This window comes from Dryobates pubescens, chromosome 34 (genome assembly GCF_014839835.1).
Source record: "Dryobates pubescens isolate bDryPub1 chromosome 34, bDryPub1.pri, whole genome shotgun sequence".
Classification (NCBI taxonomy): Eukaryota; Metazoa; Chordata; class Aves; order Piciformes; family Picidae; genus Dryobates; species Dryobates pubescens.
The window spans coordinates 3,953,259-4,076,278 of NC_071645.1; the positions used below are offsets into that span (position 1 = coordinate 3,953,259).

At 49.1% G+C, this 123,020-nt stretch overlaps 1 protein-coding gene across 3 annotated transcripts; it reads left to right on the plus strand.

Annotated features, from left to right (window-relative positions):
• Window positions 1–6,361: 6,361 nt before the first annotated feature.
• On the plus strand, window positions 6,362–113,166 carry FLI1 (Fli-1 proto-oncogene, ETS transcription factor). 3 transcript variants are annotated; one of them, XM_054176153.1, is made up of 9 exons: window positions 6,362–6,414; window positions 9,145–9,253; window positions 66,807–67,018; window positions 76,841–76,995; window positions 82,825–83,028; window positions 92,857–92,925; window positions 108,328–108,390; window positions 110,739–110,786; window positions 112,560–113,166. In XM_054176153.1, the coding sequence occupies exons 2-9, from the start codon at window positions 9,188–9,190 to the stop codon at window positions 113,087–113,089; spliced, it is 1,347 nt and encodes a 448-aa protein (XP_054032128.1). In that variant the 5' UTR covers window positions 6,362–6,414; window positions 9,145–9,187; the 3' UTR covers window positions 113,090–113,166. The 3 variants fall into 3 exon arrangements, with proteins under 3 accessions (XP_054032128.1, XP_054032129.1, XP_054032130.1); XM_054176154.1 differs by having other exon boundaries at window positions 9,145–9,226; XM_054176155.1 differs by lacking the exons at window positions 6,362–6,414; window positions 9,145–9,253 and adding an exon at window positions 21,623–21,837.
• The last annotated feature ends 9,854 nt before the right edge of the window (window positions 113,167–123,020 follow it).

Sequence of the window (123,020 nt, forward strand, 5' to 3'; positions counted from 1 at the left end):
GTATTTTATGGCTCATCTAATTCGAAGGGAAAAGCTTCTCGGCAGAGAAGCGGAATGGGAAACATGCTTCCATGTCCAAACACTTGGAAGTGCATCAAGCTCCTGGCTTAGCCATTTACTTGTCTTTAATTCACCTCCAGGGTTTTTCTGGGTTGGTGTTGGTTTGATTTCCTTTGGGTGCACTCAGCTGTTTATGTTGTCTTTTGGTGGAGCTGACTTCCTACTCACTCTCTTTCCTTCTGCTATCCTCCACCTCTTTCACCACAGAATCATAGCGTCAATAAGGTTGGAAAAGACCCCAGAGATCATCAAGTCCAACCTGTCACCCAACACCTCCTGACAACTAAACCATGGCTCCAAGTGCCACATCCAATCCCTTTTTGAACACCTCCAGGGATGGTGACTCCACCACCTCCCTGGGCAGCACATTCCAATGGCCAATCTCTCTTTCTGGGAAGAACTTTCTCCTCACCTCCAGCCTAAACTTCCCCTGGCACAGCTTGAGACTGTGTCCTCTTGTTCTGGTGCTGCTTGCCTGGGAGAAGAGACCAACCCCCTCCTGGCTACAACCTCCCTTCAGGTAATTGTAGATGGCAATAATGTCTCCCCTGAGCCTCCTCTTCTCCAGGCTAAACACCCCCAGCTCCCTCAGCCTCTCCTCACAGGGCTGTACTCCAAATCCTTCCCCAGCCTCATTGCCCTTCTCTGGACACCTTCAAGTGTCTCAGTATCCTTCTTAAATTGAGGAGCCCAGAACTGGTCACAGTACTCAAGGTGTGGTCTAACCAGTGCTGAGTACAGGGGCACAATGGCTTCCCTGTTCCTGCTGGCCACACTATTTCTGATGCCATCCTCCACCTCTTTCACCATCCTCCATCCCTCCCCATCCTCCATACTTCCCCTCCTTCACCATCCACGCTGCCTCAAATACAAGATGAGATTCTTTCAAGAAGTTAAGCTCTGGAAAGGAATGATTGATGTGTTTGCTCCTGTTTCTATCCTGCAAGAGCGGTCAGGCTTTGGAACAGGCTCCCCAGGGAGGAGGTGGCGTCACCACCCCTGGAGGTGTTCAAGAAATGTGTGGTCATGGCACTTTAGTGGCCATGGTGGTGTTGGGTTGAGGGTCAGACTCAATGATCTTAGGGATCTTTTTCAACCTTAATGATTCTCTGGTTCTATGATTCGTATTCTGCCTCACCTGGAGGAACCTATCTCTAAAGTCTGGTTAGAAAGCTAAAGAATCACAGAAACATAGAATCAATAAGGTTGGAAAAGACCTCAGAGATCATCAAGTCCAACCTGTCACCCAGCACCTCCTGACTAACTAAACCATGGCTCCAAGTGCCACATCCAATCCCTTTTTGAACACCTCCAGGGACGGTGACTCCACCACCTCCCTGGGCAGCCCAGAAAACCACAACACACAGACCGAAGATCCAACCAGCCCAGTCACAAACCACAACTGCTCTAACAGGAGAGTTAGTGACATCCCAGGGATAGCAAATAATCTCCTCAGATGTTTATAAACACCAGGGAGTGGAAACTCACAATGTTTGGTAGATTATCCTGCCTTTCAAAACAAAAACAACCCCCTACACTCCTCCTGACTTCACACTAGTCAAAATAAATAATCCAAAGGGTGAGGTGGCCTCAGATCAGGACAGAGCAGCAAAAAACTTGAAGATTCTTGTCCCCAGCCAGCAGAATTTGGAGCTCCTGAATTAGAATCATAGAATTGTTAGTAACCCCCCAGTCCTATCACTCCCTGACACCCTAAAAAGTCCCTCCCCAGCTTTCCTGTAGCCTCCCTTAAGATACTGGAAGGCCACAATAAGGTCTCTTCAGAGCCTTCTCTTCTCCAGACTGAACAACCCCAGTCTGTCCTCATAGCAGAGCAGCTTCAGCCCTCTGCTCATCCTTGTGGCCCTGAAGGACCTATTTCAGTGTAGCTTGGCTGTTTCAGTTCCACCAGGCAACGGGGTTAAAAGCACTTTGCTAAATTCCACTGGAAATCAGCAAAACCACCCAGAATTTTCTTTTTTGGGGAAAAAAAAAGCATTTTCAGCATGGCTAAATCCCTCTCTACCACAAAGCCCACCTTTGAAACAGGATATGTTTCACCCTGCTTCTATAGGAAGGATGAATGTGATCAGTAAATGAAAAGAAATAACCCTAAGGGATCGATAACATCATTCCCACCACAAAAGAAAACCTTTAGCTGGAGATAAGATTGAAGCGAGAGGAGCAAAAGGAACTGCCACAAGAGTTAGGTTTTGTCTTAGCCCTGCAAAATGGTTGTTAGGTGAAGGCTGACAAGATTATTAACTATGGTGAGGTCTTTTTGGGGTGTTAGGGTGTCAGGGAGTGAGAGGATGTGGGGGAATGGAACAAAACTAGAAATGGGTAGATTGAGATTGGATGTCAGGAAGAAGTTCTTCCCCATGAGGGTGGTGAGAGCCTGGCACAGGCTGCCCAGGAAGGTGGTGGAAGCCTCATCCCTGGAGGTTTTTGCAGCCAGGCTGGATGTGGCTGTGAGCAACCTGCTGTAGTGTGAGGAGTCCCTGCCCATGGCAGGGGGTTGGAACTGGCTGAGCCTTGAGGTCCCTTCCAACCCTGGCAATTCTATGATTCTGATTTCTCTGAATATTTTTGAGGTGACAATTTCAGTTTTTCTTGAAGTAAAGGTTAAAGAACTTACTTCTCATCTTCTCATGCTGAAATCCTCTGCTTGCCCTTTTCATCAACTCTGAAGGAAAATCACAGAGAATCACAGGATGCTAAGGGTGGGGACGGACCTCCAGAGATCATGAAGTCCCCAGGTAAGGATTTTCTCTTGAATCAATATTTCCATTTCAGTAAGAGGGTTCTACTATGATTAATGGTCATTAAATTCAACAGCTCTTCTTGAATTTTACCTATTATGTTTGATGTTGCTTAAAGATAGCACAGGGGGGAAAAAGAAACCAACATTTGCAGCCACACAGAGGTTCTTACCTCATCCAAGAAAACCTCCCCAGGAGTACACCAGGTGAAAACTCAGATGAACATTCCTCCATGGCAGCTCTCTGCTTCACCTTTTCACTCTTGAGGGGGAAATTCATGAGGCTATTTTTAGTCAAAGCTCTTGGACACATCCCTGAGAGAAATTTGGGCTGGCTAAAGCGAATTCAAAGGCACAGTCCCTGCACTGGGAACAGAAAAGTGGGAAGGAGTCTGGAAGTCCTTCCTGCCTGTGAGATTTTTACCCCTTGGTCACAGATGGGTCTTCAAGGCTTTTTTTTCCCCTCCCAAATAAACGTGGCTGATCTCACTGGGCTGCTCAGAGTCATCACTGCAGGCTTAGCTTAATCTTGGGCCACAAAGTGCCTCCAAATTTTGGACCAGGACCAAAAGAGGAGCGGGGAAGGAGGGGGAAGAGGTTGAGGTGGGGAAGGGGGTGGGGAAGTTGTAGTCATTATTTTCCCATAACATGTGGAAATGGAGATGGCCAGTTACAAATCACCACATTTCCCTCCTAGGAAGGAGAAACCGAAGCACAGGAGAGTGTGTGTGTGTGCGTGTGTGTGTGGCTACATGTCAAGCACTCCAGATACTTTCCCCTTTATTCCTAATTAACATCTTGAGGGACTTTAAAACGCAATAAACATTACTTCCAAACAAGCAGCGAGCAGAGCTGCCTTCTTTGGGGGTTTGATGTAAACATTTACAGCACAGCTCCATCCTTAAACAGTTAATCTTATAGTGACCTATTAAAATAAAATGAATTGTGTTCTAATTCATCCTAAAGCAACCTCGGGGTGAGTGTATCAGGTAACCCCTGCCTCTCTCGCAGCCCTCGGTGACGTCTTTAATCGAATTCAGCTGCAATTGCTGGAGCGTACCCATGCCTCCTTTAATACTCTGCCTGCATTTGGGACTCACCCCAATCTGTTTTCTCTTAGTGTATCTAATAAATAGCAAACATGAAAAGAGCACATTTCACAGGGCTCCCAGCTTTTCCACCCTTCCATTTGTTCGAGCGATTGTCCGACAGGGCTTACGAGCAAGGAGCACTTGTCAGCTTCTCCCCACCACCGAGCACCAGCACCACCACCTTGGATAACGTTCTTGGTGGGTGTTAAGCCCCTGTTTGTGTGGCTGGCACCCTGGTTAAGAATGGGGGGGGCGGTGTTTGTGTGGGGGTGGTGTGTGTGCAGCCAGGGGCAAGAGCAGCTGCTGTGTGTGCTAAGAGGAGCAGTTCCACCGGCAGCCTGAAAGGCTCCGGACCGGTGAGGGGTGTTGAAACGTTGCTTACACACAAGTCACCTAGGGTTTGCTGGTGACAACTTGAAATGCCCTGTCTGCATCGGGGCTGCTTGGCTGAACAACGTTGCTACAACTTTCCCTGCTCAGGAGTGTGCTGGTGGGGGGGGGGGGTGTTTGGGGGTGGTTTTCTTTATTGTTTGTTTGGGGTTTTTTTGTTTGGTTTTGGGTTCTATTTTTTTATGTCTCCAATGCTGCATCTGGTTCCAATTTGCCAGCAATTTTCTTTTGGGCTAGTAAAGCTCCCAAGATGACTGCAACTAGCCACATGGGTTTCTCCACTGGGCTTGGGGGGAGGGGGGGCTGTTTGGTTACAAGGGGTGACAAATCCAGCTCAGGATTCAAGGGAAGTGTTTCCCCCCATCCCCCAGCACTCCCCAGCCTCCTGAACTTGGAAGTGCTTTCACCTCTGAGTTTTTGTTGTTAGTACCAAGATTTAAAGGTTATTTCATGGCAGCTTCTTAGGTGCATATGCTCAGGGGTCAGGCTGAGATTTGGGGGTATATTGGCTAGAAAGACAGAGAGAAAGGGAGAGAGAGAAAGAGAGGGAGGAGAGAAAGAGAGGGAGAGGGAAGGGGAGAGGGAAGGGGAGAGGGAAGGGGAGAGGGAAGGGGAGAGGGAAGGGGAGAGGGAAGGGGAGAGGGAAGGGGAGAGGGAAGGGGAGAGGGAAGGGGAGAGGGAAGGGGAGAGGGAAGGGGAGAGGGAAGGGGAGAGGGAAGGGGAGAGGGAAGGGGAGAGGGAAGGGGAGAGGGGAAAGGGAGGAGAGAGGGAAGGGGAGAGGGAAGGGGAGAGGGAGGAAGGAGAGAGGAGGGAAGGGAGAGGGAGAGAGGGAGGGAAGGGGAGAGGGAGAGAGGAAGAAAGAAAGAGAGAAAGAAAGAGAGAAAGAAAGAGAGAAAGAGGGAAAGAAAAAGCGAGAGAGAGCTGACAAGAGGAAAAGATGCAAGCTGCAGTTAGCTGCCCCTCAGCGAAAATAAGAAGCCAAAGGGGCTGTAAACGCAACAACAACAAGAAGTAGCCCTCGGGGCTTCTCTTCAGCAATTTTTGTGCAATTCACACGTGGAAAGGTGAGAAACGAATGAAAGATGACTTTGAAATGCGACCTGCTTCGGTCACCGGCCGGCTCGCTGCTGAGCCGTAGAAAGTGTCGCTCCCATCCCCTCAGGTGAAGGAGATCAGGGAATTTGCAACCCCGATCCACGCGATTTTTTCTTGTCTTCTTTTTTTGGGGGGTGGGGAGGTTAAACCCACTTTAAAAATGGTTTTTCAAACGACAAAGCTGTTTTATTTCCCTAGCACCCTGCCAGTCGCTTAGGATTTTTTTCCTTCCCTCACAAGCCGCCTTCTCCCTAAAATCCCTTTACCTTGCCTAGGAAAATGTTTCTCTTCACGCAAACAACAACAATTATAATAATAAAGAAGAATCCGAAGAATTTCTCTATTAAAAAAAAAAAGAGAGAGAGAGAGAGAGAGAGAGAGGCTCTGGCGAGGTCCCTGCTCCCCGGCTCCAGGTCTGAGGCTGTTTTCCTTGGAAATTGGGAGGAATGCTAAACGCTTCGTCTACCAGAGAGTAAATTGTGCGCGGGGCTCTAGGCACGGCTCCCAAGTTGCCCTTTCACCCCTTCACTTTATATGTTCCTCTTATTAAGGAGAAAAATGGTTCAATATGTTGGAATTTTGGGGCAAAGCCGGGAAGGAGGGAAAGGGAATGGTGAATGGAAGGACATTTCCCGAGGAGTTTTAGCAGCCCTTGCGCTGAAAAGCGATGCGGTGGCTCAAACCCCTGGAAGTTTCTTTCCCCCCCCCCCCCCCCCCATCTTTGGCCAAAATGTTATCTGTAAACCAGTCGGAGGTGACAAAACGAGCCAGAAACTTGGGGGGGGGGGGGAATAATATCCCTGAGTTGAAGCTCTGTTTCCTTCCCCTCCTTAAGCGTGTTAGTAGTTGCTATTAAATAGCTAAAAGGGATTTTGGGGGGGGGGGGGGGGACTTGAAATACTAAATTCCCGATGAAAACAGAATTATTTGGGCATTTCGTCTCCCTTTCTCCAGCATCTGCAGCGTCTTGGGTCGTACTCTCAGTTCGGCTTCGTGTGGTAAATGGGTTAATTTAAGGTAAGAGTAGGGGCGGGGGGAGGGATGGAAGCTCAAAGCAAGAAACGGTGATTTAAAAACGGATATTTGAAACTTCCTTAGTTTAAATAATTTTTAAAAAATATATAAAAAGGAAAGAAAAGAAGAAGGAAAAAGGGGGTGGGGGCAGGTTAAAGCAGCGCTTGAGCTCCACTCAGCGTCTCTTTTCGGTTTGGCTCCTCAGGAATATTTCGTAAAGAAAGTGAAGAAAGTTGTGAATTGTTTTTCTTTCTTCCCCCCCCCCCCCCCCCCCGTTTCCCTCTCTCTTTCTCCTCCCCTCCTCTTTGTATTTTGCTGGCTCTTTAAAATCGTGAGCGGCTCCAGGTGAAGATGTCACCGAGCCACGATTAATCTGAGGGAGCAGCTGAAATATTGATAAGGAGGGGAGGTGGGGGGTGGGAAGAAAAGGGAAAGAAGAGAAAAAAAAAAAAAAAGAAAAGGCAAAAACGGAAATCAAATGAAAAGTAGAGGGCACAGAAGAGAGGGAAAGGAAAACACATCCTGGAGCTGCGAGCATTACAGAAGCCCCCTGAGGAAATGCCTGGTTGATGCAGCCTGTCTGGACGGGCTGGGAAATTTCACTTCAACGCTGCTCTGGAGCTCCCCAAATTTAATCTCTCCTCTTTGGCAAAGCTGCAGCGGCAGGGTAGTAACCCAGGACTGGTGGGGAGTTCTCTTTTTGGGTCTCAACCTGGATTTTTACAAGCGGGGCTGCCACTGGTTGAGGGGAAAGGGTATAAAAGGTGAGTCATTTAAATACTAGGGCTAAGAATAAGGGAAAAGCGAGGCTAAAAGTAGCTTCGAAAGGCCCTTTTACGGCGCGATTGATAAATAACCCACAGCTGACTTCTGAACGCTGCCTCCAAATATAATGTATTGATAATTACACGAGGGTGGTGATGGGGAGAGAGCTAAAGAGGGGGTAAAACCCCCTGATATGTGAATCCTCCAGCCCAGAAAATTCACTGGCTAAGCAAAATCACCTTCTCCCTCCACTCTGCCTCCCCACCACCACCCTTCAACCTCCCCCAGCCGCAAGCTCAGCAGCGAGAGAAACTGGAATGCGTTAAGAGGGGAGGAGGACAGAGAAAAAGGATTGTACTTATCAGAAACACATTGTCCCTTTTTGGAACCGGCTGCCCTTCTGTGCCAGCTGGCCGCCCAATAAATGCTCCGAAAATCAATAAAAATAAAAGAGGGGTGGGGGAGTGGGTTATGGGCAGAGAGAGATTTTTGCTTTTCCAGAGCTGGGTTGTAGGTTTGGGGTTGTTTTGTTGTTTTGGTGTGGTTTGTTTCTTTTTAAATTGGTTAGGGTTTGGGGGTTTGTTTTTGCTTAGCTTTCTTCTTCTTTTTTTTCCCTCCCCTCTCCGTATTTCTTTTCAGATGTTCCAAAGCTGGTTGGGGGGGAGGGATGGGAAGAGGGGGGGGGCGCGGAGTTATTTATCTGCTCTTTGGCATTGCTTGGGAGTGAGGAAGAGGTGTTCAAGGGGATTATCGCTCTGGATTGGGAAGCAGGCAGCGGTGCGGGCTCCTTCGTTAGCTAACGAAGAGCATTTCGTGATTAATTCATGTCCGGATTATTTAAAACCCGGACCAAGCTAGCTGGCTGCGAAATCGAGAGCTCGCAGGTCTTCCTGAAAAGCTTGAGGACAAAATAATCCCCAACCCAGGAGCGCTGACCGCTTGTGAGCAACTTTTCAGCGTATTTCTACCCCTGTGGGATGATTTTTCGGTGGCAAATTCCGAGTAAATGCCTAATTTTTCCCCTTCCCACCCCGGGACCGGCAAAAGAGCAGCACTGAGAAGTTGCTAAAGGCAGGGGAGGGGGACGGGAATCTTTCTTCTTAACGATGCACTAATTACAGCGAGCTAATTGCTTTCTGGCGCTTTCCAAAGGGAATAAAGACTTTAAAAAGTCCTAGCAGAAATCCTTGCCCGGCGTTTCAGCGAGCGCACGTTTCATTCCCTATTAGAGTTTTGACGGTCGTCGTTAATCTCTGAAACGATGATTTGGAGGGGGGAGAGGCAAAAATAAACCTCTGCTCGTCAGGAGACCCTCAAGTCTTAGAAGGGTAGAAGGAGATGTGCTTTACCCGAAATGAGTTGACAAGCCTGGGGGTGCTTATTGCTGTTTGGAAGGATATTTCCGCTCGCTAATTTTATTTTCTCTCTCTCTTTTTTTTTCCTAGGGGGAGGCGGGGGGGTGCTGCTTAATTTATTGTTTAATTATTAGCGGTGAGAAAGGTTCTTTAAATCAAGAAGAGGCCGGGTGGGTTAATGGCTCGGGATGGTTTCAATGAGTCGCGAAAGGCAACTGCTACAAGTCAATAGGGTTAACTGGTCTCGACATGAAAACACGAGTATTTCGGCCGGGTTTTAATTGTCGCAGCAGAAATTCCGTTAATCAAACGTCAAAACGTTTCCCTTTGCCTTCGGGTTCAAAGCGAATTAAGCCTCTTCCCCCACCCCGAGGAAGGGGAATCCGAAAAGCAAGCCCACAGTGTTGCGAGAGCAGAGAAAGCAAGCTCGGCTTTATCAAGTCCTGCCTATGAATTAACTTGTAGCTGCTGTGGGGGATGTTATTTCTGAGCCTTTTTAAAGGCACACGGAACGCTTCATCACTTCTCTTTAATTGCTAATCTTTGAGCACACCTTGGTTTCGTTGCTTTTCTCCATGCACAGCCCCAATTTGGTTTCTTTTCTTCCTTGCAGGTCGCATTTAGGACCTTTAAATCCACCAGTTAGACAAGTAAGGATGTTTCAGACTGTCCCAGACACTTCGTCTTACGTCAAGGTAAGACATGACAGCATCTTTAAACAGGTAATGTCCAAAAATTCCAATCCTCCAAAAGCTCACAATCCTTTCTATCAGTTGCAAACCTCCTTTCCTTTTCTCACTGAATTTAGCAGGGGGGAGGGTGGGGGGAAATATGAAGAATATGAAGAAAATCTCTTTATCTTCAGCAGGAACACAGCTGAAGTCTCAAGTATCACGGTTATCGTTGTGGCAATATGTGGGATTGAGTTAAGAGCTGTCTCATCAGGGATCAGCAAGATGTTGAAGTGGTTTTGGTGTTTATAACTGGTTGATGTTTGATGGTTTGTGTTATAACTGGTGTTATAGAGTGAGAGAGCGTCCTGAATCGCATTATAGCAGTGGGTTGCTGCTCTGAAAGCAATAAGGCAGCGGTGGTGAGCCACCAGTCTTATAGCATAGTGGTTTCTTAAATTGGCTTCCAATTTTCTGATTTCCTAGACACCATTTAGCCCCAAACCAGAGCTAAATGTCATTTAATATCCCCTCTCCTCTCTCCTGTACCAGCTCCTCAATTCAATGTGCGAGGTGGTACATGAAGTTATAGGGCTTTGAAAGGTGCATTTCAAAATGGATTTCGAGAGTAGGGGGGAAATACTGAATGAGTTAAACCAAAACATCTCTTTCAGCCACTGCAGAAGTGGGCTGTCACACCAGGCAAGGCAGTATAACACCAGGATTCCTTCCACAGTCTTATGGTTTTAGTTGTGTGTTGCTTCCATGTAATTTAGCAGGAAAGGGCTTCATTTGGCTTTATTGCTATTGGTTAGAGCCAGATACTACTGAATCTTGCCCTCTGAATAACTGAATAAATTTGATTTTAGAAAATATTTTGATGGGCCACTTCTGCCTGAAGATGAAAACAAATCCCAAAGTAGGACTGGCATAGACTTGTCCCTTTAACTTCATCAAGTACCTCAAAGAAGGGCTGGCACAACCTTGTCCCTTTGTGACTCTATTAGGTACCCCAAAGAAGGGCTGCCACAGCCTTGTCCCTTTATAACTCCATCAAGTACCCCAAAGAAGGGCTGGCGCAACCCTGTCCCTTTGTAACTCTCTTGGGTACCCCAAAGAAGGGCTGGCACAGCCTTGTCCCTTTGTAACTCTATTAGGTACCCCAAAGAAGGGCTGCCACAGCCTTGTCCCTTTATAACTCCATCAAGTACCCCAAAGAGGGCTGGCACAGCCTTGTCCCTTTGTAACTCTATTAGGTACCCCAAAGAAGGGCTGCCACAGCCTTGTCCCTTTCCACCTCCATCAAATCCTATATCATATTTGACATCATTTAAGTTCTTTTCCACAACAGCTCCCAAGAATGTAAATAAACCAAGCCTGGGACATCTGGGTTACACGTTTAAGGCCATGCAACATGCAGGGGAAATCTAAACCACAAGCCTCTGCTCCTCCATGAAGAAACACAGAAGGGTGTTAACTAGGGCTGGGTGGATAATTTGTAATGTAGAATTTATTACAGGAATTTAGTTTCTTCCCTCCCCCCCCCCCCCCAACTGTAATGAAAGGTCCATACACCAACAGTGATTTTTTTTCTACCAAATGAGTCACCACATGGGTTTTGTGCCTAACCCCTAGGCTATAGCTCAATTTTGGGGCACTTTGTGAGGACTTAGGAGCATTTGAAATGCAAGTTTGGTGGGATGACTCCTGGGTCGTTGTATTCCTTGACTGGGTGAACTTGTGCAGCACTCTAGACCAGGTTTCTGGACTAAATCCATCCAGGAATGGTCAGGATTGGACATTCAGTTGAGATTCCCCCCCCCCAATCACACTCCTGACTCAATGGTTTAGGGCCTGGTGGTGATTTAGTTTTGTTCATGAAACTTGCATAGCTTCAGAGCAGAATGTGGAGGACAGAGGCTAAGGGAAACAGAAATTCAAGCCTCAGGAAAGCAAATTCACTCCAAGGCCAAGTGAAGAAACACATTGCGTGGTCCATGTCTGGCTTTAACATGAATATCCCTGTGGGAAGTGATCTGAGATGTTTTCTGTTTACAATGAAGAGATGAAGGTCCTTTGACATCCTATCTCCTGGTGTTGTTGCCTTTGGTTGTGAGACTGCATCCAGCCCCTGCTCCAGTTAGCAGCAAAATTCCTTTTGAATTAAGTGGAACCAAGATCCAGGCCTAAATAATGTCACATTCCAGCTGGATTGAGTGAATCCTGTACTGGGTGGCTGTTCATTAACGTAGGAACATGGCTAAACTCAGAATTAGAGCTTTAAATGCAAGGCTTAGGACAATCTCTGTCCCCACAGAGTTTGGTGACAGCTTCCACCAATTCAAATGCACCCAGAGCCACCAGAGTTCATGACAGTGACCAACTGAGAGGTAGAAACGTGACTGACTGATGATCGAGGCAGAGAGTTAGGATATGTGGATATGGATCTAAGCCTTGCTTGGTGTTCCTGAACAGGACAATTCAGTTCCCTGGTCCTCCCTTTTTTCATCTTTCAAGGAGTAAGAGCAGGGCACTGCTCAGACTTGGCCAGCACCTGACCTTTGAGGACTTCCCAGGGTATGGGGGGTGAGAAATTTGGGAAGCAGGAGGCTGAGCTCCAACCCTTCTCTCTTCCCAGGTATTTGTAGTACTGTTATTTTCTTTCATGTCATTCCTTCTCCAGGAAAAACTGACTTGCTTGTCTAGTGGGAGAAAGAATGAGGTTATTTATGACCTTCCTGGGATCCCAGCTGGTGATGTGTGCACTACCCCTGTTACACAGCAGAAAAAAAGAAGGCAAGATTAGGGTCAACATCTTCTATAAATTCTCTTGAACAACTGCATGGTGTAGATAAACTTCTGTGCCTTGAACTGAAAAATGCCTCAGCTCTGGATGTCAGAACTGAGAGGGGGTTGCCAGCAGGGTGTTCCCCAGGCTGGCAACAAGTTCCCTGCCTTACCCCTGGGGTGCAAAATAACCTTCAGGCTGCTCTGGTTTTCTGGTCATGGCTTTCAAAACGCCAAAGGGAAGGATGAGGCTGAAGGAGGGGAAGGGGGATTTCAGGTTTCAAACTGTCTGTTTGAAGAAGGATGCTTTATGTCAAGTTCAGCTTCTCAAGTGGTGTAACCTTGATTTACATCACAGCCTCATAGGATGTATGGATCTATATCTAAGGTCCTATGCCAGGACTCATGCCAGGACTCCCCAGTCTTCTCCCTCACACAGACCTCTTACAAGGGCCTTACTGTGATCAAGGGGTAGGAAATCACAGCTATAAAAAGTCATGTTGATCCTTACTGGTTTGTTCTGGGTAACTGATAAAGCATTTCTGCTCCTCATGCCGTGATGGGACGTGCTGATCTGCAAGTACTCAATAGCTGACAGTATATCAGAGGGTGCTAATCTCATCTAAACACCAGCATTTGACTGTAGAGAATGAAACATGTCAGGTAATTGGGAAATTAGATCTTAAAAGACAGCCCTGGAATCCTGGCTGCGGGGATATGGAAGGAATTAGGGCTCTAAGCAAAGCAACATGACCTCTGAATACTGAATTTTTAATTACTACCATTGCTACAAGATACTCCAGGCCACAGCAGCCTCCACTCCCCTTCTGCACTGTCAGTTTGTGGTTTAATAAGAGTGCAGAGGCTGTAGAAGAATAATTTTGGGGGGAGCTGTGTTATTCACCCATGCTTTTCTTAGGCTTATGTCCTCTTCTACCCCTCCCCTCCTAGCACAAAGTCTTTGCTTCTGCTTTCAGTTCCCCAGTTTGTAAACCCTGCCCACCCCAAGCAGCTCCTGAAACCCTTAGAGCTCTGCAGAGCACCCTGAGATTTGGGCAAACCTTCTGAGGCTGGGGTGAGCTCCCCTTTTCCTCTTGGAGCACCTTTTCCAGGTACCAGCCCTGACAACTTGAGCATCCTGGGGCCAGACTGAACCCTCCTGCACCTCCTGGGACTTCTTCAACCAGCACCAGAACAAGAGGACACAATCTCAAGCTGTGCCAGGGGAAGTTTAGGCTGGAGGTGAGGAGAAAGTTCTTCACAGAGAGAGTTGTTGGCCATTAGAATGTGTTGCCCAGGGAGGCAGTGGAGTCACCATCCCTGGAGGTGTTCAAAAAGGGATTGGATGTGGCACTTGGAGCCATGGTTTAGTTAGTCATGAGGTGTTGGGTGACAGGTTGGACTTGATGATCTCTGAGGTCTTTTCCAACCTTGTTGATTTTATGATTCTCCAGGTACCACCCCTGCCAGATTAAGTGACTCAGGGCTGGGGTGAACCTTCTGGGTCCAGGATGAACCCTCTTGCTCCTGGAACTCCTTTTCCAGGTGCTAGTCCTGCCACTTTGAGCATCCTAGAGCAGGGGTGAAGCTCCCAAAATTGAGGTGACTCCCACTTCTTCTCCTGCACTCCCTTTTCTGGGCGCCAGCCATACCAATTTGAGGGGAAAGCTCCTTGATCTGTGGGGGAGAAGGTGAAGGAGAGGACAGCAGCACACTCCCCCTCCCACAGGAGCAGGTATCCTGGCATCATCCCTGCTTTCCCCTTCCTTTCCACCCTGCAAGCACAGGTCTCCTCGCTTTCCAAACAGATTTCACACAGCCACAACGTTTGTGGTAGAGCACAAAGGAGCATATTCATGGAGCCACAAGAGTCTGGGTGGCTGGAAACAATATTTGGGTTGTTCTTGCTTTCCCTCTGCTTGGAAAGTTGACAGAAGCCCTGAAGAGAGAAGGAATTTTGGTTTGGCTTTTTTGGGGAGGAGTTTGGGTTTGGTTGTGTTTGTTTTTTTTTAAGGACAAAACAGTGGAATTTTCTTTGGAGCAAGCAGCACTGACAGACTCTGACAGGGACACATTATCTTTCCCCCCTCCTCAACAGGTTGCAAGGGAAGACTATCCCGTTATTCCATGGTGGTGTTTTTGCAGCAGTGATGATGCCTGGTGAATAAGCCGGGGGGAAAGTGCAGCAGAGGGACCTGTGCCCATCCCACAGGTGCTCAGGGATGCTGGGAGGGTGTGGAAGAGACCCAAACCTGCTCTTGGGAACAGCTGGAGAGCCCTAGCTTGGTAGAGAAGGGAAAACAAAGCCTTCAGGGACTGGCTTTATCTCAGCTTAGCATTTCAGCTCCTCCCACCCTCATTTGGGAGACCTGGGACCCGGCACCTCCAGAGAAGGTGGAGTTTGCAGTAGCTCTGTGAGCTCTTAGGTCGTGATGATTAATCGACTCCTTTTCCTTTCCCTTTTTTTCCCCTTTGGCGCTCTTTCCTGGAGGCAGAAAGTTGTTAGACTTTAGCAGGTCGTTGATTAATGCTTTGTGACAACTCGGGGCTTGAAGACTTAGCTCTTGTTTGCACCTTCCTCTCCATTCCAAACAGAAAATAGTCCCTTTCCATTTCCCAGTGTCCAGCCAATCCTGCCTTCTCCACCCCCCTCCCATTCTCAGCGTGGGGAAGGGCTGGAATCCTTTTGTAGGGGAAGGGTTGCTACATCCTTCCATCCCCTCTTTACCTCCAAGACACTGCTTGGATTTGCCCTGTCCCCCTGCTCAAGGTGGGAAAGAGCTGGGATGGTTTCTTCCCTCTCTTACTTCCAGTTGGGATTTGTGTGGAGAAGGTGGGAAAAACGTCCTTTGTCTCCTGGCAATGCAGCATGTGGGAGCTCTCTAAAATAAACCAGGCTCTGGGGCACAAGGGGTGAGCTTTTGGAGTGACTCTGCCTTTAGACAGCAGCAACCAGCCCCCCTCCCCACCATCTGGATCTGTTTGTAGGAAAGCACCCCTGGATCCAGGGAATTTCATACACTCATGGAATCATTTTGTTGGAAAAGGTCTTTTAGAAACATAGAATCAATAAGGCTGGAAAATACCTCAGAGATCATCAAGTCCAACCTGTCACCCAACACCTCCTGACTGCTAAACTATGGCTCCAAGTGCCACATCCAATCCCCTCTTGAACACCTCCAGGGATGGGGACTCCACCACCTCCCTGGGCAGCACATTCCAATGGCTAACAACTCTCTTTGTGAAGAACTTTCTCCTCACCTCCAGCCTAAACTTCTCCTGGCACAGCTTGAGATTGTGTCCTCCTGTTCTGGTGCTGGTTGCTTGAGAGAAGAGACCAATCCCCACCTGGCTACCACTTCCTTCCAGGGAGTTGTAGAGAGCAATAAGGTCTCCCCTGAGCCTCCTCTTCTCCAGGCTAAGCAACCCCAGCTCCCTCAGCCTCTCCTCACAGGGCTGTGCTCCAGACCCCTCCCCAGCTTTGTTGCCCTTCTCTGGACACATTCAAGTGTCTCAATGTCCTTAAACTGAGGAGCCCAGAACTGGACACAAGATGTGGCCTAAGCAGTGCTGAGTACAGCTTACTGAGTCCAACCATTCTCTGACTCTACCAAGTCTGGTGTTAAACCATGTCCCTCAGCACCACATCTCTGCTGTGTATTCCAGCTCTGTGCCTAGAAAGTGCGGAGGGAAAGGGTAGTAAAAACAACAGCAAAAAACCCTAAGAAAAACAAATTCTTAGGTGGTGGGGGGGAATAATTAAAGAAAATCTTTCCTGCAAATCTCCAAATAGCTGAAGTCTGAGGGAAGAAATTCAAAGCAGGCTTTGGAGGCCTGAAGAAGAGAAGTTGGAGGGAACGATTGCGTTCCGTTCAAGCGCATCAAGGATCTCGCCAGAGCGGTGTTTGGCTAAGGTCAGCCGAGACTGGGCTCCTCCAATAAAAATCAATCTCCAATTAATTATGGCCTCAAGCGAGGGGCCAGACATTCAGAGTGAGTGTGCTGCAGCCTGGGGTTTTTTTTGGTGGGTTTTGGTGGTGTTTCTTCCCCCCCTCCCTCACCCCCCGCCTTGGCCTTCCAATATTTTTGTTTGCTCGATGATTGCAGGCTGGAGGAGGAAAGGAGGGCAAGGAGCTGCTTTGCTGGGATATGGAGCTCCAAGAAAACCAGCCAGGATGCTGCTTACCCTGCTCTTTTGAGAGGCAGCTTTGAAACTGCTTTTTTTTTTCCAGGCATTAATGTTTTGCTTAGTATCATAGTATCAGTCAGGGTTGGAAGGGACCACAAGGATCAGCTAGTTCCAAGCCCCCTGCCATGGGCAGCGACACCACACTAGATCAGGCTGGCCAGAGCCTCATCCAGCCTGGGCTTAAACACCTCCAGGGATGGCGCCCCAACCACCTCCCTGGACAACCCATTCCAGGGCTTCACCACTCTCATGGGGAAGAACTTCCTCCTCACCTCCAGCCTGAATTTCCCCACCTCCAGCTTCATTCCATTGCCCCTAGTCCTATCACTCCCTGATATCCTGAGCAGTCCCTCCCCAGCCTTCTTGTAGCCCCCTTCAGATACTGGAAGGCCACAATTAGGTCACCTAGGAGCATTTTCTTCTCCAGACTGAACAGCCCCAACTCTTTCAGTCTGTCCTCACAGGAGAGGTGCTCCAGCCCTCTGCTCATCCTCATGATTAGCGGGGAATATCTTTCCAGCTTGAAGCTCCCAAATCCCAGGGGTTGTTCCTCTAGGCCAAAAAGCTGGAGGGACCCAATCCTTCATTCACGGGGCTGGGAAACTCCAGTGCTTCATTGTAGTGCTCTAGCAGAGCAGAGGTTTGCCCAATCAGTTTTGTTTAGAATCAAGATTCATTTTTGTGGAGCAAATCCCAGAGCTGTGGGTTTGGGGCTGATTTTTTGTGTTGGGGTTTGGTTGCTTTTGCTTTCACTTGTGAGAAGGTGAGGTTTAGAAAATAAACAAAAGCCATCCAGGTCTACAACTGCTTGAAGGGAGGTTGTAGCCAGGAGGGGGTTGGTCTCTTCTCCCAGGTGACTAGCACCAGAACAAGAGGATGCAGTCTCAAGCTGTGCCAGGGGAAGTTTAGGCTGGAGGTGAGGAGAAAGTTCTTCACTGAGAGAGTTGTTAGCCATTGGAATGTGCTGCTCAGGGAGGTGGTGGAGTCCCCATCCCTGGAGGTGTTCAAGAGGGGATTGGATGTGGCACTTGGTTCCATGGTTTAGTAGTCATGAGGTGTTGGGTGACAGGTTGGACTTGATGATCTTTGAGGTCTCTTCCAATCTTGGTGATTCTGTGAGGTTTTTCATTCCACCACAGAGCTGGTGCTGGAGAAAACTCAGCTCTGAGTGTTGCAAATGTTTTCTGAAGCTGGTGAAGTGAAGACTGGATCAGAATAGACTTTCTGCAGAGAGAACTCTGTGTGTGTGTGTGAAGAATGGTAAATATTGCAAATACAATAGAGATGAGGCAATATATGTGGCATTTTCTATACAAGTGTAAAAGATACACACCAATATACCTAGCACAAGGTATGTAAGTGCCTGTATGGAGGAAACTACTTAAGGAAACCCCCATGTTTTGTCCCACTTAGTGGGTGATTAATGGGAAATGAGCCATTTTCTAGCCATATAATCAAGGTGTGGTTGGTTTCTGGGGCTCCCCCTCCCTTTGCTCAAACCACAGTCCCAGGCTGGAGGTTAATCAGAGCTCAGCTGGTGCTGTTTGGGTAAGAAATAAGCCCAGCTCTTTTCCCATCCTCCGAAATGGGATCTTTCTGAGCTGCAAGTGAAGCCCGGCAAGGTTTGCACTGATGTTTATTCCACCAGAATAAGTAGACGGCTTTGATTATGACGTGATGAGCGCTAACCCCGCCTGAATTGGTGAGGGAAAATCCACATCCCTGAGTTTAGGTAGTCTGAGGTTGAACTTCACCGAGAAATTAACTCCTTTGATACTGGATGTGAGTAGTCCTGGGCCAAATTCCCCTCTAAAATCCTTACTCATTTCAGTCTGATCGCACAGATCCAGCGGTTTCACCTCCTCTGTGTGAGGCTGCCCTCGGTGTAGCTGCAATGAAAAGGATAAAGGAAGGAGGTGGGGACGTGCCAGATCTCAGGCTAATTGAAAAGGTGGCTGGAGGATTTCGTTTCATTCATGAACGGAGTGAAAAAATAATAACAATAATTGAGGACCAACCGATTTCCACCAGCCTGTCCCAGTGGAAAGCGTCTGAAACCTTCCGTGGCTGCCAAGATCAAATGGTTTCCCAGATGTCTGGTGGTAACCACATGAAACAGATCTTGATTCCTTTACATATGCATCCCGAAGTCGGGCATGGCTCAGCATCCCGTGCCCAGCCACGGTTTTTACTCTCCCCTCCCTCTTTTTCCATCCCGCTCCAACAGTTAACTGCCCGAAATCACCCAGCAATCACCTTGCATGATTCAGAGCTTGGCACACGGAGGTTATGAATATTCCAGCCTTTCCCCAACAGTCTGAGATAAGGAATATTTTTTGGTGTGTTTTCAAGGCGAGGAAAAACCGAGATGATGAAGTAAAGCTTCTATTGTTCCGTTATTTGGGAGGACAAATAGATTGTCTGGTACAATGTTTGACGGCTCCTCACCTCTTGGACGTGTCGCAAACATTTTAGACTAAGCACAAGAGGTAAAGCCGGGATCAATCTCGGCGGACCCGATCTAACGAGCGACCCGAGGTCGCTTCATTTCGAGCCATCCTCAGACATGCAAAATACCCCCGGGGGGGTCACGGTGCCCGCCTGGCTATAAAATGCAGTGTTAGGCTCCTAAAATATCTCTAGGTGGGCTGGAGAAGGGGGTGGGGGGTGGGGGGGTGTCTGTTTGACATATTCCAGCCTGTGGGATCCACTGGAGATGCAGGGCTTGGGCTGGAGCTGGGAGAAGGGGGTTTGGGAAAGCTTGGGCACGTTTTCAGGTGGCTTCTCCCCCACCTCCATCCCACCCAAGACCTGTCAGTCACGCAGCCTAGCCCCAAAACCTTCTGTGAGGTCCAGAGGCTCCTTCCAGGGTGTATTTTCCTTTGGTGGTTAAAATTCTCAGCCTGTCCTCTCCTTCAACCCCCACCCCCGTTGTTTTTGGGGGTTGTCTAGAGAGGAAACTATTTGGGGTTTGAGAGGATGCGTTTCACTCTCTTCCCTTTAACCTTCTTGCTTTTCTGCTTGCTGCAGCAGCCTGCCATCTGGTAAGGGCGGAGGGGGAGTGGAGAGCAGACTATTTACGGGGCGGGAGGGGGACACGACACAGAGGGAAAGGGGAAGGGGGGAAAAGTAGTAATGAGGAAAGCAAAGGGTTAACCGTGATTTCTTTAATTGAACTCCAGTTCTTGTGGCCCTAGGCAAGGGGGGACCTGACCCCGCTAGCAGCATCCAGATGTGCTGCTCTCCGGGGACCCCAGCGCAGACCCCTGGATTGTAAAGCAGACAGGGGGGAGGATGAGGAGGGGACGCAGGGGGAGAGGGAAGGAGGGAGGTCGGGCTGTCCCCCCTGCTTCATCTCCCCCCCCTTTCCCCCCCCGCCCCCCTCATCTCCTTTTCACCTTCCTGGCTGCAGACGGCCTCAATCGCTGGCAAGCAGCAAAAACCCCAAACCTCCAGGTCTGGTCACGTTCAGTCCCCGTGTCTGCAGCTGAAGTTAAAAATTGTGGCTGAATTGATGAGGCTAATTTTGGAGAAAGGGGGGTGGGGGGTGGGAGAGGGAGGGAAAGGAGGGGAGGGGAAGGAGGGGCGAGGGGGGGGGGGATCTACAGCTCTCTCCTGCCAGCGTCGGGCTGGGAGAAATCAAGTTATTAATACAGCATTTCTGCCGCAGCCGTGTTAGAAACACTAGTGGCATTATTGCATTTCCCTTTTTGAAAGGGCGGGTGCAAGATAACTTTGGATATAATTTTTATTCCCCCCCCCCCGTTCCCTCCCCCACCCCCATTCCCCGCTTCCCCTTTTCCCCTCCCCGTTGTTGGACTAAAGACCGGGGGGGAAACAAAAAAAAAAAGCCTGGACACAACTGGCACAGGACAAGGTAATCCTCTCCCCCCACCCCCCCCGAGATATCTGCCGTGCAGGGGTGTCCTCCTCCTGCCTCGCCACTTTTCTTTTCCTTTCCCTTCACCCTGCTTTTTCATCCTCTGCTCCTCTCCTCGGGCTCTTTGCAGAAGTGAGGAATAAAGGACGCGCAGAGCGCTGCACGATGTGTTCCGCTGTTATTTTTGCGAGGGGGACGAAGGGGGCGAGCTGGACAGGCGGGTATTGTCTCCTTTCCTCACGTCCTTTGGAAGGTAGCAGCTCTTCCCGGGAAAGAAAAGAGGGAAGCGAGGGAAGCGAGGGGCTTTGCTGCCGGTCACTGCCGTTGGAACGGGGAGAGAAGCGCCCGGCAGGGGCTTCTCCAGGTCTAAAGTGAGATTTAGGAGCTGGTGATTGGGGTTTTGCTGTTCCCATTCTGAAGTTGCAGCCGCGAAATGCAGCTGATCGGACGTTTTCGGTCATATTTTTTAGGTTAGAAACTGGTTTCTTATATTATTTATTTATTTATTATTCTTATTATTTGTCTTACCTCAGTGGGGTTTTAACAGCTTAGCGAGAGCCCTGCGAGAGGAGGCTGGGGAGAAGCATTCCCAGCCCTGAAAGCGAGATGGATGGACTTCTAGGATTCCATCCATCCACCTACCTCAATATCCTTCAGAGCTCGAGATCCCAACTCGGGAGACGACTGGAAGTGCGGGGAACGGGGTGAGAGTGGAGGAGACCCTCCGCTAGCCCTCAGCCCCACTTCCAGCCTGGGTTCTGATTGCTGGGGCCGTCCGTCTGTCCCGCACCACTGCACTTACCGCTCCTTTCTGGCAAGGACTGGACGCTCCTTACTGGGATGCATGAAGGAGAGGGGGTTGAAATATGATTTAAATAAGGTTTTAAACCGCCAAACGTCTTAATTTTCTCTGCCTGCCGCTACCGAATTTGTATTTACGGGCTTGTGGTTTGTTTTGTTGGGGCTTTCCCCCCCCTCCTCTCTCCTTGAATACATATATATATAATTTTTTTTTTCTGCCTGCGACTGGAAAACGCATTAATAAAAAAATCTGTGGGAAGAGACGGAAATTCAGTGAGTCAGGCTGAAGCTGCTCCAGCCAAAAGAGAGAGGGGAGGGGGGGGGGGGGTGGACAAAAAAAAAAGCGCACAACCAAACCAACAACAACAACAACAGCAACAAAAATCCCCCAAGCCCCCACGTTAAAATAAGGGGTAGGACGACACTCGGCGCTCGCTAGTGCAGTTTTGGGGTGCAAAGCAAAAGGGTCTGCGCTGGGCTGGCTGCTCCGGCGACAAATAGAGGTAGTAGCTATTGTTCTGCCCTCTCCTTATCTAAACGCAGCAAATATCCTGTCTGTAAAATAGATAGATAGATATATTTATTTATTTTTTTTTTTTTCGCCCAGAAGGCAGGACCAGCGGAGGGACGAAAGTTTCCTCCTCGAGTGACTTCACTTCCCAAAATTAGCAGAAAAAAACGTTTCATCCGGTTAACTGTCTCTTTTTCGCTCCGCTGCGAGAAGCTGAGTTTAAAGAGAGTTAAAAAAAAAAAGAGAGAGAGAGAGACCCGGAGAGAGAAGGAGGGAGAGGAAGGAGAGAGGAGGAGAGGGGGCTGCAGGGTGAAAAGCAGAATCCCTGGCAGGGCAGGGAGGGAAGCGAACAGGGCAAAGAGGGATAACAAACTTCAGTAGGCTTCGGTTGCAGGCTAAACCGGGTCAATGTGTGGAATATTGCTGGTACCGGCTGGAAGTTGTTCTAGATGGACGGCACTATTAAGGTAAGGGGGGAACAGGAGGGATTGGGGGACCCCCTCCAGCCCACGGCGGGGGGCCGGGGGTTGCGGTCCGGCTCCGTTCCCCCTCCCCCGAGGCGGTCGAACTCTTCTTTTCCTCTGCAGCAGCATAGCGAGGGGCTTGGGAGCTGATCGACCCGCTCGTACTCTGCTTTTAGGGGGACAATGTGTAGTCAGCAGCCTGCCTCCCCCCCCCCCCCCGAAATAGGGATTCGGGTTGCTGCCCGGCTCGGCGGTGACAGCTCCTGCCCCGGGGCTCTGCGCTGCCCCGGGTTCAGAGGGGGAGCAGCTCGCAGGAGGCAAAGCGGCTCCGAGCTGGCCCCAGATGTGAGCCCCTGGCTCTGATTTCCTCATCACAGCCCTGCTTAAAATTCATTGCTGGTTCTGGTGGTCGCCACTGCGATTCCTCCAGTAGCAGTTTGGTTGTTGGTTGTTTGGGTTTTTTTTCCCTTTTGGCGGGGGCGGGGGTAGAAAGCAAAGGACGAGGACGGTTTGGAGGAGAAACATCACCCCAAGTCGGGGCGAGGCAAGAAGGGGAAGCAACGAGTGTGGCAAAAAAACCACCAACATAACCAACCTCTGGTGGCCTTGAGCAACCGAGGACGCTGCTGGGGCTTGGAGAGTGGTTCTCCCCCTCCTTCCCCCCCGTCTCCCCCCGCATCCAACCGGCTGAGCCTTCAGCCTCTGCAAAGCTAACCCAGGCTTTTCCCCAGCACCTCGAGGTGGTGATTCTCAAAGCCCAGCAAGCTGAGGGGCTGGCTTTTTTTTTCTGAGTTTGGGGTGAGTGTGTGTGTGTGTGTTGGGGGGGGGGAGAACCCTTGTGCAGTATGCACAGGCTCTTCTGGAGGGAGCTTTATGGTACAAGAGGCAGCCCAAAGAGAAGAGGCTCGAAGCTGAGACGCTCTGTGGGTGTGTTTGGGCTGGAGGATTTCGAAAGATGCCTATCTCCTGGGTGGGGTGTTGATCTCTTCTTAAAAGTCTTCTGCTTGTTTTACTTTTTTTTCCCTTTCTTGCCTTTTTTTTTTTTTTTTTGTTCTTTGGTGGACTGTTTGTTGGGTTTTTGGTTGGTTGTTTTTTTTGGTGGGGTTTTGTTTGCCTCTTTTTTTCTTTTTTTTTTTTTGCTGACCTGGGGAGAAAGAAGCTGCAAAGTGGCAGGAACTGAAACTTTCTCCCTTAGGTTGCAGCTTCTGACAAGTGTGCTGTTTGGAAGGGTCTCAGGAGGAGGGGGAAGGAAGGAGCTGGGCAGGATGAGAAGAATGGAAAAGGGAAAGGAAGAGGGTGAATATCAGAAAGGAGGAGAGAAAGCAAGGAGCTGAAGGCAAAAGATTTGGGAGGTATGGCAGGAATAGGACATTTCCCTCTCAGATGTGTGGGCCTCACTCAGGATATGTTTAGTGCACCACAACCTTCTTTGATTTGTGGAGCCCTAAATATTGTGTGGTGAAAGTGGAGAGATCTCCCATCTGTACCTTTGCTGCTGGTGCACACATGGACTGGCTCTTCTGCACAGGCCATGAGCACCCTGCCTCATCCTCTGGTGCTGCTGTATTCCTGTGATCCATGGAGCCCATGGTGCTTACTGGGAGCTCCTCCTCTCCCCAGTGCCCCCATGCTGCAAAGTGTTATTGCTAACTCCCTCTTTCAGCTCCCCCACCCCCGGTTTGGAGATGAGGAACTGCAACACTTAGCAGCCTGGCCTAGAGTCACGTTGGGGAGACTGTGGTGAAAGGAGGAACTCAGCCACATCTCAGGTCACTGCCCCAGCTTCTGGATCTGCTTGCTGGCTGCTCTGCAGCGTTTTTTCTCCTATTGTCCTGCTTCTCATGTAGTCCAGGAGTAATTTCACTGTTTGAGTTAAGAGAGACAGGATCTATGGATTCCCAGCATGGTAGGGATTGGAAAGGACCTCTAGGAATCACCTGGTCCAAATGCCCTGCTGTCACCCACAGCGGCTTGCCCAGGATCACAATGTCCAGGTGGGTTTGGAATCTCTCCAGAGAAGGAGATTGCACAACCTCTTTGGGCAGCCTGCTCCATGGCTCACAGCAAAGACATTTCTCCTCATCTTCACAGGGAACCTCTTGGGCCCCTCAGCATCTTCACAGCCTCAGCTGGCCTCTCTCCAGCAGTTCTAGTTACACCAGAGTCTCCCCTTTGGCTCATTTACTGAGCAGTTCCAGAGTCACCAGCAAGTTGCTGCAGGTCCCTATGTCCCATCTGTTGCCTCCTCTAACTTTGCCCTTTTCTGTACCATGCATTGAGGTCAGAGCCCTTGGAATTAGCTGCCATTGAATCATAGAATCAATAAGGTTGGAAAAGACCTCAAGGATCATCAAGTCCAACCTGCCACCCAATTTTTTTTGCTTGCAATTATTTTTTACTGGGCAGGGGGAAAAAAAGAGGGGTGGGGTGGGGAAAGAGGGTTTCAGAGGACTACCAGACCCACACTTTGACAGGTTTGCTGCAGTTCACCACCAGAAGGAAGGGGTTAGGCCACCTTGCTTGTCTCCAGTGAAGGGCAATGAGAGAGGATGTGGCTTGAGAGGCTGCAGGGTTTTTTCTTTCATGTGCTGAGCTCTCTCTATGAGCTGTGCTTCAGGGGAGATTTTCCAAATTCTAGGGCAGGGGAAAGCCAAGCTGCCCTGCACCCAGAGGAAAGTGAGCTTAAAAGTGGCTGTACCCTCAGGTCTGCTCTCCTGAAGGCTGGATGCTTTGATTTGTCTCAAAGCTGTGGGTTTACATTGGTATATAACATGAGGGAAAGATGGTTGGAAGTGAGTAGAGAGCACTAAAACCACAAGAAAATGCTCTTTCAGTATCCAGAGTGAAAACATGGGGAGGCACGAGCTGGAACCTGTGGATGGGTAGATTCAGATTGGATGTTGGGAAGAAGTTCTTCCCCATAAGGGTGGTGAGAGACTGGCACAGGCTGCCCAGGGAGGTGGTGAAAGCCTCATCCCTGGAGGTTTTGAAGGCCAGGCTGGATGTGGCTCTGGGCAACCTGATCTAGTGTGAGGAGTCCCTGCCCATGGCAGGGGGGGTTGGAACTAGATGATCCTTGAGGTCCCTTCCAACCCTAACAATTCTATGATTCTATTAGCATGGTTAAGAAGTTCTTCCCTCCCCAAACTCAAAAACACAGCTGGCTGTAGAAGATGAGTGCTGTGCAGCACAGAAGAGATACAGGAGAGGGCTGTGTGTGATTTCTTTAACCCAAAGCTCAGGGAATTCCAGGGATATTAAAGTATATCACAGGCTGCCTAGAGAGGTGGAAAAGTCTCCACCTCTGGAATCATTCAAAACCTGCCTGGATGCCATCCTGTTCAACCTGCTCTGGGTGAATCTGCTCTGACAGGGTGTTGGACTGGGTGATCCCCAAGCCCTGTCATTCTGTGACTCTCTGATTAGTTCAGGACTGTGAGTTGTCTTTCTCCATCATGCACTGACTTAGGTCACAGGAGATGTTGCACCAGGCCTAGAGCAGGTCTTTATTTCTTCAGCAATTCTTATCTTATTAATTACTTATTTTGCTGCCTCCTTGAAATAATTCCTGACATGGGAGCTTGCAAAAATGACCTCTAGAGAAGTGCTTTGAAGTCTCTTGTGGAGAAAGAAGAAGCAACAAAGCTTTGCTTTCATTAGTTCATTTCCATATTCAGCTCATGTTCTGTGAGTGATGCAGAAGGTGGTTTGGAGCCAGTGGAACCCATCACAGCTTGTGCTTGCACTGATTTTAGTTGATAACATGATTCTATGATTCCAGGTACTTAGCTCACATCTTCTTTGGGATAGCATCCTCAACAAAGCTGGGGAGGGGTTTGGAGCCCTATGAGGAGAGGTTGAGGGAGCTGGGGTTGCTTAGTCTGGAAAAGAGGAGGCTCAGGGGAGACCTTATTGCTCTCTCCAACTCCCTGAAGGGAGGTCATAGCCAGGTGGGGGTTGGTCTCTTCTCCAAGGCAAGCAGCACCAGAACAAGAGGACAGAGTCTCAAGCTGCACCAAGGGAAGTTTAGGCTGGAGGTGAGGAGAAACTTCTTCCCAGGATGAGGAATTGGCCATTGGGATGTGCTGCCCAGGGAGGCAGTGGAGTCCCCATCCCTGGAGGTATTTAGGAAGAGACTGAATGGGGTGCTTGGTGCCATGGTTTAGTTGATTAGATGGTGTTGGATGATAGGTTGGACTTGATGATCTCTGAGGTCTCTTCCAACCTGGTCTATCCTATCCTATCCTATCCTATCCTATCCTATCCTATCCTATCCTATCCTATCCTATCCTATCCTATCCTATCCTATCCCATCCCATCCCACCCTATCCCATCCCATCCCACTTGGGCTTAATTCATGCTGGGTTCTTTTGGGGAAGGGGGTGTGTGGGTGGACTGGATTTGGGGTTTTATTGCCTCAGATTAAATAAATAAGAAAAAGAAAAGGTACAGCTAATCTCAGCAAGATGCCCAGGTGTGGCCTTCCCTCCCAAGAGCAACTGCTGCAGTTTCAAGCTGCTTTAATTCTTTCAGTTCCTTTTTGCATGTGGACAACGGCTCCAGCCCAATGCGCTTGCCAAAAGCCTGGCTGCTAATTGAAAGAAGCCCCTTGTGTGGGCAACTGCTGCCTTCCTTCTGGCAAGAATAGCTTTATCCTGGTGCTCTGGATACAGGCTGTGGGACCAGCTGAAGGCCATTCAGCCTCAGTTTTGCCTTGCTCAAGTCGAAGGCAGCCCAACGTGCCCCGGGCCGGTCTGTTGGTGTTGCTATAGCGAAGGGTGGGGTGGGGTTTCTATTGCAATCTCTCTTTCTTGTCGGTTGTGAGCTGTAGGCGTTTGCCTCTCAGCCTGAAACTTGGCCACCAAGATCTCCAACTAAGAGCATGTTTCCTTTCTGAGCCACCTTAAACACCTGCTTTGCCATTTTTAAGTTGCCCTGGCTTTCCCCTTCTGGAGGAGCCTTTCCCCTTCTGGAGGTGCCTTTCCCCCCTCTGGAGGAGCCTTTCCCCCCTCTGGATGTGCCTTTCCCCCTCTGGAGGAGGCTTTCCCCCTCTGGAGGAGGCTTTCCCCCTCTGGATGTGCCTTTCCCCCTCTGGATGTGCCTTTCCCCCTCTGGATGTGCCTTTCCCCCTCTGGATGTGCCTTTCCCCCTCTGGAGGTGGCTTTCTCTGGCAGGAAGGCTTTGACTCCTAGGGCTAAGGCTTTGCATCTCCAAATGGAAAAGAGAAACTCAATCCTGAGGATGTTTGCTTGCTGGAGACTTTCCCCAGATTCCCCCCAAAGCAATTTTGGGCAAAGCCATCTGCAGTGGTGAAGGCAAGTGCAGATATTCCTTGCTACCCAAGTCCTTGTTCAGGAGCTGAAAAGTCTGGAGAGCTGGGGCAGAAGAACCTCAGGAAGCTCAACCAGGGCAAGTGTAGGGTTCTACCCCTGGGCAGGAATAACTTCCTGCACCAGTACAGGTGAGGGGTGACCTGCTGGGGAGCAGCTCTGCAGAGAAGGACCTGGGAGTGCTGGTGGCCAACAGGTTGCCCATGAGCCAGCAATATGGCCTCATGGCTGAGAATACAAATGGCCTCCTGGGATGCATGAAGAAGAGTGTGGCCAGCAGGTCCAGGGAGGTTCTCTTCTCTCTCTACTCTGCCTTAGTGGGGCCACAGCTGGAGTACTGGGTTCAGTTCTGAGCTCCCCAGTTCAAGAGAGACAGGGAACTAGTGGACAGAGTCCAAAAGAGTTGAGGAGGGAACTGGAGGATGAAAGGATGAGATCACACTGTGGTGATGCTGACTCAAGGTGTTCTACACTAACTCCTGTTTGCCTCAGAAGTAAAAGACTTGGAAAGTCTTTCCAGAGCTGGTGAATTGAGTAACCCAGTGGCAGAATTGTCCCTGCTATGGGAAGGAAGGTGAAGCAAACCTAATACACAACAAACCGGCACCAACTGCTTAGATTTTAGGCACTTGGGGTTTCACTGAGAGGCTTTAAAGAGGTGCTGAAAGCCTTCTCTAAGTTTCTCTCCACCACTGTGGATTTTACCCTTAACAGGATGTGGTCACTTTAAGTAGTAGTGTGCAAGTCTTGAGGATTTCATGCTTTTCTTGGAGTTATTTATCTTAATTTCATGATAATCCTGCTGTGAGATGAGGGTGGGAGGAGGCTCAGCTTCTCTTGCTCCTTGCAGCTTTTCTTCTAAGGAGAGTTTTGCTGGAGTTGTGGTAGGTAAAAGTGGAACCACTCACAGGAGTGTTAGGAGAAAGGGGCAGACAGAGATCAAGAGGAGCAAAGGTTGCACCTCGAAGTGAGGTGTGAGATGAAATGTGGATAAGGTGAGAGGTGCTGGGCGGGGAGGGCATCTTTAGCAGTTTTTGCAAGAAGCTGAGTTTCTTAGCTTCAGGTCTCTCCTTGCTGCTTTTACAGAAGGCTTTTCACTGTGCTTTCTCTTCACATCTCACAAAGATCAGGCCCTGAGCTTAGAAGCATACCACCAGAGCATCCTCCTTTCTTTTCTCCTTGTAAAACCTCAGCGTGTGAAGATCTTTTCCAGCACCTCGTAAGCTGCTTTTGAAAACTGCAAGTTTCTCCTTCTCCTTTGACTTGACTTGGCCACTTAAAGAAAGACCCAATGTCCCCTCCTGGCACAAACATGCATGAGCAGGCAAATTAAAGGAGCCAGGGGAGCCTTAACTTCAGCTGTTCAGGTATTTGTGGGTTTACTGAACACCTTGTACTGTGGAGGTACAGTGCTAGAAGTAGAGTGTGCATGAATGTGTGCCTGGCTTGCTGAGAAAAGACTGGCCTAACACATTGAGCTGAGCTCTACAGCTCAGTTTAGAGCCAGTTATCATAGAATCATAGCATTGTTTCAGTTGGAAATGACCTCTAAGTTCATCAAATGCAACTGTTTCACCCCCCCTCCCCCCACTTAAATGCAAAATTTACTTGAAGTCTTTCATTCTGAATCAAGCAACAGATCTCTTTCCAGTGTCTGTGCCTCTCATGCACATGAGCATGAGGGCACCACACATGTGTAGCACTGGCATGCAAAGGCAGCTGCCTGCCAAGCCCTGCCACGCTTCCATGGGTGATGCCCAAGTACATTTTGTGTCAGCAGACATTTTCTTATGAGGCTGGGAGAACCATAGAATCGATAAGGTTGGAAAAGACCTCAAAGATCATCAAGTCCAACCTGTCACCCAAGACCTCATGACTACCAGACCAAGTGCCACGTCCAATCCCCTCAAGAACACCTAGGGGGTGTATTTATAGCTGGTTTTGAAAAGCAGACTGAAATATCACCAGTGAATGTGGCTTTCTGCCTCCTTCACCTGACTGTGGACCCAGGTCTTTGCATCATCACAGATGCCTCAGCAGTCAGGGTGCTGATCATGTAGCTCTCCCCAGCCTCAACTGTACAGACAACAACCTATGGCACAGGGCAAGGTGGGAACTGCCCCGTGGAGTTCCAAATAGCAAAGCCTCCAAAGCATTGCTGCACCTACTGCTTGCTTGCTTTCTTCCTCTCCTCACCCAGGCCACATTATTACTGATGGGTATCTGCACAGCTAGTAACACTGCTCTAGAAACCTGGCTCTTGTAGTAAAGCCACAAACGTTCCCTCCCTCCTCCCCCACCTCCACCACCAGAAGCTTTTCCTTCAGCCCTAAGACAGAGACCTAAACAAAAGGAGTGTACATTGCTCTGTGCTGCTGCTGAGGACATTTGAGTGTGTCCTGATAAATCTCCTGTTTGTTTCCAGTGACAATCAGCACCAAAGGCAAAACTTTGGAATAATGACCTGCCAGGGAGCATCAACATTTGATGCCAGAGACACTTTAACTCTCACTGGAAATAAGTGGGAGAAGGCAGGCTAAATCCCACAGGCAGGTTGTGAAATCTCAGCCCCTGCTTGTCTTTAGCACTGGTCTGATGCTGGGAAGAATCATAGAATTGTTAGGGTTGGAAGGGACCTCAAGGATCATCCAGTTCCAACCCCCCTGCCATGGGCAGGGACACCTCGCACCAGATCAGGTTGCTCAGAGCCACACCCAGCCTGGCCTAAAAAACCTCCAGGGGTGAGGCTAAATGACCCTGGTTCTTTGTGTCTGTCAAGCTGTCTTTATTTTCCTAATTTTTGACCAAAATCCAGTCAGGAATGCAGCTCAGTGGAGGCTCCTGCAGTGGGCAGAGCTAAGTTTGCTGGTTTGTTGCCACCTCAATGCAGCACTGGGCAACTGGCTGTAGATGGCCCTGCTTGAGCAGGAGGGCTGGACCAGATGACCTGCAGAGGTCCCTTCCAACCTCAACCATTCTGGGATTCTGTGCATGTCTTAGAATCACACAATCACAGAATTGTTTTGTTTGGAAAAGCCCTTTCAGATCATCCAGTTCAACCATTCTCTAACTCTCCCAAGGCTGGTGCTAAACCATGACCCTCAGCACCACATCCCTGCAGCTTTTAAACCCCTGCAGGGATGGGGATTCAACCACCTCCCTGGCCAGCATGTTCCACTCTTTGAGAACCCTTTCAGTGAAGAAGTTTCTTCTAATGTCCAACCTAAACCTCCTCTGGCACAACTTGAGGCCATTTCCTTTCATCCTCTCCCTTGTTACTAGGCAGAACAGACTGACCCCCACCTGGCTCCAACCTCCTTTAAGGGTGTTGTAGAGAGCCAGAAGGTCTTGTTGCTGTTCTTCTAGCACAGAGCAACCCAGACCTCAACCAACCACAAAGGACTGAGGAAAAAAATGCTTACAATGCACCCCAACACCAGCCTTACACAGGAACACCCAGGAACTGAACGTTAAGGTGCTGGCTCACACTTGTCCATCATGCAAAGGGAGTGAAAAATCACACAGTGGGCAGGAGAGGCTTTAATTAGTCATTTGCTGAATTCTCACTCAGCAAAAAAAATACTCTTGCCCTTCTTAACTGCTGTAGAACTGAGGGGAGAAGATACAACAGCAACAATCCTCTTCCTTCCTTCCTTTCTTCTCCTCTCTCCCTTTCTTCTCCTCTCTCCCTTTCTTCTCCTCTCTCCCTTTCTTCTCCTCTCTCCCTTTCTTCTCCTCTCTCCCTTTCTTCTCCTCTCTCCCTTTCTTCTCCTCTCTCCCTTTCTTCTCCTCTCTCCCTTTCTTCTCCCCTCTCCCTTTCTTCTCCCCTCTCCCTTTCTTCTCCCCTCTCCCTTTCTTCTCCCCTCTCCCTTTCTTCTCCTTTCTCCCTCTTTAAATTGATGAATGAGTGAAAAAGAGAATCTGGAGTCAGGGTTGGATGGGTCAGTGGAAGGTGTGGTGAGTTCAGCAAACTGAATTTTGCACCATGAGCAAATTCTTCTTTGGCTGTTTTTGACAGCAGCTTTCTTTAAAAAGGAATAGAAGACCAGAACAGATTAGGAGCGGTTAAAATATCTCTTTTACAGCTAAAAGCAGAATTTGGCCCTCTGGCTGCTCCTGAATAACTCTTCTTGTTGTTGTTCCAAGCTTGATTGACTTATAACTGCATCTGAACCAACCTCACATCAGTTCCTTTTTATCAGCCAAAGTGAGACTTCCTGTGCTCCACAGTCTGGTTTCCTGATGTGTTTCCCTTTTCCTTTTAACAGAACAAAGGAAACTGTAACTCCTCCACTGCTCCTGTTCCAAATCTCCTTGGGACTTCATGTGATGCTAGCATCCAACATTTGCCTTTTGTGGTTGGTTTTTTTCTGCCCAGTTGCTGAGTAGAGCTGCTTAGAGTGGCAGTGCCCTCTTCATACCTGCTTGACTTTTGTATTGCCAGAGCCTTCTTTGCTGTTGAAATGGAGCAAAATCCAGAGCAGCAGGGCAGCCACTCTGCTCTGATCCACCAAAGCAGAGGAGAAAAGGAAAACCTTGGCCAAAGGCTCTGAATGTTACTGGAGATAGAGGATTTTAAAATGTTCTGCTGGAGCAAATAATGCTGCTGAAGTGTTGGGCTCACATTGATTTGCATGGGCTCATATGTGTGAGCTAAATGTGGTGGTTGACCTTGGGGATGGAATTTTGGGTTCTAAAGTAGGAGTAAACATGAGCCAGTGTGTGCCCAGGTGGCCAAGAAGGCCAACAGCATCCTGGCTTGGATCAGCAGTGTGGCCAGCAGGACCAAGACAGGGATAGTCCCCTGTACTGGACACTGGTGAGCCCACAACTTGAGTACTGGGTCTGGAGCCTGTCCAGAGAAGGGCATGGAATGTGGGTCTGGAGGACAAGGCTGGTGAGGAGCAGCTGAGGGATCTAGGGGTGTTTAGTCTGGAGAAAAAGAGGTTGAGAGGAGATCTCATTGCTCTCTACAACTCCCTGAATAGAGGTTGGAGCCAGGTGGGGCTCAGTCTGTCCTGCCTAGTAACAAGTGACAAGATGAGAGGAAATGGCCTCAAGTTGTGCCAGAGGAGATTTAGGTTGGACATTAGAAGAAACTTCTTCACTGAAAGGGTTCTCAAAGAGTGGAACAGGCTGGCCAGGGAGGTGGTTGAATCCCCATCCCTGGAGGTGTTTAAAAGCTGCAGAGATGTGATGCTGAGGGCCATGGTTTAGCACCAGCCTTGGTAGAGTTAGATAACAGACGGATTGGATGATCTGAAAGGGCTTTTCCAACCAAAACAACTCTACGATTCTATGTTTTTCTCCCAGCTGCTGTTCCCCAGGTTGTGGTTTGCTGAGATGCCACCATCCCTCTGTAATCTCCACCTGTCAGAGCTGATGCTTTGTAAGAATCATAAGTTCTTGTTCTGTTGAAAGAGAAGATTAACTTGTTCTGTTCAGATAGTCCCAACCTGAGACCTCTTCAGGAACCTCCTCAGGTTCCTCTGAGTAGAAGCCTAGAGAAGTGCTTCTGAACACAACTAAAAGCTGCTACAGACGTGTGGAGGATGTTAGCTCAGAGTTGAGTGCAAAAATGAGCCTGATTCTGAGGAATCTACACTGGGGAGCAGCAAATTCCCAGTGCAATTGGTGCTGTTTGTTGATGTTTGGGCTTTATCCATTTATCCAAACCAGCAGAGCTCAGCAGGCTCGGAAGGGAGCGAGGGACCTGCAGGTTGCGCTGCTGCTGGCTCTGCCTGTCTGCAGGTTTCAGTGCCCTGGTTTGAGATTTCCCTCAAGCCATAACAAAACCCTGGGCCTTTCCTTTAGGTGGGGGGGAAAAAAAAAGTCATTTTTAATCAGACAACTTTGGATTACCTTGGGAAAGGTATCAGCAAAACAATCCTATCCCTCCTGCAAAACCCAGGGCAAAACCCGGGAAGTTTTGGCCCTTTTCCTGCTGCGCTCTGTTTATGGAAAGATTTCTATACAGTGTAATTCAATTTCCACAGCCCCTCCATTGATTTAATCCCTATTAAATGCTGGGGATTTGTCCACGAGGGTCGTGTTGCAGATCAGCCTTTAGGACTGACTCCTGATTAGAACCAGAAGTCGTGACTCTCATGATTAATTCCTGGTATTATGGCGGTTGTCCCCAGAGGCTCCCACCGCGACCAGGCATGGCACGTAGATGGAATAAGAACCCCAAATCTAAGCAGGCAGGGGGGGTAGGAAAAACCCCCACAACAACCAAGAGATGAAATGCAGGAAGCAACAGATCACTCAGCAACTCACCATCAGAGTCCTGGTGCTTCACAAGTCCCTGGAGCTGGAATTGCCCAGGGATTTGTAGCAGAGGATGGAGCTTCAGAGAATCATAGAATCAGTCAGGGTTGGAAGGGACCACAAGGATCATCTAGTTCCAACTCTCACTGCCATGGGCAGGGACACCTCACACTAGATCAGGCTGGCCAGAACCTCATCCAGCCTGGGCTTAAACACCTCCAGGGATGGGGCTTCAACCACCTCCCTGGACAACCCATTCCAGGGCTTCACCGCTCTCATGGGGAAGAACTTCCTCCTCACATCCAGTCTGAAACTTAACCTTCGATGAGTTTTAACACCAACATTGGTGGAGTCAGAAGTGTTTGACTCATGTGCAAGCTCAAGAGTCACATAGATCTCTTAGCAATTGACCCCAAAAGTTATTTTGAGGAGGTGTCGCAGTTGCTGCGGGTGGTTTTGAGGTGTTCTGAGGATCTCAGCTATGGTTTGTGCAACTCGTGGTGCTGCAGTGAGAGGAATTTCTCTGCTGATGACACTCCTAACCTGAGCAGGCTCCTAAAATCCATGTGATATAGAATCATAGAATATCAGAATGGTTTGGATTGGAAGGGACTTGGGAAATCATCTATTTCCAATCCCTGGCTGTGGGAAGGGGATGTCTCCTCTGAGACCAGGTTGCTCAAGGCCTCATCCAACTTCCAGGCTTGGAGTCTTCACATCTCTCAGCAACCTGTTCCAGTGCCTCACCACTCTCATGGGGAAGAATTTCTTTCCATTGTCTAACCCAACTCCAGCTTCTTCCAGGTTGAAGCCATTGCCTCTCATCCTGTCACTTCATGCCTTTGTAGAAAGCCCTCCAGCTCTCCTGTGGCCCCCTTCAAATACCAGAAGCTTGCTCTAAAGCCTTCCCGGAGCCTTCTCTTCTCCAGGCTGAATATTTGTGGTAACATCCTTTATTAATTAGCTCTAATGTGCAGAAGTCCATCTTTGCCCAGCACAACTATTTATGCTCTGCTGATACTTCAAAGAGCCACAGGCAAGAACTCTCAGCATCCCCCTGTAGGTATTACCCAAACTGTCTGCTCCAGCTCCTGGGTCGTGCGGGTTCTGCACATTGGTGTTGAGGAGGGCACTGACCTCTCCCTGCTTTGCTGATTTCCATGGGGCATCCAAAGCTCAGCTTTTAGAGTTCTAGAAATCCTTTGCCCTCACAGCACATCCAGAGCAGTAGGCAAAGGTTTTAGCAAAGGGATGGAATTCATCTCTGCTAGAAAGAAGCAGGAAGGTGCTGAAGCTTGCTTCAGTGAATCCTCCGGCTTTGCAGCATGGTGCCGGGGAGCAGATGTTTTGTCACCCTCCAAGAGCATCAGGTGGCCATTAATGGATGGAATAAGCTTGCAGTTAGTTCTCTGCTCTTCGTGGTTTGGTGTTCTCCTATGTCACCTGCACTTCAGGAAGGATGCAATTATGGTTGATGTAACCATGGGAAGTGTTTGTGCTACAGTAGCGCCTGGAGACCGGAGCGGGGCCTGTTGTGCTAAGCGCTGTATGTAACGGGAGATTCTTCCTCAGAATTCCTTAGGAGTGAAGAAAAGCTAAGGCACTTAATTGGAATTCCAGAGTGGGAGCAACTCTTGAGCTCCTCTGTCTGCTGTCAGAGGGGTCCATGCCCCTGCATTCTTTCCCCAAGCCCTGCAAGGTTTCTGTAAAGCAGGGATGGGGTTTTCGCTCCACCACCACTGCTCCCCACTGGAAAGGACTTTTGCACCTCCCTCCTTCTGAGCTTTGAATACTTCTGGGTTTGGGCTGACATTTGCTCATGGACAATTTTTACCTCTCTCATGCCAGCACTACTCATTTAAACAACACTTACCCTTCCCTGACACTATGTCCTGGTGTATCTACAGACCACTTCCATACCCCTCTCTGTTTTGCTGGGACAATGAAAAATCCTCTGATTGCATAGAATCATAGAATGGTTTGGGTTGGAAGGGACCTCCAAAGGTCATCCAGTCCAACCCCTCTGCAGTCAGCAGGGACATCCTCCTCTAAAGCAGGTTGCTCAGAGCCTTGTCAAGCTTGGCCTTGAATATCTTCAGGGATGGGGCTTCAGCTACCTCCCTGGGCAACCTGTTGCTGTGTTCCACCACCCTCATGGTGCAGAAACTGTTCCTAACATCCAATCTAAATCTGCTCTTCTCTAACTTCAAACCATTACTATCATCCTATCACTGCAGGCCTTTTGAGACAGTCCCTCTGCAGCCTTCTTGTAGCCTCTTCAGGTACTGGCAAGTCATTATTAGGTCTCTCTGAAGCCTTTTCTTCTCCAGGCTGAACACCTCTAGCTCCCTCAGCCTGTCCTCATAGCAGAGGTGCTCCAGCCCCCTGATGATTTTTGTGGACCTCCTCTGGACCCTCTCCATCAGGCCCATGTCCTTCCTGTGCTGAGGGCTCCAGAGGAGGATGCAGTGCTCCATAACTCTCCTTCTCCTGGGAGCTCTTCAGCTCTCAGCTGCACCTGTTCCCATTTGAATTTCCCTGTTCTCAGCATGAGTCACTGGAGTGGCACACGCTGTTCCCAGCCCTCAGCACTAACACAGGCTGGAAGAAGCCTCCATGATGCAATTCTGGGATTGCAAAGCCTCCCCCCCCCCCTCCCCCCCTTCCTTTTTAACATCTGTTGACTCAGAAGAACCTGTGAGCAGTTCCTTTGCTCCAGTCTTCATCCTCAGCAGTGCCCAGCTTGGCTCAGCTCCTTGTTCTGCCACAGGGTACCTGTAGGAGTTCAGGCATTTCACCTCCTCTCTCTGTATCTCAGTTACTCATCTCTAGAAGTCAGCAAATGCTTCCCTTCCTCTCTGCCTTCTCTGGTCAGTTTGGAGTAAAGGTTCTTAGGAGGTGGGACTGACCTGTTGTGAGGTCTGTGATGCCAGGTTGGACTTGATGATCTTTGAGGGCTCTTCCAAGCTTGGTGATTCTGTGATTCTAGTCACAAACTGACAGAGCCCCAGCATGGTGGGGGGCAGAAGGGACATCATCTAGTTCAACCCCTCCTCTAAAGAAGGGTCAACCAGATTGAACCTCCTGGCTTCCAGTTTGTGACCATTGCCCTTTGTCCTGTCACTGGGCTCCACTGAAAAGAGTCTGGCCCCATCCTCTTGCCCTCTGCTCTTGCTGAGCTTTGGGAATATCCCCCCTCAGTTTGCTCTTCTTCAGTCCCAGGTCCCTCAGCCTTTCCTCCTCACAGAGATGCTCCAGGCCACTCAGCATGTTTGTTTGACTCTGTTTCTCTTAAACTGGGAAGCCCAGAACTAAAACCAGAACTCTCGATGCAGCCTGACTAGGGCAGAGTAGAGGGGAGGAGAACCTCTCTTGACCTGCTGGCCACACTCCTCTTCATGCTCCCCAGCAGACAGTTGGTCTTTTTGGCCTCAGGGGCACATTGGTGGCTCATGGGCAACTTCTTGTCCCTCAGCACTCCCAGGCCCTTCTCCTTGGAACTGTTTTCCAGCAGCATGTCCTTCAATCATAGAATCAATAAGGTTGGAAAAGACTTCAAAGATCATCAAGTCCAACCTGTCACCCAACACCTCATGACTAAACCATGGCACCAAGTGCCACATCCAATCCCCTCTTGAACACCTCCAGGGATGGGGACTCCACCACCTCCCTGAGCAGCACATTCCAATGGCCAACAACTCTCTCTGGGAAGAACTTTCTCCTCCCCTCCAGCCTAAACTTCCCCTGGCACAGCTTGAGACTGTGTCCTCTTGTTCTGGTGCTGCTTGCCTGGGAGAAGAGACCAACCCCCTCCTGGCTACAACCTCCCTTCAGGTAGTTGTAGAGGGCAAGAAGGTCTCCCCTGAGCCTCCTCTTCTCCAGGCCATGCCATGTAATGAGCAGAAAGCATCCCAAAGGTTCTTGCCCTTATGTTTTCCATTAACCTTCTGCCACATTCCTGAGCTTCAGGTACAGCTCTCAGGCTTTCAGGTCAGGAGCTTGTTTGTTCCTTGGGGTTGCAGCACTGCAGCTGTGACAGAGATGTTTTCCCTCGGATCAAGCTGCCCAGAAGGAGTAAGAAGGGTGTGGAGTCCACCAGGTTTGCCAGATCTTTGCAGCAAGTGCCCTGGGTTGCCTGCTGAAGGAGCAGAGTATGTGTGTGAGGCTCCATTATCCACCCGCAGAGCTCCACACACACAGCTACAGTTTCAGCTGGTGCTAAACACCAGATGGCTTCTTCATAAACCTGATTTTTATGTGTCTTACAAAATAGCAGCCAGTGCACGTGGTCAGGAACCCGCTCAGGTTGTCTAGCTCTTCCTCTTCATTCATTTCTTCCCTCTTTTCAGACTTTTGCAGCTCTAGATTGGCTGTTTCGAACCCAGCAGCTGCAGACTTACCAAAAAATAACAAAGAATTAATTAGTTAGCATAACCCTGAACCACAGAAACCCAATCTGGTGAGCAGTAGCTTTCCCACCAAGCTGTTCCATGCCAGTCTGAAGGAGCTTAGCCAACACATCGTGTTTGGAAGTGTGTGATGTGGAAGGCGGAGAGCATCAGAGAGGAGAAATGTGTATGCAACAGGTCTGTGTAACCAAGGAGCAGAATCAGAGCTGGCTGTGGAAAGAAATCCATCTGAGTCCTCAGAGACCATTCACCCAAATGCTGCCAGGTCTTGCTTTACTCAGGTCTTGTCCAGCTCCTTCCTTACCCAAGTCTTTTCTGGCTCTTTCTTCACCCAGGTCTTGTTCAGATCCTTCTTTTCTCAGGTCTTGTCCAGGTCTTTCTTTACCCATTTCCTGCCCAGGTAATGACACAAGTATCATCAGCTATTTTCAGGTCCCAAGGGCTCAGCTCTTGCAGGACATCCCTCCCTTCTTGAGATGAACCTCCATGGTAGGGAGGTGCATGCTCCTTTCACAGCCTCTTTTCCACACCAGAACCACCCTCTGGGTCCCTCACATCCCTGCTTCAAGATGTGTCTTTCCAAGCCATCCTCTACCTGGCACACGCACACCCCCACAAATCCTCTCTACCTCCACAAATCCTCTTCTTTACCTCTGTGAACTTTAACAACAAGAACAAGTATGTGGGTGTGAAAGAAAGGAAGGAATTCTTCACAGAGAGATTGGCCATTGGAATGTGCTGCCCAGGGAGGTGGTGGAGTCACCATCACTGGAGGTGTTTAGGAAGAGACTGGATGAGGCACTTGGTGCCATGGCTTAGTTGATTAGATGGTGTTGGGTGATAGGTTGGACTTGATGATCTCTGAGGTCTTTTCCAACCTGGTTAATTCTGTATTCTGTATCTTTGTAACAGATCTTAGCAGGTCTGCCATAGTTCTAATGGAGGTAGCCAGGCCCAAAGCTGTCAGGAATGTAACTGTGTGGAATGGGCTGTACCTGAGAGCTGGGTCCATCTGCAAAGGAGCTTTGTCCATGAGGCAGAGTTTGATCCAGATGGTGTCAGCACAGGTGGTGGTTTGTTGACCCAAGGCTCAGTGAATGTGCAATACACCCAGCAAGCAAAGTGCTTTGGAGTATCATCAGCTACAGGGGATAAGAGGAGTGGGGTGCTCCTCTTCCTCAGTGTAAATTGCAAGTGAAACTGGTGGAGCAAAGCAAACAGCTGAACAATACCTCTGTCTCAGGCATGGTGATTTCATAATTATGTAAATATGCATCTCCTACACCTTTGCTGTTCCACTGACCTGCATTCAAAGTGGGGCCAGGGGCTCACTGATTATCAGGATTGGTTTCTGCCACATCAAATATTCACAAGTCATTTTGCAGGACAGGTCCTTGGCTGTAGACTTTCATTCATTTGCCAGCAGGAGCAGGGAAGACATTGTGCCCCTGTACTCAGCACTGGTTAGGACACAGCTTGAGTACTGTGTCCAGTTCTGGGTCCCTCAGTTTAAGAAGGACATTGAGATACTTGAAGGTTTCCAGAGAAGGGCAATGAGGCTGAGGAGGGGTCTGGAGCACAGCCCTGTGAGGAGAGGCTGAGGGAGCTGGGGTTGCTTAGCCTGCAGAAGAGGAGGCTCAGGGGAGAGCTTCTTGCTCTCTCCAGCTACCTGAAGGGAGGTTGTAGCCAGGTGGGGGTTGGTCTCTTCTCCCAGGCAACCAGCTCCAGAACAAGAGGACACAGTCTCAAACTGTGCCAGGGGAAGTTTATGCTTGAGAGGAGGAAGAAATTCTTCCCAGAAAGAAAGATTGGCCATTGGAATTTGCTGCCCAGGGAGGTGGTGGAGTCCCCATCCCTGGAGGTTTTCAAGAGGGGATTGGACGTGGCACTTGGTGCCATGGTCTAGTAGTCATGAGGTATTGGGTGACAGGTTGGACTTGATGATCTTTGAGGTCTTTTCCAACCTTATTGATTCTATGATTCTGCACTCCTGCTTGTGTGCAGAATATTTCATCTGGAGCTGAGAAGGTGTTGAAGTGGGGCAGGATGGGCAGCTCCCACAGCCTGAGGGACTCCTACAGAGGAACTCTGAAAGAGGATTTTGCTGTAAGAACAACGAATATGTCAGAAAAGAAACAACAACCCCAAACATGACATTTTGTGCTTCAAACATGAGATTCTGACCCAGGACACTTCCACTTTCAGCTCTGCAGTGGCTTTCTGTACAACCACAGGAAGCCACTGAATGCCAGGCAGGATGGATCATTCCCTGGTTTCCTGCCTTGCTCTTCCCAGACCTTGAGCTCTTTGGGATAGGAACCATCCTGTGGAGTGTATTCACCCAGCACTAGTGCAGGGACTGCTCAAGGTTCACTCATCCTGAGTATTTCAGCAGGAATTGTGTCCAAGACACAATTCACTCTAGGTTGTGACTGACAGAGTGTGTTATATAGATAAGGATAATTCTAGAGAAGACACATGTTCAGAAACCTGAAATGATCTGTAACAACGTTTTCCCAGCATCTAAGATCACAATCACTCTTCTATTATTTAGCAAGAAGAGGCAAGATCTCTCGGCTGGTATCTGCTCAGCAGATAATCATCACCCTCACGTGTCCCTTCTCTCCAAAAAGCTAAACTGCTGAAGTCTGCTGCTAAATCATCAGAGCAGCAGCCTAGAAGTGAGGTCTGCTTTGCTCTAGCCCTCTTTCTTACCCAGAAAAATCTGAGCAGAGGTTTGTGTGCCTTGATTTCATAGAATTGTGGGATTGTTTTGGCTGGAAAAGATCTTTCAGGTCATCGAATCTAACCACTCTCTAACTGTCACAAGGCTGGTGCTTATCTTTGTCTCTCAGCATCACACCTCTGCCTCTTTTAAACCCCTCCAGGGATGAGTATTTGACCACCTCCCTGGGCAGCCTGTTCCAGTGCTTGAAAGCCCTTTCAGTTAAGAAGTTTCTTCTAATATCCAACCTAAACCTCCCCTGATGCAACTTGAGGCCATTTCCTCCCATCCTTTTGCTTGTTCCTAGAGAGGAGGGAGTGACCCCCAGTTGGCTGCATCTATTCCAGCATCTCCCATGCTTTGTGGAATTGTAAAGTGGCTTTCCTGGCTGAGTGGCCTTTCCACCCAGCCCCACTTGCTCGCTCACCAACTTGCTCTCTCAGCGCCGTCATTGTTTGATTTCTGCCTGCTGAGACAGGTGCAGATCTGCTTCCAGCTCACACTCAGACACGTGGCAGGCAAATTTTCATTAGAGGCCACGATAACAAGCAGCAGCTCTTGTCTCTCAATGCTCTATAGAACTGGGAACCTCTTCTGCAGGCACCTGACGGTGGCTGGCTGGCTACAGACAAGAGCTTTCCAGCTAGCGGGGGGCAGGCGGGGAGCTCTGCACCATTTTCTCTCCTCAGCCAGTCATTTAGCAAGTGCCAGGCGTTGCAAGCTGATTCTTCCAAAAAACAAAGGGGCAGAGAAAATGCACTTTGAGATGAGTTTTGCCTTTTGAGCAAGCTCAGGGCCTTGCCCCGCTGCGCCAAGCCCGGCTGGATGCGGGGGTGTTGCAGGAGTGGAAACCCTGATGGTAGAGGGGAAGGTTTTGCTTAGTGAGGCTGGCTCCTTACTCCTCTGAATCAAAAAGAGGCAGCAGGTAAATAAAAGATGCAGAAGGCAAATGAATGGATGCAGAAGGTAACTTAAAAGGGGCAGAGAGTGAATAAAAAGGATGCACCAGGTAAAGAAGAAGGATGCACCAGCTAAATAAAAAGAGGCATTAGGTAAACAAAAAGAAGCACCAGGAAACTAAATTGATGCAGAAAGCCATTGAAAAGGTGCAGAAGGTAAATAAAAAGATGTAGCAAGCAAATAAAAAGAGGCACTGTGTAAATAAAAGGAGGCACAAGGTAAATAAAAGCTGCGGGAGGTAAACAAAAGGTGCAGAAGGTAAATGAAAAGGTGCAGAAAGTGAATGAAAGGATACAGAAGGTAAACAACAAAATGCAGAAGGTAAAGAAATTGCTTCACAGGGTAAAGAAATTGATTCGTATGGTAAATAAAAAGAGGCAGAAGGTAAACAAAAAGGTGCAGAAGGTAAACAAGTTGATTCAAAAGGTAAACAAAAAGATGCAGAAGGTAACTGCCTGGCAACCTGAGGCATAGAAGGCTTGAAATGGTCATTCACCTGATCTGGGCATAAGAGTCAGCCTGGTTTGGATGTGTCCTCCTTATCTTACTTGCTCAAGGCACTTCAGGTAGTGCAGGAGCTGAGAAGTGTGCTTGAAGCCCAGTTTCTCTTTTCTCTGGCTGTACATTAGAGGAGTGAGGCAGGGTGGAATGACTTCTGGAGGTGTTAGGGAAAGCAGGTGAGCTGGAGCTTCAAGTGTTGTAAAGCCATTCTGGTGAAGGCAACAAAGATAGCCTGGGGTTTGCCTCCTCTGCTTGTAGCTGGACAGATTAGATGTATGGTAATCAAGGAAGTGAGACATGGAGAAAGAGCTGTGTGAGTCGAGTTGCACAAAGAAACAATGGAGATGCTCCTGAAGCAAGCAAGCAGGAAGGTTCTGCACTCACCCAAAGGCTAAGAGGGCAGCCCTGGAGAGGCTGAGAGACCTGGGGCAGGTTGAGGAGAATCTGATCAATGCAAGAGCTAAAGAAGAGGGGGCAAGATGATGGAGGCAGCCTCTTCTCAGTGGTGCCAAGTGACAGGACAAGGGCAAAAAGGACAAATTAGAATTCAGGAGCTTCCTCTTAAATGTAAGGAGAAACCTCCTTGGTGTGAGGGTGTGAGGGAGCCCTGGAGCAGGCTGCTGAGTGAGGTTGTGGAGTCTCCTTCTCTGGAGAGATTCCAAACCACCTGGACATTGTGATCCTGGCTAACCTGCTGTGGGTGACCCTGCTTTAGCAGGGGGATTGGACTAAAAGTCCCTTCCAGCCCCCACATGCTGGAATTCTGCATTTCCTCTTAGCCAGAATTCCCTAAGCAGTGTGAGAGGCAACCGAGCTGAGGATCAGGCAGGTGAAAACAGCAAACAGGGCCCATGCAGTTGTGCACTGCCTCTGCACTAATACCCTCATGTCACCAAGCTGGGCTCACAATAAACACTCTGTGTGATACCAGAGCATGTGTCAGAAGGCATTTGGTTCTGGATACCACATGGCCAGGGAGGCTCTGAGAAATAGCAGTGTATGAAAGAGGAGTGAGAAACAGGATGGTGTGGAGCTGAATGAGATCCTTTGGTTCACAGAGCTGGAAACCATCTCCTAAAAATGGTGGGGGTTTTTTTGTTTTAAAAAAAGAGTTCTAAATGCAATTAGACCTTTCAAGAAGACTGTGTTCAATTAAAAGGCCTTTGGTGCATGTCTCCACGGGCACTCCCAGCTACTCTGAACCACTGAAGTGACAACCATGATGCAGAAGGTCTTGTGCTGGGGTTGTTACCAAGCAGGGATATTGCATGAGCTGAGCTGTTTGCAGAGCTGAGGTGGTAAGCTGGGATGGCACAGCTGTGAAGCATGTGGCTGTAGACCAAAGCCCTTCATTGCTTGCTGTGTACATTCTCTTCCTCCTCCTCTTCCTCCTTCTCCTCCTATTCTAAATTGCTAGCAGGACCAGGACAGTGACTGCACCCCAGCAGTGGGTATGGTGAGGACACACCTCAAGTGCTGGGTTCAGGTTTTGAACAGCTACAAAATGGCAACAGGGTCTAAATACCAAGGGTGTGCAATGATGGCTTTAAGGGCTAGAAGAAGATCCAAGTAGGTCCAAATCCAAAAGAGCTGGGGGCTGCCTCCTGCTCTATCAGTTCACTTGTGGAAAAAGAAACCTTAACACGGTGCCACTGTGCCAACTGTTCCCATGGGTAAGGCATGGTGAGGGGAGGGCATGGAAGTGATTTAACAGGTAGGAGTTGAAGGAGAAGTGGCACGTGAGCTCCTCAGCTTAAAATTAAACCTGGCACAACCCCAGGCAAAGCCTTTTGGGGGGAGATGAACTGGGAGAAGTCATCCCGTGCCCCCCTTCCAGCCAATTCCATTTCTATTATTCCCTCTAGCACAGAGATGATAAAAGGAGGAAGGGGGTTGAATCATGTTTATTAATTCAGAATGACAATAGGACACCTGGACCAGCACCTGTCAGAAGATGATGCAAATGAGCTGGGGAAATCTGGTCTCCATCAGTGCAACCATAATGAAGCTGATAATGATTTGAACAGCGCTCACAGGAAGAAGCTTTGCTGGGATGTGGGCTCGGTTGCATTAATTAATGCGGCGCACATGTTGCTCCCATTCATAAGGACCTCCTGATGCTTTTCTCCGGCTGTTTGTTTTTTAAACAGGCAAACCCAGGGACTTATTATATTTGCAAACAAAACATCACGGAGATGGCTCTGATTTGCCGCAGAGATAGGCCGGGATGCTGCTTGGAAGCTTGAATTCGAGCAGGGTTTCCTTCTGCTGTCTCAAAGGGAAGGTTAATATTTGCTAATAACTGCCAGGGGCTGCCAACGGCCTGGATGTCATCTGATGGAGTTTGCTTCTGATCGCTTTCGATCGAGGCTGTTAGAGATCATGGGGTGTAACACCAAAATGAGCTGTTCTGGAGTCGAGTCAAACCTCAGGAGATGTGGCTGAGATAAGGAGAAAAGAACTGCTCTGCCAATGAAGCAGTGGCAGGTTCTTTGCTTCCTGAGTTGCACCATATACATGTATTTTTAATCATCGTCATCATCATTTGAATGTTCCTTCTTCTGCATCTCTTGCTGAGATAAACTGGGCTGAGCAGATGGATGGAAGCTTGCATAAGGGGTTTTTCTGTGTGTGTGGTGGGTGAAGGGTTGGTTACCCTGCTTGAGATATTGAGTTGTTATATTATCTGTTTCATCTCCCATCTGCGTTGTTTTTGTTCTCCTCTGTCAAACTTCAAACCACATTCAGATGATGGGCATGAATCAGAAAAGGTCTCCACGTTGTTCAGATCAGCAGAAAGGTGGCAAGGCTGAGGCTGGGAATATGTAGATCATCATGCTCTTTACAACTACCTGAAGGGAGGTTGCAGCCAGGTGGGGGTTGGGCTCTTCTCCCAGGCAAGCAGCACCAGAACAAGAAGACACAGTCTCCAGCTGTGCCAGGCGAGGTTTAGGCTGGAGGTGAGGAGAAAGTTCTTCCCAGAGAGAGTTGTTGGCCATTGGAATGTGCTGCCCAGGGAGGTGGTGGCATCCCCATCCCTGGAGGTGTTCAAGAGGGGCTTGGATGTGGCACTTGAAGCCATGGTTTAATAGTCTTGAGTTTTTGGGTAATAGGTTGGACTTGATGATCTCTGAGGTCTTTTCCAAACTCATTGATTCTATGATTCTATGATCCTTCCAGGAAAATTATTTTTGCTGAATGTCAGGGATAGATGGAAGAGGGGATTGGATGTGGCACTTTGTGCCATGGTTTAGTCAGGAGGTCTGTGGTGATGGGTTGGACTTGATGAGCTTTGAGGTCTCTTCCAACCTTGGTGAGTCTGTGATTCTGTGAATTCATAACCCTACCTGAAAAGAAAAGACGTGGAAGTGATTATGCAAACAAAGAGAACTCCAGGTGGAGACCAATCTGTCCTGAAGAGGCAGCCCTGAGTGATGATGAAAGGGTTTGGGTGTGTTGGTGTAGCATGGATGGCATTGTGCAGATGCAGAGCAGTCTGAGCAGTGGAGGCTGGAACATCTCTGAGGAGGAAAGGCTGAGACCTGAGGGTGGAGAAGAGCAGGCTGAGACAACATCTTCTCAATGCTCAGCAAGAACTACAGTGCTGAGGGGCAAGAGGCTGGGGCCAGACTCCTCTCAGTGATGCCCAGGGACAGGACAAGGAGCAATGGGCACAAACTGGAACCCAGGAGGTTCCATCTGAACATGAGAAGAACTATCTTTGGTGTGAGGGTGCTGGAGCCCTGGAACAGGCTGCCCACAGAATTTGTGGACTATCTTTGGAGAGATTCCAAACCCACCTGGACAATGTGATCCTGGGCAACCTGCTGTGGGTGACCTGGCTTTAGGAGTGGGGTTGGATTGGCTGACCTCCAGAGGTCCTTCCCAACCCCTACTATTCTGGGATTTGGGGATTCTGTGAAGTTCAGGACCACTGATGTGTTTGGGTTTGGTTTTCTTCTCATGACAGCTCAGTGTGGATTTGTAAATCTGGTGAAACAAAGAGCTTCAGGCCACACTTACTGGCTACCAGAGCTGCTGTTTGCTCTGTGGAGAGTGGCCCTTAGTATCAGCTGCAGAGACATCTTAATGTGCAGCAAAGAAAGGTAGAGGGTGGACTGTGGAGGTGCAGCAGGGAGCAGCCTGGGTGAAGTGCATGCAGATGTCCAGCTGACACAAGCTGTGTCCTCTCCCACGACAAAACTTCATGATAATCTGTGCAGAACATCACTTGAGGATAAACACAATAATGCTATAAATACCCCAGGCCGTTTCCTGTTGTTCTTGCTGCAGCTCACACAAGGTTTGTGTCTGCCTGAGGGTGTGACCGTAACCCACATCGTGACACATGCATTAACCACCTTCTCTGCTCCTCATGATGATGGTTTTCTGAGCCCTGAGTGAAAAAGTGGTTCTCTTTCTCAACAAATCCATTCTTTGGTAGTTAACTGCTGAGGGGTTTGGAGCACAGCCCTATGAGGAGAGGCTGAGGGAGCTGGGGTTGCTTAGCCTGGAGAAGAGGAGGCTCAGGGGAGACCTTCTTGCTCTCTACAAGTACCTGAAGGGAGGTTGCAGCCAGGAGGGGGTTGGTCTCTTCTCCCAGGCAAGCAGCACCAGAACAAGAGGACACAGTCTCAAGCTGTGCCAGGGGAAGTTCAGGCTGGATGTTAGGAAGAAGTTCTTCGTAGAAAGAGAGATTGGCCATTGGAATGTGCTGCCCAGGGAGGTGGTGGATTCCCCATCCCTGAAGGTGTTCAAGAGGAGCTTGGATGTGGCACTTGGTGCCATGGTTTAGTAGTCATGAGGTGTTAGGTGCTAGGTAACAGATTGGACTTGATTACCTCTGAGGTATTTTCCAGCCTTGTTGATTCTATGATTCTAAGGCACAGCTGTGGCCCAACTACTCTAGGAGAGGAGAAACCTTTGCTTCTGTAGTTATTTGGATTTACTCAGCTCAGATCTATCTTCTAAGTAGGGGGAATGGAAAAAAAATAGCAATGGGTAGATTGAGATTGGATGTTAGGAAGAAGTTCTTCCTCATGAGGGTGGTGATAGACTGGCACAGGTTGCCCAGGGAGGTGGTGGAAGCCTCATCCCTGGAGGTTTTTGCAGCCAGGCTGGATGTGGCTGTGAGCAACCTGCTGCAGTGTGAGGTGTCCCTGCCCATGGCAGGGGGTTGGAACTGGCTGAGCCTTGAGGTCCCTTCCAACTCTAACAATTCTATGATTCTATAAGTACATGGTCAGTTTTATTCAGAGAGTCAATCCCATCTTCATTCAACAAATGCCAGTTTAAATGATTCCTTCACTTTATATGAGGGAATGGTTAAAAAAAATCATTCTAGAATCACTTCAGATGGACAAATTGAAGTGAAACTGCCCCAGAGAATCATAGAGTGGTTGGGGTTGGAAGGTACCTTCAAAGGTCCTCTAGTCCAAGGCCCCTGCAGTCAGCAGGGACATCCTCCACTAGAGCAGGTTGCTCAGAGCCTTGCCAAGCCTGACCTTGAATATCTCCAGGGGTGGGGCCTCAACAACCTCCTTGGGCAGCCTGTTGCAGGGTTCCACCAGCCTCATGGCGCAGAACTTGCTCCTAACATCCAACCTCAATCTCCTCTTCTCTAATTTAAAGCCATCTGTGAAAGGAGCCAGCACCCAATAGCTGATCCATTTGCTGATGTCCATGAGAAGAGAGAAAGATGCTCAGCAAAGCAAAGCAAAACCAAACCATGTGTCTAAAAAGATCATTGGAAACCTACTTGCTTGCAAATGTGGGCAGAGGAGGTGGGGTTGGAGTGTGCATGGCTAAGTTTCGTGTGAAAGGCAGGGAAGGAAATGGGAATAGCAGGCAAGTAGGGGAGGAAAAAAAAAAAGTCCTGATGAATCAAACAGAGCCAAAACCACTCTGCTCCTGCTTCTGGAGATTTTATGTCCCAGCAGTTCCTATATTAACTAAGTGAAGGCAGAGGTGGGGGGCAGTTTCAAAAGCTTTAAGTGAGGGCTAAAATGTATTTCACTTGCCTGGCTTGTGATTTGAAGGTGTCCCTAAAGGAAACACCTTCCTCACATGTCACACTGTGGCTCAGCACCCAAGGCAGCGTCGTGAGAATCCACATATTTCCTTTCTTAGCCTGATTTACTGCAGTTGTGCTGTTTGATCTTCAGGGAGTAATGTCTCTGGGTCTCATTTGATACCCTCTGAAGGAGCAATTTTTCCCCAGCTGAGAAAACTGGTGTGAAATCTGCCCCTTTAGTATGTGAGATAGAGCAGCACAGTATTTTGCCACGTTTCCCAACACCCACCAAACATTTTTCTTTGATGATGCTAACAAATCTGCTTCCCTGGTGCTTAACCCCAAGGCCCTTTGGCATTCCTAAACATGTGACGTCCACTGTGACATGAGGAAGCAGCAGGAGTGTGTAGAGCATCTGAAATTACATCACTGTAAGTGTCTTGTACTCAGCACTGGTGAGGACACATCTTGAGTAGTGGAAAATACTCTGCCTTTTTGAGATGGACAAATGTTCTGTGTTCAGATCTGGGTCCCTCACCCCAAGAAGGACATTGTGGTGTTGGAGCACCTCTAGAGAAGGGCAACAAAGCTGATGAAGGGTCTGGAGAGCAGGGCTGGTGAGGAGCAGCTGAGGGAGCTGGGGTTTTTCAGTCTGGAGAAAAGCAGGCTGGGGAGAGACCTTTTGGCTCTCTAGAAGTCTCTGAAAGGAGGTTACAGCCAGGTGAGGGTTGGTCTCTTCTTCCATAAAGCAAGCAATAGGACGAGAGGAAATGGCTTCTTGCACTGAGGGAGGTTTAGTTTGGGCATGGAAAACAATTTCTTTATGGAAAGGGTTGTCAAACCCTGGACCAGGCTGCCCAGGCCAGTGGTGGAGCCCCCATCCCTGACAAGGTTTAAAAGCTGTGGAGATGTGGTGCTGAGGGTCATGGTTTAGTGGAGACCTGGCAGCTCTGGGTGAATGGTCGGACTTGGTGATCTTAAAGGTCTTTTCCAGCCAAACCAACTCTAAACAGCAACATGGAAGATTGTCTCAAGCTGTGCCAGGGGAAGTTTAGGCTGGAGGTGAGGAGAAAGTTCTTCCCAGAGAGAGTTGTTAGCCATTGGAATGTGCTGCCCAGGGAGGTGGTGGAGTCCCCATCCCTGGAGGTGTTCAAAAAGGGATTGGATGTGGCACTTGGTGCCATGGTTTAGTAGTCATGAGGGCTGTGGTGACAGGTTGGACTTGATGATCTTTGAGGTCTCTTCCAAACTTATTGATTCTGTGATTCTGTGAAAATGGTTGCTTGAGAGAAGAGACCAACATGTTTAGGTGGCTGTCAATCAGCACCCCCAGGTCCCTTTCTGCCTGGCTGCTCTCCAGCCACTCTGACCCCAGCCTGTAGCACTGCCTGGGGTTGTTGTGGCCAAAGTGCAGCACCTGGCACTTGGATTTGTTGAATGCCATCCTGTTGGACTCTGCCCATCTGTGTCCAACATCAGGGACTTTCTTACAGTCTCCATAATTTTGTCAGAGGGGGAAAGGTACACTCTAGGCTTGTCCACCTCTTACCCTGTGGCCTTGACACCTTCCATTTTACACAGAAAACTTGAGCTGAACAATTTTCCATGGTAAATGAGCCTCCCAAATATCAATCTGCTACTGAAACCCCAGGACCATCATTTCTGTGCTTCCTGCATCCTTCCTGCTGACTTGGAAGCTGAGGAAATGAGGTATGTGGAGGTGTGAACCTTATTAGTGTGATTGTTTGTGTTGGGGAACCACTGAGAAGGCAGAGACACAGACCATGACCAAATATGGACCAGTACATCAAGGTATTGGGCTCAGAAAAGGGAAAAACACCCCTCAAAGCCCAATCCCCTGAGACATTTACAAGCCAAATGTTAATCATGCAGCAAAATAATCCTTGCACTGCCTATTCTGTCTCAATAGATGTGCAGGTATTGCCTGAAACTCTTAGTCAGGGCAAAACACGGAGTTGGGGTTGGTTTGGGACTGTGCCAAGGTCTGCCTCAGTTTGTTTGCTCTCCTTTTTTTAGTCCTCAATTCCACTAACAAATCAGAAATGAGTCTTTGAAGCATGGTTGGGTTGGGTTTGTTTCTGCAGTGCTCCCATTTTCTTCAGAAAGGAGTGAGCAGAAGACAAGGGCAGAGAATTGTACCTGGCTCTGAGCCAGCTAAAGACAGTGTTAAAACAAGCAGAACAGAGATGACACCCAAATTCCTTGAGCTGCTGGAAAAAGTCCAGCCAGGCTGCTATGCTGAGTATGAGCCAGTATGTGACCAAGGGGCCAAGAAGACCAATGGCATCCTGGCCTGTATCAGCGCTAGTGTGGCCAGCAGGGCCAGGGGAGCAGTTGTCCACCTGTTTTGGGCACTGGGAGGTCTCATCTTCAGTACTGGTTTTGATTTTGGGCCCTTCCTGCAAGAAGCATGTTGAGGGCCTGGAGGGGATCCAGAGAAGGCCAACAAAGCTTGTGAAGGGCCTGGAGAACAGGGATGGGGAGGAGCAGTTGAGGCACCAGGAGAAATGGAAGCTGAAGGGAGACATTCCAGCTCTCTACAAGTCCCTGAAAGAAGGTTGGAATGAACTAGGTGTTGGTCTCTTCTCCCTGGTAACAATTCACAGGGTGAGGAAAATGGCCTCAAGTTGCACCAAAGGAAGTTTAGGTTGGGTATTAGAAGAAGCTGCTTCACAGAAGGGGTTCTCAGACACTGGAATAGATTCCCCAGAAAAGTGGTGAAATCCCCATCCATAGATGGGTTTAAAAGCCAGAGAGATGTGGTGCTGAGGGCCATGGTTTAGCACCAGCCTTGGTAGAGTTAGAAAATGGTTGGACTGGATGAAAGGTGGTTGTAGCCAGGTAGGGGTTGGTCTCTTCTCCTAGGCAAGCAGCACCAGAACAAGAGGACACAGTCTCAAGCTGTGCCAGGGGAAGTTTAGGCTGGAGGTCAGGAAAAAGCTCTGCCCAGAAAGAGGAATTGGCCACTGGAATGTGCTGCCCAGGGAGGTAGTGGAGTCCCCATCGCTGGAGGTGTTCAAGAGGGGATTGGACGTGGCACTTGGTGCCATGGTTTAGTTAGTCAGGAGGTGTTGGGTGACAGGTTGGACTTGATGATCTTTGAGGTCTTTTCCAACCTTCTTGATTCTGTGATTCTATGATCTTAAAAGCCTTTTCCAACTGAAAGGATTCTATGATTTTGTGACCTTGAAGATCTTTTCCAACCTGGTTGATTCTATGATTCTATGATCTTAAAGGTCTTTTCCAACTGAAAGGATTCTATGTTTCTGTGACCTTGAAGGTCTTTTCCAACCTGGTTGATTCTATGATTCTATGATCTTAAAGGTCTTTTCCAACTGAAAGGATTCTATGATCTGAAAGATCTTTTCCAGCTCAAATGATTCTATGATTCTATGACCTTAAAGGCCTTTTCCAGCTGAAAGGATTCTATGATCTTAAAGGTCTTTTCTATCTGAAAGGATTCTATGATTCTATGATCTTAAAGGCCTTTTCCAACTGAAAGGATTCTATGATCTTAAGGCCTTTTCTATCTGAAAGGATTCTATGATCTTAAAGGTCTTTTCTATCTGAAAGGATTCTATGATTCTATGATCTTAAAGGTCTTTTCTATCTGAAAGGATTCTATGATTCTATGATCTTAAAGGCCTTTTCCAGCTGAAAGGATTCTATAATCTTAAAGATCTTTTCCAGCTGAAAGGATTCTATGATGCTTGGGGTGTTTTTTTTCAGTCCTCCCACGAGTTTCGGCAGGGAGCTAAGCTAGGCTCTCAGTCTGGCCCAGCAGGCGCGGGCAGCTCTCCGTAGGGTGGCTGCCTGGTCAGAATGGGGAGCGGGGGTGCGCCGAGGCTATTTTATTAGCCGGCGAAGCCGATTGATTTATTAGAGCAGAAACCTCTCGCTAGCTCCGGCCCAGGTTATCCTCCGAGCGCAAACTCGAGTGCGCCGCGCGCCCGCCGGAGGAGCCCCAGCGCCGCGGCTATGAATAGGCCTCTTTGTTAGGCGGCGGATCGACAAGACAGACTATTTAGTTCATGTCTGTGCACCAGCGAAGGAGGACGGGGTCTGGGAGACAGATGTGGCCTTTAATTGCAGGGAAATATTAGAAGATCGTTAAGCCGTTTCTGACAGGGTTTTCCTCTGGCTGAGGGAGCGGAGCCTTGTTTGAAGGAAGGCGCAAGCGGCAGCCCTGTCTTGCCGGCCCCACAAACACAACCTTGTCCTGCTCCCTCGCCCTGGTGCTAAACAAAACCAGAGGAGGTGCAGTCAGGAGCCCAGAGCTGCAGAACTCCGTCTCAGAAAGAGCTCTCTTGAAATTGCATCTGATAAAAGGCTTTTCAACACAACTCGGGGGACTCGCCCTGGTAGAGATAAGAGCAGCCCCTATCAGCCCTGCTAAGAACGTGGAGATGTGCCGAGGGGCCTGCTTCTTATTTATGTTAGCATGCTCTGAGTGCAAGAAACTCTTCAGCAGAAGGAAAACACGCTGCAGTTGTTTAAATTGGACAAGGGAAGAAATGTCTTCACTGAAAGGGTTCTCAAACACTGGAGCGGGCTCCCCAGGGAGGTGGTTGAATCCCCATCCCTGGAGGTGTTGTCAAGATACAGAGAGGTGATGCTGAGGGCCATGGTTTAACACCAGACTTGGTAGAGTTAGAGAATGGTTGGACTCAATTTAAGAAAGACATTGAGACTCTTGAAGGTGTCCAGAGAAGGGCAACAAGGCTGGGAAGAGGGTTCGAGCACAGCCCTGTGAGGAGAGGCTGAGGGAGCTGGGGTTGCTCAGCCTGCAGAAGAGGAGGCTCAGGGGAGACTATTGCTGTCTACAACTCCCTGAAGGGAGGTAGTAGCCAGGAGGGGATTGGTCTCTTCTCCCAGGCAAGCAGCACCAGAACAAGAGGACACAGTCTCAAAGTTGTATCAGGGGAAGTTTAGGCTGGAGGTGAGGAGAAAGTTCTTCCCAAAGAGACTTGTTAGCCATTGGAATGTGCTGCCCAGGGAGGTGGTGGAGTCCCCATCCCTGGAGGTGTTCAAGAAGGGACTGGACGTGGCACTTGGTGCCATGGTTTAGTCATGCGGTGTTGGGTGCCAGGTTGGACTTGATGATCTTTGAGATCTCTTCCAACCTTATTGATTCTATGATTCTATGATCTTAAAGGTCTTTTCCAAACAAAATGATTCTGTGAGCCTCTGGAGATCACCCAGTCCAACCCCCTGTGCTAACGCAGGGGCACCCACAGCAGGCTGCCCTGCCCACAATGTCCAGGTGGGTTTGGAATCTCTCCAGAGAAGGAGCCTCCAAAATCTCTCTGGACAGCTTGCTCCATGGCGCTGCAACCCTCACACCACAGAATTTTCTCCTCCTGTTTAGATGGAACCTCCTGGGTTCCAATTTGTGTCCATTGGCCCTTTGTCTTGTTGTTGGGCACCACTGAAAGCCACTGTATCTCAGAGGTGTGAAAAACTCTCCCTGAGCACAAGCCTCTTGAGGTGGCAGCAGCAAGAGTCTTCATTTATCTAAGCAAGGCTTAGAGCCCTTCTCGGTACCATGCTGATAACACCAACAGACTTTCTGTTAATGGTTACTGATAAGAGATTTTGATAACATTTTTTTTTGCTGAGCCTCAGAGGAGAGTAAGTTTTGCTTTTGTGTAGCAGTTCTAACCCCAGAATAACACTTGTCACCTCTATGACCTCTTTCTTCCAAGGGCATTAGAAGCACAGAATCCTTTTGGCTGGAAAAGACCTTTAAGATCATCAAGTCCAACACAGCACTGTCCCTCAGCACATCCCCATGGCTTTGAAACCCCTCCAAGGATGGGGACTCCACTACTGCCCTGGGCAGGCTGTTGCAGCCCTTGACTACAGAGTTTCTCTTGAGGGAGAAATTATCCCTCATATCCAACCTAAGCCTTTCCTGGTGCAACATGAGGCTGTTTCACAAGCAGGCTCCTTAACCTCTCTGAGTAACCTGTTCCAGTGCTCTGTCACCCTCCAAGGAAAGATTTTCTTGCTGGGATAGCATCTTGTCAACTCTTTTTTTTGTGTGCTGTGATGTTAACTGTGGGTTCCAGCCCAGGTGCCAGTGTGGCATTTAGACCCTAACTTTTGGTGCAAGAGGTAAGAGCAATGGCTGTGCCCAGAGCCTTTCTCAAGAAGGCTCTGAGGTGACCTTATTGTGGCCTTCCAGTATCTGAAGAGGGCTACAAGAAGGCTGGGGAGGGACTGCTCAGGATCTCAGGTAGTGATAGGACTAGGGAATGGAATGAAGCTGGAGGTGGGGAGATTCAGGCTGGAGGTGAGGAAGAAGTTCTTCCCCATGAGAGTGGTGAAGCCCTGGAACGGGTTGTCCAGGGAGGTGGTTGAGGCCCCATCCCTAGAGGTGTTTAAGCCCAGGCTGGATGAGGCTCTGGCTGATCTAATGTGAGGTGTCCCTGCCCATGGCAGAGGGCTTGGAACTAGCTGATCCTTGTGGTCCCTCCCAACCCTGACTAATTTTGTGATTCTCCTGCCCCGAAAGGAAAACATCAGAGCTTCTTTGTCAAGAAATTAAAAGCTCCTGGGAACTTCCAGTGGTGTAAACTGGGCTTTCCTGTTCAAACCTCTCGATTGAGATTGACAAAGAAAATATCTCAGTGTAATCCTGCTGAGCTGTTTTCCTTGGAATGCCATGGGCAGGCTTGTTCACAAAATCTCTGCTTTTCCTATAGGCGTATGCAGAAACAATCTCGTCACTGGAGCCGCAGGGGCTGGGCTCGGTGCACAAGAAAAACACAGCTCCGTGCCATCCCAGCGGGGTGGCAGCCCTCAGTTCCACTGCCAAGCAGAGGAGACCAGTTGGGAACTGGATGAGGAGCCAGCAGAGGCTGCGGACTCTGCAGAAGGCATCAATGCACAGCTTTATTTGAGGGCTCAGCCGGGCAGTGATGGCATCTGTGTTTGCAGCCAGTGGGCAAAGGCAAGGGAAAACCTGGTCTGATATTGTTTAACTGCTCCTCTTTTGGCTGGTCTACCTCATAGGGTTTAAATCTAATGTTTTTGAGGTATTCAAGGGACTGTGGCTCCCAACCACTGCTAAATGTGAGTGTGATCCATGTAACTTTAGCTTCTGTTGGAAATCTCAGCATTGGGACTTGCCCATGCCAGTAAATGCCATCATTTTCTGGTTAGGAGGCAGCTTCCCAGCGTCCTATCACGCATATGCAGATGTTTCTTGGAGAAGAAGTAGGTTCCTACAAGTCCTGAACCACCTTCCCATTACTTCTTATCTTAGTACTTCATGTGATTCACTCTTGACACCCAGCCTAAACAACCAGCTCCGTGCTGAACCGCTGAAATTCTGCTGTGAGTATCAGGAGCCCTGAGCCCCTGAACACAGATTTAATCCAAACAGAGCTCAGGGACCGGGGCCAAACCCAGAACACAAATAGGCTCAAGCCCTAACGCTTGAAATCTCAAGCCACATCTGGTTTAGGACTCAGCTGCAGGACTACGTTGGGCTTATGCTTGCCCAACTCTGACATAGTGTCCAGACCCAGCGGTGTGCACCGTGGATGTCAGTGATGGATGATCCTTTTTATTTCCTTTTGGCTGAACCTTTCCATTCCCTAGGTGAGAGGCGCTGAGCGCCACTCGGTTCTCCCAGCCCCCTTTCAGGGGTGAGCACACAACTGCTGGAGCACTCTCCTGGAGAACTCTGCTTTGATTCTTTCACGCTGTTGTTTTTCCTTCGTCTGGAATAAAGTCATCTTGGGCTGAAAGTGCATGTTTTGTTCTCTGCGGATGGAAACATAACAGCACCCGGTGAAGGTTTCCTGATGGGCTTCCTGCGATTGTGAAGGGAATGGTGTCAGAGAACAAAACAGGATACTGAGCGCCCTGTTTGTGAGTGTAGCGGGGACAATGGTATCAAAGCGGCATGAAAAGGACTGAATGGGCATTGCTGAGGTGGTGAGTCAGAGCTCAGGGGAGCCTGGAAGATTCGAGGCTCTGTGAGCTGATGGCAGATGGCAGATTCCTGGGAGAACAGGGTTTTTTTTACCATTTCCAGTGCTGTTGGCAGTAGGAACCCAAAGGGAAAAGATAAATTTCCCTGGTCTGGTGGGAGGTGTCCCTGGCCACGGCAGGGGGTTGGAACTAGATGATCTTTAAGCTCACTTCCAACCCAAACCATTCTGTGATTTTTGTGGTTTGAACCTATTCCTTCATGCTTTTAAGTCTCCACTTTACCCTCTTCCGAAGCAGCCTGTTAAAGAGGCAGCCTTGGAAGATGTGACAAACATCACAACTGTTGACAATCATAGATGTGACAAACTCTCTCTCATCACAACCCTTCCACTGCTTTTGGGTTTCTCCTTTTACTGTTTTCCTTTCTGGGGTGAATCAGCTCGACTGAAAAGATTTGATCGCTCTTTGCACATGTCTAACAACCCCAGCAGGATCATTTTAGACTGGATGTTAAGCGGAAGTTCTTCATAGAAAGAGAGATTGGCCATTGGAATGTGCTGCCCAGGGAGGTGGTGGAGTCACCATCCCTGGAGGTGGTTAATAAGAAGCTGGATGAGGCACTTGTTGCCATGGCATAGCTGATTAGATGGTGTTGGGTGATAGGTTGGGCTTGATGATCTCAAAGGTCTTTTCCAACCTGGTCTATTCTATTCTATTCTATTCTATTCTATTCTATTCTATTCTATTCTATTCTATTCTATTCTATTCTATTCTATTCTATTCTATTCTGAAAGAGGAGACTCAGGGGAGACCTTATTACTCTCTACAACTACCTGATGGGAAGCTGTAGCCAGGTGGGGGTTGGTCTCTTCTTCCAGGCAACCAGCACCAGAACAAGAGGACAAAGTCTCAAGCTGCACCAGTGGAAGTTCAGGCTTGAGGTGAGGAGAAAGTTCTTCATAGAAAGAGTAATTTGCCATTGGAATGTGCTGCCCAGGGAGGTGGTGGAGTCCCCATCCCTGGAGGTGTTTAGGAAGAGACTTGATGGGGTGCTTGGTGCCATGGTTTAGTTGATTAGATGGTGTTGGGTGATAGGTTGGACTTGATCTCAAAGGTCTTTTCCAACCTGGTTAATTCTATTCTATTCTATTCTATTCTATTCTATTCTATTCTATTCTATTCTATTCTATTCTTATCCTATCCTATCCTATCCTATCCTATCCTATCCTAGAGCCTCAGTTTCTAGTGTGAGTAAAAATACCACCAAAAAACCAACCCTCCTCCTCTGAGTAGCAAATGTAGCTTGATTTTTTGTTTCTGAAGCAAAGTGCTTGGTCAGTCTGCAAGCTTCTGATGAAACAGTTGCCTCTGCAAAGCAGCCTCTGGCACGACTTCAAGGAGAGGAGCCGGGCAGTGGGTGCTTCAGGACAAAGCTGAGGTCAGCACAGGGCTTCTGCATAGCAGTAGAGTGCATTCATTCCTCAGGATCGTTTGGGCTTGTCAGGAAGCCAGCCTCTGAAACCATCTCTCCATTTCCCTCCATGTGTCTTCAGCAGCAAAGGAAAAAAAACAAAAAAAAAGAAAAAGAGGCCATAAAAACGCTACAATAATATTTACCAGAGTGTGTATGTTCGCAGTTAGATCCATGTGTCTCTGTTTACAAACGCATCTGCTCTGCACAAGGCTGCCTTACCAGGCTGAGGGGGGGGAAAAAAAGCAACATCAAAAAATTCAAGGGGAAGGTGAAGCAGAGCTAGGTGGAGTTGACTGCCCAGCTCTGACAGCAGTCACCCACGCAGCGGCAAAGGTGCTCACGGCGAGCAGTTTCGGAGCAGAAAAGCCGTGGGCAGAGATCAGCGGCGATAGGAGCGCTGCAAATTGCTTGAGGGGAGCGTTAAGACACAGCAAAGGCTGAAAAGAGCTTGAGGAGATCACACAGTCCTCCTGCCACAGCAGAGCCACGCTGATTAATTTGTGGAGGTGAATCCTTTTGTAGGTAAATTAGCTGCCAAAACCCGAAAGCTGGCTCAAGCCCTGCTGATGGCAAAGCTTCCAGGCACTTTAAATAGGCTCAGGGTTGCACACCCAAGGTTCAAAACTCATCCTGAATCATCTCACGTGCCTTGGCTTGCACAACTGGGGAGGAATTCCCCCAAGCCTTCTAGGAACAGAAGCCAGAGGCTGGGATTTGTCCCTTGGTTGCTAATGGACAGACTCCCGGCATGGACCAGTAGGACAGGGTGTGAAGCATCAAGCTGGGCAGGAGAACTTAGGGATGCCTTTGTCTGTAGGCCCAGGGATGTTCCACGCTCCAAAGCACAGCTGCTGTGGTCTTTAAAGGAGGAGCTGCAGCATACCTCCAGGATTTAAGAACTTAGATGATGGAGCTGTGATCATCTATCAGACATGTTCTGCCTCCCTAGGCTCAGATGTCACCATGTCCAGAGAAGGGCCCACGAGGATGAGCAGAGGGCTGGAGCTGCTCTGCTATGAGGACAGACTGAGGGAGTTGGAGCTGTTCAGTCTGGAGAAGAGAAGGCTCTGAGGAGACCTCATTGTGGCCTTCCAGTATCTGAAGGGGCCTACAAGAAAGCTGGGGAGGGACTTTTGAGGGTGTCAGGGAGTGACAGGACTGGGGGGAATGAAAAAAAATAGAAATGGGTAGATTGAGATTGGATGTTAGGAAGTTCTTCCTCATGAGGGTGGTGAGAGACTGTCACAGGTTGCCCAGGGAGGTGGTGGAAGCCTCATCCCTGGAGGTTTTTAAGGCCAGGCTGGATGTGGCTGTGAGCAACCTGCTGTAGTGTGAGGTGTCCCTGCCCATGGCAGGGGGGTTGGAACTGGCTGATCCTTGAGGTCCCTCCAACCCTGACAATTCTATGATTCTATATGACTTTCAAGAGGTCAAGAGGCCACAGCAATAGTTTGGGCTGGTGGTGCTTGTTTTTTCCCTCTCTTTTCTTCTCCCAGTCTCATGGTCTCCCGTGGGGGATTTCCTAGGAGCTCTTAGGCATCCTTACCATCAACCCTAACACAGCAACTTGCACTGTGTCCTTGCAATTCCCACTTGAGTTTTAGCCTGAAACAAATCAAAATAGGCTCTGAACCAATTTATGTGAAGATTAGACTGAGGAAGAAAAGGAAAGAAAGGGAAAGAACAGGAAAGAGGAAAGGAGTTGTTGGTCCAGATCCTATAAACTTGTGCATGAAATGCTCTTCTGAAAAGTGAAGCAGAAAAGCAAGGTGTAGTTTTTGTTTCCTTTTTGAGTCAAGTTTTGGGAATCTTGAGATCAGAGCAGCAAAGCATCCTTTTAGCAGCCTTCTTTTATCCACTGCAGATGAAATTTCATGGGAAGAACAATCATATAACAATAATAATAATAAAAAAGGACATTTCCTTATGTCCTTATTATTTCCTTATTATTGTTGTGGCCCCCTCTGGCCTCACTCCAACAGATCCATGTCCTTCTTGTGCTGACAGCTCCTGAGCTGGACACAGTACTCCAAGTGAGGTCTCACCAGGGCAGATGCTGCCTTCTTCTTAATCCTGCTGCTGCCGCAGGGAAAACAAAGCCACATCTCCTCCCATCCCTCCTCCTCAGGGCAGGGAGCACTCTGTGGCACAGATTATTGGCCTTTGGCTTGCCACAACTCAAATGCCAGCAGTTTAGCTGGAAAATGCCACGAAGGGAGTGGTTTGTCTTGTTGCACAAGTAGCTAGAAGAAGTAAAGACCAAAGTGCTTGGCAGCAACAGCTCCCAGCCTGCTGCTTTCCCTGCAGCCTTGTGATGGATCTCTGGTGCTCAAGGCAGCCCACAAATCCTGGGCTGTAGAAGCAGGATGAAATTGATTGTGAAGGGCACCAGATTGGATTGTGGTTGTTAGCAATCAAATGCCTGTGATTATGATTTTCCAGTGGGAGTTCTGTGGACTCCCTGCAGCAGTCACATAATACCCTGGAAGAAAGGTGGAGCAGTGAGCAAACCTCAGGAGAAGTGTGCTGAAAAAAACACACCTGTGAAGGGTCTTTCTTTTTGCTCTGTGAAGAGTGTGGAATTGCAGTCCAGGTTCAGCTTTGAATTGTTCAAAAGATTCTTGTTTGTGTTCCAGTAACAGCCCTGGATGAGGCTCTGTGCCCCACAGAGTGGCTCTTGCAGTGCACATGGATCAGGGCAACAGGAGAAGAAAGGCATGGAGAGAGCAATGCTTCCCTGAAAGGCAGGGATGAGAATAACACTCTGCCTCCTAATCCAGTGCCCCAATCCATCCAAACATACTGCCCTGAGATCAGCACATGCTCTGCTCCTTTTTCACCTTGTGACTGAGGTGGGGGTTGGTCTCTTCCCCCTCGTAACAAGTGGTAGGACAAGAGGAGATGGCCTCAAATTGCACCAGGGGAGGTTTAGGTTGGAGATTAGGAACAGTTTCTTTGCTGCAAGAGTGGTCAGGGATTGGAACAGGCTGCACAGGGAGGTGGTGGAGTCACCATCCCTGGAGGTGTTTGAAAAGTGTGTAGACATAGCACTTGGGGACATGGTTTAGTGGCCATGGTGGTGTCAGGTTGATGGTTGGACTGGATGATCTTAGAAGGCTTTTCCAACTGAACCAGCTCTATGATTCTATGGTGTTTGACCCATTTTCTTGTAAGCCTGATGTTATCTCATTTCTGCTTGTGTGAGAGGTTAGCAGCAGAAGTGCTGACTTGTAGAACTGCAGTGCCAAAGGTATCTCTAGGCAAAGAGTGGCTCCCCTCTGCTAACCTCAAGCCATGTCTAAGGTTAGTTGCTGCTGGTACCTCATCTTCTGGGGCTTTGCATCCTACTCCTGGGCTCTTCAGATGTCTTGGGAGCATCCCCTTGACAAAAACATTTCAGGAGTGATTTTCTTACTGGACTAGAAGTGCTAGAAGTATTTTATTAGTAAAAGAAAATAACTAAATCTCCCCCCTCCCCCCCTTCTATTGGTGGAATTAATCCTTCCATGCATGGTGTGATGGTTTGAGTGCTCAGAGCTTCCTTCTAGTCTAAGCCAGACTGTGTGGAGGAGGATGAAACTTTGATCTTTAGCAGTGCCCTTTACATGTGGTTACAGCCAGAAAAGTGAATGTAAAGAGCTCCAAGTCAATATTCAGTGAAAACTCTTTGTGTGCACCTAGAAAGAACCTGTAGATGCTGGGATGAAAGCACTGACTCCTGCCACCTCAGCAGCAATTCTTGTCAGGACCTCTCTCCCAGAGCCAAACTCAGGGAACTGGGAGCTTGTAGCTTTATCTACCCTTGGATAAGGTAAAAACCCTGAACTTGTAGGTGTCTTTTCCAAGGAAAACTTTCAAAGGCTAGAGAGGACCTGTAAAAACCCTGAATATGTAGGTGCCTTTTCCAAGGAAAACTTTCAGAGGCTGGAGAGGATGCTTGGATGTCCTGGGGCTAGCTCTGGTGCAGTCAACATAACCAGGACTGTGTCAGGGACTGTGAACACCCAGACAAATGATGATGTTTTGCCTCATCTAGGCTGCTTCCCAGACCCATTCTGTTCCCCCTTTGGCTCAAATGCCCTGCTTAATTCATTAACTGGGTGAATAGAATCCAAGTGTGCCTCAGCCTGCTGCAGCACTCAGCCCTGGGTTGAGCTGGCTTGTCTGAGTGAAGGAGAAACTGCAAAGCCACAAGCTGCTGTAGACAGGACTGGCCACATTTATGCCAGGAATGTGATTAAAACCTGGAAAAACTGAAGCCAGCCTATTCCCTGAGGCAATATAATGTAACATATACACCAGAATAATACACACAAGACCCCTGTCTCAGACTCAGTCTGGCCAGCTCAAGGACACAGCCCAGGAGGCAGCAGCGTGGGGGGAACCCTGGTGAGCCATGGCCTGTCTGGTGAGGTGATGTTAGCACCTTTGAAGCCTCCATGTGTTTTCCCAGTTGCCAGCTCTCGATTCCAGGGGGGAGAAATTTGCCTTTTGGTACTCAGACTAGATCTCTTCCTTGGCCAGAACTGAAGCCAAGCATCTCCTGGGCAGAGCAGTCCTTTCAAACTGAATCTAACCAAGCAGAGCCCTGACAGTAAGTAGAAGGATGGCTGTACACATCCCCACCTAGGTCTGCAGTCTGAAACTCTGGCAGGGCCAGCAGAGCCCAGGCCTCTTCCAAAAGAGTTAAACCAAGTCCCAGGTAGCCCTCGCTGCTAGGACAAGCGGTCACCGTACTCTGATCCACCAGCTGAAGGCTGCCCATCTTGCTACCCCTTTTGTGTTTCTCTGGGACTGTTAGATGTTCACCCCACAACGAAGCTGGTTGCAGCAGGGCTTGGCAAGGTGCCACCCAACTTCCCTTGCATGGAGCCAGCACCACTCGTTTGCTATTTGCATGCACCCCCCTCCCCGGGTCGTAAGCAGGTGTTACAAGCTGCTATCTCTGCCTGATCTGCTCTGTGCTTCTTCGGTTCCCCCAGAGCCTTCAGCCTGCAGCTTTTGTGGCTGTGACTAACTCAGGGGTTTAGCTCAGATGATCCCTGCTTGAGTAAGTGCTTGGGCCTGCTGTGATGGCAGCCATCACATTTGAATTTCTTTTCCTGTGTGTGTGCAGGGCAGCAGAGTTTGCAGTCTGAACTCATTCAAGCAGCAAAACACAGAGCTGCCTGCTCTGGTGCAACTGCTGCCTGCCTGTGGGATTAGCATGCTCCCAGTTAAACCAGTTGCTGCTGTGGGCAGCACCTAGCAGCCTCTTTGTCTTTCAAGGAAGATCCTTTCCTGAGGAGCCAGGCTTCTCCATCAGAGATTTGGTTTATCAGAGATAAGTGTGCACTTGGCTGTGTGTCTAAAGACACCTGCACTTGGATGCAGCCTTCAGCATTGATCCTAGGCTAGGGCTGGTCTTTAGGGTGGATGGTTGGAGGCTTTTATTGATGGGTTAAGCCAGGAAGATCTCTGCTTGCCAATGTATTTTCTTCCCCCCCTCCCTACCCCCCCCCCCCCATCAGAACCTTTCTTCAGAAGAAAAACAGCTGCAGATAGAAAAAGAATTTTCCCAGATATTGTTTTCCCCATGGGGGTGGCAAGGCACAGGGACAGATTGCCTGAAGAAGCTGTAGAGGCTCCAAGCCTAGGAGTGTTCCAGTCCAGGTTGGATGAGGCCTTCAGCAACCTGGTCTAGCAGGAGGAGTCCCTACCCATGGCAGGGTGTTTGGAACTAGATGACCTTTAAGGGCCATTCCAACCCAAACCATTCTATGAATATGTGAGAGAAAGGAAAAAAATCCTAACTTTGTCTATGTTTTCAGACTGGCAAGCCCCAAACCCAAATATTTTCAGATGTAATATCATCAGCTTTCTGTGGCCATGGTTTTCTTGTCTCTGACCAGGTTTAAAGAGTTGTAAGTCAGATATTTGGGGTTCTCCTACCACTTCCTGCCATAATCTCAGAATCATAGAATTGTTTAGGTTGTAAAAGACCTGTCAGTCCTAAAAGTCCAACCAGTAACCCAACACTGCCAAGTGTGGTGCTAAACCACGTCTCTCAGACCCACAGAACCCCACAAGCTTTGCACTGAGAGGAAGCAAAGACCTTTTGCAGAAGATGTGTGATTTAGGAAGCCCTGCTTGACATCCTGACTTCAGTGCATCAGTGAAGCAGCAAGTCACTACATCCTTACCTCTGGTGGAAAGGTTTCTTCTCTTTGAAGAGTTGTCCCCAGAAATGTTGTTCTTGTACCTTTCTGTAGCCTGGAGATGCTCTCAGTTCCTTTAAGGAGTTTCTTACACAAGGCTGTGATCGTACAGGATTGCATCACAAGATCTTCAGAGGTGCACCTTCCACTCCCTGACCTACTCTAATTGAAGCAGAATGAGAGAAGGTTGTTTATCCACCAAGAAAAAGCTGGTAGAAAGATTGACCACAGTCTGAACTCCTTCCAACACTCAGCTTCAGGCCAGTGTGAGGCAGGAGATCTCATTTTGGTTGTTGCAAGGCTGTAGCCATCTCTGCTCACAACAATTTTGCAGCAAATGCTGTCACTTCAGCAGGACATAGGCAGATGTTTGAGGCTTTACAGAATACAGAATGAACCAGGTTGGAAGAGACCCCAGAGATCATTGAGTCCAACCCATTACCCAACACCATCTAATCAACTAAACCATGGCACCAAGTGCCTCATCCAGGCTCTTCTTAAACACTTCCAGGGATGGTGACTCCACCACCTCCCTGGGCAGCACATTCCAATAGCCAATCTCTCTTTCTATGAGGAGCTTCTTCCTCACCTCCAGCCTAAACCTCTCCTGGCACAGCCTGAGACTGTGTCCTCTTGCTCTGGTGCTGGTTGCCTGGGAAGAGACCAACCCCCTCCTGCCTACAACCTCCCTTCAGGTAGTTGTAGAGAGCAATAAGGTCTCCTCTGAGCCTCCTCTTCTCCAGGCTAAGCAACCCCAGCTCCCTCAGCCTCTCCTCACAGGGCTGTGCTCCAGACCCCTCCCCAGCTTTTCTTTGTTGTTACAGGATCTGAGATAGAAATGGCTGAGCCCTGACCTGGCTCTTTCTGGGTGGGTCCATTTCAAGCTGAGAAGGATTCTCATGTTCACCCAGTAGACTCCAACTCTTGACATTTTTGGTGATGATATCACCAGCCTGGTAACCTCTGATTCGTGCTCAGACTCTCCTGTAATCGGAGGCTTCCAGCAGCTGCACTTCTCTTGAGCTTTCAGAACTTCTGTTTCCCTTCCTGGTTATGGAAGAATTTGCAAAGCTAACCTCAGAAATGACTGCGGGGGCAGGGAGGAGAGGGAGAGAGAGAGAGATAATTTATTGGGTTTAAAAGCTCAGGATCTGGACTCTGTCCTGTGACTTCTGAGCGCTGAGGGGTTAGCAACACGCCGGCTTCCAAAGCAAAGAGCGTCTGGATGCTCATCAGCAACCCCCTGCTGCACACACAGCAATATTTAGGGTCTTTGGAATGCTCCACAGAGTAGGGGAGTCTGCCTCTGCTTTTGTTTTTTGGAGGGCTGCTCCACTAAATCATATGAAAGTAATAGAAGCTTTCAGTTTGGGAGGCTCCTGGCGCGCTTTCTACCTTGCCAGACATAATGGCAGCTGTGTTGTGTGTGGTTAACTCAGCTGCACAAGGAACACACAGACCTTGTCGGTTGCTGGAGCGGGTCCAGAGAAGGGCAATGAAGCTGGTGAAGGGTTTGGAGAACAGGTCTGGTGAGGAGCAGCTGAGGGAACCGAAGTTGTTAAGCCTGGAGAAAAGGAGGCCGAGGGGAGACCTTCTGCTTCTCTACAACTCCCTCAAAGGAGGCTGGAGTGAGTTGGGTGTTGGTCTTTTCTCCCAAGGAGCAAGCAATAAGAGAGGAAAGCACCTCAAGGTTGCACCAGAGGAGGTTTAAGTTGGACACAATGAACAATTCATTCCCTGCAAGAGTGGTCAGGCCTTGAAAGAGGCTGCCCAGGGAGGTGGTAGATTGACTACCCCCGGAGATGTTCAAAAACCGTGTAGATATGGCACTGTGGCACATGGCTTAGCCTCCATGGTGGTGTTGGGTTGATGATCTTGGAGTCCTTTTCCTGCTTTAATGATTCCATGCACTTTGAATAAGGCAGGGCTGTGCCAAATCTTTCAGGTGCCTGTCACAGGTTTCCTTTCGAGACCCCAGGCACACCCACGCCAGCAGATTGAGAGTCCAAACACTTTGTCAACATTTGGAGGTTTAGCAGGGGTGGGGAGGAGGAAAAAAGAAAACAAACCAACCCAAAGGATGACAATTTCCTGTTTTTAAGCATTTCTAGAAATGCAGAGTTGGGTAACTCACCAGCCCTACACTTCCCACAAAACAAACACAAAGTGTAAAGTAATGCATTTTTCATCCCACCACTAACACCTAGAACTCTGACCTGCACTGACTGCTTCTCCTTCACCAGTAACCTCAAAATACAAACAGCACACAAAACCCCTCTGCAGGGAGGTGTGGAGACCTTCAAGTGACACTCCAGAAACATTACACACTCTGTATCTCTCTGGGGGAGAGAGGCCTGGGGCTGCTGAGCCTGGGGAAGAGCTAAAGAGCCCTCAGGAGGCAAGAGGACGGGGCCAGACTCCTGTCAGTGGTGCCAAGTGATAAGACAAGGGGCAATGAGCACAAACTGGAGCCCAGGAGGTTGTAGCTGAACAGGAGGTAAAACTTCTTTACTGTGAAGGTTCCAGAGTCCTGGAGCTGGCTGCCCAGAGAGGTTGTGGAGTCTCCTTCTCTGGAGAGATTCCCACCTGGACATTGTGATCCTGGGCAAGCTACTGTGGATGCCTCTGCTTTAGCAGTAGGGTTGGACTGGATGATCTCCAGAGGTTCCCTCCCCATTATCATCAGGGCAGCATTCTGTGTCTGTGGGCAGGAAACTGTGTGAAAGCTCTGTTTAGTTAGTCAGGAGGTGTTGGGTGACAGGTTGGACTTGATGATCTCTGAAGTCTTTTCCAACCTTATTGGTTCTATGAGTCTATGATTGTATGAAATTGCAGATGGAGCTGGGCAATGAGGATGCCATAGCCCCCAGCAGCCACCTTGGCTGTTTGCAGAAGTTAAGTGAACCTTAACTCCAGCCCCACCCAGAGCAAGCCGCTGATTTTGCATATGGGTTGATGAACCCCAAAAGAACCCGATTCAACCTGCAATCCGTGCAGATGGCAATTTCAGACAGCTCTGGGCAGCTGTGGGGCCTTTGCAGGTGCTCACCAGCTCAAAGAGAGACTAAGAATGGAGTTGCTGGTTTAGTCATGACTCTGAACGCTTGGGTACTTTTTTTTCTCCTCAGGAGGCTCTGTCGGTGGTGAGCGACGACCAGTCCCTCTTTGACTCCACGTACGGCGCTGCCACTCACCTCCCCAAGGCAGATATGACAGCCTCAGGGAACCCTGACTATGGCCAACCACACAAAATCAACCCTTTGCCTCCTCAGCAGGAATGGATTAACCAACCTGTCCGGGTCAATGTCAAAAGGGAATATGACCACATGAATGGATCGAGGTAAGGCAAGACCCTGCCCGTGTCTATTGTATCTTAAGTACAAGCAAAGCACTGATTGTCCTTCTGTGCTCTTGTCCTGCACATCAACAAACTCCTCTCTTTGTGTAGGACCTGGAACAGGTTGCCCAAGGAGGTGGTAGAAGCCTCATCCCTGGAGGTTTTGAAGGCCAGGCTGGATGTGGCTCTGAGCAACCTGGTCTGGTGTGAGACCAGGGCAGGGGAGTTGGAACTGGCTGATCCTTGAGGTCCCTTCCAACCCTAACAATTCTATGATTCTATGACCTGCCCCTGCTGAAGTTCCTTTGTCATTATTTAATGGCCTTGAGGATCCTGTTCCGCAGTACTGCAGCATGTGTCTGCCAGGCTCCACAAACACTGGGACAGGAGACTGCCAGGACAGAGCTCTTGCTGCAGACACTCTGGTAAATGACACATCCCACCACTTAGTTCAGCATCCCACAAATTTGCCATGGTTCAAGAGGCTCCTGAAGATGGAGTTGGTCATGCAGACTGAGGTCCTCTGTGGCAGCCTGTGAGGTGCTCTGGAGTCACTCTGCCTCGGTGAGGCTGCCTCTGCAGTCCTGTGTCCAGTTCTGGGCTCCCCAGTTCAAAAGAGACAGGGAACTACTGGAAAGAGTCCAGCAAGGATGCTGAGGGGCATCTCTGTGAGGAGCAAAGGCTGAGAAACGAGGCTGTTTAGCCTGGAGAAGAGCAGCCTGAGAGGGAATCTTAATGCTCAGCAAGAGCTGAAGGGTGGAGGGCAAGAGGCTGGGGCCAGACTCCTATCAGTGGTGCCCAGGGACAGGACAAGGGGCAATGGGCACAAACTGGAACCCAGGAGGTTCCATCTGACCAGAAGGAGAAACTCCTTTGCTGTGAGGGTGCTGGAGCCCTAGAACAGGCTGCCCAGAGAGGTTGTGGAGTCTCCTTCTCCGGAGAGATTCCAAACCCACCTGGACATTGTGATCCTGAGCAACCTGCTGTGGGTGCCCTGGTTTTAGGAGTGGGGTTGACTGGATGATCTCCAGAGGTCACTTCCAACCCCCACCAAGCTGGCATTCTGTAACAAAGCAAAAGGCTTCTGTGTGAATATGCGTGAGCAGTGGTGCACAAGAGAGTTCAGGAGTAGATCCGAGCAGTGGGACCACCAAAGGATCATTGGTTATTTTGCACCTTCTATGCCTGTTGGCTTAAGAGTTAGGGGGGCCTGCCCCTGGAAACAATTCACCTTTCTGGACCAAATCTTCTGGGGCTGTCACAAACACCTCTAGCATCTGCATGACGTTCATGAAGAAGGGTTAAGCAACGAAGGAGTTCTCCCCTGCAGGGTTAGTTCAGAGCTTCTCTACCAGCCTGCTTTCCTGGTTTCTGAGAAGCCAGCCAAGTGCAGAGCACGAAACAGAAAGCAGCCTCAAACTTTCAGGCCTCTCTAGTGAGCTGCTGGTGTTAAAAGAACACTAGAGGTGTTTTTCCTTCCCCCCCCTTGTATGTGTACAGTAGATGCTGATTTCACTCTAAGATAAAGGGCTCTGCGTCAGTTGGTCTCTGATGGGAATCATTTGTAGACTGGGTTTGATCTTGCCTTGGTTGTACCTTAGTATCATTTCTGGAGAACCATGTGGATTTTTACACCAGTGTTTCCAGTCTTGGAACTGAGAGTGAAACAGGGGGAAAAAGCAGCTATTTCCTGCAAGAGGTCGTTTCTGGGTAACAGAAGCAAGAGGATGGCTCGTGAGAGCAGCAGCAAGTTTGGGGGGGGTTGGTAGTCAGGAGGACTACCTTTAGCTACCAAGGTGAAGTGTTCAAGAGGGTGATGAAGAGTGGGGTTGGGACATGGTGTTTGGACACGGAGTGTGTCCAAAGAAGGGCCACGAGGATGTGGCTCTGGGGGACCTGTTGTAGTGTGAGGTGTCCCTGCCCATGGCAGGGGGGTTGGAACTGGCTGATCCTTGAGGTCCCTTCCAACCCTAACAATTCCATGATTCTGTGGTGCTGTGACCTCTCCAGTGGGGAGAACCAAGGCGGCAGAACCAACCTCACCTGTGGCACAGGCAACAGGGCTGTGAGGCCGTGTGAGGAAGCATCAGGGGCTCACACCCATAGTTAGACCAACACACGCTTTCCTCTCCTTACACTACTTGTCTCTCTTTCTCTAATGAATTTTGGAGGGCTGAGGGAGCAAGTGGTCCTGTCACATCTACTGAGCTACCAAAGGCAGTAGCAATTTGTGCTTTTCAGGTCCTTTAAGCACAGATTCTGCAGTTGCAGGTCCAGAAGTCATGCTCTCATTGTACGTGTTGCATGTACTTGGGAGTGAAGGGGATGGGGCTGTCCTTCTGTCATGATCTTTGTGTTCCAGTTTCCTCATCTGCTCAGGAAAAAAAAAAAGGGAAATAGCACTGCTCTGGCAAACAGATTTGGTAACAACTGTGAAGGCTCAGATCCCCATGGAGAAAGGCACTCCAGAAGTGTGTTTGTTCTGGGCAGAAAGGAAATCCTCCGTTATGGGCTCGCTCAAGATGACAAGGTTCTTAGGCAGAAACAGAATGTCCCTCTGAAAGAGGGGTAACAGCTTCCCAACCTGCTAGGAAGAAAGAAAAGTCTGCTTTGAGATGGCTTCCAGCCTTGCCTTTGATACCTTGCTAGCACAAGAGCTCCAACCCACCCAAGAGCTGAGAGCATTCATCTGACTTGCCCATCTTCTCCTCTTCCTGGCCAAAACTCTGCCCTTTCCCCACACATCCATCACAGCTCATTGTCAGATGTTGGGCCACTCCACTTGCCTGTTCCTCTGCCCATCAGCTGCCTGGCAAAACTGACACCTGATCTGAGCAGCAAATGCCAAGCTCAATACAAATTCAGTGTGGACTGAATAACAAACCCTCTTCCCCCTCCCTCCCTGCCTCTCCTCCTCTCCCTTGTTTTTCAAGCACACTCCTGCCATAGTCCAGCTGCCTTTATTCAGGGAGCAGCTTTTATACTCTGCTTCACCTGGGCTTGAAGTGCAGGCTGCTTGGTGGGAGGGTGGCTTATGTGCTCTAGGGAGGGAAAGTGACAGTGAAGAGAGCTGGGTGACAGCAAGGGGCGGTGTACAGCTTTGCTTCCCCTTTCAGCAACTCTGTGGTTGACACAAGCTGCCCAGGGAAGTGGTGGAGTCACCATCCCTGGAGGTGTCTGAAATATGTGTCAGTGTGGCATTTTGGAGCATGGTTTAGTGGGCATGGTAGTGGTGGGTTGATGGGTTGACTTGATGATCTTAGAGGGCTTTTCCAACCTTAATGATTCATTCTATGACTCCATGATTCTATGAGTTGGTTTGGCCCTCAGCAGGGTTGGAGAAGGGGTCTTCCTACAGAACACTGAAGCAATCGAAGGCTCAGGGAGCTCAGAACATTTAAATGCCACAATAGTCTTCTCAAAACAAAACAAAGAGACTATCTACGATGCCTAGAAGAATAAAAAACCCCTTTTAGAAGCATGTGAGCCCTCTAGTGGGATTTGCTGCCATGGTCTAGCTCCAGCTGCTATTTGCTTTTACCTGTATGTGGTAAACACAATCCTTCCAGAGCCTGCTGAGCTTCTCTGCTTTCCTCATGCAGTTGGAGCTTTGTAACCTGTGTGCCTTTCCCCATCCTTTTTACAGCTCTCTTTGCCTTCTACACTCCCTTCCAGTGTGAACCTCCTCCTGAGGCACTGCTGAGAGTAGGGTTAAAGTCCACTTAGGTGCAAGTGTGGAGGAACAATGATTCTGCCCTGATATCTCTGCTCACTCCCTAGAAGCAGCAGCACACCCTGTCTGTTCTTAGATCCTTCACTGAGCAAAAAGAAATATCAATTATATCTCCTTTCAAGTGTAAAGATTAACACCGAGATGCCCCAATGGGGACTTACACCAAAAAGGGGCAAACAGAGAAAGGGAAATAAAAGAGGAATGTAAGGGCAGGAAGATAGGGATAGAAAGGAGAAAATATCCCACTGAGCACAGCTGAGTCAGGCTCAGAAAGCACTGAAATCCCTCATTTTGCTCTTTCGAATGACAGCCAGAGGTGATTCCTAGACAGAGGCCCTGGGACAGTAATTGCTTTATTTCCAGGTACCTGGAACACAGGCTGGAGCTGTACAGAGAGCTTATTAGTCAATGCCAGGCTAGCTGCTTGTCCATTTTGGCCAGTCTAGCATAAACCAAGCTCTTGGCATCCCCAGAGACTGCTACTGGAGCTGCTGGAACGAAGAGTCTTTGGGCAGGCAGTGGGAATGAGTGCAGCTTCATATTCCTTGGCCTCTGCCACTGCCACAGTGAGGAGACCTTCTGAAAGCAGCCTGTATCCAGTACCTTGCTAGATCCACAACCTGAGTGCCCAGAACCTGAGTGAGTCCAGCAGTTTGAAAGGCTGAAGGCTCTGTGAAAAGCCAAGGATTAATCTGGCATCTGAAATCTCTTCACACAAACCAGCCCAAATAATGAGGAAACCTTTGTGTAAATCTAGGGCTGCTTGTGGGCAGCTCCTGGACTAAGAAAGGAGCTACGTTCAATGAGCACACTGTTCGTGGCTCACAGCTCCCTCCTCACCCTGGAGTTGTTCCCCACACTGAATTCTTCTTTGTGTTGCTCACAGCTACATCTACCTTCTGCAGGGCCACTGTTAGATCTCTCATCTTAGGCCATGGAGCTGCAAACAGTCATGGTTCAGGAGGTGCAAAGATGGTTCAGTCTGGCAGAGCTGTCTCATTTCCCAGTGAAGAGCTCCATTTGGATCTGGTAGGAAATGCTGGGCTACAGAGGACACAGAAGTAAGGATCTGAGGTCTGGAACCTCTCTGTTGTGAGGACAAGCTGAGAGAGTTGGGGATGTTCAGCCTGGAGAAGAAAAGGCTCTGGGGAGACCTTCTGGTGGCCTTCCAGGACTTAGAGAAAGCTGGGGACAGACTTTTTAGCAGGGCTTGTTGTGGAATGACAAGAGGTAATGGTTTGGAACTAAAAGAGGCAGATTTAAACTAGATCTAAAGAAGAAATTTTTGACACTGATAGTTGTGAGAGCCTGGCCCAGGTTGCCCAGAGAGGTGGAAGCTGTGCCATCCCCTTGACCATTGCAGGTCAGGTTGCTTGGGGCTTTGAGCAACCTGCTCTAGCTACAGATGTCCCTGCTGACCACAGGAGGTTTGGACTAGATGATCTTCAAAGGTCCTTTAACCCACACCATTCCATGGGCCCATTCCATGATTTAATGGTCTCCCCACTTGCTATCCCTGAAGATTTGAGGGCACTGTTATGAAGGACAGCTCAGTCTCCTGCCCAGTTAAGTTCTGGTAACTCTGTTCCCAGTGAGGTCTTTGCTCCTGCTAATCAGATTTCCACTGGGGTTAGCTCTGGATCCAACCACCCTGAAAACTGAAGGCATCTGTACAGCCACAGGGACACAAGCATCAGGTACATGGAGCATGTTTAATGTCCTCTACCACTAACAGAGTGGCTTCTGATCCCACAGTGGTCAATCCGTGGTTGGTGAGGGCACCTTAGCCTCCTAAACTTCATTTCAGATGTGTCTCTGATACTTGGTTGTCTGGTTTTGGCTTCTGGGACAAACAGGGCAAGGCAGAGGACAGGCAGGGTCCTAACTGCCAAGCCAAGAGTCTGCAAAGTGAAAAATCATCAGAAAACCACTGAGGAGATATCTTGGTGCTGGAGCTATTTTGGTAGCTGGCTGTATTGGTCATGTGAATGTGCACAGCCTTTAGCAGAGAGAGCAGAGACAGCCAAGGGCTCTGTGGTCTTCTCATGGGTGTCATTTCATGCCAGTAGAAAGCATGTATGCTCCTAGGCAGATAAGGGGTTTAGAAGACTTCTTTATCTGAGAGTCTGGATATAGCTTCTAGTTCCACATGAGCATTACACCAGTAACTGCTTTGTCACATATTTGTGGGGGTGAGAAGCCTATACTGGGTCCAGTTCTGGGCACCTCAGTTTAGGAAAGATGTTGAGTTGCTGGAAGGTGTCCAGAGAAGGGCAACAAAGCTGGGGAGGGGTCTGGAGCACAGCCCTGTGAGGAGAGGCTGAGGGAGCTGGGGTTGCTTAGCCTGGAGAAGAGGAGGCTCAGAGGAGACCTTCTTGCTCTCTACAACTCCCTGAAGGGAGGTTGTAGCCAGGTGGGGGTTGGTCTCTTCTCCCAGGCAAGTAGCACCAGAACAAGAGGACACAGTCTCAAGCTGTGCCAGGAGAGTTTTAGGCTGGGAGTTAGGAAGAAGTTCTTCATAGAAAGAGAGATTGGCCGTTGGGATGTGCTACCCAGGGAGGTGGTGGAGTCACCATCCCTGGACGTGTTTAGGAAGAGACTGGATGAGGCACTTGGTGCCATGGTTTAGTTGATTAGATGGTGTTGGATGGTAGGTTGAACTCAATGATCTCAAAGGTCTCTTCCAGCCTGGTTAATTCTATCCTATCCTATCCTATCCTATCCTATCCTATCCTATCCTATCCTATCCTATCCTATCCCATCCTATCCCATCCTATCCCATCCTATCCTATTTCCTATTCTATTCTATTCTATATGAAAGCTGGGGACCTACAAGAAGGTGGGGACAGTTTTTTTTAGCAAGGTCTGTTGTGACAGGACAAAGAGTGATGGTTTGAAACTGGAAGAGGCAGATTTAGGCTGGATGGAAGGAAGAAATTCATACAGTGAAGTTGGTGAGACCCTGGCCGAGGTTGCCCAGAGAGGTGGGAGATGCTCCAAGCCTGAAACCATTCCAGGTCAGGTTTTCTGGGGCTCTGAGCAGCCTGCTCTAGTTGAAGATGTCACTGTTCATGGAGGGTGGGGAGGTCTAGATGAGCTTTCAAGCTCATTCCAACCCAGTCCATGACTCTATGATCACAGCATATATCTCAGCTCTGGCAGAGCAGAGAGGAGTCAGTGGGCCCCTCAGGAGGCAGGAAGTTGTGCCAACACTGCTAGGACCTGGGACATGCTGAGTGCAGGGAATGCCAGGCAAATGTGACCATTGTGTCTGAAGGAGGGGAGAACTTCACCCCAAAGATGGAAATCCACCCATGGGGATGGCGCAGCTGCCTACCACCACTTAAAGTCAGCACCTGGGGTCCGAGTGAGGAGGTCAGTCACTTCCCAGGGCCAGTGAGCACTAAGCTGAGCAGCCTGGACACCTTGAAGCAGGGATGCTCTTGCCATTTCACCAAGTCCTCTCAGGACAGCCTGTCCCTCAGGAGAGAATAAGATCCTTTGTGCTTGCCTCAGGGCTTTTTCTCCGGCAGAACAGGCAGCGTTTAACACCTGACACAGAGGCTTTCACCGGAGAGCTAGGAACGATCCCTCTCCCTGTGAAAACTCTGCTGTCCCAGCTCAGGCTCTGCTCTGCCTGCCACGGGGACACGAAGCCTTCAGCAGTTTGCCTCTCTGCAGGCGGATTTTGGTTCCCTGCCTGGAAAAACAGTAGGCAAAATAGTAAAACCTTAAATTCGAACATGTGTAACTTATACATCTTATTTCCATTTTCAAGCAACGTTCCCTCAGCAAGACATGAGGAAAAAATTACCATCTGCCTTCCAATATCTCGGTGGAGCATTTATCTCCCGGCCATGATAGCTGAACTTCAGTCATTTTCTCCCTCCCCCTCCGCCATTCAGATTAAGAAACAAATTTGTTTAGTGTCCAAACTCGGGAGGCTTGCCAGCTGAGCGCAGAGGGTGGGATTTGGTGGTGCACTGTCATAGCTCTCACCCTTCAGCAAATGGTTTCCTCCCAGGCTGTGTTGCTTCTGGCAGGGAAGAAGGATGGTTGTGTGATTAAAGCCTTGGACTAGACTGCGCTGGATACGAGCTCTGAGCTGGCTGTGCTTAGAGGCTGCACTAATGCACCCTTGTAAGTTCACTGCAAGTAGCCAAAGAGGTCACCGTGAGCCAGCAATGTGTCCTTGTGGCCAAGAAGGCAAATGGTCTCCTGAGAGGCATGAAGAGGAGTGTGACCAGCAGGTGAAGGGAGGTTGTCCTCCTTCTCTGCTCTGTGCTGATGAGTCCACAGCTGGAGAGTTGTGTCCGGTTCTGGGCTCCCCAGTTCAAGAGAGACAGGCAACTAGTGGAGAGAATCCAACAAAGATGCTGAGGGAACTGGAGCATCTCTGTGAAGGGGAAAGGCTTAGAGCTGGGACTGTTTAGCCCAGAGAAAAGCAGACTCGAAGGAGATCTTCTCAATGCTCAGCAAGGGCTAGAGTGCTGAGAGGCAAGGGGATGGGGACAGACTCTTTTCAGTGGTGCCCAGCAACAGAATAAGAGGACACAGTCTCAAGTTGTGCCAGGGGAGGTTTAGGCTGGGTGTTAGGAAGAAGTTCTTCCCAGAAAGAGAGATTGGCCACTGGAATGTGCTGCCCAGGGAGGTGGTGGAGTCACTGTCCCTGGAGGTGTTCAGAAAAGGATTGGATGTGGCACTTGGAGCCATGGTTTAGTTAGTCATGAGATGTTGGGTGACAGGTTGGACTTGATGATCTCTGAGGTTGTTTCCAACTTTATTGATTCTATGATTCTAAGAGGTAGTGGGCACAAACTGGAACCAATGAGGTTCCACCTGGAGAAGAAACTTCTTTGCCATGAAGGTGCTGGAGCCCTGGAGCAGGCTGCTCAGGGAGGTTGTGGAGTCTCCTTCTCTGGGGAGATTCCAAACGCACTTGGAGACTGTGATCCTGGGAAACTTGCTGTGGGTGACCTGGTTTTAGGAGTGGGGTTGGATGGATTATCTCCAGAGGTCACTTCCAACCCCTACCATGCTGGGATCCTGGGATGCTGTAAAGGTGAGGGCAATAAGGCTGCCCTTCCCTGGTGCGTTCTCTGTGGCAGGCTGTGGATTGATATTTTAAGTGATCTCCAGAGGAAAAAAACTTGAGTTGCTACAGCAGCTGGAGAAAAACAAAACCTGTGCTTGCTATCTGTGGTTTGGAGGCTCATAATTCTCCCAGAGCAGGACAGAGAAAGCCTACTGCTTGCCAAGGGTTTGTGTGTAGTCCAGGTCTCAGCACAGTGCCACCTGACTTGCTAAATGTTCCCTCCTCATCACTCCATCAACTCAGAAGCAAAACTGGAGCCAGAGCATTTTTTCACACACAGTTTCTGTGGTCTGAAGTTCTTGACTCATGCCTAAGGCACCTAAGATTTCTAGATTTCATATCCAAGAAGCAGACAAGCCTGGGACTGCTAAGAAGAGAGAAAATCAGTTATATTTAGAGCACCAGAACTGTGAGCAGCATCTGAGGGAGCTGGGTTTCTTGAGCCTGGAGAAAGGAGGCTGAAGGGAGACCTCATTGCTTTCTATACCTCCCTGAAAGGAGGCTGGAGTGAAGCGGGGGTTGGTCTCTTCTCCCTAGTGACTTGAGGTAGGATGAGAGGAAATGTCCTCAAGTTCCATCAGTGGAGGTTTAGATTGGACATGAGGAATAATTTCATCCCTAAAAGGGTTGGCAAGCCTGGCCCAGGCTGCCCAGAGCAGTGGTGGAATCCCCATCCCTGCTGGGGTTTCAAAGCCATGTAGATGGTGTGCTGAGGGACATGGTTTAGTGGTGACCTGGCAGTGCTGGGTTAAGGACCATGGCCTTTGAAAGTCACTCCTGTTTGCACCTGCAACTGGTTTCATTATCAGACATCCATTCCACGAGACTCGTGGTCCACAGATCACCTCGTGACAGTCGTGTGACAGGCCAGGAATGGCCTATGAAGAAACTCCCCTTAACTTTCCACCCTTTCTGCAAGCCAAACCTTCCTTCTGCTGCAGCAGGGATGAAAGGTTCCTGACAATGCCAAGTTCACCTCTTTCCTTTCCTGTTCCAGGGAGTCCCCTGTAGACTGTAGCGTGAACAAATGCAGCAAACTCGTCGGAGCAGGGACAGAGTCCAACCCCATGAGTTACAGCACCTACATGGATGAGAAGAATGGACCTCCTCCCAACATGACCACCAATGAGAGGAGAGTCATTGTCCCAGCAGGTACCATCACCACTGAACTCGCTCTGTCATCTTTCCTTGTGCTGTCTTTAATGTCCCAGCCGAGCAGATGAGGCTTGGTTAGCCACTCTGAGCCATGAACCATAACAAAAGCAGGCTGGAGGTGAGGAGAAAGCTCTTCCCAGAAAGAGGAACTGGCCACTGGAATGTGCTGCCCAGGGAGGTGGTGGAGTCCCCATCCCTGAAGGTGTTCAAGAAGGGATTGGATGTGGCACTTGGTTTAGTTAGTCATGAGGTGTTTGGTAATAGGTTGGGCTTGATGATCTCTGAGGTCTTTTCCAACCTTATTGATTCTATGAGAATATCAAAGTTTTGGGCTAGTGGGGATTTCCTGTATTATGTCCAGTTCTGGGCCCCTCAATTTAAGAAGGATATTGACACTCTTGAATGTGTCCAGAGAAGGGCAAGGAGGCTGAGGAGAGGCCTCAAGCACAAGCCCTACAAGGAGAGGCTGAGGAAGCTGGGGTTGCTTAGCCTGCAGAAGAAGAGGCTCAGGGGAGACCTTCTTGCTGTCTACAACTACCTGAAGGGAGGTTGTAGCCAGGTGGGGGTTGGTCTCTTCTCCCAGACAACCAACACCAAAACAAGAGGACACAGTCTCAAGCTGTGCCAGGGGAGGTTCAGGCTGGATGTTAGGAAGAAGTTCTTCCCAGAAAGAGAGATTGGCCACTGGAATGTGCTGCCCAGGGAGGTGGTGGAGTCACCATCACTGGAGGTGTTCAAAAAGGGTTTGGATGTGGCACTTGGAACCATGGTTTAATTAGCCAGGAGGTGTTGGGTGCCAGGTTGGACTTGATGATCTCTGAGGTCTTTTCCAACCTTATTGATTCTATGAAAATATCAAAGTTTTGGGCTAGAGGGGCTTTCCTGTGCCCCAAGTGTATGCTCCAACCTGAATCAGCATAAGAAATAGATAGTCAGTGCTGCTTCTGGTTTATTTTGGCTTCTTCTTTTCTGGTGTGGAATGGAGCCTTGTGTTGGTGTGTTGAACCAAATCCATCCCCCAGCATGTGTCAGAGGAGGCTCTGCAGTGCTTCCTGGGACACGTGTGCTATGATCAAAGAGCCACAGATCCCAGGCAGGCATAAGCATGAAGTGGACCCAAATTATAACTCTCTTGATGCTCTGCAGGGTCCAGATGCACTTTTATGTCACATTGATTCAAAATGAGCTGTTTTGTTTTCATTTCTTTCTTTAGGAGTAGAAAAGCAGAAAATGTCTCTCTTGCAGCAGCTCTGTTACATGAGCCTTCCAAAAACCACTCCACAGAGACATTCCTGCCCACTCCTGCTTGTCTGGGATATCCACGTCTGCAGGCTGAAGCTGGCAGGAAGCTTTGGGACAGTCAAGGATGAGAGCTGCTGAGGCAGGCAACCCGGAATGAGAGGGAATCTTTTCCCTGCAGAGTTTGCAAACACCACCCTGGGCCAGCCCAGAAACTCAGGATGCTGTTTGGAAACTCAAGGGAGGCATCATGAGCAAAGTCCTGGCTCAATTTGCATCCCCAAATTCCCACTGATTTCAAGGGGTGCAGCTTTCAACCTTGGGAGCTGTGAGGGTGTCACCAAGGGTTGCAGCTGATTCGAGCAGATGAGCTGCTGGCAGAAAGAAAGGCGCTCGTGGAATTTAGCTCTGTGCTCCGCTCGTGGCTTGACCATGAACAGATGACAGCTCCCAAGCACTTGTTTGCCATTTAGGCTGAAAAGGGAAGGCTTGAACTGAACATAGTGAGGGGAAGGCAATAAAAGTTTGACAGCAAATCTCAAAGTTCAGTTGTTAGGATCTGCTTGGAGGGGCTGGCTGGCCTGGTTGGGGACAGCACCAGATAGGTGTCCAGCGTCAACACACAGGCCTGGAAAGGTGTAGCTGGTACCAACCCTGCAGGGGAAGTTTAGGCTGGAGGTGAGGAGAAAGTTCTTCACAGAAAGAGTTGTTGGCCATTGGGATGTGCTGCCCAGGGAGGTGGTGGAGTCCCCATCCCTGGAGGTGTTCAAGAGGGGATTGGATGTGGCACTTGGTGCCATGGTTTAGTCATGAGGTCTGTGGTGACAGCTTGGACTCGATGATCTTTGAGGTCTTTTCCAACCTTATTGATTCTACTCTACTCTACTCTACTCTACTCTACTCTACTCTACTCTACTCTACTCTACTCTACTCTACTCCATTCCATTCCACTAGTCATTATTCTGCTAAAGACAGCCAAGAGGCAACATTTATCCTGCTCTTCACCGTGGTCTTTATGTATACTTTGAAGACCAAGGTTAGACTACCAGTACCTGAAAGAAGTACCTAGAGGAAAGCTGGGAAGTGACTTTTTGCAAGGGCTTGTACTGATAGGATGAGAAGGAACAGATTGAAGCTTGAGGAGGGCAGATTTAGACTGGAGATTAGGAGGAAATCCTTTCCAGTGAGGGTGGAACAGGTTGCCCAGGTTGTGGATGTCACCTCCCTGGAGGTGTTCAAGGCCAGGTTGGATGAGGCCTTGAGCAACCTGGGCTGGTGGGAGGTGTCCCTGCCCATGGCAGGGGGGTTGGAAGTGGATTATTTTTGAGGTCCCTTCCAACTCCAGCCATTCTATGAATCTATGCTAAAGCTTAGAGTTGTTGCTGAAACAGGGGAAATGAGTTTTGATGCCCTCAGTGGAAGAGAAGGTTTAAAATCTCCTCTTTGAAAGAAAATGAAGGGGGGGAAAAAATAGAGAGACAAAAGTAAAAGACTATTTTCCCCTCCCCATGAGCATCCACTAATCAAACCCCTGAGATACTTGTGAAATAGCAGTGGCTTTGGAAGACAATAACGAACATCATCCCAGATCTCCGCATCTGAAGCCAAACTCATCCGAGAAAGGCATTTGAACATCTTAATGTAATCCAGAGCGAAGATTTATAGCACATTAGGGCGAAGATAGGCAAGAATAATGTCACATTAGGCTTGCAAATGTCACCATAATGAACTCAAAGCCATGTGTCAAGAAGGGCCCTTTTTCAGAGGCCAGTCAATGTCTTTCCCGGTGATAAATCTGCCCAAGGAAGAGCTGAAATTCAAAAAGTGTTTGTTTAAAGGGAGACCACAAACTCACTCAGCCCTCCAAATGTTGTGCTTTCATTTTTCTTTCCCCCAAAGCTCAAGACAAACAACTCTTTCAATTAAAACCCCCCAAGGAGAGCCTCCCTTGAATACTCCCATTGTAACACTCACAGTCTTTTGCCAGGGCTTAGAAAGCAGAAATTAAACTGGCTAGTGCCAAGAGTGAACAGGGATCCATCTTTCTATCCCAAAGCAGCCTTGCAAAGGTGTGGAGTTGCAAGATCCATGTTTAAGAGTCAGCTTTAAGCAGCTTGATTGAAGCGGAAGTTCAGTGAGGACACACCACAGCTACGATTTCCACGTTCCTCGGTCTTACTTCCCCATTTCATGCTGTCATTCTGGAGCTCAGGAATGCACCAGGCACAGCCACTACCTGACCTTTTGTCTCCAGGGATCCCTGCAGCCCCAGCACACCCAGTTCTGAGCCCACACATTATTTGATCCACCACCAAATGTGTGGCAGAGGCTTTTCTGGTCCCTCCCCAAAGCACAACCTCCCAGCTGTGTGCTGGCTGCATGTTTCAGGTCCATTTTCCCAGCTGCCACAGGACCTGAAGTCTTTGAGGCTGAGCTTAAGAGGAATGTCCCAGCTCTGATGGGCAGGTTAGACTTCTCCATAGTTAAGGCTTGACTTTGCTGCAATGGAACATGGAACTGCAGCTTCTGCTTCCTGCTGGGATGCATGAGGTTGAGCTTAGAGGAATGTCCCAGCCCTTATGGACAGATCAAGCATCTCCAGAGTTAGGGCTTGACTTTGCAGCAGTGGAACATGAATTTGCAGCTTCTATTTCCTGCTGGGATGCACGGGGAGAAGCTGCACAGGAAACATCTGAAAGCACAGATACGCTCTGAAAATGACTCTGGAGGAGTGGTATCGTGGCACAAATTCTTGCTGGGCCTGTCTGGTCTAACACTCTTTTGGAAGCTCAAAGGAAGATTTCTTTTTTTAACTCCTGCTGCAGCAAACCCTCACCATGGGGGCTGAAACTCCAGCAGGGTTCAATCTCTCTCTTACGTCACCACCAGTAATAAAGATTCCACAGCTGGAGCGTTGCTGGCAGTTGATAGTGATGCATGAGACAGTGCAAAATCCACACTGCCCTCCAAGAGCTGTGCTGGTTTTGCAGGGCTAGCAGAGGTAGAACTGTGCTCTTGTCACAGATGTGACTCAGAGATCCATGGCAAGCTGCTCTGGTTAAGCAATAAGAGATGGGGTTTCTTTTTCTTCAGAGTCCCTTTGCTGGCCATAAATACTCCAAGCTGAAAATGCCATCTGTTGGGACTTTGTAATGTGCTTGTGAAGGATGGTGTGACTTCTCCAGAGCTGATGTAATTGTGCAGCACTGCAGGCACGAAGCTGTGACAGGCATCCCCTTTCAGTCTGGAGTATTGTGTCCAGTTCAAGAGAGAGAACTACTGGAGAGAGTCCAGCAAAGATGCTGAGGGGCCTGGAGCATCTCTGTGAGCAGGAAAGGCTGAAAGTCCTGGGGTTGTTTGGCCTGGAGGAGAGCAGCCTGAGAGGGGATCTGATTGATGCTCAGCAAGAGCTAAAGGGTGAGAGGCAAGAGGATGGGGCCAGACTCTTTTCAGTGGTGCTAAGTGATAAGACAAGGGGCACAAACTGGAACCCAGGAGGTTTCATCTGAACAGGAGGAGAAACTACTTTGGTGTGAGGGTACTGGAGCCCAGGAGCAGGCTGCCCAGAGAGGTCTCCTTCTTTGGAGAGATTCCAAGCTCACCTGGACATTGTGATTCTGGGCAAGCTGCTGTGGGTGACCCTGATTTAGGAGTGGGATTGGACTAGATGATCTCCAGAAGTCCCTTCTAATCCCCATCATGCTCTGTGATTCCAAGGGATGGGTTTGCTTTTGGAGGCTTTTTGGCAGAAGGAGGAAAGCCATGGTCAAATATCACTAATATTTTTCCCAAGACCAGGTATAACATTCAGGCAGGTGGGAGACAGTCAAGAGAAGTCACCCTGCCAGAGGGTCAGTGTGATCAGTTTGAGACCTGTTATAGCCCAGTGCTTGTCCACCCTGGCAAAATGCATTGGGATCATGGAGTCATAGAATCAATAAGGTTGGAAAAGACCTCAGAGATCATCAAGTCCAACCTGTCACCCAACACCTCATGACTAACTAAACCGTGGCTCCAAATGCTGCATCCAATCCCCTCTTGAACACCTCCAGGGACAGTGATTCCACCACCTCCCTGGGCAGCACATTCCTAACAACTCTCTCTGTGAAGAACTTTCTCCTCACCTCCAGCCTAAACTTCCCCTGGTGCAGCTTGAGACTGTGTCCTCTTGTTCTGGTGCTGCTTGCCTGGGAGAAGAGACCAACCCCCTCCTGGCTACAACCTCCCTTCAGGTAGTTGTAGACAGCAATAAGGTCTCCCCTGAGCCTCCTCTTCTGGAGGCTAAACAACCCCAGCTCCCTCAGCCTCTCCTCACAGGGCTGTGCTCCAGGCCTCTCCCCAGCATCATTGCCCTTCTCTGGACACATTCATGTCTCTCAAAGTCCTTCCTAAACTGAATGGCCCAGAACTGGACACAGGGCTCAAGGTGTGGCCTAACCAGTGCTGAGCACAGGGGCACAATGACCTCAGTAGATTCAATCCATTTGTTGTGGAAGGAATGGTTAATGCTTTGATGGGTGTAGAGGGAGTGCTAGGGGCTTGAGGGTTCCATATGCTGTTACCAATCCTTTGTGTTCTTCCTGCCAGATCCCACGCTGTGGACCCAGGAGCACGTGCGCCAGTGGCTGGAATGGGCTATAAAGGAGTATGGCTTGATGGAGATTGACACCACCATCTTCCAGAACATGGATGGCAAGGAGCTCTGCAAGATGAACAAGGATGACTTCCTCAGAACCACCTCCCTCTACAACACAGAAGTCCTCTTGTCTCACCTCAGTTACCTCAGGGAAAGTAAGTGTTGCCCTGCCTCCTGCCAGCCCCTGGCATGCTGCTAGACTGAGCTCCTCGAGATCTTCTGGCAGGATAAATAGCAGCAAGGGTGAAGGAAAAAGAATGGAGAAAGGCAAGCAGAGAGAGCAAACAAGGAGGGGAAGGACAAAAAGTGGGTTGGAAAGCTAATTTTAGCTTAGATGGAGTTAGTGGTGCTATCAGGGAGGTGAAGAACTCAGCAGGACTCTTGAGGAGATTAGATAGGCTTACAGATAATGAAAACATCTGTGGCCACATGATAAAAAAGGCATAAAATTGCTGGGGTGATTAAACCAAACATTAACTGATGGGTCACAGGCAAATTATTCCATAACTTTGAAGCTAGAGGGCTGGGTGCTTTCCATGAAGGTTTCTGATAAAGGCTGACCCACAAATGGCCAGAGGTGGAGGCTGTCTACATGCCTGGAGGCCCAGAAAGAGTTAAAAATACAGGAGTGGCTCCTCAAATGTAGGTGTGCTGAAGCAGACATCATGGGAAGTTCTGCTGGACCTCTTCATTGCTGCTATGTCCTGTAAATACAGCTTTCATTTGCATCCAACTGAGGTGGTCTGGAAAAGTTAATGTTGAGGGGGGGGGAAATTTCAACCCACCACACCACTGGAGTATCTGGTGGAGCCAATCCTCCTTTTTGCTGCCTTAAGCTCCTAAGAAAGGAGCTGTGAGCACTTTTCTGAGCTGTTGGTGTTGGGAGCCTTAGATTCAAACCTTTCTAAGATGTTCTGTCCATAGCTTCCAAACACCTCCTTTTCGTCTCTAAAATAGAGGTAAAAGCATTTCCTTCCTTCACAAAGATGGGCTAAGCAGAATGGAATGGAATGGAATGGAATGGAATGGAATGGAATGGAATGGAATGGAATGGAATGGAATGGAATGGAATGGAATGGAATGGAATAGACTAGACTAGAATAGACTAGACTAGAATAGAATAGAATTAACCAGGTTGGAAGAGACCTTTGAGATCATCAAGTCCAACCTATCACCCAATGCCATCTAATCAACTAAACCATGGCACCAAGTACCCCATCCAGTCTCTTCCTAAACGCCTCCAGTGATGGGGACTCCACCACCTCCCAGGGCAACACATTCCAATGGCCAATCTCTCTTTCTATGAAGCACTTCTTCCTGAAATCCAGCCTAAACCTCCCCTGGTGCAGCTTGAGACTGTGTCCTCTTGTTCTGGTGCTGCTTGCCTGGGAGAAGAGACCAACCCCCACCTGGCCACAAGCTCCCTTCAGGTAGTTGTAGACAGCAATAAGGTCTCCTCTGAGCCTCCTCTTCTCCAGGCTAAGCAACCCCAGCTCCCTCAGCCTCTCCTCACAGGGCTGTGCTCCAGACCCCTCCCCAGCTTTGTCGCCCTTCTCTGGACACCTTCCAGCAACTCAACATCTTTCCTAAACTGAGGTGCCCAGAACTGGACACAGGACTCAAGGAGTGACCTAACCAGTGCTGAGTACAGGGCAGAATGACTTCCTTGCTCCTGCTGGCCACACTGTTCCTGATACAGGCCAGGATGCCATTGGCCTTCTTGGCCACCTGGGCACACTGCTGGCTCATGTTCAGCCTACTATCAACCAATATAATTGCACAGTGGTGAGGCCAGGGAACACCTGGCCACATGGTCCAATGGTTTTTTTCCAGTGAGATAGCTTTGATGTGAGTATAATTATTTGGGGACCAAAAAATGGTGGTTGGACTTGCTGATTTTAGAGGCATTTTCCACCCTTAATGATTCTGTTCTATGAATTCAGGAGAACATACCATGAAGCAAGGTGGGAGGGCAAGGAGAGAGAGAAAGAAAAAAAGCCTTCTTTTCTCCACTGGGAAGTCCAATTGTGATGTGAAGGCAGCTGAAAGTGTCTCCATCTGGCCAGTGCAAAAGCAAAGCAGCAAGACAGGATTCATTGAAGGTGTTTCTTCAAAGCTGCTCAGCACTGGTCTCTCCCTGCCTCTGCTACCAGCAGTGGGAGGTTCACAGATTACAGTGGGAGAAGAGTTAGCTCACAGCTGGGTGCCTCTGTAAGCCCCACCTTTATTTTGACAGCAAGGTCAAGCCAAGGAAATGATTCACAACCCAGAAGCAAATGGTTGGACTTGAACTTTTTGTCCCTTGTGGGGACAACTTCCCAGCCAAAAGAAGCTGCAGATTTCACCCTGTTTCATCAGCAACTTGCTGCTGGCTCACAGAACACCTCAAAGCTGTGGCAGACACCAAGGAACTTCCTAGTTTGGGTTTCCATGTAGAATTAGACATGCTGGAGCTTGTCCAGAGAAGGGCCACGAGGATGAGCAGAGGGCTGGAGCACCTCTCCTATGAGGACAGACTGAAGGAGTTGGGGCTGTTCAGTCTGGAGAAGAGAAGGCTCTGACCTCATTGTGGCCTTCCAGTATCTGAAGGGAGCTACAAGAAGGCTGGGGAGGGACTGCTCAGGATCTCAGGTAGTGATAGGACTAGGGGCAATGGAATGAAGCTGGAGGTGGGGAGATTCAGGCTGGAGGTGAGGAGGAAGTTCTTCCCCATGAGAGTGGTGAAGCCCTGGGATGGGTTGTCCAGGGAGGTGGCTGAGGCCCCATCCCTGGAGGTGTTTAAGCCCAGGCTGGATGAGGCTGTGGCCAGCCTGATCTAGTGTGGGGTGTCCCTGCCCATGGCAGGGGGGTTGGAACTAGATGATCTTTGGGGTCCCTGACTGATACTATGATTGCATACTTGGGTGGGAAATTGTAAGGCAGTTGGTGAAGCTGATGCTGCCCTGGGCCAAACCTGCTGACTTTGGCAGGGCAAATCAGACTCTGTGTAACCGGAAACGTTTCTCCATTCCCACAAGATAAATCCTCAAGCGAGACACTTGCAGTGTCTTATTGATAAGATTTGAGAATTGACAGGAGGAGATGAAGGAGTTGTATGGCTTTGGAATCAAAGGACCAGGCTGAATCTGAAGAGGCTGGCAGAAGAGTTGAATTCTTCTGTCGCTTCAGCTCCAGACAGCATCTCTGGCGACCAGCCCAAGAGTTAGGTATCACAGCACCAGAGAATCACAGGATTGTTTTGGTTGGAAAAGACCTTTAAGATCATCAGTTCCATCCATTATCTAACTCTATCAAAGTCTGCTGCTGAACTGTGTCCCTCAGCACCACATCTCTGTGTCTTTTAAACACTTCCAGGGATGGGGATTCAACCACCTCCCTGGCCAGCCTGTTCCAGTCTTTGGGAACCCTTTCAATGATGAAGTTTCTTCTAATATCTAACCTAAACCTTCCATGATGGACCCTGAGGTCATTTCCTCTTGTCCTATCACTTGTTCCTTGGGGGAAGAGACCAACTTCCCCTGGCTCCAGCCTACTTTCAGAGAGTTGTAGAGAGCCAGAAGGTCTTCCCTCAGCCTCCTTTTCTCCAGGCTGAACAACCCCAGTTCCCTCAGCTGCTCCTCACCAGCCCTGTTCTCCAGACCCTTCCCCAGCTTTTTCACCTTTCTCTGGACCTGCTCTAGCCTCCAGTATTTGAGGTACAACCTCACCAGTACCAAACACAGGGGGATGATCTGTGCCCTAGTTCTGCCGGCCACACTCTTGCTGATGCAAGCCAGGATGCTGGTGACCTTCTTGGCCACGTGGGCACATGCTGGCTCATCTTCAGCTGGCTGTGGACCAGCACCTCAAGGTTCTTTCTGTGCAGGGGTATCCTATTACTTGAAGTGACCAAGCAAAGTACCAGCAGTTGTATCCTTGCTGGTGTTCATACATAGCCATCTTGCTGTGGGTCACCCTGCTTTAGCAGGGGGGGTTGGAATGAACTCTCCCCAGAGGTCCCTTCCAACCCCTACCATTCTATGGAAACCCCAGCAGCTTTGCTGGATTCAGACAGACTAGCCAATCCCATTTTGCAGGGATACATGCAGGAGGAGGATTCAATCCCAGCCCATCCCCAGCTCGTGGGGGCTGTGCTGAGACGTCATGCAAGCCCTGTCCTTATTAAAACAAGCTCCTGTCTGCGTGGAGGCCGAGCAGGCTCGGAGGAGCATTCCTTTCCCTGCAGCTGCTCCTTGCACTGCCTAATGACAGTCTGGTTTCTGGATTGCTGGTTAACTCCCTCATGGAGTAACGCCTTCCAAAGGAGCTTATTGTTTTTCCAGACTGATTTCCAGCGGATGTTTAGGGCTGAGCCCCCGAGCTCAGTGCCATGGGGAGATGGGCTTTTATTCAGCAAGTTTCCCCTCTTGTGAGGTTGCTTGTTTCAGAGGCACCCAGCTCTGCTCCTGCAGAGTATTCTCCTGCTTGGAGTATCACAGAATTGTCAGGGTTGGAAGGGACCCCAAGGATCACCCAGTTCTGACCCCCCTGCCACAGGCAGGGACACCTTCTGCTAGATCAGGTTGCCCAGAGCCACATCCAGCCTGGCCTCAAACACATCCAGGGATGATTTTAATATGTGATGGCAACAAAACATAGGAGCACTTTTGGGAATTGCAGAGCTATAGATCCTTCATTGCAGAGCTATAGATCCTTCATCCTCCCCAGGATCTGAAGCTGGACATGTGATGAGCAGTGAACCCTCAGCTCCGGGCTTTGCTTGCCAAGGCCGATCTGAGCTTTCTGAGCCTGTTTGCCAGAGAGAGGTTGTGGAGTCTCCTTTGCTGGAGACTTTCAAAAACCACCTGGACACTGTGGTCCTGGGCAACCTGCTCTAGGTGACCCTGCTTTAGCAGTGGGGTTGGACTGCATGATCTCCAGAGGTTCTTTCCAGCCCCCACTGTTCTATGATTCTGTGATCAGAACCTTGCAGCTGTTTCCTGCTTCCGTAAGCTACTGAGGCAGTCAGGAATTCAGACATCTCTGATCTTCAGCTCTGAGACTTTCAGAACCTACTTCTGCATCACACTCTGTCCTATAGAGTCTCTCAGAATGATCCTTTTTATTTCCCCCAGGGAATTTCCTGCCTATCTCCTCCAAACAATCATCTTTCTTAGTATTTCTTCTAGTTTCTACTCCAAGATCATGAAAGATGCCCTGGCTTTGCCTTCTTCTTGTTCACCCTCCCTGCACCTTCCCCCTCCAGAGTGGCTGTGCTGTGCTGATGTATTTTTTCAAACACAATTTGCCTGCTAAACCTTTTCCAGCAGAAGGGAGATGTGAATGTTTTCATGCCAAAGATGAGAATCAGCAAACTCCTGGCCAAGCTGTCAGCCCCTGGCTTGGACAGCAGCACTCTGTGCTGGGTTAGGAACTGGCTGGAGGCTGAGCCCAGAGAGTGGTGGTGAATGGTGCCACAGCCAGCGGGAGGCCAGATCAGTGTTGAGCCCCATTCTGTTCAATATCTTTATTGATTATCTGGATGAGGGGATTGAGTCAGTCATCAGCAAATTTGCAGATGACACCAAGTTGGGAGCAGATGTTGATCTGTTAGAGGGTAGAAGGGGTCTCTCCAGAGGGACCATGCCAGGCTGGACAGATGGGCAGAGTCCAACAGGATGGCATTTAACAAGTCCAAGTGCCAGGTGCTGCACTTTGGCCACAACCCCATGCAGTGCTACAGGCTGGGGTCAGAGTGGTTGGAGAGCAGCCAGGCAGAAAGGGACCTGGGGGTAGTGGTTGACAGTAGGCTGAACACGAGCCAGCAGTGTGCCCAGGTGGCCAAGAAGGCCAATGGCATCCTGGCCTGTATCAGGAACAGTGTGGCCAGCAGGTGCAGGGAAGTCATCGTGCCCTGTACTCCGCATTGGTTAGGCCACACCTTGAGTCCTGTGTTCAGCTCTGGGCTCCTCAATTTAAGAAGGACATTGAGAATCTTGAAGGTGTCCAGAGAAGGGCAATGGGATTGGGGAGGGGTCTGGAGCACAGCCCTGTGAGGAGAGGCTGAGGGAGCTGGGGTTGCTTAGCCTGGAGAAGAGGAGGCTCAGAGGAGACCTTCTTGCTGTCTACGACTCCCTGAAGGGAGGTTGTAGCCAAGTGGGGGTTGGTCTCTTCTCCCAGGCACCCAGCACCAGAACAAGAGGACACAGTCTTGAGCTGCACCAGGGGAAGTTTAGGCTGGAGGTGAGGAGAAAGTTCTTTCCAGAAAGAGGAGTCAGCCATTGGGATGTGCTACCCAGGGAGGTGGTGGAGTCCCCATCCCTGGAGGTGTTCAAGAGGGGATTGGATGTGGCACTTGGAGCCATGGTTTAGTAGTCATGAGGTGTTGGGTGCCAGGTTGGACTTGATGATCCTTGAGGTCTCTTCCAACCTTATTGATTCTATGATTCTATGAGAACCCAAAGAAGCCAGAACTATCACCTCCTGCCCTTTTCCTGTCTAGTCGTGGGGGTCAGCTGCGTGTGGTGTGTTCAAACGAAAAGAGCCTGAAGGGGAAAGAATGAGACTGTGGTGAGAAGCAGAAAAGTGCTTTGTGGTTTCCAGCCATATATTAATGCCAAACAAAACTACACTGCTAAATGCAGCAGAACCTTGATTCCCTGAGACGTGGTGGGAAGGCCACGTGGCCTTCAGAAGGTGAGGATAAAAAGGACTTCCAGATGAAACAGACTTGAGGGTTGTGAAACCATCTCAGAAGGCTGAGCTGCCTTGTGAAAAGAAAGGGTTGGGTGGGGGGGGGGGGAGGGGGAGGGAAAGCCCCCCCCAGCCCCTCTCCTGCTCTGCTTTTCAGTCATTTTCCATCATCCTCAATGCAAGGGAAATAAAAGAAGAAAGGAAAAGGTGTCTGGGTGGGGGGGAAACCACAAGATAAAATGTTTAATATTAATTATAGGAGAATGGGCCTGGACTTTATTAATGAAAACAGTGTTTCCAGAGGGAGCTGATTTAATCTAAGCTGTCACTGACCCAGCAAGGGGTGGAGAGAATAAGAATGAAACAAAAAAAAATTCATCCCAGCCAAAGTTTTGCCCAAGAATGAGCAGCCTGGCTTCTCTCTGTCTGTCTGTCTGCTTCTCCCTCTCCTGATCTGTGTTTCTGCCTTTCTCTCTTTCCCTCCTTCACTGCAAACCATTTAATAGGAAACACATTTCCTTTTCTGTGGTGTTCCCACCAGAAACCTCAGACTGTCGGGCAAAGGTGAGAACTTCTAGCAATTAAACTAGGGGGGGAGGAGGAACCACCACTTTCCAGTGGCTTGGGCTGCATTTTTGAACCTAAAGCAGTTATAGGTCGATCAGGCAGGCTTGTTCAGTGCTATTCATCACCCCACCCCCTCGGCCCAGCAGTGCAACCAGGCATTTGCAGCCTATTTAGTCACAGAAATCCCTGTTTGTGAATTCCCCAGCGCTTCCCTGTCTGGCTGGGGAGACCCAGGCTGGGCATTGTGTTCAGGACCTACTTCTCATCATCTGAGAAGGAGAGAGTGGTGGACAGAAGTTTCCCCAAAGAGACCCAAGAGAGAAATGTCAAAACTAGAGGATTTAGGTGGGCAGAGCTGCTGCAATTCCTCCCCCACCAGCAGAAGACCAGCCAGTCTCTCAATATTTGGGTCAATCCCTTTGGCTATCTGCAGCTTTCACAGTCAAGGTATCCTTGGGATCCCTTTGACCTCTTTCCCTTCTAGTCCCTGAAATACTGTGTCCAGCTCTGGAGCCCTAAACACATGAACATAGACCAGGTGGAATGGGTCCAGAGGAGACCACAAAAATGATGTGAGGGCTGGAGCACCTCTCCTATGAGGACAGGCTGAGGGAGCTGGGGTTGTTCAGCCTGGAGAAGTGCAGGCTCCAGGGAGACCTTAGAGCAGTCTTCCAGTACCTGGAGAGGGGTCTCCAAGACAGCTTGGGAGGGACTTTATAGAAGGGCTTGTAGCAACAGGATGACAGGAAATAGATTGAAACTGTAGCAGGGTAGATTTTGCTTGGGCAATAGGAAGAAGTTCTTTATTATGAGTGTGGTGGAACACTGGAAAGGGAGGTGAAAGCTCCATTCAAGGTCGTGCTTGAAGAGGCTCTGAGCAACCTGATCTAGTTGAAGATGCCCCTGCTCCCTGCAGCAGATGACTTTCAAAGGCTTGTTCCACCCCAGGGCATTCCATGACTCTAGTTTGCCACCTTATCCACCCAGGTCTTTTGAAACATCCCATCCTGCAGCATCTGGCAGCATCCATCCTCTCTCTGAGCAGGCTTTGGTTTCCACCACCTTCCACCTCTGCGTGCACGCTGGCATGCCCAGGTCTTTGGCTTTGTTTGCACTCAGGGGAGAAAAATCAATTCATAGGAACACAAAGGCAGTGAGAGCCAGCACCTGCAGTGGCTGTTGCTTCTGGCAGCTACTACAGGAAGGCAAGCCCTGCTGTGAATACTGCTGAGGGACAAGTGAGGTCAGTGCTCTTTGGGATCATGAGGGTGATGGGAATGTGTGTCACAAGATCCTAATCAGACAGTCTGTAGTACCTGCGGAAGAGATGTTCTCGGCTCTGCCAAAGAACATGGGGATGCCCAGGGGCACAAATCTATGCTGTTTGCTATAATTTGCTGAGGACCAAGTACCCTATGTGGATAGAATCTCCCTGAGCTGAGGGCTGTGCAGATGCAAAGAGCAGAAAGTGCCTACAAAAGCACTTCTCCCCCACACCCACCCGTGGCCAGCTTGGTGCCCTGCTCCAGTTCACATTGTCAGTCCCCACAGAGAAAGGTCCTCTGCCTTCTTAGGAATGCCACTGCCTGATGCAATGAGCTGGAGGAGATGTGTAGGGCAAACACATCTAACTAGACAGCCATGAAATGCCCATTACATGCTGGCTTTCACAACAGCTCCCAGGGCCTCTTCCTTCCATTTCCACAGGAGTCTACAGGAGAACCCAAGTAAAATGGTTAGAGAGCAACATTTCCACCATAGACTGGGCAAAACAAAGACCCTTCCAGTGGCCTCTTTGTTGTGCTTCTCTTGTTTCAAGTGGGGCTGGATGGAGAGGCCACTCAGCCAGGAAAGCTACCTTACAATTCCACAAAGCATGGGAGATGCTGGAATAGGTGAAGCCAGATGGGTGTCTTCTGCCTAGGAAGAAGTGAAAGGATGATAGGAAATGGCCTCAGGGGATGTTTAGGTTGGGCATTAGAAGAAGCTTCATCACTGAAAGGGTTCACAAAGACAGGCTGGCCCAAGGAGGTGGTTGAATCTCCATCCCTGGAGGGGTTTGAAAGCTGCAGAGATGTGGTGCTGAGGGCCATGGCTTAGCACCAGCCCTGGGAGAGTTAGAGAATGGTTGGACTGGGTGATCTTAGAGGTCTTTTCCAACTGAACCAATTCCATGATTCTATGATACCAGTGAGACTTTTGCAGCTGTAGGCCCAAGATCAAACATGTGACACTCTGAAAATGTTCAGATCCTGACAGTGCAACTCAACTCATGTCACTTCTGTATGTTCCTCAAGAAAAGGAAATGTCTCTGTTGCAGCTGGAGAGAGAGAAAAGCTTCTTACTTAAGGATACAACCAGTATCACAGTGCAGATTCACAGAATGGATTGGGTTGGAAGGGATCTTTAAAGGTCATCTAGCCCAGGGAAGTGGTGGAAGCCTCATCCCTGGAGGTTTTCAAGGCCAGGCTGGCTGTGGCTCTGAGTAACCTGCTGTAGTGTGAGGTGTCACTGCTCATGGCAAGGGGGTTGGAACTGGATAATCCTTGAGGTCCCTTCCAGCCCTAATGATTCTGTGATTCTATGATTCTTCAATAAGCAGAGACATCCCCAACTAACTCAGGCTGCTCAGACCCTATAAAGCCTGAGCTTATTTTCTAGAGGCTTTGCTGTGACAGATATTATAACCTCTCTAAATGTCCCACACATCCAGACTGCAATAACTCCCTTTCTTTTCCTTACAGGTAGCTCACTGCTGGTCTACAACACTCCACCCCACACAGAAACCTCCTCACGTCTTGCCACCAAAGAAGGTCAGTCTTGGCTTCCTCTGCTCTCATAATGGTTTGGATGGAGCTAAAATTAAACCTTTGACATTAATCCTTGTCATGCAAATGTTCTGATCTGTACAGCATGGTTAAAGCTGAATAACTCCCAGTTTGCAGCCTTACTGATGCTGGGAATCACAGCTCCACTTGTGCAGCCAACGCTGGGGCATACTGTGTCTGTGCCTTTCACACTGGGTTGACTCAAGGAGTCACCATCCCTGGAGGAGTTCAAGAGGATGCTCAGTCAGCTATTTAAAACAACTAAGAGCTGGGCTGGCTCCTGTTTGAATTAAGGAGACACACACACATGTCCCTCCACAGACCCCACCCTGAACACGCAGACACACACAGACACAGACTCATCCAAGACTGTGCTCTTTCTGCCTTGGGCCAGGTGGCTGCTAAAAATCAAGGGAAGAAAGCTGTGATTTTGGCTGTTAAAGAGGAATGCTCCATGTTAGGCCACCCCTTGAGTCCTGTGGCCAGTTCTGGGCCCCTCAGCTTAAGAAGGACATTGAGACACTTGAAGGTGTCCAGAGAAGTGCAAGGAGGCTGAGGAAGGGTCTGGAGCACAGCCCTGTGAGGAGAGGCTGAGGGAGCTGGGGTTGTTTAGCCTGGAGAAGAGGAGGCTCAGGGGTGACCTCATTGCTCTCTACAACTACCTGAAGGGAGGTTGAAGCCAGGAAGGGGTTGGTCTCTTCTCCCAGGCAACCAGCACCAGAACAAGAGGACACAGTCTCAAGCTGCACCAGGGGAAATTTAGGCTGGAGGTGAGGAGAAAGTTCTTCCCAGAGAGAGTTGTTAGCCATTGGAATGTGCTGCCCAGGGAGGTGGTGGAGTCCCCATCCCTGGAGGTGTTGTGGCACTTGGTGCCATGGTTTAGTCATGAGGTCTGTGGTGACAGGTTGGACTGGATGATCTTTGAGGTCTCTTCCAACCTTGGTGATTCTGTGATTCTGCAATGTAAAATTGCACTCCTCTGAGTTTGTAAGGCCCTTTATCACTGCATGTTGAGCCTGAAGCCTCTCAGGCAGAAGGAAATTTGAGGGAGGAGGGAGGAAAAAACCAGAAGTTCCTCCCCCTCCATTTTTTTTACTGCCCTCGAGTGTGTTTCTTTGAGTGCAGAAGGTTGCATTTGATTTCTGTCAGCCAGGCGATTTGAACTTCACCTGATACTTTCATCGTGTGTCAATGAAGGACTAAACACACCCCTGGGATGGGCCAATAAAAATTGAGAGCTAGCATGGAAATGTTGAAATCCCATCTACCCCTCCTCTGCCATTTCTTCCTACAAGGCATAAATTTCCTCTGCTTTTATTTGATGCCTGCCTGCTGCTCTGGGCTGAACCCACCCACTTCAGCCTTCTTTAACTGATCTGTGCTCCAGCCACGAGATAAGGTGATGGGGTAAGAGGCACATGAACATGACAGGCTGGCAGATAAGGAATTGGGGGAGCAGAGTGAAGTGTCTTGTCCAATATCACAGCAGAAACTCATGGTGAACATAAAGCCAGAGCTGGAATTTCTCATCCTCAGTTGAGTCTGCTAAGCAACAAGATTTTCCTTGCTCCCTTTGAAGCCTTTCTAATGGGTTCCCTTCAGGATGATATTACAGGATCACAGAATCACTAAGGTTGGAAGAGACCTCAAAGATCATCAAGTCCAACCTGGCACCACAGACCTCATCACTAAACCATGGTACCAAGTGCCACGTCCAATCCCCTACGGAACACCTCCAGGGACGGTGACTCCACCACCTCCCTGGGCAGCACATTCCAATGGCTAACAATTCTCTCAGTAAAGAACTTTCTTCTCACCTCCAGCCTAAACTTCCCCTGGCACAGCTTGAGACTGTGTCCTCTTGTTCCGGTACTGCTTGCCTGGGAGAAGAGACCAACCCCCTCCTGGCTACAACCTCCCTTCAGGTAGCTGTAGATGTCAATAAGGTCTCCCCTGCTGGAAGGGACCCCTGGAAATCATCCAGTCCACCCCTCCCCTGCCAGAGCAGGACCATAGAATCCAGCACAGGTCACACAGGAATGCATCCAGATGGAGCTTGAATCTCTTCAGAGAAGGAGACTCCACAACCTCTCTGTGGAGCTTGTTCCAGTGCTCTGGGACCCTCACAGTGAAGTTCCTTCTCATGTTGAGGTGGAACCTCCTGTGCTGTAGTTTATGTCCATTGCCCCTTGTCCTATCATGGGGTGCAGCTGAGCAGAGCCTCTCCCCTCCCTCTCGACCCCCAGCCCTTTGGAAAAGGAATTTCAGGTTAAAAATCTTGGGTTTAAAGACGTATTTCCTCATCTCCTGAACTTCTCACAAGAGGAAACCTTTTTCTTTCTGTTTACACTTGCTGAACCCACTCATCCTACAAAGATTTCTTCTCCCTGAACCTGTGGATAAAAACAGACCAAGGAATTTTTCTAACCACCTTCCCTTGAGGATTCAAAAGCAGAAGGAGGTGATGACATAGTACAATGCATGCCAGAGAGAGAGAGAGAGAAATTCCTCTTTTCTTCCCTCCTCCTGTTAGTTTTCATGCATGTTGTGTAAGATCACAAAGCTAAAGCAAATAAGCTGCTTTGGGAAATCCCTCAGGTAGTGATAGGAGTAGGGGGAATGGAATGAAGCTGGAGGTGGGGAGATTCAGACTGGATGTGAGGAGGAAGTTCTTCACCGTGAGAGTGGTGAAGCCCTGGAATGGGTTGTCCAGGGAGGTGGTTGGGGCCCCATCCCTGGAGGTGTTTAAGCCCAGGCTGGCTGAGGCTCTGGCCAGCCTGATCTAGTGTGAGGTGTCCCTGGCCATGGCAGGGGGGTTGGAACTAGATGATCCTTGTGGTCCCTTCCAACCCTGACTGAAACTATGATTCTATGATCCCAGGGAGATGAAAATGCTCTTAGCATATTCAGAGCTATGGTGCTGAGGGGACATAGTTTAGAACCAGCCTTGGGAGAGTGAGAGAATAATTGGACTGGATGATCCCAAAGGTTTTTGCCAGCTGAAAGGATTCTGGGACTCAATGATTTTAGAAGAGGGCAGAAATTTTCATGTGGCCAGATGAACACAGATGCACAAGAGGAATGGAATCTGGCTTTCCCACATTTGTGTTTGCATTACTGAGGTGTGGGCCTCAACAATAAGGATGTTTGGTGTGGCTGGTGTGTTTGTTTGTTGTGTTTTGGTTGGTTGTTGGCAAATTCAAGAAGACCAACAAGTCAGTGAGCCCTGAAACTCACACTGTTTGGTCTCCTGTGTGGGTTTGTGGCCATGTTCTTTGTGAGCCCCTAAGGAGGAGTTTCCACATCTTGGTGCATTAATAACATCCTCTCCTGCAGATTTCATGGTGCCTAACAAGAGATGAGCTTGTATGCTGCTTTTCATAGAACAGCAGGGGTTAGGAGGAATCTCTGGAGATCATAGAGTCCACCCCACTCCTAAAGCAAGGGCACCCACAGCAGCCTGCCCAGGATCACAATGTCCAGGCAGGTTTGGAAGCGCTCCAGAGAAGGAGACTCCACAACCTCTCTGGGCAGCCTGCTCCAGGGCTCCAGCACCCTCACACCAAAGCAGTTTCTCCTCCTGTTCAGATGAAACCTCCTGGGTTCCAGTTTGAGCCTGGTGAGCCTTGTCCTATCACTGGACACCAATGAGAAGAGTCCAACCCCATCCCCATGACCTCCACCCTTCAGTTCTTGCTGAGCATTGGTCAGATGCCCTCTCAGGCTGCTCTTCCCCAGGTCTCTCAGCCTTTCCTCCTCATAGAGAAGCTCCAGCCCCCAGTTTTCTTGCTGTCAGGGCCACAATCTCACTCCTCTTTCTCCAGCAGTTCCCAGAAACTCCTTGAAACTCATCCCTTCTACCTCTCAAATTCAGTGAGGGTTTTGGGTGTCAGGTTGAAAAGTTTCAAGAGCTGGAGAGAGAGGAGCAGAGTGACCATGTGGTTGCATAAGCACAATTCCCACGGGCGAACAATCTCTAACTCCTGCATAAAGTTCTCCTAAGAAGGCCATTTTTCAGCTCTAAAAGGTTGTCACACGAAAGGTATTGACCAGTTCCAGTAACCTCTTCTCTTGAGGGTGCCAGGGAAGCCCCTTGCCCACAGCAAAGCTTCTAAACCCTCTGCTTGCACAGCCAGCAGGTCGAGGGAGGTGATTCTCCCCCTCTCCTCTGCTCTGGTGAGACCCCACCTGGAGCACTGTGTCCAGTTCTGGAGTCTCTGTTACAGGAAGGATCTGGAGGTGCTGGAAGGTGTCCAGAGAAGGGTCATGAGGATGAGCAGAGGGCTGGAGCTGCTCTCCTATGAGGACAGACTAAGAGAGATGGGGCTGTTCAGTGTGGAGGAGAGAAGGCTCTGAGGAGATCTAATTGTGGCTTTCTAGTATCTGCAGGGGGCTCCGAGAAAGCTGGGGAGGGACTTTAGAGGGTGTCAGGGAGTGATAGGACTGGGGGGGATGGAATAAAACTAGAAATGGGTAGATTGAGATTGGATGTTAGGAAGAAGTTCTTCCCCATGAGGGTGGTGAGAGACTGGCACAGGTTGCCCAGGGAGGTGGTGGAAGCCTCCTGCCTGGAGGTGTTTGCAGCCAGGCTGGATGTGGCTGTGAGCAACCTGCTGTAGTGTGAGGTGTCCCTGCCCATGGCAGGGGGGTTGGAACTGGCTGATCCTGGAGGCCCCTTCCAACCCTGACAATTCTATGGCTCTGTGTCAGGGGAAAAGCAGCTCTGTGGCCTCTGAGCTGTCTGTACAGGCTGGGACGTGTGGCCATGATCCTTCTGTGCCTGGTGATGAAATCTCCCATTTTTAGCTGCGGAGCAGGGGGGGGGGGGGAAAGGGGGAGGAGGGGGGGGGGGGAGAGGCTTTTTTGGTGCTTCTCTTATTGCAACTGTGTGGCCAAAGCAGGGATTTATGATTTCAGGAGCCACAGTAGCTACTGCTCTTGGATTGCCTTTATACTACCTCCCCTCACCCCCCCACCCCCTTCACCTCCCCGCCCCTTTCTTTTCTTTTCTTTTCTCTCTCTCTCTCTCTCTTTTTTTAATTGTTTTCCTTTGAAATTCCAGAGGTAGTGTTTTGTCTGCTTTCTCCCTGACCCTCTTCGGAGGCAGGCGTGTGTTTTTTCACCAGCAAAAGTGGAAACAAAGAATCGTTGTCTTGAAGCTGTAGCAGGCAGGAAACCCAACTCACAAGGGATCGCCCCCGAGCCAGCGCTGTCCCAGAGCAGACTCCAGTTCTCTGAATTCAACCTGACAGCTTGTCTGGAGCACTTTCTAAGTAACCATTATCCTTCCTTTTTCTCCCAGCAAAAAAAAAAAAAAAAAAAAAAAATTTAGTTAGAGAAGGAGATATTATTTCCCCCCCCCCCCCCCTTTCCTTTTCTTTTTTGCCTAGGGTGGGTGCACTGCCAGCAAGGTTATTGCCCACGGAGGAAAGGGGGAAATGTTTGCTGGGGTGCAATCCCTCCCCTGAAAAGCTCTTGGAAGAGCTCTGGCTGTCTCCTAAAAGTGAATTTGTTGCCTGATAATGAGTTAAATGCTGTTAAAACGCAGTGCCTGCCCCTCTGTGGCTTCCCTTTTCTCTTACGTGTGTCTTGCTGCACTTGGTTTGGTTTCCCCCCCCCCCCCCTCCACCAATATGTTTTCTCTCCCCTTTACTTCTGCATTTTGTGTGTGTGTGTGCAAAGGGTGCTTCAGAAACCCTTTTTTTCCTCCCCCAGAACATGCAGCTCTGTGGCTGTGTTTTTCCTCAGCAGCACTTCTGCCTGCATGTCATGAGCCAGCAATGTGCCCCTGTGGCCAAGAAGGCCAACAGTGTTTTGGGGGAGCATGAACAAAAGTGTGGCCAGCAGGTCGAGGGAGGTTCTCCTCCCCCTCTCCTCTGCCTTGGTGTAGCTGAACCTGGAGTATTTGGTACACTTCTGGGCTCCCCAGTGCAGGAGAGACAGGGAACTACTGGAGAGAGGGCCATGAGAATGCTGAGGGGTCTGGAGCATCTCTGTGAGAAGGAAAGGCCAGCAGGTCGAGGGAGGTTCTCCTCCCCCTCTCCTCTGCCTTGGAGTATTTGGTACACTTCTGGGCTCCCCAGTGCAGGACAGACAGGGAACTACTGGAGAGAGGGCCATGAGAATGCTGAGGAGCCTGGAGCATCTCTGTGAGGAGGCAAGACTGAGAGCCCTGGGGCTGCTGAGTGTGGAGAAGAGCAGCCCCAGAGGGGATCTGAGCAATGCTCAGCAAGAGCTGAAGGATGGAAGTCATGAGGATGGGGCTGGGCTCTCCTCAGTGGTGCCCAGGAATAGGACAAGGGGAAGTGGACACAAACTGGAACCCAGGAAGTTTCACTTGAACTTAGGGGAAAATATTCTTTACTTTGAGGTTGCTGAGGAGGAACAGAAGTTATTTAGGAATGATTCTGCACTCAGCTGGTTGCTTCCTCTTAGTAGAGAGACTTAGAGTGACTTAATTCTGTGTATGATCCCTGTGCTGGTGATTCTTGAGAACAAGAAGCAGGACTTTGTGGTCTTGAGGCAGAAAGGAATGAGTTTGGTGCTTGAAGGCACTGGAAACTCTTATGCAACCATGAGAAGAGTCATAGTAGTGCTGGCTGTGAGTGACTTATGGAATACGTGCTAAAGGATTGTTTAAACTAGCAGAAATAGTACAGTGAGAAGGAATTCACTGCACACCACCACTGGGGGTGTGTGTGTGTGTGGAATTTTGAGGCCTCAGTGTACACAGGAATGACACACATGTAACTCATGTGTCATAGGGCTACACGTCATGGGAACCTCATTCCTGGCAAGCAGCTCCTCTGCTCTGCTCTCAGGAGACCCCACCTGGAGCATTGAGTCCAGTTCCAGCATTAGAGAGACATGGTGCAGAGGAAGCCATGAAGATGATCAGAGAGATGGAGAACCTCCCCTATTGGGACAGGTTTGAGGGAGTTGGGGCTGTTCAGCCTGAAGAAGAGAAGGCTCCAGGGAGACCTTAGAGCAGCCTTCCAGTACCTGAAGGGGCTCCAGGAGAGCTGGGGAGAGACTTTTTGCAAGGGATTGTAAGAACAGGGTGAGGGGGAATGGATTGAAGATTGAGGAGAGGATATTGAGACTGGAGATTAGGAAGAAATTCTCTCCAGTGAGGGTGGTGAGACACTGGAACAGGTTGCCCAGGGAGGTCATGGATATTTCCTCCTTGGAGGTGTTCAAGACCAGGCTGGATGAGGCCTTAAGCAACCTGGTCTAGTGAAAGGTGTCCCTGCCCATGGCAGGGGGGCTGGAACTGGGTGGTGCTCAAGGTGCCTTCCAACCTAAGCCATTCTGTGGAGCTTTGAATCTCTTGCAGCCATTTGCAAAGGCAGGAGTACTCATATTCTGCTCTGCCCTCTTCCACCATCTCAGCCACACAAATCCTCCTGCAGACAAAGGACAGTGTCCAAACCCTGCAGAGCTTTGTGCTAAGAAAAATTCTCTCTGAACAAGTCTCTTGCTGCTGACATCATGAGGTTTAGCACCTTGTGTGCTGAGCATTCAGTACCTCTACTTGGAGACAGAAAGGGAAGAACCTTACACTCTCTACAACCTTTATGTTTGCTGCCACCATGTAAAACAATGAGTCTAATGTTTCTAGGAGGAGCTGGAGGTAGTTTTGGCTTCCTTGCTCCTCCAGAAACCCACAGTCTAGGTTTCTTCTCTCCAACTGGCTTTAAACACAACCCCACCTCTTCAATGTGATCTCCAGGAGGTTAAGTGACTGGAATATGAGGGCTGGACACTCAGCAGCTTGGCAGACCTTGCTTACATGTTTGGTTTGTAGCAGTAGTGTTTTTTGTTCCCATGTGCCCATGTTGGGACTTTTCCAAGACACCAGAATAGTGCCACCACACACAACCTCACTCTGGGAGGAAAAGCAGTGAGGTCCTGTGCTCTCCTCTCTCTCTCTCTCTCTCTCTCAAATCCTTGCCACAAAATAGACCCCAAGTGACCACTTAGGTTAATCACAAGTCTGGATCCCCTAGGACACCTGGGTCTGCTTTCCCCATTTGGAGAAGCTAATTTAAATTCCAGCCACCAAGCCAGGATCCTTTCTTCCTACTGATGCTGAAGGACTCATTGCAAAAACCAGACTGGAGGATCCCATGGATCCCATAGCCCAGCTCACATCTGTAGCCTTCTCCTTCCCCTGATTTTCTTCACTGAAATTCATGGAGTCCTGGGGAAATCACCTTTATTTTCTTCCTGGCTCTGTCTCATGACTCAGGACAAGCCACTTTTCATCTTCCCTATGACTAATCTCCTGGGAGGTATCAGTTCCAGCAGGCAGCAGCTGGAAGGCTCTTTCCACTGCCTAGCACCCACCGTGCAGGAGAATCTGGATGCCTCCACAAGTTTCCTGCCTCCATGTGTGTTTCTCCAGACATCTACAAAAGCTGGTCCCAGGAAAAAAAAAATCCCATCTCAGGGGATGAAATCTTCTTGGGAGGTTTCCAGCCATGCTCAGCTCTGTGACAGGACTCCTCGCCAGGGAAATGGGATAGGGACATTGTTTGGATGCTTCTGTGTTACCTGTAGTATTAGGTTTCAGGAGGCTCTTCAGTTTGGACATGCAGTCCCATGGTTGTTAACCCAGGGATGACACTGTCCAAGGGTCTGACAAGAGGGAGATCATGTTCAGAGCAGTCACTCTGCATCCTGACAGTCAACCCCAGCACTTCATAAAGCAGCCTGGCTGGAAAAGAGCTGCTGCCGCTGCTGCTGCTGCTGCTGCTGCTGCTGCTGCTGCTGCTGCTGCTGCTGTGGTGATGCCACGAATATGCTAAGCAGGTTGTAGTGAGCTGGGAGTCAGTATCCTCTCACAAGAACAAGAAGAAATGGCCTCTAGTTGCATCAGAGGACGTTTGTGTTTGACATGAGGAACTATTTCTTCCCCCAAAAGATTGTCATGGCCTGGAACAGGCTGTTCAGGGAAGTGGTGGAGTCTCCATCCCTGGAGAGGATTCAAAACTGTGTAGATATGATGCTGAGGGACATGGTTTGGTGGTGATCTGGTGGTGCTGAGTTAATGTTTGGATCTGATGATCTGAAAGGTCTCTTCCATCCCAAAGGGTTCTGTGACTCTGTGATAAACACATCATGGGATTCCTTCCTAGCCTTGCTTGCCCTTCAGGGCACTACAGCAGCAGAGGTGCAATTTCAGGTGAGCATTTAGTCCAGAAATGCCCCAGCTCTACTGCATCCATCCTAGAGCACACAGGCCTGGAAAAGGAAGATATTGGAGGCCCAGTGCCCATCCTTCTCCTTACCAAGGCTGGTAGCACAAAACCATGTCTGAATCTGGTTTGGACTGAAAAAGCTCCTCCAGAGAGAGCAGGATGAAGGGGCTGTCAGCACTCACCGAGCAGCTTGGGAAGCACAGGGACTGTGAGCCTATTGTTCAGTGGATATCCGCCCCCCTCCCTTCACTTCTCCCCTTCATCCCAGGCCCTCAGATTTATAAGACACCATTAGATTAAAAATAAAATAAAATAAAAAAGAATTGAGGAAGTTTTTCAAGCTTATCAAAGAGGGTTTGCTCTCTAATCCATCATATCTGAAACACAGATTCCCTAATGGCTCCCTCGTTGGACAGCGTTCAAGCTGAGAGGACTGCTAGGCATCTGGGATGGTCTCTGCTGTGGAGTGGAAGTCTCCTTATGGGTTTTTTAAGCCCAGTTTCCTAAGGGAAATGAGTCTGTGCCTCTCTGTCCATCTGCCCCTAGCCCACAGCACTATTGGAGCCTGTTAGTCTGTTCAGACTCGATATGATCCAGAGATGTGGGGAATGGGAGTGAAGGAGCACTCAGGCTGGGAGAGGAGGGGGCTGTGAAGGTGGGGCTGGTCCTTCAGTGGAGCCTGCCTTATCTTCCCAAGAGCAATTCCATGTGTCCTGCACTTACACAGCACAGTGTGCAGTGCTTCTAATACAGAATCACAATAGAATAGAATAGAATAGAATAGAATAGAATAGAATAGAATAGAATAGAATAGAATAGAATAGAATAGAATAGAATAGAATAGAATAGAATAGAATTAACCAGGTTGGAAAAGACCTTTGAGACCATCGAGTCCAACCTATCACCCAACACCATCTAATCAACTAAACCATGGCACCAAGGCTCCCTTCCAGTCTCTTCCTAAACACCTCTAGTGATGGTGACTCCACCACCTCCTCCCTGGGCAGCACATTCCAATGGCCATTCTCAAACAGGGGGTGCCAGGAGCTCGCTCCTCTTTTTTCTTTCCCTTGTCCTGCTGCACCAGGCAATCTGACAAGAAGAATCTCTGGAGGATTGGATAACTTCATCCATCTCTTGAACTTTAGAGGCCAACCTGCCTACTATCCAATTTTGATCTTGACAATTTTGCCTTTTCCCAGCTTCCTGCATGTCCTAGGAGGCTGTTTCACCACTGCATTTGTTCTGATTTACCTCTAATTCCAGAAGAATCAAGAGAATGGAATGGAATGGAATGGAATGGAATAGAATAGAATAGAATAGAATAGAATGGAATGGAATGGAATGGAATGGAATGGAATGGAATGGAATGGAATGGAATGGAATAGAATATAGTGGAATGGAATGGAATGGAATTAACCAGGTTGGAAGAGACCTTTGAGATCATCAAGTCCAACCTATCACCCAATGCCATCTAATCAACTAAACCATGGCACCAAACACCCCATCCAGTCTCTTCCTAAACACCTCCAGTGATGGTGACTCCATCTTGAAAGGGGAGTTGGATGACAACTTCCAAATGACACAGAGGGTGGTGAGCTAGGAGCTGAAGGAGATTTGGGCTGAGCAAGCCTAGACCAAGGTTTAAAAAGGTGCAGAGACCAACTCTATGCAGCCTTCTCACCACATCCTGATCTCTGGGAAAGCCACTTCAGCTGGGAAAGGCAGCTACAGCCTGAGGAAAATGCATTTGTGCATCCAAATAAATAAAATCATAGTTAACCTCCTTCCCAGGCTCGCTGTGAGTGTGAATGTTTGCAAAGCTGTGAGATCCTCACTTGAAAGGTGCTGTGAAAGTGCAAAGCATTATTAACATCCTTTACCTTGCTCCTAATAGAGCCCACATTCATTCTGGGGAATTTCTGGACATAAACCAGACAGCTGCAGAATGACATTTCTTGAAAGCATCGATGATTTATTTTCTGCTCTTTAATTCCATTTTGCATTGAACACACATTTGTCATAGAGCTGCAGTTCCACTGAGCCTTTAAAGTCAAAACCAGACTTGGGGAACCTCATCCTGGGAGAAATTCACCCCTGCCTTCAACTGAGCTACACCAGAAGAGGAGCTCAGCCCGACGGTTTTGATTGCATTTCCATAGTGTAGCGAGTTTTGGTGTCAAATCCAAGTGGTTTTGAGGACAGATAAGGCTCTGCCTGTAACTAACTGTCTGGCTGGAGTTCTGTAGCATCTCTTTAAGCCACTGGGACTCAGATCCTGGGAATGACATTGTTTTTGCAGAAACTCGACTCTCTGGATAGCTTCCCTGGCTCTGCCTTTGCCATTCTGTTTTAAACACGTTCAGCTTTAGAAGCTGGAAGCCTGTAAGAGCTGGGAGGGCTGGGGTGGTTCTTCCACATTGCATGGATTTTTGGGAACACAAACCAAAAATAGCTTGGTGGATTTGGGCCTTTCATTTGGAGAGGGGGAGGAAGGGTTGGACTGGCAGCAGCTGAGTGAACACGTTTCAACAGCAACGTCTGTAGGGCAAAAGATGATATTTAACCCTCCTTACCATCACAGAGCCACCCTTAGAGTTAAGGCTCATCCTAACAACTCCCTATATGTGCTCACACTTTAGTTCAGTTGGGGCAGTGAAGATAATCACAGAATTGAAGCACCTTCTCTGTGGGGAAAGACTGAGAGGCTTGGGGCTGTTCAGCCCAGAGAAGAGAAGGCTTCAGGGAGACCTTAGAGCAGCCTTCCAGTACCTGAAGGGGGCTGCAAGAAAGTCAAGAAGAGACTTTTTGCAAGGGCTTGTAAGAATGAGGAGCAATAGATTGAAGCCTGAGGAGGGGAAATTTAGACTGGAGATTAGGAAGAAATTCTTGACAGTGAGGGTGGTGAGACACTGGAACAGGTTGCCCAGGGAGCTTGTGGATTGCCCATCCTTGATGGTGCTCAAAGCCAGGTTGGCTGAGGCTTTGAGCAACCTGGTCTAGTGAAATGTGTCCCCTGCCCATGGCAGGAGGATTGGAACTAGGTGATCTTTAAAGTCCTTTCCGAACCAAACCACTCTATGACTCTATGAATCCATATAACACAGGGGAAGCTGAAGCACAGGGACTCATATGAGCTTCCTTGAATGACACCCAGGCTGAGGCAGACACATCATCCTTCCCAGTTGATATTTCATGTCCTAAAATATCCAAGGAAACCCAGTCAGAGAGGTTTTGAAGGAGAATTTTGGCCAAACTTCCCTGGAGAAGCATTCTGGATGCTGTAAAGCCCAAGCTCAGCACATCTGAGTGTAAGAGTGTCACTCAGTGGTTAAAAAAAAACCCAAACCCCTCATAAGATGCAGTTTACTCTCTTTCTGTGACAGCAAAGCAGACTCCTCCTCTCTGACATCTGGAGGAGGAGGAGGAGGAGGATCATCTCTCCAGATGATGGTCTAATTATTTACTCAAAGCAGGCTGCTGCATCTGCATCAACCAAGCCATTTGCAGCAGTCCATTCACTTTGGGCAATTATCAGACCCCAAAGCAATCAGGGGAAATGCAAAAGAGGTTTTTTTTTCCCCCAACTTGAAGAGAATTTTTTTCTGTTGGAAAAATTCAGCACTACCTTTCTTCTTCTTTTTCACAGGATCACCACCTAAGTGAAATTCCCCTTAAAATTACATAATGGCAAAAGTCTTTCTGGCTGAGCTCACCAAACTGTACCTCAGCACAGAGTCACAGAGTCATTTGGGTTGGAAAAGACCCTTCAGCTCAAGTCCCTCTGCACTGGTAGACATTGCTGTGCTTTTGCCTTTCCCTCTCCGTGCAGGACTCCTGTTCTCCTCAAAATGCTTCCCCAAGCAGTGCTCTAATAGCTCGAGTTGTAAAACATCTGAAGGGCATCCCAGGGGAGAAATGAAAGCCAGAGACTGGCTGCAAAGAGGACATGGGAAAAGCCAGCAGTTACCTCAGACCTCATCTCCCTTCTCCTGATTTCAGTCAGTGATAAAGCAGCAGCCCCAGCTCTGGCTGTGCTCAGATGCAGTTGGGATCTACAGGATGGTTTTCCAGCAAGGAAAATGCCACCCATGCAAAGAAAAACTTATTTACAGCAGTCACAACTGCTGAGCACTGAGACTGAGGATAAAGTTCCCTGGCAGCCCCAGGCTTCCAAGCTGTTTTCCAACCCTGCTGCTCCTCACCCAGCCATGGGAAGGAGAGAAGGCTTCCTATAGGGGACAGCCTGGCTGGGGCTGCCACCTCCTTGCTTCAGAGATGTCCCATTGCACTCTCTGTACCCAGCTGAAACCGTAGTAGTTTGTTTTGCAGTCTCATTTGTTTGCAGTAGGGTTTGTGGTTTCTAGTAAAAAGTGGGGGGGGGAAAAACAACAACAAACAACCAACCAAGCAAAACAAAAGCAACCAAATAAGTAACAGAAAAAGAAAAGCAGGCAGATTACATGAGCTCTGTTTTCCCCCCTCCTGCCTCCCCCTCCTCCTTTTTCCCCTCCCCTCTCCTGTCCCCTCTCTGTTTTCCTTTTCATGCCAATAACTAAAGGCTGTCATTTCAAAGCTGTGGAGGCTTTCCCAGCGCCGGGAGGAATTTGCAACTGCCTGGGATGCTTCCACAGGGAGCTCTGCAGCCCGGCAGGGCAGGAGGCAGCGCTCACCCCTTGCCAGCAGCACTGTCCAAGGGGCATTTGGGATTTCATTTCAGAGGGTGCTTTATTCCCCTTTTCCCCCTCCTCAAAACAGCTCCCTCACTGTGTGTGGCAGGTCTTTGGCTTCTCTGAGTCCTAAGTTCTCATTTATATTCCTTGCAATAATAGAAAAGTTCATCTCATCCTCCAATCCTGCCCATGGGCTTCTCACATCTTGGAATAAGATTTCCTTTTAGATGGAATGAGGTGCACTCTAAACTCTGCTGGCTGCATTTATATTTGTTCTTCTCCCAAGGAACAAGTGAGGAAATGGCCTCACCTTGCACCAGAGAAGGTTTAGGTTGGAGATGAGGAACAATTTCCTCCTCAAAAGGGTTGTCAAGGCCTGGAACAGGTTACCCAGGGCAGTAGTGGAGTCCCCAGGATGGGGAAGTAATAAGAATTCTGGCCTCCCCAAGAGTAAGCTGTCCCAATGGGAATAGCAAATTCTACAAGGGAATAGAATAGAATTAAGCAGACAGGAAGAGACCTTTGAGATCATCGAGTCCAACCTACCATGCAACACCATCTAATCAACTCAACCATGGCACCAAGCACCCCATCCAGTCTCTTCCTAAATACCTCCAGTGATGGTGACTCCACTACCTCCCTGGGCAGAACATTCCAATGGCCAATCTCTCTTTCTATGAAGAATTTCTTCCTAACATCCACGCTGAACCTCCCCTGGCACAGCTTGAGACTGTGTCCTCTTGTTCTGGTGCTTGCTGCCTGGGAGAAGAGACCAACCCCCACCTGGCTACAGCCTCCCTTCAGGTAGTTGTAGAGAGCAATGAGGTCTGCCCTGAGCTTCCTCCTCTGCAGGCTAAACAATCCCAGCTCCCTCAGCCTCTCCTCACAGGGCTGTGCTCCAAACCCCTCCCCAGCTTTGTTGCCCTTCTCTGGACACCTTCCAGCAACTCAACATCTTTCCTAAACTGAAGGTCACACTGAGACTGGGAGAGAACATGTGCATGGCTGGCTTGAGTTCTGAGCATCAGTTAGAGCTTCCTGATGTGAGAATGATACTAAGAGGAGGACCTGACATTGGTGCTGTATAATTTATAGGAATGGCTGTGGTGTTGCTTTAAAAAAGAATTTACCTCTCAAAAAAAAAAAAAAAAAGGCTTATTGAACAAAGTTCCAGCATGGAAGGAGGTTTGAATCCATGCATGTAACAAATCCTATTTTCTGTTCCAAATGTGGGTGTAAACCAGAATGGGAGTTGCAGGAAAAGACAGAAAATCTATGAGGTATCTACACAATACTTTTTTTTCCTTGCCTGATCCGCAGATTCTCACTTCACAGTGATATTTCATCTCCTAAGTTTACAGAGCAGTGTCCAAAACACCAGCTCTTAGGGTGAGGAAAGCTTTTCCCCTCCCAGTCCCTGTTATTCCTGTTCAGTGTTTCTTGTCTTCTCCTTGTCCTCCGTTCCTCCGCTTCTGTTCTAGTACCTCAAAGCCCTTTCTCTGTCTTTGCAGGCCCTCCTGTTGCAGGGACACAGAATGTGAACAAGACAACAGAACAGCAACGACCCCAGCCAGGTAATTGTTGCTTTTGTCCCCACTGGATTTACTGCTCAGCTTTCTGCTAGGCTGGGCGAGTGGATGTGTCAAGCTGCAGCAGCTGCGGGCACAGGACAGGCAGAGCCTCTCACAGGGAAGTCACAGAGTAGTGAGTCAGCTGTGACCAAGCAGTGACAGTGATTGTTCCAACCTGTGTCTGCTTTACTGTGTTCTCCTTCCCTATTCAAAAGCAGCATCCTCAGGATCACAGACTCATGGAATTGTTTTGATTGGAAAAGACCTCTCAGATCATCGAGTCCAACCTTTCTCTAACTCTCCCAAGGCTGGTGCTACACCACATCTCTGCAGCTTTTAAACCCCTCCAAGGATGGGGATTCAGCCACCTCCCTGGGCAGCCTGTTCCAGTGGTTGAGAACCCTTTCAGTGAAGAATTTTCTTCTAATGTCCAACCTAAACCTCCCCTGGTGCAACTTGAGGCCATTTCCTCTCAACCTTTCACTTGTTACTAGGACAAAGAGACCAACCCTCAAGTGACTCCAACCTCCTTTCAGGGAGTTGTAGAGAGACAGAAGGTCCCCAGCCTGGAACATACATGGGGTTGCCGTGACCCAAGTGCAGGACCCAGCACTTGTTGAAGCTCATCTCACTGTCCCTGGCAGTTAGATCCCTCTGCAGAGCCTTCCTACCCTCCAGCAGATCAACACTCCCTCTCAGCTTGGTGTCATCAGCAAACTGCCTGAGGGAGCACACTGCTCAGCTCTTTGACAAAGACACTGAAGAGCTGCGGCCCCAGCACTGAGCCCTTGTTCCACAGGAGTCCCCTGCAGTGCCAGAGGCAGTGGCTCCTCCTCTGAAGCCCAGTGACATTCCGGGTAGCAGGTCATGAAGCAGTGAGAGGCTGTTTGTGCTGCAGCAGCCGAGTGCCTGCTCATTACCTCTTCACCTCCGTGGCAGGGATGTTCAGTGGAAGTCTCTCCAAACAGAATCCACAGGGCTTCCCCTGCGTCACCGAAAGCCACAGAAGAAAAGCAAACCCTGTTGGGCAGCAGGCAGCAGAGTTTCCTGCTACTTCCCCAAGGGGGCTTTGAAAAGCTAAATCCTACCTTCCCTGCTTTGCACAGCTGCTTTCTATCCCTTCCTTTTCTTCCCTTTTTCCCTTTTTTTTTTTTTGGTTCTTTTGGCATGGATTCAATCCACGAGCAAATGCTAGAGATCCAAATCACCCAAACCAGGAGAAGTGTAGAGATTAGGGCTGAGGAGGCCCCACAGAAAAAGGGCAGGAATTCATTCCTCATAAATGCATCGTGGGGTTTTCAAGAAACACTCAGCCTCCTTGGAGCCAGTGACAGGACTCCTGTTACTCTCATTTGTCTAACCCTCTGTTTGCTCAGTGAGGGAGAGTTGGGTGAACATTTCATTGACCTCAGAGGGAAGCAAACTCCACTGCTAACAAGTGAACTTGGAAATCTCATCTGCTCTCCAGCTCTTTTTATTAGGAGAAATGTATTTGCTCCTGGTTTGTTACAGTTCTGCTGTCCCACACTTCTTGTTCTTTCATGTTTCACGTTCTCTGGTGGAGACAGGAGTGTAGGGCATGTCCAAAGAGGTTACAGAGCTTGGGAGCAGGCAAGTCTTGAAACCAGTGCCAGGAACACTGTGCCATGAAGATGCTGAGGGGCCTGGAGCATCTCTTTGAGGATGAAAGGCTGAGAGACCTGGGGCTGCTTAGCTCAGAGAAGAGCAGCTTGAGAGGGCATCTACTCAGTGCTCAGTAAGAGCTAAAGGGCCCAGCCCGAGCAAGAGGATGGGGCCAGACTCTTCTTAGTGGTGCCCAGTGACAGGGCAAGGGGCAATGGGCACAAGCCAGAACCCAGGAGGTTCCATAGGAACATCAGGAGAAACTTATTTGCTGTGAGGGTGCTGGAGCCCAGGAGCAGGCTACTCAGAGAAGTTGTGGAGTCTCCTTCTCTGGAGAGCTTCCAAACCCACCTGGACATTACGATTATGGGCAGCCTGCAGTGGGTGCCCCTGCTTTAGCAGTGGGCTTGGACTGGATGACCTCCAGAGGTCATTTCCAGCTTCCACTGTGCTGGGATTCTGGGATTTTGGGTTCCATAACTATCTGGTAGTTGTTTGCTGAATAAGAAATAAGGAACACCTCAGGTCTGCTTCAGGCCCCAGGAGAAGAATCTGAAAGAATAAAGAAAGAAAACAAGAATGTGACCTGGCTTCTAGGACAAACATTAAGGATCTGCTGTTTCTAATGAACTTTGTTGCTAATGAATGTGGCCTCTAATGAACTTTGTTTCTTTGTGATGAAAACATTTTTTTCAAACACCTTTCCTTTTTGGTGTTCTCTTTTTCAGATCCCTACCAAATCCTGGGGCCCACCAGCAGCCGTCTTGCCAATCCAGGTGAGTCCATCCTTCCATTGCATTCCACCCATTCCCCAAGGGGAAAGCTTTCCTTCTGATCTGCTGCTCCAGTCTATGCTGGATGAGTAGCTGCTGTCCTCTGGGGTAGGCTGTGAGAGCCAGCAAGCCTTGAAGCTCTGCTCTCACAAGGGCTTTTACAAAAGTCTTTCTAGAAAGACAGAGAAATTGGTGCAAATCTTTATCAGGACAAAAAGAACCATCCTGAGCCTTCTTACCCCAAAGCAGGATTCCCCAGGAAGAGCTTTAGAAGAGCACTTAAACTCTGGTCTCTCAGATTTGCAGTACAGGTTAGGTTTTCACTGGCTGCTGTGAGTGGAAGGCACAAAATCATCTCTGAAAGCCACCACATAATAACTGTCCCTAGACCTCAGCTGCAGAAAGCAATCCCTGACTATGAGATAGAGGAAACCCTGCTTGAACTAACCTTGTATATGTTGAGTGCTTGTAAGGAGACATCTGCATGTGCTCCTGTGCAACCTGTGCTAGATTAGGGTAGGATAGGATAGGATAGGATAGGATAGGATAGGATAGGATAGGATAGGATAGGATAGGATAGGATAGGATAGGATAGGATTGAATTTAATAGAACTAACCAGGTTGGAAAAAAAGCTTTGAGATCATCAAGTCCAACCTGTCACCCAACACCATCTAATCAACTAAACCATGGCACCAAGTGCTTCATCCAGTCTCTTCCTAAACACCCCCAGGGATGAGGACTCCACCACCTCCCTGGGCAGCACATTCCAATGGCCAATCTCTCTTTCTGGGAAGAACTTCTTCCTAACATCCAGCCTAAACTTCCCCTGGCACAGCTTGAGACTGTGTCCTCTTATTCTGGTGCTGGTTGCCTGGGAGAAGAGACCAACCCCCACCTGGCTACAACCTCCCTTCAGGGAGTTGTTCAGAGCAAGAAGGTCTCCCCTGAGCCTCCTCTTCTCCAGGCTAAGCAACCCCAGCTCCCTCAGCCTCTCCTCACAGGGCTGTGCTCCAAACCTCTCCCCAGCATTGTTGCCCTTCTCTGGTCATTTTCCAGCAGCTCAACATCTTTCCTAAACTGAGGAGCCCAGAACTGGATACAGGACTCAAGGTGTGGCCTAGCTAGTGCTGAGCACAGGGCACAATGACTTCCCTGCTCCTGCTTGCCACACTATTGTTGATCCAGGCCAGGATGCCGTTGGCCTTCTTGGCCACCTGGGCACCTATGGTCCTGCTCTGGCAGGGAGGTTGGACTCGATGACCTTCAGAGGTCTGTTCAAACCCCTAGCATCCTCTGATCCTGTGATCTTTATAAGGTTCTTTACTATGAGAACAACCACAGGGAATAAACCCAGGAGTCATCTAGTCTGGGGAATAACCTTATGTAACTCAGCTCATCAGCTGTAGGTATCCAAAACAATATCCATGGTAAACAGCCAGGGAGCAGGAGCTGAGCTACGCCATGGTGACCGCTCAGGGAACGCTGCTGCAGCACAGTGTGCTCTGCAAGAGCCTGTTTGTGCCCAGCCCCGAGGTTTGAAGGCCGAAGGCGACCCTTATGAAATCTAATCTGACCTCAAACCCAGGAGCAGAACAAAGGCTTGACCAGCTTGTTTGCTGGGAACAGCTTATCCATTGCTACGCAAGGCTTTCTGAGGCTGGAAGGAGCAGTTCCCAGCACAGATCGAGATAGTCCTTCTGTTTCCTGCCTTTGTCCCGGCTCTGGAGCAGGAAGCACCGTGTCATTTCCTTTCCTCTCTGGCTTGCTCCCGGCAGGCAGCGGGCAGATCCAGCTGTGGCAGTTCCTCCTGGAGCTGCTGTCGGACAGCTCCAACGCCAGCTGCATCACGTGGGAAGGGACCAACGGGGAGTTCAAGATGACAGACCCCGACGAGGTGGCGCGGCGCTGGGGAGAGCGCAAGAGCAAGCCCAACATGAATTACGACAAGCTGAGCCGAGCCCTGCGATACTACTACGACAAGAACATTATGACCAAAGTGCACGGCAAGAGGTATGCCTACAAATTTGACTTCCATGGCATTGCCCAGGCTCTGCAGCCTCACCCCACCGAATCCTCCATGTACAAGTACCCCTCGGATCTCTCCTACATGCCGTCGTACCACGCCCACCAGCAGAAGGTGAACTTTGTGCCCCCTCACCCTCCTTCCATGCCTGTCACGTCCTCCAGTTTCTTCGGAGCAGCTTCCCCTTATTGGACCTCCCCTGCAGGCAGCATTTATCCGAACCCCAACGTCCCTCGCCACCCCAACGCCCACGTATCTCCACACTTGGGCACCTATTACTAGATGCTTTTATCTCCAAGTGGCCTTTGACAGTCTGGTTGGACTTGATCTTTACTTCTGGGATTTCTATGGGGGTTTTGTTTGGGGTTTTTTGGTGGTGTTTTTTTTTGTTTTGTTTGGGTTGGGTTTTTTTTTTGGTGGGGGGGAGGAGCCTCAATGGATAATTGTGGCCTGTCTGAGGGAAGAATTTAAACTGGATGTTGGCAATGCCTGGATCAAACCTTTCACTTTGGTAACTTTGCCTCTCGTGTCTTGAACTGAGGGATGGATGCTTCTTTGGGCCAGTACTTTGCATTCCCTTTGGGGTTCAACCCTTGTGTCCTCTGTAGGAATTGACTACGAAGATTGTTCACCCTTTCCTGGAGTGATTCTTAGCTTTTTGATGGAAGAAGTTCTTAAGGATTCAAAAAGCTTCTGACAAGACATAGATCCAACTGTGGGTCGTAGGGAAAGGTGACTACACGGTTGGGTTTTGACCTTGCTGTGGAGAGGGTAAAGCAATTTGACCGTTAAGCGGAGGCCGTTGGGCTGCAGGGGACCACAACTGGAATCTTAGCTTTAAGGCAGATGAGGATTTTTTCACCCAACTGGAAATTAAGTATATATATATTCATATATATATATATATGTATATGTACATGTATATTTGAAGAAGTAAAGGGCATTGAAGGACCTCTTCGAGGCGTGCAGCTCCGTTAGGCTGGGTATTAACTCCGGAAACATCAAAAGACCACCACAACAACAACGACAACAACAGCAACCACAAAAGTCACCTAATGCCAAGCACAGACAATTCCTTGAAAGGGGGAATAAATAAATAAGTAAATAAATAAAGAATTAAAGGGATGGAAAAGAAATGACAGCAGATCCCCTGAGCTCCCCCCAGAGCCTCCGGGATCGCTACGTGCTACCGATTCGCGAACGCTGTGCGTTTGTCAGACCGTCATCCACAAAGGGTCAACAAACCAGAAGGCAAATCACTGTATAAATTACGCAGAGTTATTTTCTTCTTTCTCCTTTGGTTGTTTTTTGTTTGATTCCCTCCCCCTCCTAATATCTCACAGGTTTAAAAAGAAAAACTAAATAAAAAGATGAAAAGGAAACAGTTCGAGACCCAAACGAGTTGACCTCGGTCACAGCTGCAGGGTTTTGCTACTTCTCTGTTTTCTTTGGTGTGTTTTTTAATGTCAGCTCAGTTGTTTGTGGGTTGTTTTAATGTAATTTGTACATCTTTCCTTGGTTGGTTGGGTTTTTTTTTTTGGTTTTCTTTCCAATCTGTACATTTGGGCTGTAGCTTTTGTGCTTTTGTTTTTGTTTTGCTAAAAAAAAAAAATGGAGAAGAAAAGGAAAAAAAAAAAATATATAATGAAGACCTGAGTAATGTATCTGTTGGAGACAGGCCTTGGTCCTGCAATTGGATCCACACTTGACCTCCAAAGTAGCCAGAAACCTTCCTGATTGCCTTGGGTGTGTCTAGAGTAGAGTTTTTCCTTGCCATAGTCATCGCTGTCTGCAAATTCAGATTGTGTTGGGCTGGAAGGGACCTTCAGAGGTAATTTTTGGCCAACCCTCCGCAGTCAACAGGGACACCTCCAGCTAGATCAGGCTGCTCAGGGCCATGTAGCTAGCATGTTTGTGTTGAAGCTGATCACAGCCACACGTTGGCCCCTTTCAAAGCAACTCTTTCACTATTTTCTACTTCATTTTCACCAACCTATTGAACTTTGGGAAGCTCTTAACCACTTTGTCGATGAAATGATCAAGCACAACCCGTGGAAAACTTTCCCAGAGGGTTTTCCCCACTGAAATTTTAACCACTCAGAACCTCTCAGCCATCTCTGATGGTGCAGATGTCAATTGGATGCTCCACAAAGGGCGCTCTGGGTGCCATAAACAGAAGGGTAAACCACAAGCATTTGTGCTTCAGGCCAGATGTCTACAGAGGGTGAGACATGTACAACCTATTAGCTAACTTGTATTAACTGGCAACCAATTAACAGGATTACAACTGTCTGTGGTGGATTGAAATTTCCCTCCCCCAACATTAACTTTGCCAGCCAAGCTCAGTTGGAAGCAAATGTAAGCTGTATTTACAGGCAAATCTACAGTCTCCAATGGAATGCAATGAATATGTACAAATAACCAGGATTGACAATATTTACAGATATTTACAATCAACAAAACAGCACAAGAAACCCCCCCTGGTCCAAGACCAGGAGAAGTTATTTGCTTCTCCTTCTCTGCCAGCCCGCACCCCTACCCTCCTGTACAAAGGTGTTCAAGAGGGGATTGGATGTGGCACTTGGTGCCATGGTCTAGTAGGCATGAGGTCTTGGGTGACAGCTTGGACTTGATGATCTTTGAGGTCTTTTCCAACCTTATTGATTCTATGATTCCATGAAAAGAAGGGAGAAGGGAGCAGAGAAAGTTGCTCTTAGACTTAACCAAAACAATGCAGCCAAGGTCAAGCAGAAGCAAGTTAGCATCTCTCCAGAGTGAAGAAGCAAGAAGAGAAGAGAGAATTGTTTTGGTACAAGCAGTGTAAGTTCCTTTCTTAGAGTTCTCTCTATTGTCTTCTTTTTTTCACATCCAATAGTGATTTAATTACACAGTGTGTGAGGTGTCCCTGCCCATGGCAGGGGGGTTGGAACTAGATGATCCTTGTGGTCCCTTCCAACCCTGACTGATACTATGATACTACTATGATACATTTTACTGCTTTCTGTTCAAGATCTGTGAAAAAAACAAACCAACCCCAAACAATTTAAAGGCTTAGCCTAAAACTCCCACAACTATCTCAGTCTAGGTGGAAAGAGATGGAAAGTCTGGGTGGGTGCAAGAGTTGGGCCACGTGCATCCCATTGCAGGAGGAGAGAGCCTGAAGCCAGACCATGAGAGCCTGCTCAGAACTCTCAACAGAAGTCACCAATGCCATTACTTACCAATGGAAAAGGAAGATCAAGCTAATCCCTTTAGGTCTTAGTGCTTTTGGGGTGTTTCTAAGCGACATTACTGCAGTAATAACAAACAAACAAACAAAGAGAATTAAGGATGGAGAAAGAACCCATGGCAATGGGGCTTTTTATTTTATTTTGCTACTATATATATGCAATGTACTTTTTTTTTCCCCCCCCCTGGATATTAAAATATATATAATTTTGCAAGCTATCTTGGTGTGTTTTTTAATGAAGAAATGTAAGAAGTGTTACCACAAAATTGTTGTATGAAGAGGATGATGTAAAAAAAAAAAGAATATGTGACAAAATAAATGGTGGTTTTTCTCCTCTAAGGCATCATATTGTCCCACTCTCTCCCTCCTCTCTCATGCCTGCAAGATAAATCATGGCTTTTGCCTCTGAATCACCTAAAAAGGAGAACAAAGCAGCTCCACGCTGGTTGCACTCAATCCTTATCGCCACAAGCAAGTGTTGACCTCTCAGTCCAGATCGGAGGTGTTCAAGAGGGGATTGGACGTGGCACTTGGTGCCATGGTTTAGTCATGAGGTCTGTGGTGCCAGGTTGGACTTGATGATCTTTGAGGTCTCTTCCAACCTTGGTGATTCTGTGATTCTGTGATCTAGTTGAGGACGCCCCTGCTCAATGCAGAGGGGTTTGGACTAGAGGAGCTTTGGAGGCCCTTTCCAACATAGACCATTCTATGATTCTATGGTTCTATGATTATAAGTTTCTATGATTCCATGACTCCATGACTCTATGATTCTATGATTCCATGTCTCTGTGACTCTATGACTCTGTTTCTATGACTCTATGATTCCATGACTGTGATTCTGTGATTCCATGACTCTATGATTCTATGTCTCTATGATTCCATGACTTTATGACTCTATGATTCCATGACTATGATTCTGTGATTCCATGACTCTATGATTCTATGACTCTATGATTCCATGACTCCATGACTCTATGATTCCATGACTCTATGATTCCATGACTATGAATACTTTTCTCTCTGGTGCCAGCATTTATCAGATCTAATGTAGCTATTGAAGAGGTTAAAACAGAAAGCCAGCCTCCATCTTCTCTTCATGGAGAGAGAGAGACAGAAAGCAGTAGAGCCAAAGCTGGAGGAAGTAAAAGTGTCTCACATGAGGAAAGTACAGAGCTGGGAGCAGCAATGGGGTCCCAGCACCATGCCAAGAGCCAGGACATACAGCCTCCTTATACCTCATCTGGAATCATAGAGCCATAGAATTCTTTGGGTTGGAAAAGACCTTTGAGATCATTGAGTCCAACCATTGCCTAATGCTACCAAATCTGGTGCTCGGTTCCTCAGCACCACACCTCTGAGTCTTTTGAACACCTCCAAGGATGGGGATTCAACCACCTCAGGTGGGTGCTCTAGAAGCCACTGACAGGATGTCTATGTGCAATGCTGAGCATGATACCAGGCTGCTCACATTTCTCACCTTTCCCCAAACACTTCCAAGGGGAAAGCTCCAAAGCATTCCTGGGATGGAGTCAGAGGCTGCACAAACAAGTGCTGCCAGGAATCTTCTGAGTGTGTCTAAAGGTCAGGCAAAGGCACTTCCTGTATTTTTGCAGCCACATGGTGGTCCTGAGAGACAGCTCAAGCTCTGCCACATCCATGAACCCTTAGAAGAACACAACTGCCCAGGCACATCATTTCCTTCCTCCACACACAACCTCTTGTTGCTATGGTGCTGGTACAATGGCTGCTACTACCTTGATTAGCAAGGCTGGGCTCTTAGGAAGGGAGATGTTAGCATGTCCAACCACCACAGAGCTGTCCCCTTTGTGTGTCCAACTGTAGGTGCCCAATTTAATGATAAAAGGGAGTGTTTGGTCCTTATCTCTGCTGTGTTTCACTTTAGTGCTGCCCAGACTCATCGAGTGTCTACATCACCAATAGAAATATCATTTTAATAGTGTCCCTGCCCAGCTGCCAGCAAAAGGAAATTCTGAAGAATGAGGTGGTACAAAAACCACCTAAAGGCAACATCTGAAGGTTGCCAGAGTGCAAAGAATCTGAAGGTAGGATTTGAAGGTCACCAGAGTGCAAAGGACCTGAAGGTAGGATCTGAAGGTTACCAGAGTACAAAGAACCTGAAGGTAGGATCTGAAGGTTGCCAGAGTGCAGAAGACCTGAAGGCAGGATCTGAAGGCTGCCAGAGTGCAAAGGACCTGAAGGCTACACCTGAAGGTTATCATCAGAGTGCAAAGGTGCCTTTGATAGCAAAAGTCACCCAAAATTTAGTGACAAGCAAAAAGACTTTTGAGAACAATTGGCATTTTCAGAAGCATCTCTTTCTGACAGCTTAAAGGAGCCCAGATTGAGGTGGAAGGTGATCAGCTCAGATTCTTTCTGGCTCTTTCCACCCCTCTCCTCAGGGAATTCACTGATATTTATCTGTGCTGGTATTTGCTAATATTTCTCTGCAGCCACAGTTTGGTGCCCACTGCAAGCTGCATTCCCATGGAATGCAGAGATCCTGGAGTAAAGAGGTCTCATACCAGCATGCCAGACAGCCTCAGACTGGTGGGACACTTCCCAGGCACTTTTGTAGCATTTTCTTAAGACCTTAATCATTTCTATTCCTCAGGGAGAGAATAAATAACACAGAAATCCCCATTTGTACCCCCTGACACCAGCCTGACTTTGCCATGCTGGGTTGATAAAACAGGGAGGTCTCCACCCCCCGAGCCAACTTCCTGGGACACAGAGAGAAAACAAGCAAGGAATGTGACAGTGCTAATGCTACGTTTTGGCTTTTCCCAGGAGGCCAAGGCAGAAGGAATTTGAGTGCTTCAGGCTTAAATCAGAAAGTTCACCCAGCAGATGGTTAGGATCACATGGCTGGGAGCTGTGAGTCAACCAGGACAGCAGAAAATCTTCTCTGCTTCCAAGCTCAGCTCCTCAGGATACTCAGCTTCCTTTGAAACTAGGGGTAATGAAGCTATTCATTGCTAGTGGTCACCAAGCCTCTGCTGCCCTTCTTTGGACATGAATGTATCATGATTTTCACCTGTGAAAGCAGAACTGGTTGGCCAATAAAGCAACCTGACAAGGTTGGCCCTGTGGAGACCCAGAGAAGGTTGTCTTAGAGAGAAGCTAGCTACAGGGAGGAAAGGGTGAGGATCTGTATTTCTTCTTACTAAAGGAGGAGGAAGGACAGCCTGGGGACTCTGGCAGATTGCTGCTCAGCTATTTCAACATGAGACCTTGCTTCTTCCTTTCCAGGAACTGCTGCAAACTTCTTGTTTGCTTTGGCTTTTCCTTGACTTTCTGTCTCTTGGAGCTGTAAAGTTTGATGCTGGCTCTCCTCTACCTTTCCTGCTGCTGCTGCAAAGCCCCTGTGTGAGCCCAGGAGATCTCCTCTGCTGCAAGGGCAGTGCTGGTGCCACTGGTCAGCCAGGGTCTTGCATGAGATGTTAGCAGTTGCCCTCCCTCAGAGCTTCCTGCCCAAGGTGAGTAGCTCTTGTATCCCTAAACTGCACTGCTCAGGGGATTTCCCCTACCCCATCCCCCATCTTGCCCTAAGACCCATCTAGGGTGAGTGGACCCTGGCCTGGGCTATGACTGCAGCTCGGTGGCTTGTGTGTGGTGTGCTGAATTGTGGCATGTCTCAGATGGCTGAAGAGATGACTGCTGGAGCTACTGGGGAAGGGTTGGTTCCACCTGGGGCTGGGAAGATGAGGAAAATTCTCCAGGCTTGGGGCTAATGGTGTCTTGGTGGTTTGGAGGAGTAGCCCTGTAGGGATTAACAGGCTGAGGCTGGTGTTTGCAGAGCTCCTGGCACAGGAGCATGATGGGATGTAATTTGGGGCTTCTAGATACTGTGAAGGATAGAATGACTTTCCAAACACTGCTGTGGTGGCAGCAAATCCTTTGCATGACTTTCTGTGGGCTCTGTAATGTACCAGGAATACTTCCAAGTCACAGGAGGGCTTCAGCTGAACAGACACTTTTGGGCACCGTTGCAAAACTAACACAGAGTTGGGTCTCAAATCCTCTCCGAGGTGGCTTTTGGTGTTGCTTTTCTTGACAGCTGGGGAAACTGAGGCTCGGAGCAGGGAACTGATTGAAGTAGCAGAATAGCATCACCTGTGGAATATAGGTCTCCCCAGACCCACCCCACCTACTGCAGACTCTCTTAAAGGTGCTTCAGATGCCACTCCAGACGTGATGTTTACAACCCCCAGCCCTCCACTTACACATCCCCTCCAGTTCAGCCTCCCAACGCTTCTGTGAGGTGGCTAAAAATATCCAACCAGCAGCAGCGCTGGTGCCAAACCCGAGTCACTACAAGCATTAAACTGCGTGTAATGAAATAAGGAACAGTCCCAATAAATTCCTGCTCTGGGCTTTCAAGACCTCCAGAGCTCAAAGTGGTGTTTGCTGCGCTGCCAAGGTGAAGGTTGCGGTTGGTGGCTGCGCGGTGATGGAGCTGGGGGCTGGATCTGGCGGTGAGGGCTGCCCTCTAGCGGCAACAGGCGAGAAGACACCTTGGCGATCCAGCACCCCAGCGAGGTCTCGGCATCCTAAGCCCTGGAGGGTTGTCCTACCACAGCCATGTGGTCCCTGCAGAGCTCGCCCGGAGAGCATGGGCTTGAGTGCTTCAGATTTGGCTAGCAGCGTGTAAATGGTGTAGGAAGGTTTAGGTTGGGCATGAGGAGCAATTTCCTCCCCCAAAAGGCTTGTCAATGCCTCCAACACACTGCCCAGGGCAGTGGTGGAGCCCCCATCCCTAAAGGGATTTCAAAGCTAGGTAGATGTGGTGCTGAGAGACATGGTTTAGTGGAGACCTGGAAGTGCTGGGTTAAGGGCTGGACTTGATAATTGTGAAGGTCTCTTCTAACCCAAATGATTCTGTGGTTCTGTGAAATCGAGATGCGAAGTGAGATTGCCTCATTTCCAGCCTCCCCTTGCTTGCCCACCTCCTGTGGTAGGGAGAATTGATGCCTGTGAGCTGGTTCAAGTCTTAAGCTTCTTCAGGCAGATGTTCCCACCACAGGAATGTCAACTTGGCCTCAGGAAACATATTTGGTGTTCTAGCAGCCATGAAGAGAGTGCTTTAGCCTTCGTCCTTCTTGTTCCAGTGACATCATCACAGGGTGCTTATACGTGGTTTAGGACCAGTGGTGATGTTATCACAGAGGTTCCTCAGGCTGCAGCAAGAAGCTGCAGGCACAGATCCACCAGAGCACTGAAGAACTTGCAGAGCTTCCCCCAAGCCTGCCTCAGTGAGGGCCCTGCTCACGTTCCTCCTGTCATGCTGTGGCCTCTCCTTGCTTGTGTGGGGAGCAGGAACTGGGCCAGCACTGTGACAGTCAAGGATGGGATGAAGTGAAGGGGATAAATGACTCTCAAATAAAAGAGAAAGGGGGGGAAAGGCTCTTCCCAGCTGAGTTCTTCTGGGTCTAACCACATCAGTTTGTCCAGGGAGAGGGAGGAGGATGTGACACCTCAGCTGCTGTCACTTCTGTTGGGGCTTTGCATGCTGTGGAGTGGCTTATGGGTGAGGAGCAGAGTTTACAAGGAAGTGTGTGCAGGCAGAAGTCATCCAGGAGGTAGTCAGCAGTGTTCTGCCATGCTCCAACCATGCAGTTCAACAACACTCTCTACACAGGTTAGGCTTTCTAAGTTGCTGTTATTATTTAGGGCTCTTTCTTCACCAATTATCACCCAAAACTGAGTGGAGACAGCTACCCAGCACATGTCACTCCACTCCAAGCAGTGGTTTTAATTCATGGCCCTTTCTCCAGCAGCCAGCAGGATGCCTTATTCATCTGCCAGCAGGAGGGTAAAACCCTCTTCCAACTGATTGAAATATTATGCACAGCTTGAATGAATCTTTAAAAGGAAGACAGTGGAAGAAACATGATGTTTGTGAAAAGAGAAGATAAATTAGGTTTAGTGCAGACATGTTATTCCCAAGCCTGGCTGCTTGGTGAATGCTTCCACAGCTACATTGAGCACAAGCCCTTGGAGGAGAGGATGAGGGAGCTGGGGGTGTTAAGCCTGGAGAAGAGGAGGCTCAGGGGAGACCTTCTTGCTCTCTACAACTACCTGAAGGGAGGTTGTAGCCAGGTGGGGGTTGGTCCCTTCTCCCAGGAACCCAGCACCAGAACAAGAGGACACAGTCTCAAGCTGTGCCAGGGGAAGTTTAGGCTGGAGGTGAGGAGAAAGTTCTTCCCAGAAAGAGGAATTGGCCACTGGAATGTGCTGCCCAGGGAGGTGGTGGAGTCACCATCCCTGGAGGTGTTCCAAAAGGGATTGGATGTGGCACTTGGTGCCATGGTTTGGTTGTCAGGAGGTGTTGGGTGACAGGTTGGACTTGATCTCTGAGGTCTTTTCCAACCTTATTGATTCTATGACCCTTCAGACCTTAAGCCAGCAGTAAATGCATGGTCTGGTTTCTTCTCCTGATTTCTTCTCCTCTTCAGCCCTCTGCTAGCCTGGTGGCCTCTTGCATGGTCCCCTTTGGGGAAAGAAGTACTGGTGGCTGCCCCAGGATGGGCAACCTGCAAACTGGATGGGCAAGGAGGGAGAAAGAGAAGAGAATAAGGCTTGGGAGGAATGCACTGGAGATGTCAACATGAAACCACATCATGGCTGGAGGAACCAGGCTTTGTTTTCCTGTATCAGGTCTGTGGCCCCCTGCAGCCACTTCTGCTCAGCAAGATTAAATTTATTTTCATCCTCTTAACTGAACTTTCTTTTAATGGCACTAGGGGTGACAGCCTCCAAAATAGACTTCCTCTGGAGGCTGTCCTGAGTGGCACAGCGTGTGGCATGTCTCCAGATAACCCTTTTTTCCCCTGCCCTGGTCCTTTATCTCTCTAGTGACAAACAGCCCTCTCTGGACAGCAAGAGGAAATTCCACTCATTGTTCTCCTGCTGCTGGGCTCTGACTACAGGCTCTGTCTCCTGCTTGGTGCAGGGCTGGCAGGC

Coding starts and splice junctions, on each gene's coding strand:
- FLI1 (XM_054176153.1), top strand. CDS start 9,188: ATGTTTCAGACTGTCCCAGACACTTCGTCTTACGTCAAGGTAAGACAT. Junction 9,254..66,806: donor ATGACAGCATCTTTAAACAG/GTAATGTCCAAA, acceptor TTTTCTCCTCAG/GAGGCTCTGTCGGTGGTGAG. Junction 110,787..112,559: donor CAGCCGTCTTGCCAATCCAG/GTGAGTCCATCC, acceptor TGCTCCCGGCAG/GCAGCGGGCAGATCCAGCTG.